The sequence below is a fragment of the Schistocerca americana genome, chromosome 7 (genome assembly GCF_021461395.2).
Source record: "Schistocerca americana isolate TAMUIC-IGC-003095 chromosome 7, iqSchAmer2.1, whole genome shotgun sequence".
NCBI classification, from domain to species: domain Eukaryota; kingdom Metazoa; phylum Arthropoda; class Insecta; order Orthoptera; family Acrididae; genus Schistocerca; species Schistocerca americana.
Genome location: NC_060125.1, coordinates 103,803,377 through 103,947,555, shown reverse-complemented (window position 1 = coordinate 103,947,555; position 144,179 = coordinate 103,803,377). Strand labels below are relative to the sequence as shown.

Here is a 144,179-nt window from a genome sequence, read left to right as displayed (position 1 = left end):
CGCGTACAGAAGCAGTCCTTGGATAATGAGGAAGAAGTGAAGCGCGACAAATGAGCAGCACATGCCTTGAAGCAGTACGGCAACCAATAAAGGGAAATAGCTTATCGCAGCAATGCGAAGATAAGGCTTTGCCATTAGGGTGTCCCCAAAATGGAGACCCATAGCTGAACCTGCGCTTCCCAGACTTTTCTGGTATTGCAATCCTGTTCTCTCCGGTCGGTCAGCTTATGCAATGAACAAAAATAACCGCTATCCAAACACTGACATTGGTCCTTTCCAATGGAAGGACATGCAGGAAATGTTGGTAGGCCGCATCCGAAGGCAATTGGGAAACTTGTGTAGACTACGAATTTACAATCCTGGCACGAAATTATAAATATATTGTCAATACGACGCAACAGAACTAAAATTCAAATTAAGTCGCCGAGAGCAGCTAACTTACTGGTACTGTCCAGCTCATCAACTGGAGACCTACATCCCACGTCACGAAATTACGAGTCAGGATGTAATCAGAACAATGGACGCCAGGTTAAATGAGGAAGAACTCTTGCATGCGATAGTTTGAGTCTATACCCTTTTACATGTCCGGTGTATGTCAGAAAAGGTGTGGTTCAGTTTGCCTCGCAGGGGGAGTCAGACTATGTTACGGTTTACAGGATGCGTTTCCATGGTTAAAGACTCATAAACCAAAATATCATTAGCACTACCCACCGCGACGTTGGATTGCCCTGGTGGTGCTGCGACCACGTGACGCGGTAACAAAAGTACATAAGCGGAGCAGATATGGATGTTGGATCACCTTAGCAAAGATATGGACTGCAAATGGGGAAATCCATTGAAACGAGCGTCTTTGACTAAGGGCAGATTATTATTAAGCAGAGCATGTGAATGAGTATCTCGAAACCGGCGAAGCTGGTCGAATGCTCACATGCTATTGTTTTGAGCGTCTACGGAAATAGATACGACAGAGAAACAACCGCTAGGGGCTATATGGTTGGGCGTCAATCATTCTTCAGGGAAGCGAAATTCGGAGGTTCAAATGGTTCAAATGGCTCTGAGCACTATGGGACTTAACTGCTGAGGTCATCAGTCCCCTAGAACTTAGAACTACTCAAACCTAACTAACCTAAGTACATCACACACATCCATGCCCTAGGCAGGATTCGAACCTGCGACCATAGCGGTCGCGCGGTTCCAGACTGAAGCGCCTAGAACCACTCGGCCACACCGGCTGGCGAAATTCGGAGCCTTGTCTAATCTGTGCAGCAGGATAGATGGTGATCTGGGCCTCTCTGTCGAAAGAGAGCAATGCTGGTGTGCGCGCTAGTGTTTCGGAGCACACCGTCCATCACACGTTGTTGAGCACAGAGTTCCACGGCAGATCACCACTACGTGTTTATGGGTTGACCCAACGACATCATTAATTACGACTGCACTGGGCATGGGCCATCTGGGATCAACCGTCGATCACTGGAAGTGTAGTATTATGCTATGGGAGACATTCTCCTGCATTTGCATGGGACCTGTGGCAGTAATCGATGGCACGCTGACAGCTGCGAACGACTTGCATCACTTCATGCTTCCCCGACGGCGATGTCGTCTTTCAGTAGCATAATTGTCCGTGTCTCGGAACAAGAACCGTGCTACAGTGGTTTGCGGAGCGTTGTAGTGACCTCACGCTTATATCTCGGTGACCAAATTCGCCTGATGTAAATCCAAGGGAACCCATCTGGGTCGCTATCGGGTGCCATCAGCGGCCCGTTAATTACGCGAATTACATGACCAGTACGTAGAAATCTAATGCCACATATCTCCCACCAAACAACTGCTGGATCCATGACACGCAGAGTCAGTGTTATATTTCGCTCGAAAGAGGGACAAACAAGCTTTTAAGCAGGTGGTAATAATGCTTTGGATCATCAGTGTACATGTCCCTTCTGTGCGGCAATATTTTGTCTCATATTTAATCAAGCGAGTAGCCAGTGCCGCTCTGCTATGAGGTGCGCCAACGGTGGTGGAACTCACGCAAGAGCTGATTGTCCCTCCACTTAGCCGCTGTGTTTACATTGCAACCAGGCACACGAGGCGGTAAATAGGGAGGCCCCAGAATACGCGCTCCAGCCGTACATTAAGGAAGTCACTACTAGGAAATGCATCTCTTTCGTAGAAGCCGAGACGACTATCTCACATACGCCTTACACCGAAGCAGTGCAGTCTCCTCCACCTCTGCGTGATGACTGCGCCGTCCCAGCACTGCCGGCTCAGCCGCGCAAAGCAGCGACGCAAGGCCGACTGCTTCGCGGCCACACCACGATGGACAACGTCACCACCACCAGCACCACCACCACCAGCTCTGCAACGAAACACGTTGCCACTGGGATCCATTCTCAACAAGCCGTGGCCACCGCAATACCACGCCTCCATATCGCTAAAAAACTATTGTAACGGAAGTACCGCTCCGAATACGGAAGCAGGGTGACCATCCCCTCCCGGCTCACCCACACTGCGATAAAAACATTTTCATCTGACTGTGCATGCCATTCACGAAACCCAAACTCTGAATCAACAATAAGGGCTCTTAAAATTCCGTAATGGAACGCCAGGTCGGTCATTTGGAGGAAAGTACCGTGCAAAGAGAATCACGAGGCACACACATTGCAGCTATCTTAGAAACTTCGTTGAAACCACTTTCATTGTTCTCGTTCCAGGGCTTCAGTACTTCACGCGAAGATAGACTCCATCTAAAAAGCGGAGTAGCAACGTCCTTTAGATCCTGCTTCTTCTAGATACGTCGATCGCATACATGCACACATCAAAAGAGTTTTGCATTACCTCAGTTCCAAGAGTTCCGGAACCTGTACAGAAAACTTTAATAGATATCAACATAAACATCATTTCATCCTTTTTATTACTCATGAAAACCACACATTACATGTTGTACCACCATACAGCGAGACCTTCAGAGGTGGTAGTGGAGATTGCTGTACACACCGGTACCTCTAATACCCAGTAGCACGTCCTCTTGCATCGCTGCATGTCTGTATTCGTCGTGGCACACTATCCACAACTTCATCAAGGCACTGTTGGTCCAGATTTTCCCACTCCTCAACAGCGATTCGGCGTAGATTCCTCAGAGTAGTTGCTGGGTCACGTCATTCATAATCCCAGGGATGTTCGATACGGTTCATGTGTGGAGAACATGCTTGCCACTCTAGTCGAGCGACGTTGATATTCTGAAGGAAGTAATTCACAAGATGTGACAGATGTGGGCGCGAATTGTCGTCCATGAAGACGAATGCCTCGCCAATAAGCTGCCGATGTGGTTGCACTATCGGTCGGAGGATGGCATTCACGTATTGTACAGCCTTTACGGCGCCTTCCATGACCACCAGCGACCTACGCCGGCCTCACACAATGTCACCCTAAAACAGCAGTGAATCTCCACCTAGCTGCACTCGCTGGGCAGTGTGATTCAAATGGCTCTCATCACTATGGGACTTAACAGCTGAGGTCATGAGTCCCCTAGAACTCAGAACTACTTAAACCTAACCAACCTAAGGACGTCACACACGCCCATTCCCGACGTAGGATTCCAACCTGCGACCGTAGCAGTCGCGCGGTTCCGGACTGAAGCGCCTAGAACAGCTCGGCCACCGCTGCCGGCGCTGGACAGTGTGTCTAAGGCTTTCAGCCTGACCGTTGTCTCCAAACACGTCTCCGACGACTGTCTGGTTGAAGGCATATGCGACACTTATTGGTGAAGAGAATGTGATGCCAATCCTGAGCGGTCCGTTTGGCATTTCGTCGGACCCATCTGTACCCCGCAGCATGGTGCTATGGTTGGAAAGATGGACATCGCCATGTACGCCGGGAGTGAAGTTGCGCAACACGCAGCCTACTGCGCACAGTTTGAGTCGTAACACGGCATCCTGTGGCTGCACGAAAAGCATTATTCAACATTGTGGCATTGGTGTCAGGGTTCCTCCGAGCCGTAATCCGTAGGCAGTGGGTATCCACTGCAGTAGTAGCTCTTGGGATGCCTGAACGAGGCATGTCATCGGCAGTTCCTGTCTCTCTGTATCTCCTCCTTGTTCGAACAACATCACTTTGGTTAAGTCCGAGACGCCTGGACACTTCTCTTGTTGACAGCCCTTCCTGGAACAAAGTAACAATGCGGACGCGATCGAACTGCGGTATTGGCAGTTTAGGCATGGTCCAACTACAGACAACATGATCCTTGTACTTTCTTCCTTGTGGAATGACTGGAACTGATCGGCTGTCGGACCCCCTCCGTCTAATAAGTGATGCTCATGCATGGATGTTGACATCTCTGAACAATCAAAGGGACTGTGTCTGTGATACGATATCCAGAGTCAACGTCTATCTTCAGGAGTTCTGGGAACCGCGGTGATACAAAACATTTTTTTGATGCGTGCATAAGAGGATTTCAGGCTGTAGCTGTGCGCACTCGCTTCAAGACTTTATACTACACCATAGTGGTACATAATGCCCTCCAAGAACCGAAATCCAAATTGATGAGTGGCATACATTGATTACTCCGCTCGAGCACCTTTTCCTGGTCTGTGTAGTCTTCAATGAGCACCCGACGACCTAGAGACACGAGATGAGCGACGTTTATGTATCAGCAGTTTTGTACATCATAGATGAATTCAGCTTATTATTTTGTGAATAACGGTTGGCGTACTCTGACCCCGGCTCATCTGCAACAGACATCATCTTGTGTTCTCCGAATATCTCCCAAGAATTTAAGTGGGAGGTCTGCCCCTACTCGCTGGGATCTGATCGTTTCACCACTCGAATAATTATGATAAATGAGTGATCCTGGTCCACACACGCCATCATCAAGATGGAATATGCGCAAAGCAGCCTGGGAGGGGTATAAACAAAGTACACCCCCAAGCGGGTTCATTGCAATTTGTTCATTTTCCTGATACATGAGGCGGCCGTATTTTCCCAATGTCAGTACAAACATATCCAGAGACTGAAAGGTCTTTCAGTTACGTGGTGGAATCAGCACTGCTCGTTTTTTAAAGGAAATCCAACTTGCAGCACCTGTAAAAGGAAAAGCATTTGGGCAAATTTTCTCAAGTACAAACGGGTGGCCGCCATCACCATTTTTTTTTTTTTTTTGAAGTAGTAAACGATACAGTTTTGGAAACAGTTTTGTGGCAAACTCACAAGAGAACCTCTTTGTCATTGGTTTAGCCCACCATACGAAAATTCCGAAACAGATCCCCACTGGGTGAAGTTTAACATGGCTGGCGGGATGAATTTGCACAAGTCGTCGCGACCCCATCGGCCATCTCAGCGTCGCTGGAAACCTCGGACGCTGCTTTTCCTTCGCAACATGTAAATGTCACTACAGGTATTCGGATTTGGCTTATAAAACGTTCAATATGCCTGCAATCATTGGCGATGATGTGACGCAGACGAATAGCGAAATTCTGCATGATCCGCTGAAGTGCCGGAATATCGATGATGTCGATGACCTCCGGAATGGCTGTTTTCAGCTCAGCAGTGGTTTCGGGGTTATTGATGTGCACCTTCTCTTTAATATAGCTGCAGAAAAAGGAATCACACGTGTTCAGATCCGGAGAATATGGCGGCCAATGTAGGTCCATGCCAGTGGCCTCTGGGTACCCCAGAGGTCCCCAAAGTGCTTCTCCAGGATATCAAACACTCTACTGTTTCGATGAGATCGAATTCCGTCTTGGATGAACCACACCGGGTCAAAATCAAGGTCACTTTGGATAATGGGGATGAAATTATCTTCCAACCTTTCGGTAGTCACCCTGCCGTCAAGGAATATCGCTCCCGTTATTCCGTGACTGCACATTGCACTCCACACAGTCACCCATTGAGTGTGAAGAGACTTCTCGATCGCGAAATGCGGATTCCCAGTCCCCCATATGAGCAAGTTTTGCTTATTGACGAACGCATCCAAATGAACGTGGGCTTCCTCACTAAACCAAACATATTCACGTCCTAATTCCCATTATGCTCCACGGCCAACCATGTAGTTTGAACGTCCTAACGAAAACCGTACAGAACTTATCACGATTTTGTTTCATGTAATTCACTAGTTGTCACCCTCTATGTACAATCATTTATGGGAGCTGCGCAACTTCCCGGACGATTGGCGCCCTTACGTTGTTATTCCCATACTCAAGCTGAAACGTCCCCTTTGAAAAATTGTACCTGACTGTGCTTAAACTGACACACAATATTTTGTTAGCGCAACGCAATCTGACTTTCAAAATTCCCTACAAAAGAATGGCCCTGACTAACATTAAACTATACCTTTCACAAATCACTTACCTCACAAAATTCTTCGCTTCTCAAGCTACTGCAATACAGCGAGCGCCACTACTGCCAGCTAAATAAAAGATTCAAACTATGGAATGCACTAACTACTGATAGGGATAGTTAGCAAATGAAAGATATTAATAGAGAACAAACAATGTATTTACCTTGATATCATCATATATAGATATAGCAGTTCATGACAAATTTCAAAACTCCGCCATCTCTCTCCCCACATCCACCACTGCTGGCGGCTCACCTCCAACTGCGCAACGCTACGCGCTGTTCACATCCAGCTGCCGCTGCCCAACACTACAATGGCAGACAACAATGCAAACTAGCCACAGACTGCACACAGCACAGCCAGTGATTTTCATATTGAGCGCTACGTAACGTTGCCAATAAGAAAACATAAACAGCCTACTTACATAGAGAAAACATAAACAGCCTACTTACAAAGCTTGGAAAAGACCGAGATCTGGGCAGTTCCTACCGTCCCATCTCTCTTTCTTCTTGCGTGTTTAAATCATTAGAAAGGATCATGAAGCTCCGACTGGAATGGTAATTTGGGGTGAACTCGCTTCTCTCCCAATCTCAACACGCCTTTCTCTTAAATAGTGACATGGAACGTACTAATGCTTCTAATGGTTACGTGACGGGACACTTTTTCGATGTTTCCGGTGCGCATGACGGTGTAGACGTGAACGTCCTAATACGGAGGCCATTCAATGGGTGTGCCACGCCACATTACCTGTAACCGTTACTCCCTCCTACGGCAACGTGTATAGTATGTCAGACACTAGGGTAATACCATGTATGGACCGCGTCTGATCTATAGAGAACTGACGCAGGGCTCCATCTTAAGTTCTACTGTTTGTGTAGTGTACTCGTCAGACCTTGGCACAAACTTCCGTCCTTTTGCAAAAATACTAATGCATGCTGATGACATCTACATGTAAACGTTTTCTCTCAGTTTGAGGTGGATAGAGAGGCGGACGTGCAAAATTGGTCTCAGTCTGGCAGATGCCAAATCTTCGGCAGTTGTCTGTACACGGCAGAGATAGACGATAACAACGCCCGAGACACGAATAAGGTCTTTTACTGTTCCAAGGAGCTGATGTTACAGTCTTACTCACTCTTTATCGTGGCATGGTTCGTACTATACTCGATTAGGGTACGCGTTGTATGGCAATGCCTCGACATCTCCACTAAGCAGATAGATATTCTCCAGTACTGGGCCATATGAATCTATCTTGGGTCAATGAATCCTACACCTGTGAAGGCAACTCCGGAGGTCTTCCTTGGCTCAGAAATTCATTCTTAGTAGAGCAGCGCTAAACAGTTCATCCTCTTCTAAGAAATCTCAACTACTTCACTGATGACAATGGATATGTCGAAGGAGCAGGGCACATCTACTAGTTCAAAGTTCAAAGATATGTGATACCCCTCGACCTGAAAGACTTTCTGCCTCCTGCGTTTAGCTTGGTATACGAAGTACTGAACTACCGGCCCACAGACTTCTATCAGCCCACAGGATCGGATGGAACTTTCTACTCGTTTCCCGTCCGAGTGCATCAGCGTGGCCTTCATCTGTCAAAATATTCACTGACGGCTCCAAAACAAGAGGAGCCACCGCCTTTGTTTACTTCAGGAGAATTGACGGTCTTTGGCTTTGCTTAAGCTTCCGACGGAAACCAGCATCTTTACTGCTTAAATTCTTGCAGTTAAGGAGGCCCCTCGTTGTGCGGCAAATCAGTTCGGTGACATCCTTCTTGTCACAGATTCGAGGAATACACTGTAAAGCCTGGCAAAGCAGCAGTGGGGCTCCAAGAGTAACCGCCGTGTGTTCCATGTAATTAAGTTAATCTGTCAGTTAAGTTAAACGTATCCAGTCATTACGGATCAAGGAACTCTCTGGTCTTCTCATTTAAGGAGATAGCGGACCACCTGACGAATCAAAGTGTGGTTAATGGCTAACCATAGTACATTTGCTTCCCAGATACAGATTTTGTTGCAGAGATAAGGCAGAACGTCTATCAAGATTGGCTACAGAAGATCTCACAACACTCCAGAATCGTGGAACACAACAGCCGAGTATTCCGCAAAAACCATGGCTCCCCAAAATCAAGGTATCTAGACATCATCCATTACTACAACGAGCGTCTTTCTGCATCACGGCTGTTATCCTTCACATTTTTGTACAATGTTGAGTCGTATCTGTACTCTAAAGTCCACCAACTGAGGTTGCCGTCCACCACTTAATTCTAAGGTATTCACGTTATGAATGACAACGCCGCAACTTTTATAAGGTCTTAATCATAGCAGAAATTCCTAAACTTCATCTGTGGCGGAAGTTTCTCGGCAGCTGTCCACCTCGGAATATGTCAGTATTGTCTGGTTTCTGCAAGAAACGGATATAGGGTTGAAACAATATTTAAATTAAACTGACGCGTTCCACATCATTACTAAATGTCGCATTCATGACCTATGGAACAAGTGTTAATGTAATGTAATGAGAAGTTGTGATATATGGACTACGTTGCGTGTGTGAATGTGTAAATGTGTACAATGAAGTTTACCTACAGTTAATGCAATTTCTAACGGCTATGTTGTATACGTGATACTGTGTACCAGATATGTAGTTACTCACTTCTGTTGCTAAATGGTTAATGCCAAAGGGAATAAATGTTAAAAAAGGAAAAGGAAAAAAGCATACAGCTGACACATATGCGTACTCGTATACCTACAGCTCTGACGTCAACTTTGCTGCTCTCTTTTTCTTTTATGGCTCACACTGTACATTTTAGTACCGTTCATTTAGTATCTGTAATAATGTCTTTGCTCTTTCACAAGCAGTGAAATGCGTTAGAAATGTATTTACTTTTAAAGGAATTCTACAAGATCCCTATGACTCGTGAACAGTGTATCAATTTTTTAAATAGCGTTGTACACCTTACTTCAGTTCCATTTGTAATAACTATTGCGTTTTTTTTAAATATCTACAAATTTACATCTTATGTGCTGACACAACAGCATCATTCAGCAGAAGATACTGTAATCAATTCTTGTGAGCCAGAGATAGGTTAGTTACGTGTTCCATTGATCAGTCTCACGGCAACCGTTATGACGTGGAAAATGGGCGTAATCGTCGTGCTTAAAAACGTAGTGATGAAAAGGTAAATAATTTTCATTATGATCTCTACACTGCAGGATAACGTATGTAGGAGATCATCTGTGGAGTGTAGAAGTGGGCAAGTTTTCCGTTAGGCGATAAGTTGGTATGAGTAATACATATCGTCAGTGAAATGCGAGGATCCAGTTTAACCTGTTAAGTTTTTCTTCAGTGCTCACTCCACTGATGGGCTATGATTATCTTCTATCTACTTAGTCAGACATGCGAACGTAAATCACATATAAAATCCTACTCGTACGTTCATGTAGAGAAAAGTAGCGACTTGTTATCGCAGTCATAACAAGTGAACTAGACGGCCGCTCCCACTGAAGTCAGTAGCAAGACAGACGACTTAAGAGAAAAAAATGGAGACAGGTAACACCGCTAAAGACAAGAGACGTCTCAAGGAAATATTTTCGTTGTAAAGTAGTTGGAATAACTGGTACTTAATTTCCTCATTAACCTTATCTTTCGTGTTTTCGAATTAGTAAGTGACAGTTGATACATTGAGGAAGGATTAAAGAAAACCAAGGGAATGTACTGACAGTCAATTACACTCCAGAGAGAAAAAATAAAAACTTTGCTACTGCACTGTGATTCTGTCAGAGACGACAAAAAACTTGGGAGAGCAGTTGGACAGAACGAAAAAGAAGTTATCAGATGACTCAAACAAGGATAATAGAATGTAAGTAAATTAAGTCAGGCTATGCTGAAAGAATTACTTTAATTGTAGCACACTGCAGTTGAGTGATGATTTTTACTATTTGGGCAGCAAAATAACGGAAGATGACCAAAGTACAGAGGATATGAAATACAGACTTGCAATAGCAAGAAAAGCGTTTCTGTAAGAGAGAAATTTGTTAAAATTGAATATAAGTATCAATATAATAGCGTGTTATCCGGAAGCAGTTGTTCGGAGTGTATCCTGGTACGAACGTGAAACGTGGATATTACTGCAGTCGTAGTGCTGCAGAAAAATGCTGCAGATTAGGTGGGTGGATCGGATAAATGATGTGGATGTGAATCGAGTTTGGGAGAAAAGAAATTTGTGGCATGATTTGATTGAAAGGAGAGTTCGATTGACAGGACACATCGTGATGCATGAAATAATTGTGATTTTGGTAAATGAGGGAGTAAAAATTGTAGAAGAAGACCATTTATTACATAAAGTAAGCATGTGGAAATTGGTATAGACTGCAGTAACTCTGCAGTGACGGAGAGGCCCCCGCAGGAAACTATACTGTGAAAGGCTGCATCAAAGCAGTCTCCACACTGAAGCCCATAACTAGCATACAAAGTCACTAGTGCGATTTATTTACACTACTGGCCATTAAAATTGCTACTCCAAGAAGAAATGCATGTGATAAACGGGTATTTATTGGACAAATATATTATACTAGAACTGACAGGCGATTACATTTTACCACAATTTGGGTGCTTAGATCCAGATAAATCAGTACCCAGAACAACCACCTCTCGACGGCCTTGATACGCCTGGGCATTAAGTCAAACAGAGCTTGGATGGAGTGTACAGGTACAGCTGCCCATGCAGCTTCAACACGATACCACAGTTCATCAAGAGTAGTGAATGACATATTGTGACGAGCCAGTTGCTCGGCCACCATTGACCAGACGTTTGCAATTGGTGAGAGATCTGGAGAATGTGCTGGCCAGGGCAGCAGTCGAACATTTTCTGTACCCAGAAAGGCCCGTACAGGACCTGCAACATGCGGTCGTGCATTATCCTGCTGAAATGTAGGATATTGCAAGGATCAAGTGAAGGGTAGAGCCACGGATCATAACACATCTGAAATGTAACGTCCACTGGTCAAAGTACCGTCAATGCGAACAAGAGGTGACCGAGACGTGTAACCAATGGCACCCCATAACATCACGCCGGGTGATACGCCAGTATGGTGATGACGAATACGCGCTTCCAATGTGCGTTCACCGCGATGTGGCCAAACACGGATGCGACCATCGTGATACTGTAAACAGAACCTGGATTAATCCGAAAAAATGACGTTTGGCCATTCGTGCACACAGGTTCGTCGTTGAGTATACCATCGCAGGCGGTCCTGTCTGTGATGCAGCGTCAAGGGTAACCGCAGCCATGGTCTCAGAGCTGATAGTACATGCTGCTGCAAGCGTCGTGGAACTGTTCGTGCAGATGGTTGTTGTCTGATGACTCAGGGATCGAGACGTGGCTGCACGATCCGTTACAGCCATGCGGATAAGATGCCTGTCATCTCGACTGCTAGTGATGCGAGGCCGTTAGGATCCAGCACGGCGTTCCGTATTACCCTCCTGAACCCACCGAATCCATATTCGGCTAACAGTGATTGGATATGGACCAACGCGAGCAGCAATGTCGCTGATACGATGAACCACATTCGAGATAGGCAAGAATCCGACCTTCATCAAAGTCGGAAACGTGATGGTACGCTTTTCTCCTCCTTACACGAGGCATCACTACAACGTTTCACCAGGCAACGCCGGTCAACTGCTGTTTGTGTATGAGAAATCGGTTGGAAACTTTCCTCATGTCAGCTCGTTGTAGGTGCCAACTTGTATGAATGCTCTGAAAAGCTAATCATTTGCATATCGCAGCATCTTCTTCCTGTCGGTTAAATTTCGCGTCTGTAGCACGTCATCTTCGTGGTGTAGCAATTTTAATGGCCAGTAGTATATTCATACAAGTATAATATTTATGAATGTGCAACTTTACATGGCGCATAAATTAAAAGAATTGTTTCGCGGTAACAAGTAGACAGTATTGCATCGTATAACGATTACTCTTTCATATCTATGTATCTATCTCATTATAACGAACGCTGCTACAAGGCCTTGACAGCACAAAGAACTTTCTCAAGTTTCCGTTGCCACACAGACTAAAATGCCTGTAGACTTCCTATTTTCAGTTTCAAAGGTAAAGGTCTAGGGCAGAGTTCGTTCTCAACAGCAGTTATACGTCTCTAGAATGCTTCAGCCCGGAGGCATCACCATTTTGCTGTGAATACAAGGGATGTTCGGAAGGTGAGTTCCGATCGGCCGCGAAATGGAAACCACTACGAAACTCAAAAATGTATTATTTGTAATAATTAGCTATACCTTCTATAAACTAATCTGCACATTTGCCGCTCCAACTTAGACATTCGTAATAGTGTTGTACCAACTTTTCAATATTCTCTTCATAGAAGGCAGCCGCCAGTTCTCTACACTGGTCTACAGCTCGCAGCCCGTGCCAGAATGTCTTCTTCACAGCCACTGATTCGTGTGAGGAGAGATAAAACTCAGACGGAGCCAGTTACGGGCTGTATTGTGGGTGATCAAACATTTCCCATCGAAAACGATGCAGGAGCATCTTGATTGCCCCTGCAGAATGCAGCTGAGAATTATTTTGAAAGGGATATGCATGACAGTTGTGTTATGTGGGCTGCATAGCTTCGGGGTACATTTCTCACCGCGGCCTCGTACTTGGCGGAAGACACTATTTTCTAGGTGTATTTACGCTCTCGTAGTGCTCACACCTTAAAAGAGGGACGTGACGCGATCGACGGGAGTACTAGAGACACTGCCCAACAGGTCCATCCATAGCTTTATCCGATCTTCACAGTGGTTTCCATTTCGCGACCGATCGGAACTTACTTTCCGAGTAGCCCTCGTACATCTTTCCAGAGCGTCCTTTCGTAGTGGCCACTCTTAATGTCCACGATTATATTAAACCTACGTAGTCGGAACTGAGATAATCGGTTACCTAGATTAACCAAATTTTCAATGGAAGAAGTTATGTCACACAAATTTTACTCATCTCACTGAATATCTATTCCGTCAAATTTCGGTTACACTTTAAATAATACAAATTTAAGACCTTCTGGTTGAACTGGAACACTGTACCACGGTATGGAATGTTTAGCATGAGCGGTGCACAGCTCGTGTTCAGGCCGTTTATTGTCTGTCATCTTCAATTACGGTACCGCCGCCTCGTTTTCTTATTCTATTTATTGGTGGTCACTAACTTCCTGCCTTACTTGCCCGTCAGCGGCAGCAGCAGTGCTTATCGATAAGTGTACTGCCGTACCATTTCTGGAGCGACTGATAGTATTCCCGGGTCGTTGTGTGTCTGGCAGTCAGTTGGAGACGTACCAGCAGTGCAGTCGCGACGCAGAAGCAGTGAAGTCGGGGACGGAGCGCCAGTGAGGTGCGGACAGCCAGTGCTCGCCGACCGCTGGCGACACACATGAACTGTCCAACGGAGCGAGACTGGAGCGGGACGACCGTTGGTTGGTTACTCGGTTGGTCGTCTCATCGACCGACGTATATTTGATCCTTTCACCGTTTCCAGGCCTGGGTGTGAGTCGGTTGGCGTGGAGCGGCGAGGAAATCTACGTGGCGCGTAGTTTGGCTGGGCCCGTAGGCTGCCTCTGTGTGGTGTCGGAGTCTATGGTGCTGTTCCCATTGCTACATGGTTCATGGTTCACCGATCCTGGACATGAGTTTTGACTTAATCTACCAGCAAGTCACGACTGTTCACATTGTGTCGTTTGGAGTTCGTTGTCGGCTGTTGGGATATTCCCCCGAGCAGCAACGTGTGTTTTCAAGTTGGCAAATTTTAGCCACCCTCCGGTGGAGTTTAACTGTACTTGGTTACTCGAATTGAAGTGCACCAGCAGATTCTTCTACCTTGTTGCCGTCAACATTCCGGTACCTGCCCTGGCCGTTGACGTAAATTCAGGCAGTGTATTTTCCTCATCGTGTTGTCGCTCTCCAGTTTGACAGGTCAATGTATAATTGGTTGTGGGCGCCAATACCTTCTACGTTGTTCCATTGAAGTCCCTATTGTGTGCTCGTTGGGTGAAGCGGAGGTTAGCTTGTCGGTGGGTCCGTTGACTGTCTGTTGGTTGGGTTGCCGTCGGATCAACAATGGTAGGGACGACTGCCTGTCTCACCCAAGCGAATTTGAATTCCACGCCGACCCTCGGAACTTCTGAGCTTCCTTGGGTGTACTGCCTTTTCTTGTTTGTTCTTGTTGTTTGTACTTCTAGCCGATTTTTAGATCTAGGTTGTTTTGCCCTTAAGGCGTCAGATTGTTTGGACCTTCAGCCTAATTTAAGAATTGTTTTATGTTAAGCCTTGGGCATTTTTAAAATTGATGTTATTGAGTCTTAGGTATAGGCCCTTCAGCCGATTTTGAATTTAAGTTGTTTTGCTCTTAAAGTGTCAGATTCTTTGGGCCTTCAGCCCAATTAAGGAACTGTTTTAAGGTAAGGCTTTGGCTTTTAAATTTCTGATTTTGGTTGAGCTTTAAGTTACTGGTTTTCAGCCATTTTTAAATTAGAGTGGTCTTGCCGTTAAGGCTTGAGATTCTACGGCGCATTCAGCCGCTAATTAAGTTCCGAAACTAATGTTGTGTATTCTTTCTTCTTGTGTCTTGTAATGCTTGATCAAATAAAAGGTTGTATGTTAAAGTGTAACTGAAAGCCGCTTATTTTTGCCCTTTCCTCAACTACCTGTCCTGTCCTGTGGGTTTAGCAGGACGTCTCACAGCAGATGAAATTCATAGAGAAAATCAAAAAAGGAGGTTAGTTCGTTTTGTGCTATCGGGAGATACTGGAGAGAGTTTCACGGATATAATATGCAATTTAGGGTTTCTTTTCATTAAACTACTGTACTCACTTTTCTCATCCGAACGCCAAAATATTTTGTTGAGTCCGACCAACGGAAGGAGAAATGACCACCGTGATAAAATATGAGAAAGATTTAACCGTTTGTTGCTGCCACATGCTATTCGAGAGTGGCACGGTAGAACAACTGAAAGTCTCATTATGAAACCTCTGGCAAACATTTAAGTTGAAATAGAAGAGCGTGACCGCCACGGTCGCAGGTTCGAATCCTGCTTCGGGCATGGATGTGTGTGATGTCCTTAGGTTAGTTAGGTTTCATTAGTTCTAAGTTCTAGGCGACTGATGACCTCAGAAGTAAAGTCGCATAGTGCTCAGAGCCATTTGAACCATTTGAAATAGAAGAAATGTTTTTCCAGCTGTAAATACGATTTGATTTCGGCTGGACAGTTTATTAGTGACATGTGAAAATTTATGCCGAACCAGAACTCGGACCCGGATCTCCACTTTTACGCTAGCGGTCGCCTTGACGTCTTTCCTATTTATTTATTTACTAAGAAAGAATATTTTAATTTTGTGCTTCATAGAAAACCAGCTATGTGTATGTTTCCAATGACAAAACTGCTCAAAGAAAGAAAACACATACCGAGCAACCAGTATGGATATTTAAGCTATTTGCTTTACAGAATTCTCTGAACATTGAACTCAATATTAAATGTTGGTCACTGTTGATAATGATAGTATGTTCCTCTTGCCACTGGATGTGTGAAACATGTTAAATACTTCCTAAAATTACTCCTTTTTATTAAACAACATAAACGAGGAAACTAGTGGCCTTTTGAGATAAAACTGTGAGATAAAAACATGTCGTTAAACTGTATTAAGACATTTACGGTCACGAACAAATAGACAAACTTGTTCACAAGTAACTCGTCAACAGACGCTCACACGTAACAATGTGAACACAGCAGTTCGAAACTGAATTTAAAATTTATATCCATACAATAATTTGGATGTAGGCAAATTTAAGTATTGGAAATGGAGTACCACAGCCGTATTTTCAAAGTACTCAGTATTTTCAAAGTTACTCCGACGGCTAGTTTCAACGCTACATTCGCGTTACCTGCAGGTCCTACATATATGTATTTCCAATCAGTTCCTCATGCGTCGTAGGAGCAAGGCTGAAGAAAATCAAGACACCTTCATATCATCTGTCGACCAGTAAATCGGTGCAATAAGTTCGAAATCCTGAGAAAAATACGAGTAAGAAACAAGGAATGTAGGGTAATATACAATATGTAGAAGAACCAAGAGGCAACAATAAGACCAGAAGATCAAGAACGGAGTGGATGGATTAAAAAGTGCATGAGACAGGGATGTAGTCTTTCACCCCTGCTTTTCAATCTCTACTTGGAAGAAGCAATGACGGAAATAACAGGAAAGTTCAAGATTGAGATTAAAAATCGTGTGGAAAGGACATCGATGGTAAGGTTCGCTGATGACATCGCTATCTTCGGGGAAAGTGATTAATTATAACAGGATCTGTTGAGTGGAATGAACAGCGTAATGAATACATACTATGGATTGAGAGTAAATTGAAGAAAGACGAAAGTAATCAGAAGTGGTAGAAACGATACCAGCGACAAACATAAAGTCGGAACTGGCTCAAAAATGGCTCTGAGCACTATGGGACTTAACTTCTGAAGTCATCAGTCCCCTACAACATAGAAATACTTAAATCTAACTAACCTAAGGACATCACACAACCATGCCCAAGGCAGGATTAGAACCCGCTCGGCCACTGCGGCAGGCTTCGGAATTGGTGATCACGAGTTAGACTACATTGAGAAGTTCTGCTACCTAGGCAGCAAAATAACAGATAACAGATGGCACAAGGAGAACAAAAAAAGTAGACTGGCGCTGGAATAAAGGGAATTCCTGGCCAAGAGTAGTTGTATCAAACATAGACCCTCTTTTACAAAGAAATTATTAAGGATGTGCGTTTGGAGAACAGCATTGTACGGTAGTGAAACATGGACTTTGGAAAAACCGGAACAGAAGAAAATGGAAGCTTCTGAGACGTGGTGCTGCAGAAGAGTGTTGCAAATTACGTGGACATATAAGTTATGCAAAGAAGAACTCCATAGGACCAGCGAGGAAAGGAATATACGGAAAACACAGACGAGAAGAAGGGACAGGATGGTGGGACACCTGTTAAAAATTGTAGAGGAAGACAGAGACTGGAATGCAGCCATAAAATAATTGCGCATTTAGGTTACAAGTTCTACTCTGAGATGAAGTGGTTGGCACAGCAGAGAAATTCGTGGCGGGCCTCATCAAAACACCCAGAAGACTGATGACTAAAAAAAAGGGAAAAGACTCGTACTGAGCAGCCACCACTGTTGACAGTGGTTACTAAAAGTCCGAAATACAAACCCCTGGTTGAATAGCGGTCCACAACGCCTGGTTATTGAACGGGTCCAGTGATTCATCAATCAGTGATTGGGAGTCCTTACTTGGTTAATAGAAGGACCTGAAGATGACGCACATGTGGCGTTGTAGCTAGTCCTATGAGTAACAAATACTTTGAAAATGTGCCTGTGGTGTTCTATTTCCATTATTTTTATTGTCAGACGCTGTTCCACGTCCACAAGAATAATGGACTTCCACAAGTAGGCAAATTTGATGCTCACGAGTTCGGCTATCTGACCATGCCTTTAGGGAAGACCCTAACCCCGTATGTCACCATGTGTACACGTCCTGCACTCGCGCAGCTGCTGCGAGTTCCGCACAGGGAGGGACTTTCTTATTATTCCAGAGGCTGAAAATATCGCTACAGTTGTAAAGTTCCTTTATTATCACACGACCGGTTTCGGCCTCTTATACGTCCATCTTCAGGTGTCGTAACTTGGTGCTGTGACCGCCCAGGGCAGCGGTGGACGTGTACTAGGCGCGGTGTGCTACCTACGAGCGCAGAACAGGGAGTTTCTTATTATTTTTTCCGCATGTCTAGGTGTGTAATACTATTTCGCAGTGTCTTTGTTTTATGATGTAGAATGCAGCGGCACCATGAAAGACAGACACGGCAAAAATGGTTTTTAAGTATTAATGATGTAGGTGCTACTGCTATCGGCCTCTTGACTTCCGCATCTCGATCACAGCCATTAGCTACCCAAAAATAAACATAATTGTACCCTGCCGCTTGTGGAATTTGCTTCTTTTTCAGCTTCGGGGTAGTATTGACAGCGGCGTTAATTAAGGAGAATGGAGCGAACGGAAAAAAACCAAGGGATACAAAATTCTGAGCCACGAAAGCCTATGTTGCAGATGATCGTCCATTATTTACACAGAACACGTGGGCCGAGTTGCGATGCGAGAGCTGCGTAAAACGCCAATGAGCGGGCGAGGTTTATTCGTTTCTTTTCTCCGGCACTGGAGGAGACGTGGACGGGGAGGTGAGTGAACTCATTAAAGACGTGTAGAAAGGCGACGCGCGTTCCTCTCCCAGATTGGTGCCATCGCGGCTCCAGGCCGGCCAGCGCGGCTGTTGCACACAGGCGCGGTCCAATCGGCGCTGGAATATTTGTGGAGGGCGGCGCAGTTTGGCCCCGGGCGTGTGACCTCGGCGCTGCGCCGCCACGAGCGGCTTAGCGACCTGCCACAGCCTCGGCCGCTGCCCACCTAGCACCAGGGTCGTGGGTACGAGCTGAACTCTGCTCACCACCTTAAGAGGTAACCAACACGAACTTTCCAGTTCACACTTCGTCTTGTGCTTACGACTTTTTTATTATTCAGCTGCTGCTTTACCGTCTTTCGTAACCCACGTAAAAAAAATCATCTACACTACTGGCCATTAAAATTGCTACACCAAGAAGAAATGCAGATGATAAACGTCTATTCATTGGACAAGTATATTCTACTAGAACTGACATGTGATTACATTTTCACACAATTTGGGTGCATAGATCCTGAGAAATCAGGCCTTGATACGCATGGCAATGGAGTCAAACAGAGCTGGGATGGCGTGTACAGGTACAGCTGCCCATTCAGCTTCAACACGGTACCACAGTTCATCAAGAGTAGTGACTGGTGTATTGTGACGAGCCAGTTGCCTCGGCCACCATAGACCAGACGATTTCTAATTGGTAAGAGATCTGGAGAATGTGCTGGCCAGGGCACCAGTCGAACATTTACTGTATCCAGAAAGGCCCGTGCACGAACTGCAACATGCGGTCGTGCATTATCCTGCTGAAATGTAGGGTTTAGCACAGATCGAATGAAGGGTAGAGCCAGGGGCCGTAACACATCTGAAATGTAACGTCCACTGTTCAAACAGCCGTCAATGCGAACAAGAGGTGACCGAGGCGTGTAGCCAATGGCACCCAATACCAGCACGCCGGGAGGCACGCCAGTATGGCGATGACTAATAGACGCTTCCAATGTGCGTTCACTGCGATGTCGCCAAACACGGATGCGACCATCATGAAGCTGTAAACAGAACCTGGATTCATCCGAAAAAATGACGTTTTGCCATTCGTGCACCCAGGTTCGTCGTTGAGTATGCCATCGCAGGCGCTCCTGTATGTAATGCTGCGTCATGGGTAACCGCAGCCATGGTCTCCGAGCTGATAGTCCATGCTGCTGCAAACGTCGTCGAACTGTTCGTGCAGATGGTTGTTATCTTGCAAACGTCCCCATTTGTTGACTCAGGGATCGAGAGGTGGCTGCACGATCCGTTACAGCCATGCGGATAGGATACCTATCATCTCGACTGCTAGTGATACGAGGCCGTTGGGATCCAGCACGGCGTTCCGTATTACCCTCCTGAACCCACCGATTCCACATTCTACTAACAGTCATTGGATCTCGACCAACGCGAGCAGTAATATCGCGACACGATAAACTGCAATCGTGATAGGCTACAATCCGACCTTTGGTATGCATTTATCCTCCTTACACTAGGCATCACAACAACGTTTCACCAGGCAACGCCGGTCAACTGGTGTTTGTGTATGAGAAATCGGTTGGAAACTTTCCTCATGTCAGCACGTTGTAGGTGTCGCCACCGGCGCCAACCTTGTGTGAACGCTCTGAAAAGCTAGTATTTGCATGTCACAGCATCTTCTTGTTGTCGGTTAAATTTCGCGTCTGTAGCACGTCATCTTCGTGGTGTATCAATTTTAATGACTAGTAGTGTATGTCACTGAAGGAAGCTCAATAACTTCACTGTATACTCTCCCTGATTCTATCCAATTCTCTTCTAAATTAATTTAAAATGTTGTTGCAGTTTCGCTCTTTTACCAAGACGTGAGAGGAGAAATCTGGTAGGAGAACAGAAGGAATGACGACAGTGACTAAAATTCTTCGTCTTGTTCAAACAACTTAAAAACACCAAGGTGGCACAAGTCATGGTATACCTCCTAGAATAGCGTCAGACTGCCTCCCGTCTGGTGAAGTGCTACAACTCTACGTGGCACGGACGCCACATACCGTTGAAGGACTCCAGCCGCCCATAATTCCTGGATTTTGTGCTAGAACTGACCTAGGACACAGCCCATTCCACGTAAACACAGCCCATACCGTTATGGAGTCCCCACCAGCTTGCGCAGTGCCTTGTTCACAACCTGCGTCTGTGCCTTCGTGGGGTCTGCGTCACACGTGCAACCTACCATCAGCTCTTGCCAACTGAAATCCGAACCCATGTGACCAGGCCACGGTTTTCCTGTCGTCTATGGTTCATCCAGTATGATGACGAGCCCAGGAGATGCTCTGCAGGTGATATCGTGCTGTTATCGAAGCCACTCGTGTCGGTCGTCTGTTGCCATAGTCCCCTAATGCCAAATTTCACAGCACTGTCCTAACGGAGGCGTTCGTCGTACGTCTCACATTTTGTCCTGAGGTTATTTCACGCAGTTCAAAATGGTTCAAATGGCTCTGAGCACTATGGGACTTAATTTCTGTGGTCATCAGTCCCCTAGAACTTACAACTACTTAAACCTAACTAACCTAAGGACATCACACACATCCATGCCCGAGGCAGGATTCGAACCTGCGACCGTAGCAGTCGCGCGGTTCCGGACTGAGCGCCTTAACCGTGAGACCACCGCGGCCGGCTTTCACGCAGTGTTGCTTGTCTGTTAGCACTGACAACTGCAGGAAAACAATACTGCTCTCGTTCGTTAAGTGAAGGCTGTCGGCCACGTCCGTTATTCGTGGCGAAAAGTAACGCCTGAAATTTGCTATGCTGGGCACACTCTTAACACAGTGGATTTCGGAATACCTAATTCGCTAGCGATGTCCGAAATGGAATGTTCCATACGTCTAGCTCCAACGACCATTCCGCGTTCGAAATCTCTTAAGTCCCGTCGTGCACCCTGAACACGAAAATCTTTTCACAGGAAATACCTGAGTACAAGTGACAGCTCACCCAGTCCGCTCTCCTTTTATACCTGGTGTACAATATGCTACCACCATCTGTGAATGACTTTGTGACCTCATTATACACTACTGGCCATTAAAATTGCTGCACTACGAAGGTGACGTGCTACAGACGCGAAATTTAACCGATAGGTAGAAGATGCTGTGATATGCAAATGATTAGCTTTTCAGAGGATTCACACAAAGTTGGCACCTACAACGTGCTGACATGAGGAAAGTTTCCAACCGAATTCTCATACACAAACAGCGTTGGCCGCCGTTGCCTGGTGAAACGTTGGTGTTATGCCTCGTGTAAGGAGGAGAAATGCGTACCATCACGTTTCCGACTTTGATAACAGTCGGATTGTAGCCTATCGCGATTGCGGTTTACGTATCGCGACATTGCTGCTCGGTTTTTCGAGATCTAATGACTGTTAGCAGAATATGGATCGGTGGGTTCAGGAGGGTAATACGGAACGCCGTGCTGGATTCCTATGGCCTCGTATCACTAGCAGTCGAGATGACAGGCATCTTATCCCCATGGCTGTAACGGATCGTGCAGCCGCGTCTTGATCCCTGAGTCAACAGATGGGGACGTTTGGAAGACAACAACCATCTGCACGAACAGTTCGACGACGTTTGCAGCAGCATGGACTATCAGCACGGAGACCATGGTTGCGGTTACCCTTGACGCTGCTTTAGAGACAGGTGCACCTGCGATGGTGTACTCAACGACGAACCTGGGTGCATGAAAGGCTAAACGTCATTTTTTCCGATGAATCCAGGTTCTGTTTACAGTATCATGATGGTCGCGTCCGTGTTTGGCCACATCGCGGTGAACGCACGTTGGAAGCGTGTATTCGTCGTCGCCATACTGGCGTATCACCCGGAGTGATGGTATGTGGTGCCATTGGTTACACGTCTCGGTCACCTCTTGTTCGCATTGACGGCACTTTGAACAGTGGACGTTACATTTCAGATGTGTTACGATCTGTGGTTCTACCCTTGATTCGATCCCTGCGAAACCCTGCATTTCAGCAGGATAATGCACGACCGCATGTTGCAGGTCCTGTATGGATACAGAAAATGTTCGACTGCTGCCCTGGCCAGCACATTCTCCAGATCTCTTACCAACTGAAAACGTCTGGTCAATGGTGGCCGAGCAACTGGCTCGTCACAGTACGCCAGTCACTACTCTTGATGAACTATGGTATTGTGTTGAAGCTGCATGGGCAGCTGTACCTGTACACGCCATCCAAGCTCTGTTTAACTCAATGCCCAGGCGTATCAAGGTCGTTATTACGGTCAGAGGTGGTTGTTCTGGGTACTGATTTCTCAGGATCTATGCACCCAAATTCCGTGAAAATGTAATCACATGTCAGTTGTAGTATAATATATTTCTTAAATGAATACCCGTTCATCGTCTGCATTTCTTCTTGATGTAGCAATTTTAGTGGCCAGTAGTGTATATGAGTCAGATAGTCAAATATGTTACTATGTAAAAGATCACAGTGAATAATTAATTTTCTTTCATGCAATTTACTCACTCTGTTTAAAATGTTTTGTAGAGACTTCCTGTTTGTAGCCTGTAAAGCACACTGGACTCGCATTCAGTAGGACGACGGTTCAAAGCCGCGTCCAAATATCCAGATTTAGGTTTTCCGTGATTTCCCCAAATCGATTAAGGCAAATGATGGGCTGGTTCATTCGAAATAGAGCGGCCGCTTTCCTTCTCCATCCTTTCCGAATCAAAGCCTATGCTTGCTCTCTAGTGACCTCGATGTCGACGGAACGTTAAACACCAATTTCTTACTCTTCTTCCGTATGGTGTAAGAATAAAATAAATCAGTGTTTTTAACTAACCTTCGTAATATTAATAAAACTAAGACAATACTTAGCTGACGTATTCCTTAACATAAGAGAAAGTAGTAATCGACAACTTGCGATCAACGTATGTACACTTTTATGCATATTGTGACTCTGTGGCATCACATAGGAACTTCCAGTAACATGGCCTTGGTTCGCTGGCAAGCCACTTTCAGTGCTGCAAGTTTATCAGTTCACTACATTGGTTTCTTAGTGGATGATTCAATGTCTTTCGTGTTTAATGTGTATCTTCATGTATTCGCGGCGAAATGACTGCTCCATTGAACATGGGGCGTGCAACCACATAAATTCCGTTCCAACTTCTCCTCATTCCGAAGATGGGTGAACGGTATGTAGTCGAAATATTAGAACAAGCAGCGGAGTTTATGAGGCTGCAGGCCTGATATTTAATGTAGTCTTGCATATTTGTTTTCGTTTTGTACTAAACTTAAGCTGGTTTCATTGCACTATGTTCCTCATTACTTCTTGTGCATAATGCACGACTTTACTTGTATTCTGCTCGATTTTTGTACGCATCTGTAGCAGTGAATTGAGTAAATGATTCCACATTTGTTTTTGTTTCAAGTAAAACAGAAGCTAGTGTCGATGCATAATGTTCTGGTACATTTGTTCATGATGCTATAGTTCGCATAGTAGATCTCAAGTCGTTATCCACATAGATGGTTCTTTATATGCGCAACACTTAGTTAATCGCATTATTTAAGTAATACGATTGTTTATCTCATGCTGTAATTTTTACCTGAAGTCTGTCAACTTTGGATTTGTGCATACAGTAACATAGCATCATCTATTGGATGCCTATAAATTCGTGTGCGAATTGCTCGATTTAAATGCGTTGTAAGTACGTCCGCCTGACCCCTGATGCCCCTTATAAAGGACGCAGATTTTCCTTTCTGTTATCAAAGATCCTGCTTTTCCTGTCGTAATACCTGTGGCCCTTTTGAATGGACAGTATGGCGCAGCTCTCTGGCGGAAAAAAATGCTTACTACGATCACTTGGGGCCAAGTCGCTTCTTCGACTACGACATGCTACCATGGCCGGTGAGTACTCCTCTGGTTAGGTTAGTTAGGTCAGGTTACGTTACGTTAGGTTGGGTAACCTATTGCAAGTAATTTGTACAACTGTTCGTTAGACGACTTTGCTGTGTAATAACTTGTGGTAGCACTGCATGATTGTTTAATTGTACTTACAATAAAGTAAAGTCCATTGTAATGGACGCTGGAACACAGTGCCATATTTTCGGGCACTCACTACTACAAATCAGCGGCAATGATCTTCGCTAATATCCAACACATTTCCTTCTGTGATTGTTGCTGAATGACGTTATTTCAGTAAGCAAAAAGCGTTGTAATCGAATTATGTACTATCTCAACAAAATCATTTTTAAGAACAATAATGAAGTCAAGAATATCCAAAGCCCTCCATCTGACTCTTGCAAATGATGGACGTGGGTCTACTGAACAGGCAATGAGAAAAGTCAAACTAGTTTATATTGTAAAATGGTGTGACCAAAAGCCAGCCGCAACTGCATTGACCAAGATTCGGAAGCTACATATGGATCAGGATAAAATACGCTCGAAGAATTATGGGAGATACATTCAGGTCGCCCAGCCAGCACAAATTGGCTCCTACAATAACATAAGGATGTCACAGATCTGATCGTAAACAATGTAGCAACCAGTCACGGAAATATAATTTATTTATCTTGTTGCAAATCGATTTCGATTGATATCTGACATCATCGGTGCTAAAACAAATACAAGAGACAGGGCATAAACAACAACTGCTTTAACAAACGACAAAATTGACAGTAAAACATAGTTACATCAATTACAACGTATGCAGATGTCTGAAGTTAAAATTCAAAGTCATAACATACCATTTTTCTAACCGATACGTGCCATAAGTAGAAGTACTGTCCTTGGCAGACTTCTATCATGAAGTGACACATCATATTTCAACACTACAACAATACAACATGAGGTGGCGCCACGTTGCAATAAGCGCCCCCTATGTAAAATACAGAAGTAGTGTAAAATACAAGCAACAAGGAATATATCGCATCACAAAAAAATTATACGGTGACGGTAATTGATAATACCAATCTAAATAATTACAACATGTGAAAATGTCTGAACACTTTCAGATGACAATAACAAATTAAATATTTACGTCGAAAATTACGATCGTCAAAATTGTAAGAAGAGATAAACTCGCTAAAATGTGATTCCATTCACTCAAATTTAGGGAATGAAACTTATTTGTCATAACGACGAAACCGAATAGTGGTGTCAATGGTCATCTGCCGTTCTACATACGAACTGTAAGTGCATCAAAAGCCACATTTATGTTACTTCCAGTAGACTACGCTATGTTACTGAATGCTCAAATCCAAAGTTGACAGATTTCAGGTAAAAATTACAGCATGAGATAAACAACCGTATTACTTAGATAATGCGATTAACTAAGTGTTGCGCATATAAAGAACCATCTATGTGGATAACCACTTCAGATCTACTATGCGACCTATAGCCTCATGAACCAATCTACCATGCGCCATTGTTTTTTTTTTCATGAGTATGGTTGTAACCGATACAAGGATTGCCATATCACTGCCAACCACCGGCGATAAAACAGGTACTCAAAAATCGATCACAAAACAAGAAGAGCAGTCCGCTTAAAATATTTAAAACCAACTCTAAACACCGAAAACCATTTACCATCTAACAACCACTTTTTGAAAAAGAATGGCTTAGTTTTCGTGCGAAAATTGGCAATTGCATCAGATTTCACAAAATACACGTTTTCTTTAAAAGTTAATAGATATAAGGAGATACAAAACCATTTATAAAACCAAAAGTTAAAATTGTAGAATAAATAAACGTCACTCGGTGTAAGGGGACATAAATAATCATCAGGAAGAGAAAAAAACAACGTACTGTATTATATCGTTCTAATGTGAAAAAATGTGAACAATCTTGTGACCACAGATCATTGGGTCAATGCAGCAAACTTACATTCTAATGGCTAAAAATATTTGTAGAAACAACGATTAGCTGCGTAAGTTTGCCCGAAAAATATAAAGGCCACCATAAATCGAGTTAGGTGAGACTGATAACACGTCAACCATTAGAAAAGTCGTTATCAACATAGGTGGTTTTTTATATGCGCAACACTTTTTTAATCGCAGTATTTAAGTAATACGATTGTTTATCTCGTCCTGTAATTTTTACCTGAAATCTGTCAACTTTGGATTTGTGCATTCAGTAACATAGCGTAGTCTATTGGAAGTAACATAAATGTGGCTTTTGATTCACTTATAGTTCGTAAGTAGAACGGCAGATGACCATTGATACTACTATTCGGTTTCTTCATTATGACAAGTTTCGTCCCCTAAATTTTAGTGAATGGAATCATATTTTTAGCGAGTTTATCTCTTCTTACAATTTTGACGATCGTAATTTTGACGTAAATATTTAATTTGTTATTATCATATGACAAACAGTGTTCAGACATTTTCACATGTTGTAATTATTTAAGTTGGTATTATAAACTACCGCCACTGGATAATTTTTTTGTAATGCGATATATTCCTTGTTGCTTGTATTTTACACTACTTCTGTATTTTACGTAGAGGGTGCTTATTGCAACGTGGTTCCACCTCATGTTGTATTGTTGTAGTGTTGAAATATGATGTGTCACTTCATGATAGAAGTCTGCCAAGGACAGTACTTCTGCTTATGGCACGTATCGGTTAGAAAAATGGTATGTTATGACTTCGAATTTTAATTTCAGACATCTGTATTTATTGTAATAGATGTAACTATGTTTTATTGTCAATTTTTTCGTTTGTGAAAGCAGTTGTTGTTTATGCCCTGTCTCTTGTATTTGTTTTAGCACCGATGATGCCAGATATCAATCGAAATCGATTTGCAACAAGACAAATAAATTATGTTTCCGTGACTGGTTGCTACATTCTTTCTAATTTTATATTCGACGGTCGCTGCACGGAAAGGAAACCTTATAGAGCCCAACATTCAACGGATCTGTTGGCAAGTAATTACGCCTTACAGTGAAGAAGCAAGTAGTCATTAAGTGACATGATGTAGTAAGGCTGAACGCCAATACCCTCAAATGCTCTGTCTTGCTGTTTTCCACTAAATGCGAGAAAGTGCGATAAACTGATGTGGACTAAAATAAAGCAGAATGCGAATTAAATAGTTCGCACACGAATTCGTAAGCAAGAATATATGTACATGACTCAATAGAACACTATGTCACAGATCACCTCCTGTTATACATGAAACAAAAACAAACATGGAATTATTTACTCCACTCAGCAGTACGGGCGCAGTCAAAAATAAATCAGAATACGAGCAACACATTCACGATATAATTCAAAGAGTGTACGGGATGCAACCAGGGAGAGTGTCATGTTAAATGAATCTAAGGACGTGTTAACGTGTGCCAACACGAAATTAATTCCAGTTGATAAAGGCCACACGATCGACATTGCAGTGTTGGGTTTCAGAAATAAATAGCTTTACAGTAAAAAGACGACCACGAAGCCATTTACAAAATTTTACATGAGTTGCAAATTTCACGTACGAGAGGTTAATGTCAGTTTTTGGTCTGAGATTTCGCGAATGTATTACCTCACAAGGTCACAAAATTCTCTCCGTTTCCAGGCAAGCAGTTTACTACTAGACCAATAGTCCTCTAAATCGCGATTTCCGAATTAAAAATAGGAACTTTTGCGTCATATTTTCTCCTGTTCAGACTTCACCGGCCGCTGTGGCTGAGCGCTTCTAGGCACTTCAGTCTGGAACCGTGCGACCGCCACGGTCGCAGGTTCGAATCCTGCCTCGGGCATGGATGTGTGTGATGTCCTTAGGTTAGTTAGGTTTAAGTAGTGCTAAGTTCTAGGGGACTGATGAACTCAGATGTGAAGTCCCATAGCGCTCTGAGCCATTTGAACCATTTTGATCAAAGTTCACTGTCAGACCGCTTGGAGCGCTGCTCCTCTACTTCCCTATCCTAACAAGGCCCATGCGTTTTTTATATTTCTATATTCTGATCATAACAGTCACTACATTACCATTTAGGAACAACCACTGTTATATAACACCGTCGTTAGAAAATAATGCCAGCTGAATGAAAAATAAATAGAACATAATTTTTTGTTGGTGCAAAGATGCATATGTCTACTTTAAAACTTAATCATTCATTCATTTCCGTGTCCGGTCAGCATTTCCAAAAAAATAGCAGCTACAATAGCTTAAAACTTAACGCATTTTTCAGAAATGCAAATTACCTACATTTATAAAGTTACTTAAAATCCGTCTTGATTGCAAAATTTTTTTTTATTCATATGACCGGTTTCGGTTCATTCGGTTCGTTCAGAACCATCTTCTGATCTGATATTTTAGTTACAGGGGTAACCCGTCCATCACGCGTGTGAAAGTTGCTGGATTTGGACGGGTTACTCCTGTAACTGAAATATCAGATCTGAAGATGGTTCTGAATGAACCGAAACCGGTCATATGAATAAAAAAAAATTGCAATCAAGACGGATTTAAGTAACTTTATAAAATCACTGATTGCTGTTATCCCATAACACATTATGTCTGTTTTTACCTACATTTGGTGGGCTGCTGCGGAAAAGGAGTGTCACAAATGAGGTTGTGAAACTGCAGTCTACATCTACATACTGTCTGCAAACCAAAAAAGTGTGCAAGGCTGAGGGTACCTGCCACCACTATTAGTCATTCCCTTACCTGTTCCAGTCGCAAATGGACTGGGGGAGGAATAACTGGATTTATGCTTCCGTACAAGCCGTAGTTTCTCTTATGTCTTTACTGTGCTTACGCAAGGCGTGTGTTGCTGGCAGTAGAAGCGCTCTGCAGTCTCTCGCAAATGACAGTTCTCTTGACAGTACTTTTTCGTGAATGGAATTACTTCTTCCTTCCAGAGTTCAAGGAGTATTACGCTACACTCGCATGTTCGTATAATCCACGGGTATCAAAGCTCACAGCACGCCTCTGAACTGCTTCGATGCCTTTGATTAATCCCACCTCGAGCAGTACTGAAGTATGGGCTAATGCCATGCACATGGTCTCCTTCGCATTGGAGTTAAAGTTTCGTAGAATACTCCCAATAAACAGAAGCCAATCATTCGTTGTCCTTACAACGGTACTTACGAGCTCGTTTCGTTTCGTGTCGCTTTGCTACAATTCGACTAGATATTTGACATCTCTGTGTCGACCCGAAACCACTAATTCTTTATTCGAATATTAAAGGATTGTTTCTCCTATTCCCATGCATTAACTTACTTAACTCCACATTTAGATCAGGTTGCCAGACAGAAAATCGAAATTCTGTGCCACTTATTCTTCATCCTACTGCAGTTACTTTTTTTTTTTTTTTTTTTTTTTTTTTTGTTTGTTTGAGCACTATGGGACTTAACATCTGAGGTCATCAGTCCCCTAGAACTTACAACTACTTAAACCTAACTAACCTACGGACATCACACACATCCATGACCGAGGCACGATTCGAACCTGCGACCGTAGCAGTCGCGCGGTTCCAGACTGAAGCGCCTAGAACCGCTCGTCCACCGCGGCCGTCTGCAGTTACTCGACACGACACTTTCTCCTGCACTATAGCGATAGCAGTAGAACGTTGCAGGTTTCGTGCTCACCTTATGCGTCACGTCATTTATATATTGAGAGAAAATATCAGTTTTATCTCACTTCTGCGGGCCATTCCTAACGATTCCTTTGCCTCCAATGAATACCTGCCATTCAGATCCGCGTAAAATAGGTAGTAGTAAGTTTCGCGTTCTGGTTCTAGGGAAGTCGGACCCCACCGACCGCCGTGTCATCCTCGGTCAGTGTCGTCATCGGATGCGCCGTGGAGGAACATGTGGTCAGCATACAACTCTCCCGGTTCCTGTCGGGTTATTTTACTTAAAAGTCTTAAAAAGTTTTCGAGCCACTCGCATATCTGGGAACACATACCGTTTGCAGTATGGCATGCTATCAAACGCTTTCCGGAAATCCAGGAACATGGAATTTGCCTACTGCCCTTCAACAATGGTTCATAACATTTGATGCGAAAAAAGGAAAGCTGAGTTTCATAAAAGCGATGCATTCTAATCTTGTTGATTTGTGGATGGAAGCTAGTCAGTCTCAAGGAGATGTATTGTATTGTAAATAGAGTGGGTAAATTTGCATTGAGCGACGTCATGTACGCTGAATCAGGAGTCGAGAAATGGACTTCATGTAGGGTGTCCATTTCATTTTCATTGAAAATAGGGACATTTAAAAAAAAATTGAGAAATACCTGGGACAATGAAGAAAAAAAAGGGACATAAATATTGTATTGACTAAATTTAATACAAATACAAGTTTACCTTTACAACGTGCACTCAGATGACCCCCAAATCACTTTTTACAATTATTCTGCCACACTGTCACCGTACTTTTCACTTTTACGTACTTTATCAAGAAGTTTATTTTCGTTTGAAGTTGTATCATAAAGGTCAGTACACGATACACCAGTAAAGTGTGTTTTGGCAATGAGCAAGGCCCTCACTGTTTCACCTTTCATTCTGTTTATTTCTTCTGACCACAAAGAGTTCACTAACGAAAATACACGTTCCACAGAGGCATTTGACCCAGGAACTGCCAGACGAAACTCTACCAAATGAATCATGTTTTTCATGTTAACGTTTTTACTTTTGAAATAAGCAAATATTTTACACCACGTTGCACTAACACTTTCTTTGTCTCATTCTTCACTTTTTATGAAGTTCTGCACATGAAAATTCATCAACAGGAAAATTTGGTACAATACTTTTAACTAAAACACAACAGTCCTGAATATCCTTACACTGTAGCTGCTCCATTTCAGTATTCACGCAGTCAAATGCTTTAAAAGTTGTGAGAAATGGTAAACACCATTCTTTAATTTACTCAGTACAAGATTCATAGAAAATGACAGCAAAAATATGAAATTCTTCTACAGTAATTTCACCCTCTTCTTCCAGCTTTCTTAGAGTCACATGTACAAAGGATGTGAGAAATCTTTCAGATTTTCTACATTGTAATTTGCCCAATAATTTGTTTATTTCTTGATAAATTTCCGCTATTTTGATTTCTTGTTTCTCAATACATTTAATTGTTGTGGAGAAAGGTTTTAGCAGGCTGCCAAGGAAATTTAGAAGAACAATAGACACAAGGTTATCAAAGAATTGTTTAAGGATAACAGGACACTTATCGAGGGAAATGAAATATGATTTCAAAGCAGGAAACATCTCTACAATTCTTTCCAATGCTGGTAGCAGCGATAAAAACCTTGTCTTGCTGTGCTCAAGTACAGTTTCGTATTCAGTTTCAGTAAACTTACAGAATTACTTCCGAGATTCAACCCTTAATGTATATATGTGGAAATGCTGGTAGATTTTGTTTACAATTAATTGGCAGTCAATTGGTAGGCAATTTGAGCCAGTTTGTAAGGAATTGTGCACCACATGTGCTGGAAAGCCAATACCTGCAATATTATTCACTGTGTTCTGTTGCAGTTTATAGAACAAATTGTTTTTTCCTTTCCTCTGCTTACCACCATAATTGATGTTAGTGTTGTCTGCAGAAACTGCAATCACCTTTCCCTTAAGATTATATTTCTTTAAAACCTGCAGCACATAATTCTGAAGTAAATCTGAAGTTTCTCCAGCTAAATTAACCAATTCGAGCACTTTCACCGCGATGCCATTTTCAGGGTGAAAATACCTGATAAGGAGAGGAACCAACATCAAATCCATATGATTCGATGTACCAATCATTACAGAAATGAATCGAGCACTTTTCAGTTCATTTAAAACCTGCTGAGCTGCATACGGTGCAATAACATTTGAAATGATTGCATTACATGTTGTGTGTCCACATGTGAATTTAGGATTGAAATTTTTTTTAACAACTGCTGTAGTACAGTCCATTGACTTAAAACTATGGTTATGCATTGCAATGCGGTATGCAAACGTAGCTTCTTGTGCTGCCAACTGCCTATCCATTTCTGTTACTGATTTTAAGTTTACATACTAGTCACTCACGCATTTATTTGATCTTTTCGTTTGATCACTCATGCGATGTTTCTTAGTCTTAATGTGATTCACAATGTCAGATCTTCCACCATGACCAATTGCAAATTTTGATCTGCACAACGTACATTCTACAGTTTCTCCACTACCAGTGATAAAAGGAACTTGCTTTTTATATTGCTGTTAAAATTACACTTTCGTTTTGGCTTAATGAAACAGTGATTGCACAGTGCAAAACATTAACAGTGTGGTGACGAAAGCCAGAGGGCAACTACTAGTGGTGTAGAGTATCTCTGGACCGAAAGCACGGATTCAGTGGATTGATTTAGAAGAGAAATATCATCGCTGCTATTAGTTGTGGTGTCTGGCGGTGACACCACATTAGTAACCTATAGTGCGTTTAAAATAACTTGCGATTTTTGACAGTTCGGTACATGTTTGGGGTATGCTGAAAGTAATCACACGCTTCCTTGCGTAAGTAATTGAGCCGTTAATAGCAAGTCAAACAATCAGTAGCATAAAATACTCTAGCCAAGCGGAATCATAAAAGAAACGGGACATTTGAGCGTCCCCCAAAAACTTTCGGGACAGCGGGACATTTTGGTAAAAAACGGGACTGTCCCGGGAAAAACGTGACGAATAGACACCTTAACTTCATGCAGCAGTACAAGCGCCTGAAAGTACAATTCAATTACATCTGTAACAACACAGCCTTTTAACAAGGCGATAATTGTTATAAATTCCCTTGCCCCAACAAAACTCTGTGTAGGCAAAGGCCTTTTGCGCTGCGGTTGACATTATTTGGAGTGTACCAGCATACAATATTCGAAACGCACAGTAAACGCGTGTAGGCGGTGGAGGACAGGGGTGGATTAATGGCATGTTAGAGGCTGGCCAAATTCTGTCAGAGGTGAGGCAGTAATTCTGTGTTGCCCATAACGTCTTTTTATGACTGTGGAGGAGGCCTCACGAGGGGTAGGGAACATTCAAATCCAGTGCGAACGAGGTCAACCACGTCCTGAAACCCAGAATCAAGATCGTTATCTTGCCTTAACGACCCGAAGACGTCGAACGAGCACAACACCTGGCCGGCTAAAAACAGCGCGGCGGAGTTTGGACTTCGCGTCTCCCATCAGACTCGGTATCGCCTGCGAGATCAGTGCCAGCTGAATGGATTCCCACCGGACAAGAGCACTGAGTTGGCCATCTAAAGCAGTACAGAGTGTTGCAGGAGAGATATATAATACAGACTAATTAAGTTAAAAAAAATGGGTCAAATGGCTCTGAGCACTATGGGATTTAACATCTGTAGTCATCAGTCCCCTAGAACTTAGAACTACTTAAACCTAACTAATCTAAGGACATCACACACATCCATGTCCGAGGCAGGTTTAGAACCTGCGACCGTGGCGGTCGCGTGGTTCCAGACTGAAGCGCCTAGAACCGCACGGTCACACCGGCTGGCAATTCAGTTAAAACCTTCTATATAACATGCGTCCCAATTTTATTGGTTTCTTGGAGGAATGCATAATACGCACTGTGCTGTCTTACAATACATTTATTCGTTTTTGGTGTCGACCATGAACCATCTTCACGCTGGACAAATATCTATTGTAACAACTGGGCATGCCACCAATGTTATTTAACCAGGAAATTATACGTCATTGCTAACTTGAAGACGTAAGTAAACTGACACTTAACACCGCAATACAAGTTCAACCAAGCAGAAAAGAACACTTAAAACATGAAAACGTGTAAAAAGCACCAATGCTTAGGCACAACAGGCGCATCCAGTGAGTATTATTAATTTCGTCCAGTATATCGATGCTGTTCACAGTTTATATAAGAATATACAGCCTACAGTTGCAGGTTAACTTTATCGTTTACCTAGGTTTCAACGTTAGTAATAACGTCTTCTTCAGAACATAAAATATTATTTGAATGTTTGCCTAAAACAGGCCATGTCCTAAGTCAACTTTATAAAACTTGATGCATAACCATAAGGTTTTGTCACTTCTATTAAAACAGCTGTAGCAGATTCACTTTAAGCCCGTGGTATGGGACTCGTCGTGTGACTAGAGACTCAAATGTTTTAGGCAAACACTCAAATAATATTTTATGTTCTGAGGACGACGTTATTACTAACGTTGAAACCTAGGTAAACGATAAAGTTAACCTGCAACTGTAGGCTGTATATTCTTATATAAACAATATCAGTTGCTGTCGCTGCATAAAAATGTTAAAAATTATGCTGTTCACAGTTGCCTGAAAAAAAAATTATTGCTTATTCCGTTGTTAAACAATCCCTGCCTCTTCCATTTAATTATTTGATCACTACCGGCACACATGGTTAATTTACGAGTGTTTCTGCTACGTTATTCATTGTGCAAATTTTTTTACGTCACGTCTCTGAACAAATGGGGACATTAAAGAGACAAGATAAGACCAGGCACATGAGCGCCACCTTATAATATACCATTCTAAGTCGTCGTCGTCTTAAATAGTACTTACCTTACTCTACAAAACTCCAGCAGCGTCGTACCTGGCGGTAACACGGTGCTGGCCCAGATTAAAACAATGACGCCCTCATGTCTGCCCCTTTATACAATACTTACTCATTGCAACGTATCTCTAGCATGAGCCAGACGAGAACCACTCTGGAGTCTCATCCTAAAGCAGGAAAAGAAAGTATTCCTGTGTTCTCCGGTCCGCTCACCATACACAAATGGTGAACCAGAAGAAGTAATAGATATTTTAAGACGTGATACTAGAGACTAATCAGAATAAAACTTATATCATGTGTCAGTTCTTTGTTGGTTTCAGAGTTATAAGCGTTAGAATGTAATCCAAACGAATACTCACAGATGATGTTGAGCAAACACAAATTATTTAGCGCAACGTTAATTTCTGTGAATGCTACATACGACTTCAGTGGGTTCTCTGATTCCCTTGACAACACAACCAGTAGCTCTCCTGAGATGGTCTTGGCTTGCCTTATGATGGCAGCACTATCCAAAACTCCAACTTGCAATTCGTCTCTTGTGTTTACTTTATCTTTGTAAATTTCACTATTCAGACAGGCAGAAAAGTAAAGAGGTAAAAGCCGGTGACCATTCGCACCGAACCATATTCTAGAAAAAGACGGATGTAGATGAAGTGTCACCTGACGACAAGAACGTGCAGGGACCTCGTCATGCCGACAGAATACATCCATACTTTTAGTCAAACGAACCTCTTACGTAAAGGGAAGTTGGAGGAGACAAAAAGGAAAGGAAGGACACCAGCTGCGTTGCCAGAGCCACCTATCGCAGTCCCCGTCCATGCCCATGCTCCCTAATTTTAGATTTCTGCTGGAGGTCTGACGATATTGTGCATCTGTACTGAAGATTGGGTATCCTTTGCCAGTCGCGACGGTGCGACAACGCAACAGCCCAGTCATCTGACTGTCTATCGTACAATATTACACATTTCGGGGAAAGCGTTCTTGGAAACGTATGCCCATAAAGGCATGTGGGTTTCCGCAGGACAATGTAAGTGAGTTAACGATTATTACTGAAATTGTCACGAGTCAAAGCGGCTTATTAGTAAAAAGTATTAATGTTATTACTCACTGATTTGTAATCAGAAAACGACGAAATTTCAATCGTCTATTTTCAACTCTTTCTCGAAACTTTTGTATCCTCTGTAAATGATACGAACGGAGGCTGTGGTGTACGTAGCGTCTACGCTACTCACGGATGTGGAACAGCGATAGGTGTAGAACTTCTGCCCCCATTTGTTGAACACTACGTTCCACAAACTGAAAAATGTCTTCTACTTCGTCCACACCTTATTCATTTGAACTTTCAGATGAGACACGATTGCTAGGTATTGTACGAGCCTCACGCAATTTATTGGAAACTCGATTAAACACACTTGAATTTGGTACTTTACTGTTAGAAAATCGTCTACAGTATCTGCAAGTGACAGCAGCGTTTCCATTACAAAACCCGTACACAAACACCATATCGGCATACTCAGCATTTGTAAATACGTGCTTACATGTTATGCCAGAACTGGTCAATAAATAACAGTCACAACTGAATAATTGAGTCGTGGAAATTCAGGCACCATTTCACAACTTGCGGATGAGGAATGATAACTTGCCATTTTAACCCGCTGTGCGCTGTGTAAAACGTAAAAAAAATGCAGAGTTCTGCAAAGTAGCGCAAAATTAGACGACAAGTATCAATGTCTAATGAAGAAAGAAAGGACGTTCTAAGAGACAGCATATCCTGACGTAGGTGAGAAACCAAGCAAAATTTACTGTAAGTAAAAAGCAAGAAATTTTTAATGAACTGTTTTTAGATGTTAAAAACAAATCAAATTGTTAATATCTTTAATTATGGTCCACTGACGGCACGTTGCCTCAATAAAGCGAAACGCATCTGGTGAGAAATACATGCATTTTCTTGTAGTTCTGAAGACGGATCAGAATTACCCTCTAGTACAGAGACAATGTCTGCTGATTTGCAACTGTGTAATAGTTTTTCTATAGCCCAGATAAACAAACTGTATATCAATCTGTAAGCTGGAAGACAGTAAATCAGTGATATGCTTGTGAAACGCTGGTCTTTATGCATAGATACAACTGCAGTCGTTTGCATATTCGGCGATGCTGTGACGAGACAAAAAATTTCGATCTGTCTCAACGTTATTGACGGCTGCTTATTAATTCCAGACTATGAGGCTTGTTTCGTGGACTACTGCAGTGACTGAAGCAGGGAACTATCATCATTAGCATATCAGAACGATTACGTACGCTACATAAATGCTGTTGAGCAATATATTAGTTTTGATATCGAACCAGTTATCTAAAAACGTATTTCGGCTTGGATTGAGATGTGGATGCCCTTGTACATTTTAAAACCCGTTTGTACTTTACTTTGCTCACACGTAATATTTAATAGCAGCGGCACGTCTCCGCAAACGATGTTAACATTAAAAACAAGCCTACGATTTTCCTAAAATCATGTATTTCACGAAACTTCCTGGCAGATTAAAAATGTGTGCCCGACCGAGACTCGAACTCGGGACCTTTGCCTTTCGCGGGCAAGTGCTCTACCATCTGAGCTACCGAAGCACGACTCACGGCCGGTACTCACAGCTTTACTTCTGCCAGTATCTCGTCTCCTACCTTCCAAACTTTACAGAAGCTCTCCTGCGAACCTTGCAGAACTAGCATTCCTGAAAGAAGGGATATAGCGGAGACATGGCTTAGCCACAGCCTGGGGGATGTTTCCAGAATGAGATTTTCACTCTGCAGCGGAGTGTGCGCTGATATGAAACTTCCTGGCAGATTAAAACTGTGTGCCCGACCGAGACTCGAACTCGGGACCCCCAGGCTGTGGCTAAGCCATGTCTCCGCTATATCCCTTCTTTCAGGAGTGCTAGTTCTGCAAGGTTCGCAGGAGAGCTTCTGTAAAGTTTGGAAGGTAGGAGACGAGATACTGGCAGAAGTAAAGCTGTGAGTACCGGGCGTGAGTCATGCTTCGGTAGCTCAGATGGTAGAGCACTTGCCCGCGAAAGGCAAAGGTCCCGAGTTCGAGTCTCGGTTGGGCACACAGTTTTAATCTGCCAGGAAGTTTCATATCAGCGCCCACTCCGCTGCAGAGTGAAAATCTCATTCTGGAAACATCCCCCAGGCTGTGGCTAAGCCATGTCTCCGCTATATCCCTTCTTTCAGGAATGCTAGTTCTGCAAGGTTCGCAGGAGAGCTTCTGTAAAGTTTGGAAGGTAGGAGACGAAATACTGGCAGAAGTAAAGCTGTGAGTACCGGGTGTGAGTCGTGCTTCGGTAGCTCAGATGGTAGAGCACTTGCCCGCGAAGGCAAAGGTCCCGAGTTCAAGTCTCGGTCGGGCACACAGATCTGCCAGGAAGTTTCATATCAGCGCACACTCCGCTGCAGAGTGAAAATCTCATTCATGTATTTCACGTTTGCGTAATATGGTACGTAATTTATCTATTTCTGCTACAAGTCGTGTTTTTCTTTTTTTTTCTCTAAAACGGAACTATCAGTATAGAATAAGTCAAACAGTCCAAAATTAATCTTTTGCACAGCTTGTCAATGAAAGGACCACAAAATGTAGAATGGTCCAGTTACATACGTTTCCTCGCCGGCCGCGGTGGTCTCGCGGTTCTAGGCGCGCAGTCCGGAACCGTGCGACTGCTACGGTCGCAGGTTCGAATCCTGCCTCGGGCATGGATGTGTGTGATGTCCTTAGGTTAGTTAGGTTTAAGTAGTTCTAAGTTCTAGGGGACTGATAACCACAGCAGTTGAGTCCCATAGTGCTCAGAGCCATTTGGACATACGTTTCCTCATTCCTGAGCCGTGGCGGGTGGCTCTAGGGTGCTCCACTTGCATCGCTGATATCGAATTCGGCTGTCCTGCTATCTTTGACTGCTCCCCCGGCGGTTTTCCAGGTGAATGTGTGGCGAGTGAGTCTCCAACTTGTGTTGAAAACAAGCCGACGTCCCTAATTGTGGTGCATGGTCCTCGCCGTGCTCGCAGCCCTTGTCTTTTGGCGCGCGCCGGATGTACGGCGCTGATCATAGTGCGCCTTGGCGTGCAAAACTGTGGTGGGTTCGTCGTCTCTCGCTGAACAGCTTCCCTGCTCGTAATTTGCAAGCTCCAAGTAACGTACGACTTTTATTCTGTGTTCAACTAAGAAGATTGTTGAAACCTATGGTATATATACTAAGATGGTATCTGTTCTTTCGGACATGTCAAATGAAAATGTGTGCCCGACCAGGACTCGAACCCGGGATCTGCTGCTTACATAGCAGACGCTCTATCCATCTGAGCCCCCGCCCATTATGCTCATTACTCGCGGCGCGTTGCCGATTCCCGTAAGAGTTCGGGCACTGTTTGTGCATTCGCACAGAAGAAGAAGATGGTCAAGTGGTCAAGTGGCCGGTGAGCCTTAACTATATATATATACTAAGATGGTATCTGTTCTATCTTAGTGTAGGCACTACGAATGTAGTGCGGGACAATACGGTGAGAATGTGGGTTTCGCGTGCCAGAGATAAATCCCTGCAGTCGCGGTATCCTCTGTGTCTCAGATGGATAGAGCGTCTGCCATGTAAGCACGAGATCCCGGGTTCGAGTCCCGGTCGGGGCACACGTTTTCATCTGTCCCCGTTGACGTATGTCAACGCCTCTAAGCAGCAAAGGCTGTTCATTTCATTGAAAGTTATGGTGCCATGGGTAACTGTCGGAAATGGTTCTGAAGTTGGTTCCGCAGTGGCTATTCTTAAAGAGACTTATGTTCCACATTCCGTTTCTGTTTAACCGTGGGGTGTGTGTTTTAAGTGGTTTTCGTGCAAAATTTAATTTGTTTTAGCGCATATTGCCGGCTTTGGGAGTGGCTGCGGTTGTGTACGTCACCGGCAGGCGTCGAGTTGATGGTTTAATCATTATTCACGGCAGCGTTCCGTATGTTTATCTAATGTTGAGGGGTCTTAAGGCAACTGGAAGTGATCTCGAAGGTATCCCGCTAATTTACTGGGAGACGGGTAATGTTAGATTGTTGCTCCGTAAGAATTTGGGGGGGGGGGGGGGGTGCTTATTATTTATGCTAGTGTGGCTGTGATTTGACCTTGTTTTCATTACAATCTGTTTGTGCTGCAGGCCATTTATTAAGACTGCTTGTTCCCTGACGTCGGCGCTGTTACGGATTGTCAGGACCGCTCATTGTGGTGTCTGTCGGATAATAGATAAATATATACCGCCTGCTATGTGACCCTATGCACAAGCCGAGGGCAGTGAATGGTTGTATTGTCTGCCGGCCGTAGCGTTATTGCTTCCAAACACTGCTATGAGCCTTGGCGCTGTTCTCTAAAGTTAAGTGGAATTCGGGAATGATTCTGACTCATTATGTCCGCCGCTAGTTGAGGCCACCCTGTTATAATTTTAGCGTTTCTGAAAGCTATTTTATTGGTTAAGTTATCAGTAGCCATTATTATTTAACACCTATTTTAATCATTTGTGTGTCTTTAATGAACATGCAACTTGTTATTATTTCTGTGTGCAAGTTTTGCGACCGTGTGGTTGGCCCACCTTGTATTTTATAGTATAAGCATGTTCCACTGTGGACCTTTATGTGTGCAGTTCAGTTTTATTAATCTTTAAGATCTCTTGTTGTTTCTGAAGTTGCGGTATTGTATGGCTGTGTAACTTTGGTTGGAAGTGTATAATGTTATTAGTCTTTTGAGACATGGTTAAACGACAACTGTTGTTTGTGTTTATTCACCGTACCTACTATCAATGATTTTGGTTGCGGATGCAAAATAATCATTCTTACTCGTGTTTATGCAGTTCAATTAAAGTGAAGATTCGTATATTGCATCAGTAACAGGGCAAATATCCGAATTCCAGTATGTAATAATATTTGTTTTGACTCAAATTAAAATTGTAAAACAATAACAAGCTTTTCTATCACCAGTGATCTTGGGCTTCCTATTTTCTTTAAATAACTGTTGTGAGATTGAAATTTTGATTCTCTAAAGTATTGGGTAGTACCACGGTTCAGTTCCCCATTGAGATATTACACGGTCCAGAAATATTAATGTGACATCCGCCTAAGCTCGACATCAACATGAAATAGCCAGTCACAGACGGCAGGTCGCACCACTAGCATTGGAGGGTACATAAAACAAAACACTGGAGGCGTTGTCGTAATCCGGAAACAGAGCAATTTATCTGACGTCCAAAATGGCTTGATCATTGGCTTTGCTTTCGGGCAGGGGAGGGAGGCAGGGGGAGGGGGGAGGAATAATTTCTCAGACGGTTTAATTTTTAAATATGTCGCCTTGATTAAAGTATACCGAGAATGGCAAAATGGCACTACTGATTAAAGTAAACCGTGCGTGGCCAAACGGCTCTATCCAAGCCGAGTCAAATTTGGTGCACCACAGGCCAAAGATAACAGGGGTGAATTACATCTATCTACATCTACATGATTACTCTGCAATTCACATTTAAGTGCTTGGCAGAGGGTTCATCGAACCACAATCGTACTATCTCTCTACCATTCCACTCCCGAACAGCGCGGGGGAAAAACGAACACCTAAACCTTTCTGTTCGAGCTCTGATTTCTCTTATTTTATTTCGATGATCATTCCTACCTATGTAGGTTGGGCTCAACAAAATATTTTCTCATTCGGAAGAGAAAGTTGGTGACCGAATTTTCGTAAATAGATCTCGCCGCGATGAAAAACGTCTTTGCTTTAATGACTTCCATCCCAACTCGCGTATCATATCTGCCACACTCTCTCCCCTATTACGTGATAATACAAAACGAGCTGCCCTTTCTTGCACCCTTTCGATGTCCTCCGTCAGTCCCACCTGGTAAGGATCCCACACCGCGCAGCAATATTCTAACAGAGGACGAACGAGTGTAGTGTAAGCTGTCTCTTTAGTGGACTTGTTGCATCTTCCAAGTGTCCTGCCAATGAAACGCAACCTTTGGCTCGCCTTCCCCACAATATTATCTATGTGGTCTTTCCAATTGAAGTTGTTCGTAATTTTAACACCCAGGTACTTAGTTGAATTTACAGCCTTGAGAATTGTACTATTTATCGAGTAATCGAATTCCAGCGGATTTCTTTTGGAACTCATGTGGATCACCCCACACTTTTCGTTATTTAGCAACTGCCACCTGCCACACCATACAGCAATCTTTTCTAAATCGCTTTGCAACTGATACTGGTCTTCGGATGACCTTACTAGACGGAAAATTACAGCATTTTCTGCGAACAACCTAAGAGAACTGCTCAGATTGTCACCCAGATCATTTATATAGATCAGGAACAGCAGAGGTCCCAGGACGCTTCCCTGGGGAACACCTGATATCACTTCAGTTTTACTCGATGATTTGCCGTCTATTACTACGAACTGCGACCTTCCTGACAGGAAATCACGAATCCAGTCGCTCAACTGAGACGATACCCCACAGACCCGCAGCTTGATTAAAAGTCGCTTGTGAGGAACGGTGTCAAAAGCTTTCCGGAAATCTAGAAATACGGAATCAACTTGAGATCCCCTGTCGATAGCGGCCATTACTTCGTGCGAATAAAGAGCTGCGTCTGCCGATGGAGAGCTAGGCAGGAACGGCTGTACAAACCGCCGCTGTAAGTTGTTCTTCGTACAACAAGACGGCGTCGATGCAACATTTTTTAACAAATGTTTTCAGTGCGCTCAGATGCTAAAATTCTGACAGAACATTTCTTTAGGTGCCGTTCTCCCTGTGTGAAACATGTCAAGGTAGGTTTCTTGTTAGTCGATTATTAAGTGACGATTGTTGTTTCCACTTACACATCATTGCTCCCAGTAAAGCAAGGATGTCTGAACCTGTGTTACATACATGCAGAGCTATATGCTATAGATATTATAGGTATTTAGTGCAGTAATCGCTGTACAAACCGGATATTGAACTGCATCTTTTTATAAAAGCTGGCTACAGATCTTCACACTTAGTATCTCGCCTAACTGCTGCTATATACGAAAGAAACTACTCTCCAAATCTGCACCTGCATATGCTTATTACCTCACATGTTCCACTATTCTGCAACAGAATAGGATAAAATGTTTAAAGACAAGAGCAAAGGGAATTGAAAAGCTGTGATAATAGTGCTATGACATTTGCGGCAGTCTGCTTTCTAAAAAGTATTGAAGACTGATTTCCGAACGTTAAAGTTCAGTAAAAACTAAAGTTATTGTAGTTTTCCTCTGGCGAATCATCTCTCTAAAATAATAAACCCCATGGAAAATTTGAGCTACTAGCGTAAGAATCATAACTGGAGCAGTAGAATATGCATTTGACTGATTTCAACGTTTCAGTCACCGACAACAAGCGAATAATGAATTATTCGGTCACTGGCTTTATGTTCGTTTTCGACTGACCAATAAATATTTGCATCAGAATTAAAGCAGATGTAACTGATTTTTTAAAACACCTTTTGGGGTGTTATTAGTAGTAGACACACTGCTTTCATTGTTACTGAACGAATACGTAATTTGTTGTTAATGCTAAATAACAAAAAAACAAATAATTATCTCTGCTTCAAGCAGACGTTGAAAAGAACTGCACGTTCTGAAAACGATTGTTAGTAAAATAATCTCACTTTCAGTTCAATTCATTGCAATTAACAATCATTACGTATTCGTTCAGCAAATATGAAAGCACTGTGCCTATTAGTAATATCACCCCAAGAGTCTTTTAAAAAATCAATTACATCTGCCCTAATTCTGATGAAAATATGTATTGGTCAGTCGAAAACGAACATAAAGGGTCGAGGGGGCATGAAAGGGAAGCAGCGGTTGGGAAAGGAGTGAGACAGGGTTGTAGCCTTTCCCCGATGTTATTCAATGTGTATATTGTGCAAGCAGTAAAGGAAACAAAAGAAATATTTGGAGTAGGTATTGAAATCCATGGAGAAGAAATAAAAACTCTGAGGTTCGCCGATGACATTGTAATTCTGTCAGAGACAGCAAAGGACTTGGAAGAGCAGTTGAACGGAATGGGCAGTGTCTTGAAAGGCGGATTTAAGATGAACATCAACAAAAGCAAAACGAGGATGATGGAATGTAGTCGAATTAAGTCGGTTAGATTAGGAAATGAGACACTTAAAGTAGTACATGAGTTTTGCTTTTTGGGGAGCAAAATAACTGATGATGGTCGATGTAGAGAGGATACAAAATGTAGACTGGCAATGGCAAGGAAAGCGTTTCTGAACAAGAGAAATTTGTTAACATCGAATATTGATTTAAGTGTCAGGAAGTCGTTTCTGAAAGTATTTGTATGGAAAAAATGGTTCAAATGGCTCTGAGCACTATGGGACTTAACATCTATGGTCATCAGTCCCCTAGAACTTAGAACTACTTAAACCTAACTAACCTAAGGACAGCACACAACCCCCAGCCATCACGAGGCAGAGAAAATCCCTGACCCCGCCGGGAATCGAACCCGGGAACCCGGGCGTGGGAAGCGAGAACGCTACCGCACGACCACGAGATGCGGGCTATTTGTATGGAGTGTAGCCATGTATGGAAGTGAAACATGGACGATAAATAGTTTAGACAAGAAGAGAATAGAAGCTTTCGAAATGTGATGCTACAGAAGAATGCTGAAGATTAGATGGGTAGAACACGTAACTAATGAGGAGGTATTGAATAGAATTGGGGAGAAGAGGAGTGTGTGGCACAACTTGACTAGAAGAGGGGATCGGTTGGTAGGACATGTTCCGAGGCATCAAGTTATCACTAATTTAGTACTGGAGGGTAAAAATCGTAGAGGGAGACCAAGAGATGAATACACTAAGCAGATTCAGAAGGATGTAGGCTGCAGTACGTACAGGGAGATGAAGAAGCTTGCACAGGATAGAGTAGCCTGGAGAGCTGCATCAAACCAGTCTCAGGACTGAAAATAACAACAACAACAACAAGAGTCTTCAAACTGAGACTATACAGTTTCTAAACTGTAAACACTTAAGGGACCCTGTTACCACTGAGTGTCGCCTTCCTGATGTACATTATGGAAAGCTCCTGTTTATCCTGCGTTGCACTGCCGGGACTTCGCACTCCGCACTGTTGTTCCCTAAGCCAGCAGTGGACTCACATCATGAACGTTGAGTGCCACTCACAGTCAAAAGACAGTTCTCTGCTACCCGTAATATATGTATTATGTGTCACAGTGTTCCGATAGAGAAATGGCTCTAGCCAATCTGCTTTCTGGGCGCGAGCAGCAGGTTTGAGGCCGCTGACTCATGCTGACGTCAACTTGAGTACACCTGGAGCAGAGTAAGAAAATGACTGACAGCTATTTGTTTACAGGACACCTAGCATAACACCAATCAATCGCAGAATGAGCTTGGTTAAACGTTCTGGTCTATTCAGCATTGTCATATCGCTCTGCCACATCAGGTGTAAAGTTGCTACATTCGTTTGTAGACGACGCTTTCTGCCGGTAACGTAACAATTACGACAAATCTGCATCGTTCACAATGTTTCCCTATGCGGTGTTTTGATTTAGCGCTACAGAATGTCATAAACTAGTTGAGAAAGAGAGCTGAGAAGTGGTAGTTGTGTTATCATCCTATTAACCGGAAACAGTACTGTATTGCAATTGGGAGCGTGTGAATGTATCCGAGTAGTTGCAGCCATGTTATGTGCACAGAAAAAACATAATTGAAGTGACAACCGCATCCTCCAATGTTTGACTGACTGGGCGTTGATGGTCGTCTTGAAATATGCACAAGTGAGTAAGACACCATCTGGTTTTTCAACAATGACGATGGGCGTGGCTCATGGGCTATGAGAAAGCCCTCATCTTGTAGGCGCTATGATTCCCCCTGAAGCTTATTCGTTAGACCGAAGGGAAAGCTTCTATTCTTACAAAAATCTTCAGCATTATCCATGGAAGGAGGTTCACATCGGCTTCAGGGTGTCCAGAGTGTCGAATGCCTGAAGAAGGCTTTGAAAATACGGCGCTACATTTTGTAAAGGGGGCGGAGTCATCGTTTTCTATATCAAGAGCTTTAAAAAACACCATGCCTAGTAAATTGATAGCTCTCGTGGTTTCCATCATCAAACCACCACATTCCTGGTGTGTGATCGATACTGTCCTTCGGCCGTGAACTGTCCATTATTTTTTATCGGGTCACTGCTAGTTTTTATCTTACTTCACTGGTATAACTTCGCACGGGTATCAAAGAGTTGGAGGCGACAATTTTATTCCCAATGGTTGTGGACCCCATATGCAGGAATGTCTGCAAGGAGATGGGTGCATTATTGATTTTGCCAGTAAATGAGAGACTTTCTGTAGAGTCTGGGAACACTGAATTTGTGCTATACCTGGGTTCACATCGTCCACGTCGTCTGATTCCACGTCTGAGAGCTCCGTGTGAGTACAGTCCTCTGACGTCTTTAAAGCTGACTGAGACACTTTGGCACTCTGTCCGGATTTCCCACAAGTAGTTTACTTTGCTCCACAGTAATGGTATTGGCTGTTGGAGACGTCGCCACGGTGCTGTGTCTTGTTGTGAACTTATGTCAACTTGGCCAGGACCCCATAAATGGGTCTGAGGATAGGAGTCCATGAATGGGTTTGAGGACGACGTGCTACCTGAGTCAGAAACATTTATGAGGTGTTCTGTCGGATAGTTTAGGACTGAAGAGATTGTTCGAATGCTCTGGTACAAGGAAGGTAAGTTTGTACATACCTGTCTTTGAGTTTAAAGAAATCAATTCTAAGACTGTCATCAGGGGCGTGCGCAAAGTCATATCTTTAACCGAGGAAGATACTAATAAAGGTGATCTAGGGGTAGTGTCCTTGATACGTAAAGAAACGTCCTCAGCCCAGGTTCGAGCCACAGAACTGCTTATATTTTGAATAAAAATCATCAGCAGTGGCGGCCGGCCGAAAACTTCCGGCATAAGAAGTCACCCCTCATTGAGCCAACACTATTGTCAAAGAGGGCACAGGAGCGACTAGATGTTCAGGGCAATCGCTTGCCCTTAGGGTGGGAAACTGCCCTTAAAGGCGGAAGAATCAGTAATAGTCGTATTTATGAGGATGCAGAAGCCAATGAAAACCACACAATGGGTGTCCACGGAACATGTGGCCTGTAACTGAAAAATGACATGATGATCTCTGCATTAGCAAAGATTCAGAAATAGTCTCCCTTTCAGATCTCTGGGAGGGGACTGTGAAACAATGACGAAAATAAGAGAAAGATTCAGGACAGTGGTTAAAATTGAATATGAAAGGGTATCAACAATAAGATTCGCTGATGACATCGCTATCTTCAGTGGAAGTGAAGAATAATTGCAGGTTATGTTGAATGGAATGAACACTCTAATGAGTACAGAATATGGATTAATAGTAAATCGCAGAAGTACCAAGACAATGAGGAGTAGCAGAAATGAGGACAGCGAGAAACTTAGCACTTCGATTGGGAATCATGAAGCAGATGAAGTTCAGAAATTCTGCTACCTAGGTGGAAAAGTAATCTATGACGGACGGAGCAAGGAGGACATAATAAGCATAACACCACTGGCAAAAATTCCATTTCTGGTCGATAGAAGTCTGCTAGTATGAAATATAGGTCTTCATCTGTGGAAGAAATTTGTACGAATGTTCTCCTGCAGCACAGCACTTTATGGTAATGAAATATGAGCTGTGGGAAAATAGGAAAAGAAGAGAACCGAAACATCTGACATGTGTTGCTATAGAAGACTGTCGAAAATTAGGTGTTCTAAGGTAAGGAATGAGGTGGTTCTCCAGAGAATCGGTGAGGAAACAAATGTTTGGAAACCACTGACAAGTAGAAGGGCACACTGGAATGACATCTGTTAAGGCATCACGGAATAACTTCCATGTTATTAGAGGGAACTGTAGAGGGTGAAAGCTGTAGAGGAAGACAGAGACTGGAATATATCTATTAAATGACTGAGGACACGTTGCAATGCTACGCTGAGATGAACAGATTGGCACGAGAGAGGAATTCATGGCGGGCCGCATCAAGCCAGTCAGAAGACTGAGGAAAAAAGAAAGCAAGGAAGTGGCACGTGGTTACTGCACTGGAAACGGCATTCGCGAGGGAGACCATGTAGAAGGGCAGTTCATTTTCTGTATGGCTGTGCTTGGATTTTATGACAACTAAAAGCCATTTGGCAGGGTGGCGCTATGTGTACTTGAGAGTTAAAGTATTCAAGTAAGCTGATCGTCAACTTGTCATACGGAAGGGCACTGGGCACAACTTCCGCATTTATTTGCTATAATATGTGGTAATTGTCTGGGAGCACATATAGCGAAATGAAAAAGGTTTCCTGGTCGCAATTTGATGCGTAAAGAACCAGGAAATATTGCTCCATGCGTGCTACATATTTACCTGCTGATCTCCAAGAGATGGAAGGATTTCCAGAGGCGGTGGGGAGATGGCCACCAGACGCTCGATCAGCAGTATGTGGGTGTGCTGCATCTACTGGAGTAGTGTCGATACCTAGACCAAAGGATCCAGCCCTTCTGCCATGCTTGTAAGCAATGTTATCAGCATACTGTGAAGCGGAAAACGCAAGCAAGCACTGACCACCTGAATCAGAGCATATGCTGAGATTGATGTAAACGCTGAATCTTGTCATCAACTGATGTGGTCACAAAACGTGGCACAAGAAATATCCAGGTAAGCAATGTTTGAACAAGTTTATTCATCAAAGATTAATTGCACATCTACACCGATATGGACTGAAACAAAAGATAAAATAAGTCACCTCTTGAAATAGATCAATAGTAATTCTGGGGGCTGAAGGCTAGTTGGATTGTCACTAAATATAAATTCATTAAACACGCATTTTATAAAAGTCGAAGTACTGTAGGGAGGAAAACTATTTAAGTCAGGCTTGCAGCCATTTGAAAATTAAACGTGCAAGTCCAAAAGTCTGTCACGACGACGAAGTCTCCGTCTTCTTCGGTGAGGCGCCCACAAACACTGAGTCACAGCTGGTAGCTCCAGGGGTCCAGAAGACAGACGTGAATGGCATGGACGTCATGGAGTCGGCTGTCGAGCAAGAATCGTGATTGATGGAATCTTTTCGGAAACGGCCCTTGGCCCAGGAAACTCACTCGAGGCGAACTGATCTGCTCTGGTCCGAGTGCTGCTCACTGTGGTATATCTGGGCCTTGTGTCTTGGAGGAGAATACTTCCGTTTTGCGTACGGCCTCTAGCAGCTCCTGAGTCGTATCACGGTGTATTGTCGGACCATGGCTGTCCGTCTTCTGGAAAATTGTCCCCTGTTTGTTAGGCTCTTTGAAGCACAGATCTGATACTGGCTGCTGACACTGTAGACCTTAAGCCTCGGTGCAGCACTGGGGAATGTTCTGCAGCTTGCAAACAATGGAGCAGCATTCTCTTAGTACAGCTGAATGGGTTGGGATCTAGCCCAACCATTTTGTTTTCAAAGGCATATGATTTCTACAAATGGTTCAAATGGCTCTGAACACTATGAGACTTAACTTCTGAGGTCATCAGTCCCCTAGAACTTAGAACTGCTTAAACCTAACTAACCTAAGGACATCACACACATCCACGCCCGAGGCAGGATTCGAACCTGCGACCGCAGCGGTCACGCGGTTCCAGACTGAAGCGCCTAGAACCGCACGGCCACACCGGCCGGCTATGATTTCTACAGAATGGCCAATGTTTCCTAAAGCCCTTATAAAAGAAATTCGCAGAGGTTTTGCAGCAAGCAGCACATTAGATTATGTACTATGAGCGTTACAAGTAAATGGCCACTGAAGAGTCTGCAGTCTGCTGTGGTGGCAGTTGTCATCTCTCTTGTGGGTAGGACAGGAAACTTGGGCCGAATGGGGCAGAGCTGATGTTTTAAAACTGTTGCATGCATAAAGGCAGGGTGAGTGCCCTCAGTGTTTCCCTGCATTTATGGGAAAGGGGGCGAATCAGGGTATTTGTCAGGTAGACAGAATATGGAGACCTAAGCTAGGTGGAGACAGTATTTGAAAACAATGAAATGGACGAGATCTTACTGAAGAGAAATTCCATTTGTGACAGTGGAAAGACGTGGTTTTCGTTTGCCCTTTGAACTCATCCAATTTCATTTGTGAAGGAAGTACTGTACATCGGGAGGGACACTGTGTAGTGACAGCGACTGCAGTGCTCGTATTTCAGTCCAGTGGTTGGCTCTGACAGTGTTTTGTAAGCAATGGGATTGCTGCAGGGCATTCGTTAGCGATATGGGAGAAGTGACTAACTACTTCTTCCCTGTCTCACGGATCATAAAGAGGCGGCCGACCCTATTTGGGAAAGATAGCGTTAGTGTAACTGTGCAGAAAATTAATCCGTGCCCGCGCGACAAACGATTCGGAGAAAGTCTATGGAGCACTGCGACGGATAATTTGTTTCGCGCACCGGAAGGCGTCAGAACTGCGTGGGCTCTGGCCGCAGCCACAGCTGCGCTCCGCCAGATGCTACAGGAGCTTCGAGACGACGGACGAGAAGGAAATGTAGACTTGAAGTCGTTTTAATCGGTACAAGAGTTTAATTTGCTTTTCAAATTTTGTTAATATGAACACAATCTTCTTCTTTGTTACGAAGTTAATTTCTTCCTGTTGTCTGTCTTAAGTTTTGTTGAAAGGAGAATGTTAAACTGTTTTTATTTATAAGTTCGAAACGTTCGCCAAACCATGCTGCAGTGGTGTCGACCTAGCAACATAAAAAATGTATTTGAAATATGTTGATTTGAAATACGCTCGTGAGTCTGTTAAAAGGTAGTCTGCAGTCTCATATATGCTTTTTTTGCCCTGTGTTGACATCAACCGCTTCAAACATTTCCCAAATGTAGGGTCCAATTAAACATAACTGCTTAGAAGCCTGTCTCTCATGTAAACCACATTTTTGTCCACGGTTGTATGTGAAATGCAATTGGTAATACAAACACTGTAACACGAAAAATAAAGGACGCAGCACGAATGAATTATCAGAAAGGGACAGAAGTCGGTAGATATGATGTGCAAGGACAAAAAACAAATTATTTGCAATTTCCGAAAAAAAAAAATGGATGACTATTGAACAGAAAGAGCTTGACTAACAGAGCAAGTCAATAACGCGATGGTTCACTTCTGGCTCTTATGCAACCAGTTATCCGGCTTGGCATTATTTAACAGAGTTTTTGGATGTTCTCCTGAGGGATTATCGTGCCAAATTCTGTCCAGTTGGTGGATTATATCGTCAAAATACCAAGATGGTTTGAGGGCGCTGTTCATAATGCTCCAAACGTTCTCAACTGGGCAGATCCGGCGACGTTGTTGCACAAGATGGGCCTTGGTAATCACGAAGACAGACAGTAAAAACTCTCATGGTGAAAGGACGGGCATTATCTGACTGGAATGTAAGCCCAGGATGGCTTGCCATGAAGGAATGTGAAACGGAGTGCATAATACCGTCGACGTACTGCTGTTCTGTAAGGAATGACAACCAAAGGAGTCAGTCACGCTATGAAATGAAATTGCACTCCAGACCGCCACTTCCAGTTTTCTGGCCGTCTGGCATGGACAGCCAGATTGGTGTCCCACCGCGTCTTGAGTCACGCCTTCTCTGGTCATCGGGGCTCGTTTCGAAGCAGGAATCATCATTAAAAACCTATATCAGTCAATGAGATTCCAAGCTCAATGTGCCCAACAGCTTGTTGGTGTACAGAGGCCAATGGTAGCCCTCGGAAAAGGCGCCGTGATTTCAGCCCCCTTTCTATGAGCCGCCTGTTAATGGATCTTGCTGTCACTGAAGCACCAGTTGTACATCGGATCGATGATAACGATGAATCAGATCGTCTGAGTGTCTCTCAGGCGACTACTCTGTCTCCACGTTTGTCGTCCCTCTTGGTAGATCGCTTCCTTCTTAACGCTGTGTTCGGCCATGGTTCACTCATTCTTGCCAACATCGTCGAATAGTGGCTACTGCTCAAGTGTGCAGCGATTCCCTGATTACTCCAGGCTGTTTATTTGAGTCCAGCTACACATCCTTGATCAAATGCTGATATCTAATACACTGTCCACGCACCTCTCCGTCAGGAATAGCTACTCTCCAACTGAGTACACGGAACGAAATTTGCAGCGGCTTCATGTCCTGGTATCGACAAGTCTCCCGTTTGCTATCCTTGCCAGCTGCGCGGTGAAACTGCAGATTCCTTGTAGCTTCTTTCATTCATCCATTGGCCAACAAGTTTACTGTTTTTCGTCTTCGGTTGCTGCTTGTCTGAACATGAGTCTGTGATCACATCTCCTCCGTGTGGGGACTTTCTCATTTGTCTTCGAGTGACTTTGAGAGCACATGAATAGTTAGCTTAGTAATGGACGCTGCATCTCTTCCTCTACTTGGTAACTGTTGCCAGAACAAGTTTTAGTTCACAAATTATCAACATATCTTATTTTGTCCCATGGAGCTTGTAGATACACTACTGGTCATTACAACTGCTACACCAGGAAGAAATTCAGATGATAAACCGGTATTCATTGGACAAATATGTTATACTAGGACTGACATGTGATTACATTTTCCCCCAATTTGCTTCCATAGATCCAGAGAAATCAGTACCCAGAACAACCACCTCTGGCCGTAATAACGACCTTCATACGCCTGGGCATTAAGTCAAACAGAGCTTGGATGGCGTGTACAGGTACAGCTGTCCATGCAGCTTCAACACGATACTACACTTCATCAAGAGTAGTGACTGACGTTTTGTGACGAACCAGTTGCTCGGCCACCATTGACCAGACGTTTTCAATAGGTGAGAGATGTGGAGAATGTGCTGGCCAGGGCAGCAGTCGAACTGTTTCTGTATCCAGAAAGGCCCGTACAGGACCTACAACATGCGGTCGTGCATTATCCTGCTGAAATGTAGGGTTTCGCAGGGATCGAATGAAGGGTAGAGCCACGGGACGTAACACATCTGAAATGTAACGTCCACTGTTCCAAGTGCCGTCAATGCGAACAAGAGCTGACCGAGACGTGTAACCAATGGCACCCCATACCACCACGACGGGTGATACGCCAGTATGGCGATGACGAATGCACGCTTCCAATGTGCGTTCACCGCGATCTCGCCAAACACGGATGCGACCATCATGATGCTGTAAACAGAACCTAGATTCATCCGAAAAAATGACGTTTTGCCATTCGTGCAACCAGGTTCGTCGTTGAGTACACCATCGCAGGCGCTCCTGTCTGTGATGCAGCATCAAGGATAACCGCAACCATGGTCTCCGAGCAGATAGTCCATGCTGCTGCAGACGTCGTCGAACTGTTCGTGCAGATGGTTGTTGTCTTGCAAACGTCCCCATCTATTGACTCAGAGATCGAGACGTGGCTGCACGATCCGTTACATCCATGCGGATAAGATACCTGTCATCTCGACTGCTAGTGATACGAGGCTGTTGGGATCCAGCACGGCGTTCCGTATTACCCTCCTGAACCCACCGATTCCTTATTCTGCTAACAGTAGTTGGATCTCGACCAAAGAGAGTGGCAATGCCGCGATACGATACACCGCAATCGCGATAGCCTACAATCCGTCCTTTATAAAAATCGGAAACGTGATGGTACGCATTTCTCCTCCGTACACGAGGCATCACAACAACATTTCACTAGGCAATGCCGGTCAACTGCTGTTTGTGTATGAGAAATCGGTTGGAAACTTTCCTCATGTCAGCAGGTTGTAGGTGTCGCCACTGGTGACAACCTTGTGTGAATGCTCTGAAAAGCTAATAATTTGCATATCACAGCATCTTCTTGCTGTCGGTTAAATTTCGCGTCTGTAGCACGTCATCTTCGTGGTGTAGTAATTTTAATGGCCGGTAGTGTACTTCATATTATGGGCACGAGTGTATTTTTTCTGTTAGCTTAGTTTTGTTTACTTCTGAAAATTAGAGTAATTGACTATGCTGAACAAGACGCTATGAATATTCTTAAAATCACAGTAGTTGTGATTTTAGATGTGTTGTACATTTGTGTACATATGACCCCGTTGCGTTGGTGCAAAGAGCTTACGCCATCTCAAGTGCAGATGGTTTGACTGAAGAACTCGATCATCTAAAAGCTGTGTTCAAGCAGAATGGTTATGCTGACAATCTGATCCGTCGTGCTCTACAGATTGGACCTTTGCGGGAACCAACACAAGATATTAGCAAATCGGTGGCATTTCTATCTTTTGCGGGGAGCATATCTTCAAAAATAGAAAGAATTTTAAAGAAATTTCATATTAAAAGTATATTCCATACGACAGCTAAGACCAGATCTGTGCTGGGCTCAGGGAAGGATCATTTGGGTTTGAGAAAGCGGGAAATCTTGTATTGGACAAACGATTCGTACGGTCCAGAATCATTATGTGGAGCATCATCAGCCAGAAAAATCTGCAGTGGAGGAGCACTGTCTTACTGAAGGGTACAAAATGTTGTTCGATTATACACAAGCGGTTGCCCCTGCGTCGCGATATTGGAACTGACTATATTATAAACAGAGATCTGGGGTATCCTTTAAGTAAGAGTTGGAACCTTGTTCTGTTTCACATTAAAAAAACAACGGTCATCAAAAGCTGTCAATAGCGTTTGATATCAATTTTTCCTTTCCGCGAGCTTTCACCACCGGTGCGCTGTGGTCCCTGTTGCTAGAGGGCAGTTATGTTCGCGCACGCTCGGTGGTCACACGGTCGGTGTTTAAAGAAGCCGCTGCGGCGTGTTTGATTACAGTCCCGGCGAGATAGTGCGACGGCCTACTTAGCTGAAGATGGCGGGTATGAGCACCGCCGAAATGTTCCGACTGGAGACCTGACACGAATACAAACATATCATCTGAATTTCTAAAATCACTGGGGTAAGTGGCAACAAAACGACTAATGACGTTGGTGTGTAGAATATATGGGATTGGTGATATACCATCAGACTTCGGGAAAAACATCATCAACACAATTACAAAGATAGCAAGAGCCGACAAGTGCGACAGTTATTGCACAGTAAGCTTTACAGCTCAAGCATCCAAGTTGCCGACAAGAATAATATACAGAAGAATCGAAAAGAGAATTGAGGATATATTAGGTAACGATCAATTTAGTTTTGCGGAAGATGAAGGCCCCAGAGAGGCAGTTCTGACGTTACAGGTTGGTAATGGAAGCAAGACTGAAGAGAAATCAAGTCACGTTCGTTGGATCTGTCGACCTGGAAAAAGCGTTCGACAGTGAAAAATAGTGCAAGATATTCGAAATCCTGAGGCAAATAGGGGTGAGATGTAGGGAAAGACGGGTAATATACAATATGTACAAGAACCCTGACGGAATAATTAGACCAGAAGACCAAGCACGAAGTGTTCTTCTTATACATGGTGTAAGGCACTGGTGTGGTCTTTTGCGACTACTGTTCACTCTATACATCTAGGAACCAATGATGGAAATAAGGGGAAGGTTCAGGATTGGGATAAAAATTCAAGGTGAAAAAAAACAGAATGCATTCTTAATGTGGCAGAATAAAGATTACGAATAAATCGAAGAAAGACAAAGTCACTGAGAAACAGCGGAAATGAAAACAGCGAGAAACTTAACATGAGAACTGGAGATCTACATATACATCTACGTACAAATCCTGCAAGCCAGCGTACGGTGCTTGGCAGAGGGTACACTTTACCACAACTAGTCTTCTTCCTTTCTTGTTACACTCGCAGAGCAAGGGAAAAAGACTGTCTCTATGCCTCCGTATGAGCCCCTAATTTATCGTATCTTCGTGGTCCCTACGCGAAATGTATGTTTGCGGCAGTAGGATAGTTCTGTAGTCAACATCAAAGGCCGGTTCTCTAAACTTTCTCAATAGTGTTTTTCGAAATGAATTTCTTCCCTCCAGGGGTTCCCACTTGAGGCATCGAAGCATGTCCGTAACACTTGCATGCTGATCGAACCTACCGGTGACAAAGCTAGCAGCTCGCCTCTGAATTGCTTCGAAGCCTTCATTCAATCCGACCTTTTGCGGATCCCAAACACTCGAGCAGTACTCAAGGATAGGTCGCACTAGCGACCCTGTATGCGGTCTCCTTTACAGTTGAACCAAACTTTCTTAAAATTCTCCCAATAAAAGGAAGTTGAACATTCGCCTTCTCTACCACAACCTCGTTCCATTTCATATCGCGTCGCAGCGTTACGCCCAGGTATTTAAACGACGTGACTGCGTCAACCAGTACACCATTAATACTGTAACCGAATATAACGGGTTTGTTTCTCCTTCTCATCCGCATTAGCTTACATTTTTTTCTGCATTAAGAGCCAGATACCATTCATCACACCAACTACAAATTTTGATTAAGTCGCCTTGAATCAACCTATAGTTACTTGTCTTCGAGGCCTTCCTGTACACCAAAACATCGTCAGCGGACAACCGCAGATTGCTGCCCACCCTGTCTGCCAGGTCATTTGTGCACACAGAAAATAGTAACTATTTACCACATTTCCCAGAGGACTGCTGATATTACCCCAGACTCCGATGAACACTCGCCGACAACACGCTGGGTTCTATTACAAAGACGTCTTCGAGCCAGTCACATACCTGGGAGCCTATTCCGTATGTACGTACCTCCGTTAATACTATGCAGTGGGGTACCGGGTAGGATGCTTTTCGGAAATCTATAAATAAGGAATTTGCCTGAATGAGATTTTCACTGTGCAGCGTAATGTGCGCTGATGCGATACATCCCGGCAGGTTAAAATTGTGTGGCGCATCGAGACACGAACTCGGGACCTTTGCCTTTCGGGAGCAAGTGCTCTACCAACTGAGCTACCCGACTCACGGCCCGTCCTCACAGCTTTAAAGCTCACAGCTGTAAAGTTTGGAAGGTAGGAGACGAGGTATTGGCAGAAGTAAAGCTGTGAGGACGGGGCGTGAGTCGTGCTTGGGTAGCTCAGTTGGTAGAGCACTTGCCCGCGAAAGGCAAAGGTCCCGAGTTCGAGCCTCGGTCCAGCACACTGTTTTAATCTGCCAGGAAGTTTCAAGGAATTTGTCTGTTGCCTTACATGCATAGTTCGCAGTATATCATACAAGAAAAGAGCAAGCTGGGTTTCGCACGGGCGATGCTTTCTAAAAACGTGCTGGTTCGCGAACATGAGCTTTTCTGTCTCTAGGAAACTTGTTACATTCGAACTCAGAACATGCTATAGAATTCTGCAGCGAGTCGATGTTAAGGATGTTGGTCTGTAATTTTGCGGGCCCGTTTTTTTACCCTCCTTACATACAGGAGTCACCTGCGCTTTGTCCCAGTCGCTTGGCATTTTGCGCTGGACGAGAGATTCGCGACAATTGCAAACTCAGTAAGGGGCCAATGACTGCACTTTGTACACTACTGGCCATTAAAACTGCTGCATCACGAAAATGAAATGATACAGACGCGAAATTTAACCGAGAGGAAGAAGATGCTGTGATATGCAAATGATTACCTTTTCAGATCATTCACACAAGTTTACCGCCGATGGCGACACCTACGACGTGCTGACATGAGGAACGTTTCCAACCGATTTCTCATACACAAACAGCAGTTGGCCGTCGTTGCCTGGTGAAACGTTGTTGTGATGCCTCGTGTAAGGAGGAGAAATGGGTGCCATCACGTTTCCGACTTTGATAACGATCGGATTGTAGTCTATCGCGATTGCGGTTTATCCTATCGCGACATCGCTGCTCGCGTTGCTCGAGATCCAATGACTGTTGGCAGAATATGGAATCGGTGGGTTCAGGAGAGTAATACGGAACGCCGTACTGGATCCCAACAGCCTCGTATCACTAGCAGTCGAGATGACAGGCGTCTTTTCCGCGCGGCTGTAACGGATCGTGCAGCCACGTCTCAATCCCTGAGTCAACAGATGGGGACGTTTGCAAGACAACAACCGTCTTCACGAACAGTTCGACACGTTTCCAGCAGCATGAACTATTAGCTCGGAGACCATGGCTGCAGTTACCCTTGACGCTGCATCACAGACAGGAGCGCCTGCGATGGTATACTAAACGACGAACCTGGGTGCACGAATGGCAAAACATCATTTTTTCGGATGAAGCCAGGTTCTGTTTACAGCATCACGATGGTCACATCCGTGTTTGGCGACATCGATGTGCACGCACAATGGAAGCGTGTATTCGTCATCGCCATACTGGCGTATCATCCCGGCGTGATGGTATGAGGTGCCATTGGTTACACGTCTCGGTCAGCTCTTGTTCGCATTGACGGCACTTTGAACACTGGACGTTACATTTCAGATGTGTTACGACCCGTGACTCCACCCTTTATTCGGTCCCTGCGAAATCTTATATTTCAGCAGGATAATGCACGACCGCATGTTGCAGGTCCTGTACGGGCCTTTCTAGATACAGAAAATGTTCGACTGCTGCCCTGGCCAGCACATTCTCCAGATCTCTCACCAACTGGAAACGTCTGGTCAATGGTGGCCGAGCAACGGCCTCGTCACTACTCTTGGTGAACTGTGGTATCGTGTTGAAGCTGCATGGGCAGCTGTACCTGAACACGCCATCTAAGCTCTGTTTGACTCAATTCCCAGGCGGCAATTATGGCCAGAGGTGGTTTTCTGGGTTCTGATCTATATACCCAAATTGCGTGAAAATGTAATCACATGTCAGTTCTAGGATAATATATTTGTCCAATGAATACCCGTTTATCATCTGAATTTCTCCTTGGTGTAGCAATTGTAATGGGCAGTAGTTTATAAACTAGGTAGACTAAGTTAAGAAATCCAGCTACATAAGCAGCAAAATAACGTACTACTGAAGAAGCAAGGAGGATGTGGCAAGCACTTCAAGAACGGCATTTCCGTCCAAGACATCTGCTAGTGTCATAGTTCTTCATTTGTGGAAGCATTTTGTGCGAATGTACGCTTGGTGCACAGTATTGAGGGATAGTGAAATATGGGCTGTGGGAAAACAGGAAGGAGGAGAACCGAAGCACTTGTGATGTGGTGCTACAGAAGACTGATAATGTAAGGAATGAGAAGGTTCTCCAGAGAATCGGCGGCGAAACAAATGTATGGAGAACAGTGACAGGTACAAGGGACAGGCAGGTATGACATTTGGTAAGACATCACGAAATAACTTCCATGTTACTAGAGGGAGCTGTAGAAGAAGACAGAGATTGGAATACATCCATTAAATATTCAGGACACGTTGCAATGCTGCTATGAGGTGAAGAGGTTGGCACAGGAGAGAAATTCCTTGGCATACCACATCAAACAAGACAGATGACTGCTATATCATAAAAAAATGACTAATGAGAAAGTCAAAACCAAAACAGGCTACCAAAGAAAATGACAATTTCTATATATGTCCATGAAAGAACTTTTTGGCAAATAGTGTTTGGTGTCAATACGATCATTTTAGGCTTCTCACAGTAAAAGCAAGTTATAAATGGAAAGTCATTAAATTGTAGTGTACTCATGTGATTTTGGAGCTGTAAGGGACGAAAAGTTAAAGAAATGCCTCAAAATATGTAAAATGCTTCTAACAGATCGCTAAGTGCTTTCATTCTCTTAAATTCAATAAATATAGTCGGGTAATTTGCGCATCATGATTTTCTCTTGCACAAGACAAATACATGGTTTCTATGCTTGTCTTGTTCTGTGATATATTGAAAATCAAAAAATTCTGCCCCTGGAAACCTTTAGATATGTAACATTTAACTAGGACTCGCTGACCATGCGAACCTTTACTAATATTGGTAGGAAAAGGGACAAACCTTTGAGGCTATTTCACCAACATGGTGCCTAGTTTGGAAATCATTTTCGTGGATGGATTTTATAATTTTCAGACGGGAAGCGGTAACATGTGCCAGATAAAACGGAAAGGTGCATAACCAAATCAGTGGTGTCTTCAATAGAGTATAACTTGCTCCACTGTCGAGCTAAGACCGACGTTTCTTGCGTCAACATTATGTAAAGCTGATGGCGACATCACAATACGAACGCACTGAGGTCGTCGTGGTATTAGGAGACAGCACACCCTTTTAATCGCAGAGGATTTCGATGAACACCATTCAAACAGACCACCATTAACCACAGCACGGGGGCGAAACTTTTTGATAAATGCTTTGAAACTGGCTCTGTCGCAAACAAACAGGAAGTAGTATGATCTAAAACGTTTATACACTATGTTCAAAAAATGGTTCAAATGGCTCTGAGCACTGTGGGACTTAAGTGCTGTGGTCATCAGCCCCTAGAACTTAGAACTACTTAAACCTAACTAACCTAAGGACATCACATAAATCCATGCCCGAGGTAGGATTCGAACCTGCGACCATAGCTGTCGCGCGGTTCCAGACTGTAGCGCCTAGAACCGCTTGGCCACCTAGGCCGGCTAGACACTATGTGATGAAAAGTATCCGGACACCCACAAAAACATACTTTTCTCATATTAGGTGAATTGTGATGCCACCTACTGCCAGGTACTCCACATTAGCAACCTCAGTAGTAATTAGACATCGTCAAGCAGAATAGGGCGCTCCGTGGCACTCACGGACTTCAAACGTGCTCAGGTGACTGGGTGTCACTTATGTCATACGTCTGTACGCGAGATTTCCATATTCTTAAACATCACTAGGTCCACTGTGATAGTGAAGTGGAAACGTGAACAAAAGCGTACAGGCCGACCTCGTCTGTTGACTGACAGAGACCGCCGACAATTGAAGAGGATCGTAATGTGTAATAGGCTGATAATATATTTCCAGAATGAGATTTTCACTCTGCAGCGGAGTGTGCGCTGATATGAAACTTCCTGGCAGATGTGTTTGGAATGTAGGAGACGAGATACTGGCAGAAGTAAAGCTGTGAGGACCAGGCGTGAGTCGTACTTCGGTAGCTCAGATGGTAGAGCACTTGCCCGCGAAAGGCAAAGGTCGCGAGTTCGAGTCTCGGTCGGGCACACAGTTTTAATCTGCCAGAAAGTTTCAAATAATACACTTGCCCAATGAATACCTGTTTATCATCTGCATTTCTTCTTCAAAGGACGCCTCACTTGGTGTAAGGAGCGTAAACATTGGACCACTGAACGGTGGGGAAACGTTGTGTGGAGCGACGAATCACGGTACACAATGTGGCGATCCGACGGCAGGGTGTGGCTATGGCGATGCCCGGTGAACGTCATCTGTCAGCATGTGCGCTGCCAACAGTAAAATTGGTGTTATGGTGTGGTCGTGTTTGTCATGGAGGGAGCTTGCACCCGTTGTTGTTTTGTGTGTCACTATCATAGCACAGGCCTACCTTGATATTTTAAGCACCTTCTTGCTTCCCACTATTGAAGAGCAATTCGGGGATGGCGATTGCATCTTTCAACACTATCGAGCACCTGTTCATAATGCGCGGCCTGTGGCGGAGTCATTACACGACAATAACATCCCTGTAATGGGCTGGTCTGCACAGAGTCCTGACCTGAATCCTCTAGAACACCTTTGGGATGTTTTGGAACGCCGACTTCGTGCCAGACCTCACCGACCGACATCGATACCTTTTACTCAGTGCAGCACTCTGTGAAGAATGGGCTGTCATTCCACAAGAAACCTTCCTTCCAGCACCTGACAGAACGTATACCTGCGAGAGTGAAAGCTGTCATCAAGGCTAAGTGTGGGTCAACACCATATTGAATTCCAGCGTTACCGATGGAGGGTGCCACGAACTTGTAAGTCATTTTGAGCCACGTGTCCGGATACTTCTAATCACGTAGTGCATATCAGGCAACATCAATCGCTGTTCCGGTAGCGTTCAGTGGGTGTGCAGCACAGTATTCACCGCATCTCGCGGAAAACTGAGCTCGAGGTACGTCAGTAATGAGAATTTTGCTCACACGCATGTGTTAAAACATCTCCCAGAGAACAATAGAGACGCTAACATGGAGAAAGGAATAAGTCATGAAATGCAAATCTGACAGGAGACGCAAGAAACGTTTTTGGCACTAGGAGATGCGAAGTTGTATTTCTAAAATGGTTACAGAAACTGCAAATTAACTGCACAAATATATTTAAAGCACCGTGACACGTTTGTACAAGATATATAAATATGGTGTACGAAGACTGTGGTCAAATACATGATACTTGATGTCCATGTTTTTTTCTTAGCATCACGTCTCTACAGCGTAGAGACGTTCTTAAGAAATGTACCTTTTTTTTTCAAATTTTGTACTCCCTCTACCATTCCACTTCATTAAACGAAACTTTTACACCTCTGATGGGCAGCTTATCCCTCACAATTCTAATTCAAGAGGTAGAACTTGGCTTCACTGGTGCTGTACGCTATAATGTATCGCACACCGAAGTGAAATTATAGAAATCTTTCTCCGTCATTCTTACAACAGTGAACGGTTGTTCATTCTTTGCTTCGCTAATCATATCAGGCTATTTCCTCAGGAGTCACTGGTTGTGAAACATTATTTTTCTTCTCAGTTATGCTGAAATCTTGGTCACAAGGGAGGTGCGAATCCCCCCAATTAGAGATTTCAAACTTACATTATCAACCACACCGTTTTCCGCTGCTTAGAATAAAACCATTAAAACCATTCCTTTTTTTTTTTAATTTTTGCCGTCTCGGTTGTCACACCACACAGTCAGAGCCAGTGACATATTTGTCTTCTGATCAAAGAAGGATCGTTGACATTACGAAGCCTTCTTTGATATACTGCACTATGTTGATTAAACCAAAAAAGGAAATTACCTGGAGATATCCAATGTTTGTTCCAATACACTGAGTGCAGCTTCTGTACATCATTCTCTTCAAAACTATGGCAAATACATTTGCATTTATAAGCAGCCGACACAAAGGAAGTGCGCAAATCTGCTAGATCATACTAAAAAAGAGCACTAGGCGTTACCATTAAATGTCATCAAGTAAATGTCACTGCAGACGGAAAATGTAGCTTACTAGTTTGTATGGAACAGTTTTCGAAGGCGTTTTGTCGTACTAACAGTTCCTAGTAACATTACTACCGAATCAATAACACAGTAATGGAAAGGTGGTCATAGAGTAAAATTTAGCTACTTGGTGGCTTGTTGACTTAACTCACATATTGATGCCACCTAACGGGCTGTTACTACTAGTTCTACACTGCGTCCTTTTACATTAAAATTATTCAGGACGTCTGCTGTGTTTTCCTATGGAACTGTTTCACGTTCCCATAATGAGGTTACAAGTGTCGTATAAAATTTTGAACGAAATACGAGGGCCGGCCGAAGTGGCCGTGCGGTTAAAGGCGCTGCAGTCTGGAACCGCAAGACCGCTCCGGTCGCAGGTTCGAATCCTGCCTCGGGCATGGATGTTTGTGATGTCCTTAGGTTAGTTAGGTTTAACTAGTTCTAAGTTCTAGGGGACTAATGACCTCAGTAGTTGAGTCCCATAGTGCTCAGAGCCATTTGAACCATTTGAACGAAATACGAATGTGGAAGAACATTTTCGAATATGAAACTAATTATGTCACGATTATGTGGCAACTTGGGTGCAAAAATTGTTTGAAATTGTCCGCATCTAACCGAATGCGGTATCAGAAACAAATGATATTATGCCTTCAGTGTATCAAAAAATTTAAAAATACCGATTTTTTAAAAGTTGTTGAGAAATGAGCAATATAAAACTAAGTCGTATGCGGTGTGACTCAATAGAAATGTGATGTTGAGCTTTCACAGTTTCCCCTTTACCGTCTTATATAAAATCGCTAATTTCGCTTATGTAGTCGGAGATACTTACCAAACCTGTTTTCTGAACTGGCAGTTTGTATTTTTCCGAGAAGCAAATAATGTTTCTTTTTCTCATACAGCCTGTAACTACCTGTGTCTATTGTGGCAGCAATAATGTTGTTAGAGTAAAGTATTTCTGCCAAGATAGTTTTCTTATGTCACTGAAATCTCACGACGTACGTAACCACGGCAGAGGAAGAGGCCTGAAAATTACAGACCCGTTGTCAGCACTTCTTTTCCTGTACAATACAAGACCTGCAGAGGTGTACGAAATGGAAAATTTCTCATTGCGCTGACACTAAACTGCAGTATTTTATGCTGTTCACTACGATAATTGTTTCGGGTACGTTTTAATAGGTTTACGGTATTCACAAAATATTAATATGTGCTATCTACAGGAATTGTATGATTACTGCAACTAAAGTTGTGTTAATGAATGTATTAATCCGGAGCGTTGTACAGTATTGCAGTAGCATTGCAATTTCCAGGAAGGGAATGTGAAATGAGAATACATTTCCGAAATTCCATGCATCTGACTTTTAAGTGAAACAAGTTCATAAGTTTCGTTTCCTATCAACGAAGTTTTTGCAATAATGTTCTTGATTAAATAGCTGTTTAGAAAGGAATTCTTCGACAAACGAAGGCACATTCTAAGGAAAGTGTAGGGTGCGCATTGACGATTATTATACCGACAATACATCGAAGAGCTCAAATTTTTAATTACATACTCACAGTTGATGGTCATCGTCACCAAAATAGCGGTACACAAATATACGCTTCGCGTTTTCTGGTAGGACCTTCACACTTCCCGCTCTATAATCGCCTTTATCTATTCCTACTACTAGGCATACAGCAAAGTACTTCCCTGCGCCTTCCGTCATCCATTCTAATGGCTACACGTTGCGTCAAAACCAATTAAATTTTAATTACTGACACCTAATGCAGTTTTCTCTCTGATACATTCACTTGTTCTTCTCTCGCTCAAGCCGGCGCTTCAGTCTGGAAATGCGCGAACTCTACAGTCGCAAGTTCGAATCCTGCCTCGGTGGATGGATGTGTGTGATGTCCTTAGGTTAGTTGGGTTTACGTAGTTCAAGTTCTAGGGGACTGATGACCTCAGATGTTAAGTCCCGTAGTGCTCAGAGCCATTTCGACCATTTCTCTCGTTCAGAGTAGACTCTGGGTGGCAATGATATATGGCAAGTCGTTTCCAGGGCAAAGGAAGCACAAAACAAGGAGAAGCCTATGTAAGTGCCATTTTCCATCGTTTTTGAATCAGAACGTATTGACCTCTTCAGTCGATGGTCACCCGTCACAGTCTGTCGCCAGTGTTTATCACACCGTAAATCGACATACAAAATTTACTTACTTCCACGATGAAGGCAGTGGCACATTTTTTATATAATACATTAACGTTTGGAAAATTTTAAACATCAGGCCCGAGAGCTGTGATCACAATGAAACCTATTCTTCCGATTAGGGACACTACACGACACAAAAGATCAGCATGTACACGTACATGAAGTGCGACTGTGGACATTCAGTGTGGAGTGCCGCCACCACGAGCTGAACTCATAGCCGGCAGGTGTTGTGGCATGGAGTCAAAGAGCACCTGAATATGCTGCTGGGAAACACTCTGGCAGACGTTTTGTAAGCGCGTCCACAAAGCATCAACTATTGTTGCAGAAGGATCTGGACGAACAAGACGCTGACCGACCGTGTCCAAGACATGTTCTATGAGCGACGTGTCACGTGAATGGCCAAGCCAGCGAAGCAGTGGTACCCATCGTTCTTCGAAGAAGGCTAGCACATTCCTCAGCACATGCGACCGGGGAATGTTGCTGTTGTGGTCTTCAGTCCTGAGACTGGTTTGATGCAGGTCTCCATGCTACTCTATCCTGTGCAAGCTTCTTCATCTCTGAGTAACTACTGCCACCTACATCCTTCTGAATCTGCTTGCTGTATTCATCTCTTGGTCTCCCTCTATGATTTTTACCCTCCACCTGCCCTCCAATACTAAATTGGTGATCCCTTGATGCCTCAGAACATGTCCTGCCACCCGATCCCTTCTTCTTGTCAAGTTGTGCCACAAATTTCTCTTCTCTCCAGTTCTGTTCAACACCTCCTCATTAGTTATGTGATCTACCCATCTAATCTTCAGCATTCTTCTGTAGCACCACATTTCTAAAGCTTCTATTCTCTTCTTGTCCAAACTATTTACCGTCCATGTTTCACTTCCATACATGGCAACACTCCATACAAATACTTTCAGAAACGACTTCCTGACACTTAAATCAATACTCGATGTTATCAAAAATCTCTTCTTCAGAAACGCTTTCCTTGCCATTGCCAGTCTACATATTATATCCTCTCTACTTCGACCATAATTAGTTATTTTGCTCCCCAAATAGCAATACTTATATACTACATTAAGCGTCTCATTTCCTAATCTAATTCCCTCAGCATCACCCGAGTTAACTCGATTACATTCCAATATCCTCGTTTTGCATTTGCCGATGTTCATCTTATATCCTCTTTTCAAGACACTGTCCATTCTGTTCAACTGCTCTTCCGAGTCCTTTGCTGTCTCCTACAGAATTACAATGTCATCGGTGAACCTCAAAGTTTTTATTTCTTCTCCATGGATTTTAATACCTACTCCGAAAGTTTCTTTTGTTTCCTTTACTGCTTGCTCACTATACAGATTCAATAATATCGGGGAGAGGCTACAACCCTGTCTCACTCCCTTCCCAACCACTGCTTCCCTTTCGTGGAACTCGACTCTTATAACTGCCATTTGGTTTCTGTACAAATTGTAAATAGCCTTTCGCTCCATGTATTTTACTCCTGCCAACTTTAGACTTTGAAAGAGAGTATTACAGTCAACATTGCAAAAAGCTTTCTCTACGTCTACAAATGCTACAAACGTAGGTTTGCCTTTCCTTAATCTTTCTTCTAAGATAAGTCGTAAGGTCAGTATTGCCTCACGTGTTCCAATATTTCTACGTAATCCAAACTGATCTTGCCCGAGGTCGGCTTCTACCAGTTTTTCCATTCGTCTGTAAAGAATTCGCGTTAGTATTTTGCAGCTGTGACTTATTAAACTGATAGTTCGGTAATTTTCACATCTGTCAACACCTGCTTTCTTTGGGATTGGAATTATTAAATTCTTCTTGAAGTCTGCTCACCAGGTAGCAGAGTTTCGTAAGGACTGGCTCTCGTAAGGCTGTCAGTTGTTGTAATGGAATGTTGTCCACTTCTGGGGCCTTGTTTCGACTCAGATCTTTCAGTGCTCTGTCAAACTCTTCACACAGTGTCATATGTCCGATTTCATCCTCATCTACATCCTCTTCCATTTCCTTAATATTGTCCCCAAGTACATCGCCCTTGTATAGACCCTCTATATACTCCTCTCACCTTTCTGCTTTCCCTTCTTTGCTTAGAACTGGGTTTCCATCTGTTCTCGTGATATTCATACAAGTGGTTCTCTTTTCTCCAAAAGTCTGTTTAATTTTCCTGTAGCCAGTTGTCCTGCTGAATTATGGCATGTGGAAAGGCCTGCGGGAGGGGCAGTGGCTGAGGGTGTAAGAACTCTCTGATGTACAGCTGGCTGTTCAGATATCTGTAAAGACGTAGAAGGCGAGAACACGTGATATAAGCAATTGCACCACAAAACGCCACACTTGGCATGTGTCCGCTATGCCGCTCAACAATACAGTCCGCCCGATTTTGTTCACCACGGCGGTGTCGAACGTGTATGCGGCAATCACTGTAGGAACAGTTGAAGCAGGACTCGTCCGGAGAAACTACATTCTCCCACTAAGCACACAAGCGTCAGCGTTCAAGCGCCCATTGCAATTTGCGGAGTTTGTGGGTTCTGGAGATTGGAAGTCAATGCTATGGCATGCCACCAGTCCAGTCCGCAGAAGGCGACGTCGAACAGTCGCCACAAACATGTCCAGAAGCGTTGCAGTGCTCCAGTGTCGTGCCAACGCCGTGAACGAAGCTCTTTCGCCCTTTACGTCGAAGCCCACAAGATGGTGGTTGTGGTGTCACCGCCAGACACCACACTTGCTAGGTGGTAGCTTTTAAATCGGCCGCGGTCCGGTAGTATACGTCGGACCCGCGTGTCGCCACTATCAGTGATCGCAGACCGAGCGCCACCACACGGCAGGTCTAGAGAGACGTACTAGCACTCGCCCCAGTTGTACAGCCGACGTTCATAGCAGTGGTTCACTGACCAATACGCTCTCATTTGCCGAGACGATAGTTAGCATAGCCTTCAGCTACATTTGCTACGACCTAGCAAGGCGCCGTATTCAATTGATATTTATTATATGAAGCATGTATCATCAAGAGCGATGTTCTACAATTATGGATTAAAGTTAAGTATTCCAGAAGCTACGTACTTTTCTTTATAGCATTCATTACGTATCCTGTTTCAGACTTCACGCCAGCCTGCGTGAGTTTAAGCGCGTGCCTTTCGGCTTCCTCTCATTGTGTCTAGGCTGTCTTGTCTAGACACAACAGCGGTCATCTCGCTCGGTAGTAACACTGTGTCGTCCAGTACACTATAGGCGCTGTGTAGGACCTCTTCTCTCAGCTGCTCCCACAAACACCTCATTGTTGAAGCAGTGCGTCGCATACGAGACGCAGTATCATGGAATGACAGATCCGTGAGACCAATTAATTATTGTGCCGCGTTCGAAGGCGCTCAAACGCCGACGTTCCAGCGATCCAGCCTATGATGCCAGCGACGCGGTACTTGAATGAGATTCTCACTCTGCAGCGGAATGTGCGCTGATATGAAACTTCCTGGCAGATTAAAACTGTGTGCCCGACCGAGACTCGAACTCGGGACCTTTGCCTTTCGCGGGCAAGTGCTCTACCATCTGAGCTACCGAAGCACGACTCACGCCCGGCTCTCACAGCTTTACTTCTGCCAGTATCTCGTCTCCTACCTTCCAAACCTTACAGAAGTTCTCCTGCGAGCCTAGCAGAACTAGCACTCCTGAAGGAAAGGATATAGCGGAGACATGGCTTAGCCACAGCCTGGGGGATGTTTCCAGAATGAGATTTTCACTCTGCAGCGGAGTGTGCGCTGATATGAAACTTCCTGGCAGATTAAAACTGTGTGCCCGACCGAGACTCGAACTCGGGACCTTTGCCTTTCGCGAGCAAGAGCACTTGCCCGCGAAAGGCAAAGGTCCCGAGTTCGAGTCTCGTTCGGGCACACAGTTTTAATCTGCCAGGAAGTTTCATATCGATGCGGTACTTATTTACATGTTCCCACTTCGTACGGCGGTTCCGCATCGACTGTTCAAAGTGCCGTCAGTGCGAACAAGAGGTGACCGAGACGTGTAACCAATGGCACCCCATACCATCACGCCGGGTGATACGCCAGTATGAGCGTTGTGTAACAGTGACACGTTCGGTCAGACAAAATAGGGCTCTGTTGGTCCTACGTTAACGTCACCCCTCTGCCTTTTAAATCACATACCACGGTTCGGCTGATCTACGTGTCCCCTTAAAATGATTCAAATGGCTCTAAGCACAATGGGACTTAACATCTGAGGTCATCAGTCCCCTAGACTTAGAACTACTTAAAGCTAACTAACCTAATGACATCACACACATCCATATATTTACTAGGATGATATTTGTTCTTTCGGACATGTCCGAAAGAACAGATACCATCGGTGACCATGCAGCTCGTTAGAATGAATTACAATGAAATGAACACCCGTAGCTGCTTACAGTCATTGACATACGTCAGCGGGGACAGATGAAATTGTGTGACCCGACCGGGACTCGAACCCGGGATCACCTTCTTACATGGCAGACGCTCTATCCATCTGAGCCACCGAGGACACAGAGGAAGGCGCGACTGCAGGGATTTATCTGTGGCACGCCTCCCGCGAAACCCACAGTCTCAACGTATTGTTCTGCACTACATTCTTTCGGACATGTCCGAAAGAACAGATACCATCTTAGTAAATATATAGTTTAGGCTGACTCTGAGATGAAGAGGTTAGCACAGGAAAGGAAGTCGTGGCGGGCCGCATCAAACCAGTCAGTAGACTGATGACAAAAAATGGCTGACCGGCCACTTGACTATCTTCTTCTTCTGTGCGAATGCACAAACAGTGCCGGAACTCTTAGGGGAATCGGCAACGCTCCGCGAGTAATGAGTATAATGGGCGGGGGCACTACGAATGTAGTGCGGGACAATACGTTGAGAATGTGGGTTTCGTGGGAGGCGTGCCAGAGATAAATCCCTGCAGTCACGCTATGCTATGTGTCCTCGGTGGCTCAGATGGATAGAGCGTCTGCCATGTATGCAGGAGATCCCGGGTTCGAGTCCCGGTTGGGGCACACATTTTCACCTGTCCCCGTTGACGTATGTCAACGCCTGAAAGCAGCTAAGGGTGTTCATTTCATGGTAATTTCATCACACACAGCAATGCCCGAGGCAGGATTCGAACCTGCGACTGTAGCAGCAGCGCGGTTCCGGACTGAAGCGCCTATAACAGCTCGGCCACAGCGGCCGGCTAGGCGTACTCTTATCGTGGCGATTTGCAGACCATGCTTTCTGAGTGTTTGACTTTTACTTGCTTTCAAGAGCAGTGAGCTAAAACCCCCCTTTGGGGAACCGGATTTTTATTCGACAATATTCCGGAACCAGGACAGGTTCTTCCGATAATGCAACGGCCACTGCCTTACATCATAGTGACCAGGATGAGCGCGTGCCTCACCTCTGGTGACGCTATTGACGGGATGTTGAAAGTGAAACATTTATTTTGTTCTTCATGTAATTCCCATTTGCATGGCAGTAACACGGTCGGGTGGCCCGTCGCCGTCTGTGTGGCACTCATTGTCCTTGCAGAGTAAATTGCTGCTTCTTGTGACCAGATCGGTCGGTCTGCTCCCGTGACGGGCTGTTTAGGAATTTGGCTTGTTTCCATCTTATCGAGATGCTTGGGAATGTAACAGACATCAGAATGCCAGGTGTTTCGCTTGTTTATTGGCAACCACCTGTCTATACTGACAAAACATTTCGATGGAGAGAACTGATTTTATTTCGAAAGACGCAACAACGTAACGAGTGGAAACGTACTGCACGTCTAGAAATTCTAGAACGTTCTGTGCGATCTGACAGATGTTGGTTCAAAATGAAATAAATTATACAGCGACGAACACTTTGGATTATCTATCCTGTGGTTCCTGAGAAGCAGCGTATTTTAAAATAGGATGAAAATATTTCTATTTCACAGCTGCAAAAATTTTGGATTGTGGTGTCACCGCCAGACACCATAGTTGCTAGGTGGTAGCCTTTAAATCGGCCGCGGTCCGCTAGTATACGTCGGACCCGCGTGTCGCCACTATCAGTGATTGTAGACCGAGCGCCGCCAGACGGCAGGGCTAGTCTAGAGACACTCCCTAGCACCCGCCCAGTTGTACAGCCGACTTTGCTAGCGATGGTTCACTGTCTACATACGCTGTCATTTGCAGAGACGACAGTTTTGCATAGCCTTCAGCTACGTCATTTGCTACGACCTCGCAAGGCGCCATATTCAGTTAGTTTTACTTTCAAGAATGTCTTCTGAACAGAGAATATTGTGAATCATGTATCGTCAAGAGCGACGTTCATGATTAATGGATTAAAGTTAAGTATCAAACTAATTACGTCCGCTTTCTGAATTCTTATTCCTTGTCATGCTCCAGACCTCACATCAGTAAAGCTCTTCCCTCATCACGCCAGCCAGCGTGCATTTCGGCCTCCACTCGTGTTAGCTCTTCTACTGACACAATATGGATATTCACTGATCTTTCCAAACCTGTGGCAGCGCGGGTCGCTGTGAGTAGTGCAGGAAGAGAGTGAGCGCCGTCCTGGACGATAGTGGCGAGGATGTGCAGCCGTCCCAACACCAATGCAGTGGCCGGCTGGGCTGGTTTTCTCTACATAGGGTCCCTGGCGCTTACAAACTGGACGGAGTTGTTTCATAGATTGTCGAGTGTGTTCAAATCAGGGGAGTTCGGTGGTGAAGAGAGTCCAGTAACTCATCCTAGTGCCCGAAGGCACACATCACGCAGGAAATCCTGCCTTCTGCATTGACGCTTCCGGTCAGTGTTGCAGAGTGTTTGGTTTCAGATGGTACACGCCAATGGCCGTATATTCGATAAGCCGGCCGGAGTGACCGAGCGGTTCTAGGCGCTACAGTCCGGAACGGCGCGACCGCTACGGTCGCAGGATCGATTCCTGCCTCGGGCATGGATGTGTGTGATGTCCTTAGGTTAGTTAGGTTTAGTAGTTCTAATTCTTTACAGACGAATGGGAAACTAGTAGAAGCCAACCTTGGGGACGATCAGTTTGGATTCCGTAGAAATATTGCAACACGTGAGGCGATACTGACCTTACGACTTATCTTAGAAGAAAGAGTAAGGAAAGGCAAACCTACGTTTCTAGCATTTGTAGACTTAGAGAAAGCTTTTGACAATGTTAACTGGAATACTCTCTTTGAAATTCTAAAGGTGGCAGGGGTAAAATACAAGGAGCGAAAAGCTATTTACAATTTGTACAGAAACCAGATGGCAGTTATTAGAGCCGAGGGACATGAAAGTGAAGCAGTGGTTGGGAAGGGATTGAGACAGGGTTGTAGCCTCTGCCCGATGTTATTCAATCAGTATATTGAGCAAGCAGTAAAGGAAACAAAAGAAGAAATCGGAGTAGGTATTAAAATCCATAGAGAAGAGATAAAAACATTGAGATTCGCCGATGACATTGTAATTCCGTCAGAGACAGCAAATGACTTGAAGAGCAGTTGAATGGAACGGACAGTGTATTGAAAGATGAACATCAACAAAAGCAAAACGAGAATAATGGAATGTAGTCGAATTAAGTCGGGTGACGCTGAGGGAATTATATTAGGAAATGAGACACTTAAAGTAGTAAAGGAGTTTTGCTATTTGGGGAGCAAAATAACTGACGATGGTCGAAGTACAGAGGATATAAAACGCAGACTGGCAATGGCAAGAAAAGCGTTTCTGAAGAAGAGAAATTTGTTAACATCGCGTATAGACTTAAGTGTCAGGAAGTCGTTTCTGAAAGTATTTGTATGGAGTGTAGCCATGTACGGAAGTGAAACATGGACGATAAATAGTTTGGACAAGAAGAGAATAGAAGCTTTAGAAATGTGGTGCTACAGACGAATGTTGAAGATTAGATGGGTAGATCACATAACTAATGAGGAGGTATTGAATAGAATTGGGGAGAAGGGGAGTTTGTGGCGCCACTAGACAAGGACCGTTTGGTAGGACATGTTCTGAGGTATCAAGGGATCACAAATTTGGCATTGGAGGGCAGTGTGAAGGGTAAAAATCATAGAGGGAGACCAAGAGATGAATAGACTAAGCAGATTCAGAAGCACGTAGGTTGCAGTAGGTACTGGGAGATGAAGAAGCTTGCACAGGATAGAGTAGCATGGAGAGCTGCATCAAACCAGTCTCAGGACTGAAGACTACAACAACAACAAGTTCTAGGGGACTGATGACCTTAGAAGTTGAATCCCATAGTGCTCAGAGCCATTTGAACCATATGTTCGATGGTGCAGGAAACGCGATTAATTTGAAGAGGTCACCTGCAGCCACTCAATGGACGTCCAGTTCCGGTACTGGCCTGCAACTTGCAGCCTTCACCACCGATGAAACAGCAGTTAGTACGGGTGCAGCAGCCAGGCACCTGCTGCGGAGCCCCGCACGCAGCAACGTTCGCTGAAGGGCCGTCGAGAAGACGCTGTTGGCAGACCCCACGTCCATCTGGGTGGTCAGTTGCTCAACAGCTGCACATCTGTTCTCCTGTGCACATGCCCGCAGCTGTCGTTCACTCCTGTAACTTGTGGCTCGTCGTGCACCCCAGTTGCAACGGCACCGGATTTTGGTAGCGCCACTTTGCCATGGACGGTATACTTCAACCACTGCGACCCGCATACTAATCCGAAAGCCAATGATCAGGCGCTTTTGGACGTCACTTAAATCGCTCCGTTCCCGCATTACGACAAAGACTACACTTTTGTTCGCGTCCTCCCCCACTCCACCCACGACACGTTTTATATACCTTCCATTGATAGCGCCGCTAGCTGCCGTCTGTGAGTGTTTATAGCACGTTGACGTCGTACATACTCGATCATCACATTAATGTGACTGAGTGCGGTATTATTTAGTCATCATTTTGTACAGACTTGCTGTGCATATTGGCAACAGCAAATCTAAGTAGTTATGTGACGTTGGTATGACTTTCTTGTTTACGTCTTGTACTGAGATAAAAAATTTCACAATACCGCGTTTTCACATATTTATTTACTAGCAACAGAAATAGTTCTGAGCAGTTGCTGTAGTTGCTGTTATGGATGCTAATCGGATTTTGTCCAAAGAGGTAAAGTTACTTTTCATGTTTAAGAACCAATAACGTCTAATCACACACTACTGGCCGTTAAATTTGCTACACTAAGAAGAAATACAGATGATAAACGGGTATTCGTTGGACAAATATATTGTACTAGAACTGACATGTGATTACACTGCTGGCCACCGTAAATGCAACACCAAGAAAGACAAGAGGTAGCACAACAAAATTTATTTTGTAGATAAAATATTGACCAAGTATCAAATGATTACGTTTACAAACGTCTGTGACATGTGGTTCCTGCCAGAATCAGTAGCCAGAGTAGCCGCCATTGTTGGAGATCACCGCTGCCACACGTCTCGGCATTGAGTCAAAGAGTCGTTGGATGTGTTCCTGGGGTACAGCAGCCCAAGCAGCTTCCACACGTTGCCAAAGATCATCTGGTGTGGCAGCTGGGGATGTAATCTGGGTCACTCGTTGAGCAACCATGGACCACATGTTTTCTATCGGCGAAAGATCCGGAGAGCGAGCCGGCCAGGGAAGCAATTCAATCTGGTTATTGACGAAGAACCTTTGCACAATGCGTGCCACGTGTGGTCGCGCATTATCCTGTTGAAATATGGCTGTGACCGAGCCCTGAAGGTAAGGAAGGACAACTGGCTCCAGCACCTCGGATATGTAGCGCCGGCTATTTAAAGTACCGGCAATGCTTACTAGAGGCGTGCGAGAGTAATATCCAATACCGCTCCATACCATAATACCCGGTGCAAGACCAGTGTGGCGGTGCATAATGCAGCTGTCCAGCATCCTCTCTCCACGGTGTCTCCACACTCGAATCCGACCATCGTGGTGCTGCAGACAGAAGCGTGCCTCGTCAGTAAAGACAACGTCATTCCATTCTGCCGTCCACATCCGTCTGTCAGCACACCATTGGCGACGGAGACGTCTGTGGTTCTGCGTCAATGGTGGACGAAGCAGTGGAAGTCTTGCGGACAGACCACTCTGCTGTAAACGGCGTCGAATGGTACGCGCAGACACTGGATGATGCGTTACAGACGCAATGTGCTGTGCTATGGTTCGGAATGTCACTGAGCGATCCGTCACTGCCATGCGCACAATTTGTCTATCAGCACGTGCAGTGGTGCACCAAGGTGAATCCGATCGACCACGTCGGTCCGTCGTACCCTCCTGCATCCAACGGTCACATATCCGCATTACAGTTGTTTGGTTTCGTCCAACACGACTAGCAAGATGTTCGCTGTTGTCTACGAGGCATAACTGATTGTCTTGTGAAACAACCACAAAGTAAACACACGTGCCGAACGTACACTCGTCGAAATCGCTAAGCCTTAAATGGCGCTATGAGGTGGCGCCACAGGCGCGCGTGATGTGCGTCTGCGCTGAAATTCTAATCAGTTGCATATCTCATCGCTGCAAACTCATGGCGTAAATTTCACTTGATTCGGATACTTCCTTCAGGGTGTTGCATTTACGGTGGCCAGCAGTGTACATTTTCACACAATTTGGGTGCATAGATCCTGAGAAATCAGTACCCAGAACAGCCACCTCTGGCCGTAATAACGGCTTTGATACGCCTGGGAATTGAGTCAAACAGAGCTTGGATGGCGTGTACAGTTACAGCTGCCCAAGCAACTTCAACACGATACCACAGTTCATCAAGAGTAGTGACTGGCGTATTCTGACGAGCCAGTTGTTCGGCCACCATTGACCAGACGTTTTCAATTGGTGAGAGATACCGAGAATGTGCTGGCCAGGGCAGCAGTCTAACATTTTCTTTATCCGGAAAGGCCCGTACATGACCTGGATCATGCGGTCGTGCATTATCCTGCTGAAATGTAGGGATCGAATGAACGGTAGAGCCACGGGTGGTAACACATCTGAAATGTAACGTCCACTGTTCAAAGTGCCGTCGATGCGAACAATAGGTGACCGAGACGTGTAACCAGTGGCACCCCATACCATCATGCCGGGTGATACGCCAGTATGGCGATGACGAATACACGCTTCCAACGTACGTTCACTGTGATGTCGCCTAGCACGGATGCGACCATCATGATGCTGTAAGCAGAACCTGGATTCATCAGAAAAAAATGACGTTTTGCCATTCGTGCAACCAAGTTCGTCGTTGAGTACACCATCGCAGGCGCTTCTGACTGTGATGCAGCGTCAAGGGTAACCGCAATCATGGTCTCCGACGTGATAGTCCTTGCTGCTGCAAACGTCGTCGAACTGTTCGTGCAGATGGTTGTTGTCGTGCAAACGTCCCCATCTAATGACTCAGAAATCGAGACGTGGCTGCACGATCCGTTACAGCCATGCGGATAAGATGGCTGTCATCTCGAATGCTAGTGATACGAGGCCGTTGGGATCCAGCACGGCGTTTCGTATTACCCTCCTGAACCCACCGATTCCATATTCTGCAAACAGTTATTGGATCTCGACGAACGCGAGCAGAAATGTCGCGATACGATAAACCGCAATCGCGAGAGGCTACAATCCGACCTTTATCAAAGTCGGAAATGTGATGGTACGCATTTCTCCTCCTTACACGAGGCATCACAACAACGTTTCACCAGGCAACGCCGGTCAGCTGCTGTTTATGTATGAGAAATCGGTTTTAAACTTTCTTTATGTCGGCACGTTGTAGGTGTCGCCATCGGCGCCAACCTTGTGTGAATGCTCTGAAAAGCTAATAATTTGCATATCACAGCACCTTCTTGCTGTCGGTTAAATTTCGCGTCTGCAACACGTCATCTTCGTGGTGTAGCAATTTTAATGGCCAGTAGTGTAGTTACCATACCAGTAAGAGCCGCTTTATGCGGTGGTTAATGTCGAGACAAACTGTAATTAAGGCATCAATTCGTACGGGTAATTTATTGACAGCATTTCCAAATATTTGCGAGACAATTTCTAGACAAACTGGAGCTATCACTGTACTCATTTTAAAGTAGTCATAATAGAAATATGTAGTACTGTTATATGTAACGCTGAGAATATGGATATGAGTTGGTATTTTAATTTCCGTGACGATGAAAGATACGGTATCAGAAAGAATAAAATGAAAGAATTTCGTCAAGAAATACTATATTTCGAAGTGCGAAGAACTGATAATTTTCTGTATGTTACAACTCCAAATTCGATGTTTTTTAGGACACTTTCAGTTTGTTGTACTAGGAATCCATTTAGCAATAGGTCTCCGCCATATTTTATCGAAACAAATTCTCAACAGCTCTGTCAAAAGCAGAACCAAATTGCAAAAAAAAAAAAAAAAAAAAAAAAAAAAAAAACTTCCCCTACTTTTGCTACAAAAAATTTAAAGAAAATCCTTTTGCATTTAACTCTCAGAAGCTCTAAGCAAAGTTTATTCCTGTTATCGAATCAAAATTACTAAGCTGTCTATGGAACGCCAGTACAAAATCCATCATACCCATCGGAGGAGTCGGTCAGTACTTGTTACGTAATGACGTTCAAAATCTGCAGACCGTTTCGGGCAAACATCCGTAGCAAAGTTACGTGACTTTAGAGCCAGTGCATGTTGGTTAGATGTCGGTTTATTCAGCCTGAGGAGCGATTGCACCATATCTGCAGGTACAACAACGCCACATAGACGCGCAGGCGTTACATCATTCACTACGCGCCAACGTGACAATCTAGGAATAAATTTACCTGTGTCGCTATCGTAGTCGTTGGATGTGATGTTGGCTTTAAAGCCGAAACCGGTCATTAATTTTAATGAATTAAGATATGACGTAGACAATGATTTTTATAATTCAGTTACGTCACCGGTCCAAAAGCGATTTGCGCAGTCAGTAGCGCGTATTGGGCCCCAGTATTCTCGATATCTAGAGGATGAACCAGAACTCCACCTACAAATTTTCAGAGTGTGTTTAGTGATATCTTCTCAGTGTTTTGGTGTCAGAGTTAAAGGGTGTCCGGCCGCTCGTTACAGAGTTCTGGCACTTCGTTTGGACATAATGTGGGGTCACATCAAGATCTTAGCATAAGAGACTGTACTCGCTACTCACACGGACGTGGATGCTAGCATTACCGCAGCCGCGGAAGTAGTATGCCGAACTCCGGGAATTCTTGAGGGTTTGAGCCAGTAGCGTGGTCGGTGGGTGTACGCTCAGCCGCGCGCATAGTGGTCGACATTTTGAACAGTTTCTGTAAGGGAGCTGTTCTGCACTTGTTACGTGCTGTAGTGTGCACTGACAGAACGCAATAAATGTACTGCGATAACAGTTTACGTGTTTCGTGTGAGGGTTGTGGCATTAGTCTGTCTTGTGTGTTGTACGTTCTGCCCTGTTGTGAATGTATTTTTACAGAGACAAGGGCAACTACAGTAACAAACCGGATAAATTATAATTAAATTATTACTCTATAACGAGCCGCCAGAGGCCATGGGTCCCTCACACTAAAACCCCCGAAGAACATTTGAAAGTTTGTCGGCCAAGTTATGGATCATGCTGCAATACTGAACGGTTAACTTGAGGCGCATGTCCATTTGCAGACTACCTATGTATTGGCGTCCACGGACAATAAAGGATTGATTTTCTATATTTCGTGAAGTTATAGACCAAATTTCGAATCTCGAATGGTTTCATAATCTACTCATTAAAATTCTAATTTTACGTTAAAAGTTTAACACAAGAAGTCGAGCATTACAGTCACGAACAGCGTATGAGAATGTCCTGAGGCATAGTAACTCGTAGCGCCCAAATTACCCACATTAGTTTCGTTCAGTATTTCAATCAAAGCACTCAGCGACTTTCAACAAACTTTACTCATATTTTCAAACCTTTTCGAAACTTTTTCCCGCAGATGCCACTTACAAAATAATGCACGGAAACAGTTTATCTCTTACTATATTTTCGTTGTTGTTGCAGCAAAACTGAAGCATCAAGCATGACGTTTTAATATCTTACTCTATTACTACTAACACTACTCGCAACACATTTTTCGGACAGTACCCATATATATCACTGAATGTACGTACAAAATTATATCATTGTACAACACATAGTTCGCGAGGTATGACGTGCTAAACTTTGAGGTAAGTGAAAAACTACGTTACACTTAAGACGGGGAGGATATTACCCATGTTATACTCATCCAATATTTGATAATCAGAGCACTTAGCTACTTACAACAATCGTTAAACATGATATCCAACATTTTTAAACTCTTTTTGGTTGTATGCTGATCGTGAAATATTTAACACATTAATTCATTTGTGAAGCTATCAGACGACTGAAATGCAATTTCGATTCTTTAGAGGATAGGCAGTTTTCGCGGGGGGAGGGGGGGAGGAGATACTGATTATTCACATTTAGAGTAGAAGTACTTGCAATTAGTGTGTGACGCAGTCCGGAAAGAGTGTATGGCCCTTGAGTGCTCGAGTTTTGCTACCGATACGGGTCGGTCGGATCTGGAAACGAACATCTCGGAGTTGGCGCCGGTTGTTAAGTTGTCGACGGAGTCTTCTACCGAATATGGAGCAACTAGAGGCAGCGCCGCAGCCCCGCTAGGTTCGTATTCAACGCACGGTTCGGCGACTCAGTCCCGTCCACAATTTTCAGTAGGCCGGACAACCCGGTCAGTCAGTGCTCTGCGGACGTCCGGCGCTACGAGGAATAGGCGGCAGCAAGTAGCTGGAGTGACACATCCAAACGTCACCCCGCACGCCTCAGTTTCTGCGATGTAAGTTTCCGTTGAGAGTGAAGGTAGTGTTAAATGAGACTCTGTATTCTTCTTGCTGATGTACTAAATGACGCACTACCGTGAAGTTTTTTGCTACTGGTAACGGACAAGATAGGAACAAGACAAGCGGATTAGGGCTTAAGGTATTCCGATTGGAGACATCCCATCAGTCCTTCGAAGGAATTATCTAAAGCATTATAGGAGTAGGAACTGTGGAAGTAAGTCACGTTTCATGGAAGTTTTAACATTCTTGCCACTAGACGGGAGGAGGGATTGTGGGGTTACTCGGGTGGTTGAGCGAGGTGATCTTCTCAACTGCGAGAGCTCCTGTACCTTACCACCTCGCTTTCGTTTCCACATTGTGCCACAACTTCCACGTGTTAGTCTTTGACTAAGGTCCGGGTGGAAAGAAGGCCTGGTGATTCCGGTGTACAATATACAGAAATTAACTGTTCCACAGGAGGTTTAATCAAATGGAAAGAGTGGTTGGCTGATCTTTATGTCAAAGCCAGGCTTCCACAACATGGATTTACTCGTACGATCGACGAGCTAACTGTGCTTTATTTTCTTTGTGCAATGTTTCTAAAATCTCAGGAATGAAGCTGGGATGAAATTCGTTGACTAAAGCAGTCTTTCTAGTATGACCCCTGAAAATAACTTTGTAATTTAGCGCGCATATATCCCCAATGTGAAAAAGGAGATTTTGGACCACCTCCATATCTACATCTACATCCATACTCCGCAAGCCACCTGACGGTGTGTGGCGGAGGGCACCTTGAGTACCTCTATCGGTTAACCCTTCTATTCCAGTCTCGTATTGTTCGTGGGATGAAGGATTGTCGGTATGCCTCTGTGTGGGCTCTAATCTCTCTGATTTTATCCTCATGGTCTCTTCGCGAGATATACGTAGGAGGGAGCAATATACTGCTTGACTCTTCGGTGAAGGTATGTTCTCGAAACTTCAACAAAAGCCCGTACCGAGCTACTGAGCGTCTCTCCTGCAGAGTCTTCCACTGGAGTGTATCTATCATCTCCGTAACGCTTTCGCGATTACTAAATGATCCTGTAACGAAGCGCGCTGCTCTCCGTTGGATCTTCTCTATATCTTCTATCAACCCTATCTGGTACGGATCCGACACTGCTGAGCAGTGTTCAAGCAGTGGGCGAACAAGCGTACTGTAACCTACTTACTTTGTTTTCGGATTGCATTTCCTTAGGATTCTTCCAATGAATCTCAGTCTGGCATCTGCTTCACCGATGATTAATTTTTAATGGTCATTCCATTTTAAGTCACTCCTAATGCGTACTACCAGATAATATATGGAATTAACTGCTTCCAGTTGCTGACCTGCTATATTTTAGCTAAATGATAAGGGATCTTTCTTTCTGTGTATTCACAGCACATTACACTAGTCTACATTGAGATTCAATTGCCGTTCCCTGCACCAAGCGTCAATTCGCTGCAGATCCTCCTGCATTTCAGTACAATTTTCCATTGTCACAACCTCTCGATGTACTACATCATCATCCGCAAGAAGCCTCAGTAAACTTCCGATGTCATCCACAAGGTCATTTATGTATATTGTGAATAGCAACGGTCCTACGACACTCCCCTGAGGCACACCTGAAATCATTCTTACTTCGGAAGACTTCTCTCCATTGAGAATGACATGCTGCTTTCTGTTATCTAGGAACTCTTCAATCCAATCACACAATTGGTCTGATAGTCCCTATGCTCTTACTTTGTTCATTAAACGACTGTGGGTAACTGTATTGAACGCCTTGCGGAAGTCAAGAAACACGGCACCTACCTGTGAACCCGTGTCTATGGCTCTATGAGTCTCGTGGACGAATAGCGCGAGCTGGGTTTCACACGACCATCTTTTTCGAAACCCATGCTGACTCCTACAGAGTAGATTTATAGTTTCCAGAAAAGTCATTATACTCGAACATAATACGTGTTCCAAAATTCTACAACTGATCGACGTTAGAGATACAGGTCTATAGTTCTGCACATCTGTTCGACGTCCCTTCTTGAAAACTGGGATGACCTGTGCCCTTTTCCATTCCTTTGGAACGCTACGCTCTTCTAGAGACCTAAAGCACACCGCTGCAAGAATGGGGGCAAGTTCCATCGCGTACTCTGTGTAAAATCGAACTGTTATCCCATCAGATCCAGCGGCCTTTCCTCTTTTGAACGATTTTAATTGTTTCTCTATTCCTCTGTCGTCTATTTCGATATCTACCATTTTGTCATCTGTGCGACAATGTAGAGAAGGAACTACAGTGCAGTCTTCCTCTGTGAAACAGCTTTGGAAAAAGACATTTAGTATTTCGGCCTTTAGTCTGTCATCCTATGTTTCAGTAGCATTTTGGTCACAGAGTGTCTGGACATTTTGTTTTGATCCACCTACCGCTTTGACATAAGACCAAAATTTCTTAGGATTTTCTGCCAAGTCAGTACATAGAACTTTACTTTCGAATTCATTGAACGCCTCTCGCATAGCCCTCCTCACACTACATTTCGCTTCGCGTAATTTTTGTTTGTCTGCAAGGCTTTGGCTATGTTCATGTTTGCTGTGAAGTTCCCTTTGCTTCCGCAGCAGTTTTCTAGCTCGGTTGTTGTACCACGGTGGCTCTTTTCCATCTCTTACGATCTTGCTTGGCATATACTCATCTAACGCAAATTGTACGATGGTTTTGAACTTTGTCCACTGATCCTCAACACTATCTGTGAGACAAAACTTTTGTGTTGAGCCGTCAGGTACTCTGAAATTTGCTTTTTGTCACTTTTGCTAAACAGAAAAATCTTCCTACCTTTTTTAATATTTATATTTACGGCTGAGATCATCATTGCAGTAACCGCTTTATGATCGCTGATTCCCTGTTCTGCGTTAACTGTTTTAAATAGTTAGGGTCTGTTTGTCACCAGAAGGTCTAATTGTTATCGCCACGAGTCGGTTCTCTGTTTAACTGCTCAAGATGGTTTTCAGATGAAGCACTTAAAAAAATTTCACTGGATTCTTTGTGCCTGCCACCCGTTATGAACGTTTTGCGCATACATTCCGTTGGGATGCGTATCATGTCGCATTTGTCCACTTCATACACACCCTGTAGACTCGCTGTAAGCCAACACACTTTTGGTATAAATTTTTCGGTATTAGTTTAGCGGTCCATTTTTACAGCTTATTTCATAGCAGCTGTATGCCATATCGTCATGTTGCATACGTCTCTTTTGTCCTGACACTTCAAACCTATCACAGTGTCCTTGACTTAAACCCCATTTCTCCTTTTTTATATACCAAAGACAGCATGTTTTTATTAAATATGACTTGCTCCTACTATTATTTACTGATCTTTTTGTAAGTTGATTATTTTACATCTGGCATTTTGTGGGGTGCGAATATTTTTCTTAATTTGTGGCAAATTTTTCTTGACGTGGTGCAGTATATGTTAATGACATACACTCAGTCACATGTAAATGACCTAAAAGGCCTAACCTGAGTCGTAATTAAATAAACAGCAATACAGTCAAATGGCGGTGTGTTCATTTAAAAATTATTGTATGACTTGCTCGGCAACATCAAAAAGTGTTTCGATTTCTCCTCCTTGCTGTCGAGCTTCAATTTAAAGTTTCAAAAAAAGGAGAAAGTTATTCTTACGTATAATGTTCGGAAAACATCTACATATGAAACCGAATGTAGGTACCGCAACTGTACTGTCTCGTTGGTAACACTTCAAAGACCTTTCCACACGAACAAACTTAGAGTCACGAAGCCGTTTCACAAATACTGGTGAAGATGGGAAACCTAGGAAGCGCTTATGCGTTAACCGTAGTGGATCCAATCCTGGCGCACGTTGATGACATTATCCTTACATTAATAACATCTGTAAGGTTTCTATATTATTTTTGATAGCCAAGAAAAGGGACGTAAGCTCTATTTTCATTCAATGTGTCACGCTTCATATTTGCATTCTGGATATTTTTCAAACAGTGGTTTTCGATAGTCGATAAGTTACGTCACATAGGTTGTGGGTACAAGCAATGTTATCTTTGATTGCTAGCGGCACTGGGTGTTGCTGAAGCATTGTAAAAGAAGCCAGTGAATGAGTCAGGTGTTGGTCATGCTACTGATCAGTCTGGAAATAGCTTGCAGACCACAGAGATAAAGGTACAGAGGATGTTGAGTTTTGGAAATATAATTTAGTAAAGATCAATTGGAGAAATGTAAGTTTCCAAATGATGTTGTTGCTTCGTGCTTGTGAGTAGTCGTGATGTGTTTTTGAATAACAGAATGTTTTAATGGAATGTTTTCGTTATTGGTTTCGATTAGTTAATTTCATTATTCAGGTGTGATTAAATAACGCTATCAGTTTACATGGTGTGTACTCAGAGGCTGTAGATTTACTAGTGCTTTACCAGTTCAATAATTAATTTCATGGCAGAGTAATATTTGTCATAAAAAGAAATTTTTGTATGAATCATTGTAATTGTCAAAAGATAAGTTTTAGTTTTCAGAATACAGTTCTTTAGAAGTCAGATAGTTTTCAGTAATATATCAAGTTCAAATTCCACCACCGCCTCCTCACATAAGAGATTTTTGTTTTTTTTTATAGTGTATGTCACCGCATTGCACTCTGCGCAATACATTGACTGAAGTCGAGGTACGATCCATATTGAACAGTTGCATGTCCTTGCATTGCATTGCCCAAGATTTTCTTTTCTTTTACCTAGCCTGCAGGTGCGCTGTATGTGTTACTTTCATTACTTCGAGCAGCACTAAGTTTCCGTTGCCACGGGTAAGCCATGAAGAATTGTTTGGACCAGTTTTACATCACAGTCAGAAAATAGTAAGATCATTCATAGTGTATCATTGGACTTCAGGTTTAATTTAGGTAAAATTCAGTTCAGAATACATTTCGTTATCAGACAGTCTTTGTTGTAGTGCAGTGTTACATTCGCGTGTGTATTATCTAACGCTTGAAATTTTATTTAGTCAGTTTAAGCACGTGAGTTCAGAGGGCATTTTAATAGAAACGTTAAGGTTGTTTATTGCTTCAGAATTAGATATGTAATTTTATGAAGCATCTTTTATTGTATTAGTCTTGTGCGTTGAAATCGCAATACACGTAGTGTGACCTCACGCATTGTAGGAGTGCTCACTGCACTGCAGAATACAGAAGCTCACAGAAAACTTGCTTTCTTTTCAATTTATTGACTATTGGGAGGTGCCCATTAAGCCAGCTCAACAGTGGAATGTCACGTATGATAATACGGATGTAAAGACAATAGAACATACAGTCCCCGAGCGAAGAAAATCTCTGACCCGGCGAGGTATCGAACCCAGAGCCCTTCGCTTCCCAATCCGAAGCGCTGACCGCGCGCCTACCAAGTCAGACAGCTTCTTTAGCATTCACTTATAGGTTTTTCAATCATTTTAGTTTATGTCTATTCAAACACACCTATACAATTTCATATAGGCTGGCGATTCATCTTTACCAGATAGAGTGTCTTACCAGCACCACTTGCATCGTCCAGGACGGCAACAGAGACATACGAACCCCCTAACACCGGGCGTCGTGAATTCGCATCGTTCCAGTGGGACTGTAATAAGTGGAAGGGTGATTGTTTCCGAGAGCCAGAGCCTGTAGCTGCAGATACTACACGAAGCCACCAACGCAACGCAACATGTGCTGCTATCTCCTGAGTGTTTCGGGTACTTCTGGAGCAACATAATTTTTGATTTTTTTCTTCCATGAAGAACTCTATTCAGACGTTAAGGAGTTAAGATTGGGATCCAGTCTAGGTTTAATTTACAAAAACTAAACATTTTTATTCAGGAAAGTTACATATCTCAATTAAAACCTTCATTAGGGAAAATTGAAACCTGATAGTCAAAGGAAGGCAGGATTCGGTTACGATTGTGGACGAGGCCAAGGCCGTAATCTGTTACTACTGGTTGCCGTTTACAGTAACACACATGTATTATTAAAACAGTAATTCCAGACCGAACAACAAATAAAAAATACCACACGTTATTAATGAAGGAATAAAAAACTGTGTAAATAACAGTGTTTTCAGTGCGTTAAAATTTAGCAAATCACCATAAAATACAGACACAGATAACGTAAAAAAAAGCCACTGTGATCACGGATGAAGCCCTTACACACCAAGACTGGCAATATATTAAGAATGTTTAAGAAATCGCTGCAATTACAAATTGCAGGTAATGAAATGTTAAAAAGTAAGTGGCCACAAACACAGCAGAAGGTATCACACGCTAGGAATGGCAGTAAATAAGGTTTTAAGGCTTGTTGTTGTTGTTGCGGTCCTCAGTCCTGAGACTGGTTTGATGCAGCTTGTGATAGCTTTTTCATCTCCCAGTACTTACTGCAACCTACATCCTTCTGAATCTGCTTAGTACATTCATCTCTTGGTCTCCCTCTACGATTTTTATCCTCCACGCTACCCTCCAATGCTAAATTTGTGATCCCTTGATGCCTCAGAACATGCCCTACAAACCATTTCCTTCTTCTTGTATAGTTGTGCCACGAACTCCTCTTCTCCTCAATCCTATTCAATACCTCCTCACTAGTTACGTGATCTATCCACATTATCTTCAGCATTCTTCTGTAGCACCACATTTCTAAAGCTTCTACTCTCTTCTTGTCAAAACTATTCATCGTTCATGTTTCACTTCCACACATGGCTACAATACATGCAAATACTTTCACAAACGGCTTCCTCACACTTAAATCTATACTCCATGTTAACAAATTTCTCTTCTTCAGAAACGCTTTCCTTGCCATTGCCAGTCTACCTTTAATATCCTCTCTACTTCGACCATCATCACTTATTTTGCTCCCCAAATAGCAAACCTCTTTTACTACTTTAAATGTCCCATTTCCTAATCTAATACCCTCAGCATCACCCTCCTTAATTCGACTACATTCCATTATACTCGTTTTGCTTTTGTTGATGTTCATCTTATATCCTCCTTTCAAGACACTGTCCATTGCGTTCAACTGCTCTTCCAAGTCCTTTGCTGTCTCTGACTTACAATGTCACCGGCGCACCTCAAAGTTTTTATTTCTTCTCCATGGATTGTAATACCTTCTTCGAATTTTTCTTTTGTTCCTTTTACTGCTTGCTCAATATACAGATTGAATAACGTCGGAAAGGGGCTACAACCCTGTCTCACTCCCTTCCCAACCACTGCTTCCCTTTCGTAGCCCTCGACTCTTATAACTACAATCTAGCTTCTGTACAAATTATAAACAGTCTTTCTCTCCCTGTATTTTACCACTGCCACCTTCAGAATTTGAATGAGAGTATTCCAGTCAACATATTCAAATGCTTTCTCTAAGTCTACAAATGCTAGAAACGTTGGTTTGCCTTTCCTTAATGTTTCTTCTAAGATAAGTCGTAAGGTCAGTAATGCCTCACGTGTTCCAACATTTCTACGGAATCCAAACTGATCTTCCCCGAGGTCAACTTCTACCAGTATCTCAAAAAAAAAAAAAAAAAAAAAAAAAAAAAAAAAAAAAAAAAAAAAAAAAAAATGGTTCAAATGGCTCTGAGCACTATGGGACTTAACAGCTGAGGTCATCAGTGCCCTAGAACTTAGAACTACTTAAACCTAACTAACCTAAGGACATCACACACATCCATACCCGAGGCAGGATTCGAACCTGCAACCGTAGCGGTCGCGCGGTTCCAGACTGAAGCGCCTAGAACCGCTCGGCCACACTGTGCCGGCACCAGTTTTTCCATTCGTCTGTAAAGAATTCGCGGTACTATTTTGCAGCTGTGACTTATTAAACTGATAATTCGGTAATTTTCACATCTGTCAACACCTGCTTGCTTTGAGACTGGAATTATTATATTCTTCTTGAAGTGTGAGGGTATTTCGCCTGTGTCATTCATCTAGCTCACCAGATGGTAGACTTTTGTCATGACTGGCTCTCCCAAGGCCGTCAGTAGTTCCAATGGAATGTTGTCTACTCCCGGGGCCTTGTTTCGACTCAGGTCTTTCAGTGCTCTGTCAAACTCTTCACGCAGTATCGTATATCCCATTTCATCTTCATCTACATCCTCTTCCATTTCCATAATATTGTCCTCAAGTATGTCGCCCTTGTATAGACCCTCTATTTACTCCTTCCGCCTTTCTGCTTTCCCTTCTTTGCTTAGAACCGGGTTTCTATCTGAGCTCTTGATATTCATACAAGTGGTTCTCTTTTCTCCAAAGGTTTCTTAGATTTTCCGGTAGGCAGTATGCATCTTACCCCTAGTGAGATAAGCCTCTACATCCTTTCATTTGTTCTCTAGCCATCCCTGATTAGCCATTTTGCACTTCCTGTCGATCTCATTATTGAGACGTTTGTATTCCTTTTTGCCTGCGTCATTTACTGCATTTTTATATTTTTTCCTTTCATTAATTAAATTCAATATTTCTTCTATTACCCAAGGATTTCTACCAGCCCTCGACATTTTACCTACTTGATCATCTGCTGCCTTCACTACTTCATACCTCAGAGCTACCCATTTTTCTTCTACTGTATTTCTTTCCCCTATTGTTCTCTTACGCTCTCCCTGAAACTCTCTACAACCTTTGGTTTAGTCAGTTTATCAAGCTCCCATGTCCTTAAATTCCCACCTTTTTGCAGTTTCTTCAGTTTTAATCTACAGTTCATAACCAATAGATTGTGGTCAGAGTCCACATCTGTCCCTGGAAATGTCTTACAATTTAAAACCTGGTTCCCAAATCTCTGACTTAACATTATATAATCTAACTGATACCTTTTAGTATCTCCAGGGTCCTTCCATGTTTACAACCTTCTTTCATGATTCTTGAACTAAATGTTAACTATGATTTATTTATGCCCTGTGAAAAATTCTACCAGACGGCTTCCTCTTTCATTTCTTACCCCGAATCCCAAGGGCGATGTACTTGAGGACAATATTATGGAAATGGAAGAGGATGTAGATGAAGATGAAATGGGAGATATGATACTGCGTGAAGAGTTTGACAGAGCACTGAAAGACCTGAGTCGAAACAAGGCCCCGGGACTAGACAACATTCCATTGGAACTACTGACGGCCTTGGGAGAGCCAGTCCTGACAAAACTCTACCATCTGGCGAGCAAGATGTATGAAACAGGCGAAATACCCTCAGACTTCAAGAAGAATATAATAATTCCAATCCCAAAGAAAGCAGGTGTTGACAGATGTGAAAATTACCGAACTATCAGTTTAATAAGTCACAGCCGCAAAATACTAACACGAATTCTTTACAGACGAATGGAAAAACTAGTAGAAGCCAACCTCGGGGAAGATCAGTTTGGATTCCGTAGAAACACTGGAACACGTGAGGCAATACTGACCTTACGACTTATCTTAGAAGAAAGATTAAGGAAAGGCAAACCTACGTTGCTAGCATTTGTAACCTTAGAGAAAGCTTTTGACAATGTTGACTGGAATACTCTCTTTCAAATTCTTAAGGTGGCAGGGGTAAAATACAGGGAGCGAAAGGCTATTTACAATTTGTACAGAAACCAGATGGCAGTTATAAGAGTCGAGGGACATGAAAGGGAAGCAGTGGTTGGGAAGGGAGTAAGACAAGGTTGTAGCCTGTAGCTTGTTCAATCTGTATATTGAGCAAGCAGTAAAGGAAACAAAAGAAAAATTCGGAGTAGGTATTAAAATTCAGGGAGAAGAAATAAAAACTTTGAGGTTCGCCGATGACATTGTAATTCTGTCAGAGACAGCAAAGGACTTGGAAGAGCAGTTGAATGGAATGGACAGTGTCTTGAAAGGAGGATATAAGATGAACATCAACAAAAGCAAAACAAGGATAATGGAATGTAGTCGAATTAAGTCGGGTGATGCTGAGGGAATTAGATTAGGAAATGAGGCACTTAAAGTAGTAAAGGAGTTTTGCTATTTGGGGAGCAAAATAACTGATGATGGCCGAAGTAGAGAGGATATAAAATGTAGGCTGGCAATGGCAAGGAAAGCGTTTCTGAAGAAGAGAAATTTGTTAACATCGAGTATAGATTTAAGTGTCAGGAAGTCATTTCTGAAAGTATTTGTATGGAGTGTAGCCATGTACGGAAGTGAAACATGGACGATAAATAGTTTGGACAAGAAGAGAATAGAAGCTTTCGAAATGTGGTGCTACAGAAGACTGCTGAAGATTAGGTGGGTAGATAACATAACTAATGAGGAGGTGTTGAACAGAATTGGGGAGAAGAGGAGTTTGTCGCACAACTAGACAAGAAGAAGGGATCGGGTGGCAGGACATGTTCTGAGGCATCAAGGGATCACCAATTTAGTATTGGAGGGCAGCGTGGAGGGTAAAAATCGTAGAGGGAGACCAAGAGATGAGTACACTAAGCAGATTCAGAAGGATGTAGGTTGCAGTAGGTACTGGGAGATGAAAAAGCTTGCACGGGATAGAGTAGCATGGAGAGCTGCATCAAACCAGTCTCCGGACTGAAGACCACAACAACAACAACCCCCAATCCATATTCACCTACTACGTTTCCTTCTCTCCCTTTTCCTACTGTCGAATTCCAGTCACCCATGACTATTAAATTTTCGTCTCCCTTCACTACCTGAATACTTTCTTTTATCTCATCATACATTTCATCAATTTCTTCATCATCTGCAGAGGTAGTTGGCATATAAACTTGTACTACTGTAGTAGGCGTAGGCTTCGTGTCTATCTTGGCCACAATAATGCGTTCACTGCGCTGTTTGTAGTAGCTTACCCGCCCTCCTAAATTTTTATCCATTATTAAACTTACTCCTGCATTACCGCTATTTGATTTTGTATTTATAACCCTGTATTCACCTGACCAAAAGCCTTGTTCCTCCTGCCACCGAGCTTCACTAATTCCCACTATATCTAACTTTAACCTATACATTTCCCTTTTTAAAATTTCTAACCTACCTGTCCGATTAAGGGATCTGACATTCCACGCTCCGATCCGTAGAACGCCATTGTCTTTCTCCTGATAACGACGTCCTCTTGAGTAGTCCCCGCCCGGAGATCGGAATGAGGGATTATTTTACCTCCGGAATATTTTACCCAAGAGGACGACATCACCATTTAACCATACAGTAAAGCTGCATGCCCTGGGGAAAAATTACGGCTGTAGTTTTCCCTTGCTTTCAGCCGTTCGCAGTACCAGCACGGCAAGGCCGTTTTGGTTAGTGTTACAAGGCCAGATCAGTCAATCATCCAGACTGTTGCCCCTGCAACTACTGAAAAGGCTCCTGCCCCTCTTCAGGAACCACACGTTGGTCTGGCCTCTCAACAGATACCCTCCGTTGTGGTTGCACCTACGTTACGGCCATCTGTATCGCTGAGGCACGCAAGCCTCCCCACCAACGGCAAGGTCCATGGTTCATTGGGGGAGGTTTCAGGCTTAGTGCTGAAATAAAAATATCGAATTATTTTTTAAAGCAAATGACCACAATCACGGCTGAAGGCCTTATACGCCAGGAACGGCAATTATATAAAAAATTTAGAAACCAGCTGTAAAACAGCAAATACAACCAAAGGTTAATTAAAAGAAACAAGGAACTGACCACCAAACAGGTGAAATAATATGATGGTAACCTTGTAACACAATCCTTACACTGCTAGATTATTCCAGAAGGCGACCAGAACTATTAACAAGACATACATAACCTTTAATGTACGCATTACTAGGTATGGTAATAAATAATACAATAATAAAACAGAAGGACTATTCGGTGCTCCAGGAATCGACCTCTGAGAAAGTCCAGCAACAAACACTTTCGCGAGCGATGAGATAGGCAGCCAAGAGTTGCATTCACTTCACAAGATGGTAACTCAGACTAGTGGCAGTCTAACGAATGACTAATGATAATCTTGCTGAAGCTACCTGACGTCCAATAAACGAAATGCAAGAATGGAACAACACGTCAAAGCCGGAACCGGCGGACTGCATTGCATCCCCAGATTACTGTTCTTAGAGTACCCGGAACGAGAAAGAAATCACTACCACCAGAGTAGAAGAATCACAAACGGCCTGCAATCAAGAAAGCTGTCAAAACTACACGCCTTACCGGACAGCAGCGGCGAGGAAACGTACACTGCTCTTACATACACTAACCTCCAGGGCAGGTAACTGGGGCGTTAGTGGCCACCAGGCAGGAAAAATACCGCTGGTTGATCTTAACAAATTGTAGCAAGCTGAACGCAGTAAACCGTAATAAGAAGTCGAGGAAAGCTTATCATATCCGCTTTTGCCAAGCACACCGCTCGCTGCTATTCGCCTCAGCGGCACCACGAGCAGCCGGCCGGGGTGGTCTCGCGGTTCTAGGCGCTCAGTCCGGAACCGCGCGACTGTTACGGTCGCAGGTTCGAATCCTGACTCGGGCATGGTTGTGTGTGATGTACTTAGGTTAGTTAGGTTTAAGCAGTTCTAAGCTCTAGGGGACTGATGACCACAGATGTTAAGTCCCATAGTGCTCAGAGCCATTTGACACCACGAGCAGCAACACGAACCCAAGTCACTGGAGAATCGCGGGATGTCACAATGGTGGAGGTTTCTCTACTTGAATTGAAATGCACCCATCTTAAAGCTTGCTGGATCCAGTTTACGACGAGGTCTTGCACTCTCGTGACCACAGCCCTTCCATCCGGCAGTTCATGCGCGCCGCCAACGGACCTGGCTCCTCCTGAGTCTCCAACCGAACTGGCCCACTCACACGACCCGGGAAAACAACGGCGTCGCCCTAAAGATAGGGCAACAGTTACTACATATCGATAACCGCCGCTGCTGCCACTAGCAGACAGGCAACGCTTGAGAAACCGAGTGGCGCCAGTCAACACGAGAAGAAGACAAAGAACCGCAACCATGCCAACTAAACGATACCGTCTGCCCGCAAAAGAAAGCGGGAACCTACAAACAGCACCAACGCGAGCCACAGCACGGCTCAATTGTGTACTCACAAATTATGCAAGAATTGGTAACAAATTCTGAAAGAAAATCTATTTCCTAACAAAAAGGTGAAGCACCCAGAAGAGAGGAGGGAACGAAATGAAACTCCAAGGTCTAAGAAGGTATATATCACTGACAACATGATCGAGACAAACTTACAAACAACTTGGGAATATGAGCCCCAGTTAACAGCATGACGATGTACGCTCTTTCACGTTGTTGCACCCACTCATTCTGCTGGAAAGTGTGTCATGTAGCCTTAGTACCCTCCGCTGCGGCGTAATGGCACGCGACTCATATGCGGTCTTACACTTTCGCCAGCGCACCGGTCGCACTAGCAAACATTATGCAGCAGGCGCCCAACTAGGCGCGCCTAAGACAAGAGAAGGCGTGGACACGCCCCCAGGTTACGGGCCGATAACGCCCTCTGTGCAGCGTGCATACAGGCCGCCGCCGCCAAAGTAGCTACCACTCTCTCATCTCAGTTCGCATTATACCTCAAAACACCGCGATGTGCTTTAGTCTTCCACAGTGTTAGTTGTCGCCTCGAACCTTAGCTGCGTGTGAGGGAACGTTAGTCATTGTATACCGCGTGATCAAAAAGTCAGTACAAATTTGAAAACTTAATAAACCACGGAATAATGTAGATTTCTTTTTTTTTTTTTTTTTTTTTTTTTTTTGGTCATCAGTCTACTGACTGGTTTGATGCGGCCCGCCACGAACTCCTTTCCTGTGCTAACCTCTTCATCTCAGAGTAGCACTTGCAACCTACATCCTCTATTATGCGCTTGACGTATTCCAACGTCTTCCTCTACAGTTTTTGCCCTCTACAGCTCCCTCTAGTACCATGGAAGTCATTCCCTGATGTCTTAGCAGATGTCCTATCATCGTGTCCCTTCTCCTTATCAGTGTTTTCCACATATTCCTTTCCTCTCCGATTCTGCGTAGAACCTCCTCATTCCTTACCTTATCAATCCACCTAATTTTCAACATTCGTCTATAGCAGCACATCTCAAATGCTTCGACTCTCTTCTGTTCCGGTTTTCCCACAGTCCGTGTTTCACTACCATACAATGCTGTACTCCAGACGTACATCCTCAGAAATTTCTTCCTCAAATTAAGGCCGGTATTTGATATTAGTAGACTTCTCTTGGCCAGAAATGCCTTTTTTGCCATAGCGAGTCTGCTTTTGATGTCCTCCTTGCTCCGTCCGTCATTAGTTATTTTACTGCCTAGGTAGCAGAATTCCTTAACTTCATTGACTTCGTGACCATCAATCCTGATGTTAAGTTTCTCGCTGTTCTCATTTCTACTACTTCTCATTACCTTCGTCTTTCTCCGATTTACTCTCAAACCATACTGTGTACTCATTAGACTGTTCATTCCGTTCAGCAGAGCATTTAATTCTTCTTCACTTTCACTCAGGATAGCAATGTCATCAGCGAATCGTGTCATATCCTTTCACCTTGTATTTTAATTCCACTCCTGAACCTTTCTTTTATTTCCATCATTGCTTCCTCGATGAACAGATGTAGGGGTGAAAGGCTACAGCCTTGTCTTACACCGTTCTTAATACGAGCACTTCGTTCTTGATCGTCCACTCTTATTATTCCCTCTTGGTTGTTGTACATACTGTATATGACCCGTCTCACCCTATATCTTACCCTTACTTTTTTCGGAATCTCGAACAGCTTGCACCATTTTATATTGTCGTACGCTTTTTCCAGGTCGACAAATCCTATGAAAGTGTCTTGATTTTTCTTTAGCCTTGCTTCTATTATCATCCGTAACGTCAGAATTGCCTCTCTCGTCCCTTTACTTTTCCTAAAGGTAAACTGATCGTCACCTAGCGCATTCTCAATTTTCTTTTCCATTCTTCTGTATATTATTCTTGTAAGCAGCTTCGATGCATGAGCTGTTAAGTTGATTGTTCGATAATTCTCGCACTAGTCAGCTCTTGCCGTCATCGGAATTGTGTGGATGATGCTTTTCCGAAAGTCAGATGGTATGTCGCCAGACTCATATATTCTACACACCAACGTGAATAGTCGTTTTGTTGCCACTTCCCCCAATGGTTTCAGAAATTCTGAAGGAATGTTATCTATCCCTTCTGCCTTCTTTGACCGTAAGTCCTCCAAACCTCTTTTAAATTCCGATTCAAATACTGGATCCCCTATCTCTTCTAAATCGACTCCTGTTTCTTCTTCTATCACATCAGACAAATCTTCACCTTCATAGAGGCTTTCAATGTATTCTTTCCACCTATCTGCTCTCTCGTCTGCATTTAACAGTGGAATTCCCGTTGCACTCTTAATGTTACCACCGTTGTTTTTAATGTCACCAAAGGTTGTTTTGACATTCCTGTATGCTGAGTCTGTCCTTCCGACAAACATATCTTTTTCTATGTCGTCACATTTTTCCAGCAGCCTTTTCGTCTTAGCTTCCCTGCTCTTCCTATTTATTTCATTCCTCAGCGACTTGTATTTCTATATTCCTGAATTTCCCGGAACATGTTTGTGCTTCCTCCTTTCAACAATCAACTGAAGTATTTCTTCTGTTACCCATGGTTTCTTCGCAACTACCTTCTTTGTACCTATGTTTTCCATCCCAACTTCTATGATGGCCCTTTTGAGAGACGTCCATTCCTCTTCAACTGTACTGCCTACTGCGCTATTCCTTATTGCTGTATCTATAGCGCTAGAGAACTTCAAACGTATCACGTCATTCCTTAGTACTTCCGTATCCCACTTCTTTGCGTATTGATTCTTCCTGACTAATGTCTTGAACTTCAGCCTACTCTTCATCACTACTATATAGTGATCTGAGTCTATATCTGCTCCTGGGTACGCCTTACAATCCAGTATCTGATTTCGGAATCTCTGTCTGACCATGATGTAATCTAATTGAAATCTTCCCGTATCTCCCGGCCTCTTCCAAGTATACCTCCTCCTCTTGTGTTTCTTGAACAGGGTATTCGCTATTACTAGCTGAAACTTGTTACAGAACTCAATTAGTCTTTCTCCTCTTTCATTCCTTGTCCCAAGCCCATATTCTCCTGTAACCTTTTCTTCTACTCCTTCCCCTACAACTGCATTCCAGTCGCCCATGACTATTAGATTTTCGTCCCCCTTTACATACTGCATTGCCCTTTAAATATCCTCATACACTTTCTCTGTCTGTTCATCTTCAGCTTGCGACGTCGGCATGTATACCTGAACTATCGTTGTCGGTGTTGGTCTGCTGTCGATTCTGATTAGAACAACCCGGTCACTGAACTGTTCACAGTAACACACCCTCTGCCCTACCTTCCTATTCATAACGAATCCTATACCATTTTCTGCTGCTGTTGATATTACCCGATACTCATCTGACCAGAAATCCTTGTCTTCCTTCCACTTCACTGACCCCTACTATATCTAGACTGAGCCTTTGCATTTCCCTTTTCGGATTATCTGGTTCCCCTACCACGTTCAAGCTTCTGACATTCCACGCCCCGACTCATAGAACGTTATCCTTTCGTTGATTATTCAATCTTTTTCTCATGGTAACCTCCCCCTTGGCAGTCCCCTACCGGAGATCCGAATGGGGGACTATTCCGGAATCTTTTGCCAATGGAGAGATCATCATGATACTTCTTCAATTACAGGCCACATGTCCTGTGGATACACGTTACGTGTCTTTAATGCAGTGGTTTCCATTGCCTTCTACATCCTCATGTCGTTGATCATTGCTGATTCTTCCGCCTTTAGGAGCAATTTCCCACCCCTAGGACAAGAGAGTGCCCTGAACCTCTATCCGCTCCTCCGCCCTCTTTGACAAGGCCGTTGGCAGAATGAGGCTGACTTCTTATGCCGGAAGTCTTCGGCCGCCAATGCTGATTATTTATCAAAATTTAGGCAGTGGCGGGGATCGAACCCGCGACCGAAGACGTTTTGATTATGAATCAAAGACACTACCCCTAGACCACGGGTAGGTAGAGAGGTAAAAATTGGCACACATGTTAGGAATGACTTGGGGTTTTATTAGAACAAAAAAAAAAAAACACCCCATATTGCTAGACGCGTGAAAGATCTCTTGCTCGCTTCGTTTGGTGATGATCGTGTGCTCAGCCGCCACTTTCATCATGCTTGGCCTCCCAGGTCCCCAGACCTCAGTCCGTGCGACTATTGGCTTTGGGGTTACCTGAAGTCGCAAGTGTATCGTGATCGACCGACATCTCTAGGGATGGTGAAAGACAACATCCGACGCCAATGCCGACCGATATGGCCGTGCGGTTCTAGGCGCTTCAGTCTGGAACCGCTAGACCGCTAAGGTCGCAGGTTCGAATCCTGCCTCGGGCATGGATGTGTGTGATGCTCTTAGATTTAAGTAGTTCTAAGTTATAGGGGACTGATGGTCTCAGATGTAAAGCCCCATAGTGCTCGGAACCGGCGTCAATGCCTCATCATAACTCCGGACATGCTTTAAAATGCTGTTCATAACATTATTCCTCGACTACAGCTATTGTTGAGGAATGATGGTGGACGTGTTGAGCATTTCCTGTAAAGAACGTCATCTTTACTTTGTCTTACTTTGTTATGCTAATTATTGCTATTCTGATTAAATGAAGCGGCATCTGTCGGACATTTTTTGAACGTTTGTATTTTTTTGGTTCTAAGAAAACCCCATGTCATTCCAAGCGTGTGTGTCAATTTGTACCTCTCTATCTACATTATTCCGTGATTTATTCAGTTTACAAATTTATACTGACTTTTTGATCACCCTGTATATACCGAAGAGCCAAAGAATCTGGTATCGGCCTAATATCGTGTAGTGCACCACAGGCACGCACAAGTGCACAACACTACTTGCCATGGACTCGACTAATGTCTGGAGTAGTGGTGGAGGGAACTGACACCAAGAATCCTGCAGGGCTGTCCATAAATCCGTAACAGTACGACGGGGTGGAGATCTCTTCTGAACAGCACGTTGCATGTGCTCAACAATGTACATGTCTGGGGAGTTTGGAGGAAAGTGGATGCGTTTAAACTCGTAACAGTGTTCGTGGAGCAACTCTGTAGCAATGCTGGATGTGTGGGATGTCGCATTGCCCTGCTGGAATTGCCCAAGTCCATCGGAATCCACAACGGACACGAATGGATGCAACTGATCAGAGTCTAATCCAGACGTATCCGGGGTCCCATACCACTCAAACTATACACGCCCTACACCACTACAGAGCCTCCATCAGCTTGAAGTCCCCTTAGTCCGTGGATTCATGAGGCTGTCTCCATACCCGTACACGTCCATTCGCTCGATACAATTCGCAATGAGACTCGTCCGACCGGGCAACATGTTCCCAGTCATCAACAGTTCCTTGTCGGTGTTGACGGGCAGGTGAGGCTTAAAGCTTTATGTCGTACAGTCATCAAGGGGACACGAGCAGGCCTTACCTGCGGAAGCCCATATTGAATGGTGTCGTGTCACCGCCAGACACCACACTTGCTAGGTGGTAGTTTTAAATCGCCCGCGGTCCATTAGTACATGTCGGACCCGCGTGTCGCCACTGTGTGATCGCAGACCGAGCGCCACCACAAGGCAGGTCTCGAGATACGGACTTGCACTCGCCCCAGTTGTACGGACGACTTTGCTAGCGACTGCACTGACGAAGCCTCGCTCCTTTGCTGAGCAGATAGTTAGATTAGCCTTCAGCTAAGTCCATGGCTACGACCTAGCAAGGCGCCATTAGCCTTACATAGCGATTGATACTTATCGTATAAAGCGTGTCTCATCAAGAACGATGTATACAACAAGGATGAATTAAAGTTAAGTATTCCAAAAGCTACGTACTTTTCTTTATAGCATTCATTACGTATCCTGTTCCAGACCTCACGCCATCCTTCGTGTGTTAATAGCGTGCATTGCGGTCCCCTCAAATCACACTGTGTCGGCACTTCTGTCAACACATCACATGGTTCGCACGCTGACACTCGTTGATAGCCCAGCGTTGAAATCTACAGCAATTTGCCGAAGGGTTGTACTTCTGTCACCGCAACGCCGATCGGTACGCCGTATTCTGCCTATTTACATATCTCTATATTTAAATACGCATGCCTGTTCCAATTTCATTGGCGCTTGAGTGTACTTGTGAGACTGACACAGACAAGATCAGGAATTAGTACATGTTAGTGATTGGTGTTGGCCACAGACTTTCAGACTGCACGTCCCTGGAGTTAAGTACTCAATAATTTCCTGTAATAAAATGTTTTTTAACCAGGTGTGCATTTTGTATTGTAGTGAGAGGAAACCGGTCACCTAATTAGCCAGGAATCACAAAACATTACAGTAGGGAACAGCCACATTAACTGACAACTGCTATAACTAGTTCTTGATATCCTCGATAACGGCACTGGGGCAGAGTTGATGTACGTGGTGGTCCACACATGTTCCATTCGGGATGCACCAGGGCGTCTTGCTGGCCCAGAGAGTACCTCACCATCACACAGACAGTTCTTAGATACACGTCCCATGTGTGGACGAACATTGTCGTGTTGGAAAAGGGTACCACGATAACGTCATATGAGATGTAATGCGGGAAGACGACGGAAGTCAGTGACGCACAGTTGCGCCATCAGGGTTCTCTCTGTCCCCTCCATCTGTTACTGAAGTCATACGGGACTTCACCAGGGAGGCAATTCTCACATTGCGGTTGATAATGGAAGCAAGACAAAAGAAAAATCAAGGCGTGTTCATAGAATTTATCGACAGAGAGAAGAAGCGTTTGACAGTTTAAACTGTTGCTTGATATTCGACATTCTGAGAAAAATAGGGGTAAGTTATAAGGAGAGACGCATTGTATAGAATGTGTACAAGAGAAAAGAGGGAATAACAACGGATGACGAACAAGAACGAAACGCTCGGATTAAAAAGGGGGTAAGTCAGGGATGTACACTACTGGCCATTAAAATTGCTACACCACGAAGATGACATGCTACAGACGCGAAATTTAATCGACAGGAAGAAGATGCTGTATTATGCAAATAATTAGCTTTTCAGAGCATTCACACAAGGTTGGCGCCGGTGACGACACCTACAACGCGCTGACATGAGGAAAGTTTCCAACCGATTTCTCATACACAAACAGCAGTTGACCAGCGTTGCCTGGTGAAACGTTGTTGTGGTGCTTCGAGTAAGGAGGAGAAATGCGTACCATCACGTTTCCGACTTTAATATACGTCGTTTGCGGTTTATCGTATCGCGACAGTGCTGCTCTCGTCGGTCGAGATCCAATGACTGTATCAGGAGGGTTCAGGAGGGTAATTCGGAACGCCGTGCTGGATCCCAACGGCCTCGTATCACGAGCAGTCGAGATGACAGCCATCTTATCCGCATGGCTGTAACGGATCGTGCAGCCACGTCTCGATCTCTGAGTCAGCAGATGGGGACGTTTGCAAGACAACAACCATCTGCACGAACAGTTCAACGACGTTTGCTGCAGCATCGAGTATCAGCTCGGAGACCATGGCTGCGGTTATTCTTGCCGCTGCATCACAGACAGGAGCGCCTACGATGGTATACTCAACGACGAACCTGGGTGCACGAATGGCAAAACGTCATTTTATCGGATGAATCCAGGTTCTGTTTGCAGTATCATGAGGGTCGCATCCGCGTTTGGCGACATCGCGGTGAACGCACGCTGGAAGCGTGTAATCGTCATACTGGCGTATCACCCGTCGTGATGGTATGGGGTGCCATTGGTTACACGTCTCGGTCAGCTCTTGTTCGCATTGACAGCACTTTGAACAGTGGACGTTACATTTAAGATGTGTTACGACCCGTGGCTCTACCATTCATTCGATCCCTGCTTAACCTTACATTTCAGCAGGATAATGCACGGCCGCATGTTGCAGGTCCTGTACGGGCCTTTCTGGATATAGAAAATGTTCGACTGCTGCCCTGACCAGCACATTCTCCATATCTAACACCAATTGAAAACGTCTGGTCAATGGTGGCCGAGCAACTGGGTCGTCACAGTACGTCAGTCACTACTCTTGATGAACTGTGGTATCGTGTTGAAGCTGCGTGGGCAGCTGTAGCTGTACACGTCATCCAAGCTCTGTTTGACTCAATGACCAGGCGTATCAAGGCCGTTGTTACGGCCAGAGGTGGTTGTTCTGGGTACTGATTTCTCAGGGTCTATGCACCCAAATTGCGTGAAAATGTAATCACATGTCAGTTGTAGTACAATATATTTGTCCAATGAATTAACGTTAATCATCTGTATTTCTTCTTGGTGTAGCAATTTTAATGGCCAGTAGTAGTCATTCACCGCTACTGTTCAATTTGTACATCAATGAAGCAATGATGGAAATGAAAGAAAGGTTCTGGAGTGAAATTGTAATTCAAAGTGAAACGATATCAATGATACGATTCGCTCAATGCTATCTTAAGTGATAGTGAAGAAGAATTACATGATCTGCTGAATGGAATGAACGGTCTAATGAGTACCGGATATGGATTGAGAGTAACTCGAGGAAAGACGAAAATTATCAGGAATGATGGTCACGAAGTAGGTAAAGTTAAGGGATTCTTCTATATAGGCCGCAAAATAATCAATGACGGCCTGAGCAATAGGAACACGATTCATTGCTTTGTATCAGCAGATGTTTAAGGCAGGCCATCAGTAGTTCTAGGATGACAGATGCAGGTGTGAAGTGGATACGGTTTGCTTCGTGCACAGTACGACACATATCCGAGAGCCCCACAAATGTGGATATACTGGAGGGTTAGACCAGTCAGCAGAATGGAGAGCCAGAGCGAGGCCACTTACAAAGTCTTTCAGTTTCTGATAACGCTATGTGACGCCATTATTCGACATATCCACGTCCTTCACAGTGTTCACTCAACATCTGACTTTGCTCGCGCCCTTTATACACCCTAAGAGGCCTGCTACGAAAGATAAATCATAACAAAATTAATGGACTTGAGTGGCCGTTCTACCTATCACGTAGAATTGCAGCTCTAACTGTTTACATATCCGGCGATGGTGTATACAGGTACGAAATTACACTGAGCTCCGACCACGTGGTCTGTGTGCATTCATATTTTTTCCAACCAGTGTATTATGCTAGCAGCACATCTGCAACAAGAGCAAGAGAAACACCGACTTTTAAATTGAATTTTGACTACGAGATTTTTATGTAAAAGCTGCGAAACCACTTTTCTACGTGTTTCGTAGAGAACTGCTATTCCGAAAAAAGGCATCGTAACTATATTTCCGTAATGTTACTGTATCAATTTCAACGATTAACAAGATCATTAAAGTAATTATTCTTCTTACCTTTAATCCCGTCTAATAAGGGTCCGCTGTACACAGTATCTGGCAAATTTACTTTATCTAACCTTGTGGCCGAATGCACTTACCTAAGGGAGGTATGTGTGTAACCTACATGTTATGTAGGGTCGTGTTTTAATTGTTAGTGTATAGTGTTTTCTGAGACAGGGTGTTGGGACCATTTCAGCATCTGATTAAACGGCCGTGTGAAACCGCCTGGAAACGACGCTGAGTGGCCCGTGCACCAGCCGTAGGCGTTTATCCACTGTGCTCATTCGGTCTCGATCAGACCAAATTTCCTGTCTTGCAAGCCAGCGCGCAGCTCGTTATATTATATGAGCAGCCCAGATTACTGACGTACATAGCATATTATTCACCAGAGTAACACATATTTCGAGCGAGAGAGTTAACCGATACTCGTTATAAATGGCACAAGATTATAAATTCAAATTCATCTGTAGTGCCGTGTAACTAGCGCAATTAGCCATGTGCTAGAATCCTCGTCCGTCAAATGACGCCATAACCAACACCTTCGCTGCTGCTTATATTAAGTCCGTGCATATGTTCATAGCAGTTTTGTTTTGCATGTTGATATTCCAGTTCCTACGGATTTATTTATCGTTTGTCATTTTTTACTTGTAGTTCACTGTTTGTCTTTGAGTTTACACATTGCCGTTCAAAAATCAGTGGGCATCCATTTTGCATCTCTGCTTGCTCGTCATCAATTGCCTCGTAAAAATAGTCGATTATTCTCACCCTCTATCGTTACAGGTGACGGGAAATAGTGCATTTAGATAACGTGTGGAAAAAGGTAATGGTTGAGCCCAAACAAAGCAGCAACTCGCCATACAAAGACGTGCGCTCATCCACAAAAGACGATGCTGTGCGTCTGATGTAAGAGTGACGGTGTGGTGTACAACGAATTGCTTCCCCGAGGTGTAACCATCACTCCTGACGTGTATTGTCAGCAACTGGCTCGTCTTGCAGATGCAATCCAAGATCAACGAGCAGGAAGACTGCATGAGGTGATGCTATTCCTAGATAACGCCCTCCTTCTTTCTGCTACACTGACTGGGAAGCCATTCCGCACCCACGTTATTCACCTGGTCTTGCGCTCTCAGATTTCTACCTTTTCCGCTCTCTACTAAACAGCCTTCAACAAACTTAATTTTCAGATGAAATGCGCCCTGACCAAGGCTCTTTGAGTTCTTCGCCTCAAGGCCACGTGATTTCCACAGTCGCGCAATGAAAAGTTATCCCAGCTTTGGCAGACTGTTGTAAATAGTAAAGGAGAACTTCTTTCTTTCTTTCTTCGTTTGGGTCATCTAAGGACCACCTATCAATTTCAGTGCTTCCTTCTTTGTTGTTCTTTCTTTTTCCTCCAGTATTCTTTAACCTTTTCATTATGTACCGTTTTCCTCTCCTCGGACCATTTTGACCCTGTCTTCTTCTCCCTCTTACCTTGGAATCCTCCATTTTTAACACTTTCCTCCTGAAACTCTCTCTTTCTGTTGCATCTTTTTCACTTATGTTGTTTCTTTCCAAATCTTTCGTAACTTCTTGTACCCAGGCTACTGTTGACGTCTTGTCCCAAAGACATTTAAAAATCTGTTTGGTTAACGTGTTGCTGTTCATTCTGTATAAGTGTCCAAAAAATAGCAGTCGCCTCTTTCGTAGTGTTTCGTTTATGTTTTCTATGTCGCGATAAACTTCTTCATTGCTTCTTAATTTCCATACCTCTGTATTTTTTGGTGGTTCAAGGACTTTTCGAATGATTTTTCTATTTAGGACTTCAAGTCTGTGCAATTTGTAGTTTAGTACTAAACATTCAGTTGCATAAAGACATTATGGTTTTACTGCTGTGTTGTAGTGCTGTATCTTCAAATTTTTAGGCAGACACCTTTTTTTGTAGTTATCCATAAGCTCTCTCCATTTTATGTACTCTTTCTTCTATAGGGAATTTTTCTAAGCCATTTTCTTGGATAATTCTTCCCAAATTTTTAAATTTATTTGTGACGAATTATGGAACGAACATCTGTTCTGAGCAAGATCTGCCCTTTCTAAATCCACTCTGATACTCTCCCAGTCGGCTATCAAGTGTTGCTTCTACCTTGTTTAGTAGTATTGTTGAAAATATTTTATAACCCACTAGCAACAAAGAAATACCTCTGTAGTTATTTACATTTGCTTATCACCTTTCTTGTGCAAGGGATGGATGAGAGCCACTTTCCAGTCTTCTGGTATGTTTCCACTTTCCCATATTCCTTCAAACAAGAGCTGAAGGTTAGTTATAATTTTTGGTTGAGACCATTTAATAAGTTCAGCTGTAATACAGTCTTCTCCACTGGCTTTGTTGTTTTTCAGAGTAATTATTGCCTTTTTAACTTCTTCAGCTGTAGGTGGTGAATCTGTTTCTGTATGTTCATGGAGATCTGCGAATTCTAGCTTACAGTTTGGTTCTTCACAGTTCAATAATTTTTCAAAGTACTTTATTAGTATTTCACAATTCTGGCTGTTGCTTAGGCCTACTTTACCATTGTCATCTGTGAAGCAAATACTTAGAGCTTGACAGCCCTTTAGATGACTTTTAAACATCTGATAGAAATTACGGGAGATATTTTTTACAAAGTTGTTTTGTATGTCAACAAGTTATGATTTCTCAAAAGATTTTTGAGCACTCTTTATTATTCTTGCTGTTTCTTTCCTTTGCATTCTAAATGCATCAAGGTGTTTAGGCTTCCCGGAACATTTCCATTTCTTCCAATGCTTTGTTCTTTCTGTAAGTGCTTCTTCACTGGTTTCATTCCACCAGACTTTCATTTCTGTTGTTCCAAATACATTTTTCGCTGCCCTATTCATTTCTTTCGATATTTCTTCCCATTTCACTGATATAGTTCCTTTAATTTCTTCCTGAAAATCTTTTATTACCTCTTTGGTGATGTTGAACCAGTCTGTATTATATTTAATTAATTTTTGCTGTCTCTTTTGGTTTCAATTGGGGAGAAGTTTCAGTTTAATCTTAGTCAGGTAATGATCAGAATCAAATTCCCTGTTTCTTGCTGCTTTTACATTCATGATTTCTTTAAAATTGCATTTACAAATAGCCACGTGATGTAACTGGAACTCCCCTAGCATTAGATCCGGAGGGATCCATGTTTTTGCCTTTTTTTGGTAATTTTTTGTAGAAGGTTGACATTACCTTCAACTGAAATGTTCTACAAAGACTGATTAGTCTTGTGCCATTTTTGGTTGTCCTTATGAGCTGGATAATATCCTACTATTTTTCGAAACGATTTTTCCCTCCGTATTTGTGCATCCCCCATTAGTATAACAACATTTGATTTTGGAATGTTTGATATTTATTCTTCTAGGAGGTCCCAGAATGCTTCTACTTCACTTGGATTTTTCTTATTGTCATCATTGACTGGAGCATGACAAATAACAAAGGTATACTGTTCATTTTTGCATTTAACTGTGAGAAGAGATAGACTTTCTAAACTGGATTTGAATTCTGTAATGTTATCTGCTAAATTTTTATAAACACAGAAAGCAGAACCATGTATTGGCATACCTTTCATGATTTTTATTGCTGTTTACCTTTAAAAAATTCTATGGTTTTTGGTTTCTGTAACATTTTCATCCAAAAATCTGGTTCCTTGAACTGCTAAAATTTCTATTTCAACCTTATGTAAGAGAATTTCAAGTTCTTTTTGTTTACCAATTTTTAGTAATGAGTTTACGTTCAAAGTGCCCACAAAGAATTTCCTTTTGAACTTGATTTTGGAAGGATACCTAGGATGCTCCGACTCGTCCTTAATGCAGATGCTGGGACTACCCAGAGCCCAAGGTCACGATGCATTGCATAAAGCAATGGTGGACTCCTCTTTCGAGTTACCACCTCGGGTAGTAGTTTCTTCTAGAGGAGTTTCCATTGTGCAATTGGAACTGTACATTGTACATCGTAGGAAATAAATTCCAAGGTAAGATCGGATTGTTAGTCCGAAATGATTATACTTCATGTTTTTCTCCATTAGGTTCTTCTGCTCTCCCTGCCATTGGGAGTTAGGATTCCTCTTCCACCTTTGAGACCGTTGACCGCGCTTCACCTGTAACCGTAGGTAGGGGCCCTCACAGGGTGCTACCAACCGGAGCCAGATGGACCCAGGGTTTTTTACGAGATTTTTGGACAACATGGTTGTGGAGATGAAGCAGCTATTAGTATGATTAATCAATTATTCAAAGTCTTAATCGCATTTATTATTATTATACCGCCAACCGGTTTCAACCCGACGTAGGGGTCATCTTGTGGGCGTTTCCACTGTGAAACTATAGATATCCGCCAGAAAGATTTCATTATACAACAGCTAAAATTACGTAAATTTAAAATATGTTAACCATTGGTCGACTGCTGGTGGTGTCTCTCCTGTCTACATAATGGCAGGAAACTATGCGGGACTAACCCTTCGTATGGGCCTAAATAGCGTGCTGAGATCCCGTGAATAGACGGCAACACCACCAGCGGCGATCAACGGCATGTAATACAGTTTATTATATGTAATTACTAGTCACCTTGGTTTAACATAACTTTAAGTGACAGTAAATAACAGAAAACGGAACCATTCCATTACCAATGGGTAACATATTTGAAATTTACGTAATTTTAGTTGTTGTATAATGGAGTCTTTTTCACGGATATCTATATGGTTCTGAGCACTATGGGACTCAACTACTGTGGTCATCAGTCTCCTAGAACTTAGAACTACTTAAACCTAACTAACCTAAGGACATCACACACATCCATGCCCGAGGCAGGATTCGAACCTGCGACCGTAGCAGTCGCGCGGTTCCGGACTGCGCGCCTAGAACCGCTAGACCACCGCGGCCGGCGATATCTATAATTTCACAGTGTAAACACCCAGAAGATGACCCCTACGTTGGGTTGAAACCGGTTGGCGGCATAATAATAATAAATGCGATTAAGACTGTTTTTAATAATTAATTAATTTTTTACGAGGTGTTACTCCTCCCCCTCCTTGCGAGATGAGGCTCGGGGCTTGGGACGTACAGTGGCGGAGTTTGAGAATGTATTATTGATGAAGGAAGTATAATTCATGTGTATCTTTTGTGTTTATGAGAACAGTTACGAACTTATGCACCAAACTAATACTTTTGCTTAACGTACTGGAGATGTTTCATTGTCATCTCAATAGTTGAAATGAAAGTGTACCGGTGAGGCTGTTGACAGTGATCGTAAAGTTTGAACCACATCAACTACATAAGATGAAAGCTTTAACTCCAAGTAAGTCATATACTGTCCATTACATGTTCATATCCACTGCAAGATATGGGTCATACGACACATTCGGTCATCGTTTAAAGTTGTGAATTTTGTAATAAATAATCGGGGTGATCTCGTAACACTCGCGGAGTGCAACTGTAGTCGTGGAGGACGCGGGAACTTGACCTATCAGGTGTTGCAATATATAGGCACGTTCCAGCTCTAGCTAGTCACCGCCGTTGCCTCGCAATGCAAGAGCGGAAAAAAAATACTTTGTTGACCGATAGTTTGCCGGTTTGCTATTAAAACGTATGTAGAAGTAGGTTTTTGGCGCTATGCCATGAGCGCATAAAAAAGAATAAACACGTCAAATTAAACTTTGTAGCCAAACTTGTGACTGGTGTGTACTCGCCGCGTTCTTGAAATTAAATCTCTTGACAGTGCAAAGAGTAAAAATCTCTTGCTGTTGTTATTTCTGTACTTATTAGAGAGATGGCACTAACGAATAATGATTTAGAAATAACTCAATATTCATAAGCAAACACTGAAAACTTAAGTTGGCTCGACATTAACAAACAAAATGCTGCGTCACTAAAACAGATATGCTTGTTGGCTTCCTATTTTGTATACTTGTCTCCTTTTAATAGTTATGCACACCCCTAAACGATACTCATCTATCTCGGTTTCTTAGTTTGCAGCATTTCGGTAGTTCTGTGCCACACCTTTCTATCAGCTGCTTCGGAAATGTTACATAGATTTTCACTGCTATTACGTTCAAGGCTTTCCTACAGTCGTCTCGCTAAGATCTCGATATTTGCCCATCCCTGCCTTGGAAACAAGGCACTCTAGTAGCTTGTTCCTGAGTTGCTTCCTTTCCTCTAAACGTCACGCTGGTGCTACAAGTGCCCTTGCGAGATTATTTTCGTATCCTTGTGCACAACGAGATGTCCTTCTCTGCGACTAAGCTTTTAACATTGCTATCATTGTCGCAGTCGGCCAACTCTTTCTATCACTGTCACAGTCGGTCAACTCTTTTCTGCTTTTGTACGTTGGGGTACGAAGTTGCCAACGGTCAGACGGCTCAGGATGAACCAACGAGAAGCTTGCAGCTTTCCTGACAAACAGCACAGAGATCTTCAAGGGAGAGATCAATCGGTGATGGAGAGAGACGTAGAGCGAATTCTGTACATTTCACTTCTAGCTCTTCTGTGGCAATGGCAGTATATAAGTGGGTGACTATTCGGTAGATTGCAGTCATATACGCTGAAGAGCCAAAGAAACTGGTACGCCTGCCTAATATCGTGTAGGGCCCCGCGAGCACGTGGAAGTGCCGCAGTAGAACGTGTGAGGGACTCGAAAATGTCTGAAGGGAACAGAAACCATGAATGCTGCAGGACTGTCCGTAAATCCGTAAGAGTAAGAGTGGTTAGAGATCCCTTTTGAACAGTACGATGCAAGGCATCCAGATATACTCCATAATGTTCATGTCTGGGGAGTTTGATGGCCAGCGGAGGTGTTTAAACTTAGACTATTTGTGGAGCCACTCTGTAGCAATTCTGGACTTGCGTGGTCTCGCATTGTCCTGCTGGAATTGCGCAGGTCCGTCGCCATGCGCAATGGACGTGAATGGATGCAGGTGATCAGACAGGATGCTTACGTACCAGTCACCTGTCAGAGTCGTATCTAGACGTATCAGGGTTCCCATTTCACTCCAAGTGCACACGCCCCACGTCATAACAGAGCCTCCAACATCTTGAGCAGTTCCCTGCTGACATGCTGGGTCCATGGATTCATGAGGTTGTCTCCATACCCGCACATGGACAGCAGCTCGATACAAATTGAAACGAGACTCGTCTGACCAAGAAACATGTTTCCAGTCATCAACAGTCCAGTATTGGTGTTGAAGGACCCAGGCGAGGCGTAAAGCTTGGTGTCGTGCAGTCATCAAGGGTACACGAGCGGGCCTTCGGATCCGAAAGCCCATGTCGATGATGTTTCGTCGAATGATTCACACGCTGACATTTTTTGAGGGCCCAGCATTGATATCTGCAGCAATTTGCGAAAGGGTTGCACTTCTGTTCCATTGAACGATTCTATTAAGTCGTTTTAGGTCCTCTTGCAGGATCTTTTTTCGGTCGCAGCGATGTCGGAGTATTGATGTTTCACCGGATTACTGATATGGTAAAATGGTCGTATGGGGAAATCCCCACATCGCTACCTCGGAGATGCTGTGTCCCATCACTCGTGCGGTGACTATAACACCTCGTTCAAACTCACTTAAATACTGATAACCTGCCATTGTGGCAGCATTAATCGAATTAACACCTGTGCCAGACACATGTTGACATATATACGCGTTGCCGACGGCAGCGCCATATTCTGCCTGTTTACATATCTCGTATTTGATTACGCATGTCTATACCACTTTCTTTGGCGATTCAGTGTAAATAACAAGGAGAAAAGTGAGGTGGTCGAGACCCGATTTGCAGACAATATCCACATACAGCACCGAATGTTTCTACAGAATTGTATCTTTGTATCATAGATGGTTTAGGAGATATGACGTGGTAAACATTTAGATGCGTGAGAAAACTATCTTTTTTTAAAACGGACCGCATATTATGCAAACTATATTCATATAGTGTTTGATAATGAAAGCACTTAGCGGCTTTCGACAAACTTTCAGCATTATTTCAGACCTTCTGTAAATGTATTCTGGCCCACAGCCCCACAAAATTATAGAAGTTTAGTCACACTAAATACTCGTTTTCCATGCGGTAAAACGCCAGCATCAGAAAAAAGCTATTCAGAAAATTCTAAGCAGTTCTCAGTATCAGTTTTGTGCCAAACTAATCATGTAAATTAGAAAAACTGATAAAGTAATATCTGCATAATACTATACGGTTAAAGTGCCACATGATAAATTTATATATGCTTCTTTCAGTTTTTGGTGTCCGGCCGGGGTGGCCGAGCGGTTTTTGGCGTTTCAGTCTGGAACCGCGCGACCGCTTCGGTCGCAGGTTCGAATCCTGCCTCGGACATGGATGTGTGTGATGTCCTTAGGTTAAAGTCCCATAGTGCTCAGGGCCATTTGAACCATTTGATACCGAAAGAAGCACAGTCAGTTTATGTCCATCTTTTCCATTTAATCACCCACACGTCGGTAATATTTGAATATCAACTGATATAAATAATGTAAACCACTCTGGTGACTATGATGGTAAGCAGTTTTTAGAACTTAAGGTTTGTTAGAAGATAATTATGCTATATCCATGCTTTTGTTCGTATCTGTTGTTCGGCAGGTTTGCTAATTATTCTTTCATCAGAATAAATAATTGCCGGCCGCGGTGGTCTAGCGGTTCTAGGCGCGCAGTCCGGAACCGCGCAACTGCTATGGTCGCAGGTTCGAATCCTGCCTCGGGCATGGATGTGTGTGATGTCCTTAGGTTAGTTAGGTTTAAGTAGTTCTAAGTTCTAGGGGACTGATGACCTCAGATGTTAAGTCCCATAGTGCTCAGAGCCATTTGAACCATTTGAAATAAATAATTTTTCGCCGCTGTACACAAGTTTTTATTTCACTTTACCAGTTTCAATAGATTACTCTGTCACCTTCAGAAGGTTGATATAGGCTTAAAGCATATGTGCGTCGACGCGAAACAAACATCGGACGATGTAGATATCCAATGCGAAGAAATTGTAAAAAGATTGTTTAAAACAAATGTGCAGTAGTTGAACATCAGATAAAATACACTACTGGCCATTAAAATTGCTACACCACCAGGATGACGTGCTACAGACGCGAAATTTAACCGACAGGAAGAAGATGCTGTGATATGCAAATGATTAGCTTTCCAGAGCATTCACACAAGGTTGGCGCCGGTGGCGACACGTACAACGTGCTGACATGAGGAAAGTTTCCAACCGATTTCTCATATACAAACAGCAGTTGATCGGCGTTGCCTGGTGAAACGTTGTTATGATGCCTCGTGTAAGGAGGAGAAATGCGTACCATCACGTTTCCGACTTTGATAAAGGTCGGATTGTAGCCTATCGCTATTGGGGTTTATCGTATTGTGACGTTGCCGCTCGCGTCGGTTGAGATCCGATGACTGTTAGCAGAATATGGAATCGGTGGGTTCAGGAGGGTAATACGGAACGCCGTGCTGGATCCCAACGGCCTCGTATCAAGAGCAGTCGAGATGACAGGCATCTTATCCGCATAGCTGTAACGGATCGTGCAGCCACGTCTCGATCCTTGCGTCAACAGATGGGGACGTTTTGAAGACAACAACCATCTGCTCGAACAGTTCGAGGACGTTTGCAGCAGCATAGACTATCAGCTCGGAGACCATGGCTGCGGTTACCCTTCAAATGGTTCAAATGGCTCTGAGCACTATGGGACTTAACATCTATGGTCATCAGTCCCCTAGAACTTAGAACTGCTTAAACCTAACTAACCTAAGGACATCACACAACACCCAATCATCACGAGGCAGAGCAAATCCCTGACCCCGCCGGGAATCGAACACGGGAACCCGGGCGCGGGAAGGGAGAACGCTACCGCACGACCATGAGCTGCGGACCGGTTACCCTTGTCGCTGCATCACAGACAGGACCGCCTGCGATGGTGTACTCGGCGACAAACCTGGGTGCACGAATGGCAAAACGTCAGTTTTTCGGATGAATCCAGGTTCTGTTTGCAGCATCATTATGGTGGCATCCGCGTTTGGCGACATCGCGGTGAACGCACGTTGGAAGCGTGTAATCGTCATACTGGCGTATCACCCGTCGTGATGGTATGGGGTGCCATTGGTTACACGTCTCGGTCAGCTCTTGTTCGCATTGACGGCACTTTGAACAGTGGACGTTACATTTAAGAATTGTTACGACCCGTGGCTCTACCCTTCATTCGATCCCTGCGAAACCCTACATTTCAGCAGGATAATGCACGGCCACACGTTGTAGGTCCTGTACGGGCCTTTCTGGATATAGAAAATGTTCGACTGCTGCCTGGCCAGCACATTCTCCATACCTAACACCAATTGAAAACGTCTGGTCAATGGTGGCGGAGCAACTGGCTCGTCACAATACGTCAGTCACTACTCTTAATGAACTGTGGTATCGTGTTGAAGCTGCGTGGGCAACTGTAGCTGTACACGCCATCGAAGCTCTGTTTGACTCAATGCCCAGGCGTATCAAGACCGTTATTACGGCCAGAGGTGGTTGTTCTGGGTACTGATTTCTCAGGATCTATGCACCCAAATAGCGTGAAAATGTAATCACATGTCAGTTCTAGTATAATATACTTGTCCAATGAATACCCGTTTATCATCTGCATTTCTTCTTAGTGTAGCAATTTTAATGGCCAGTAGTGTACAAAAATCTGCGAGAACATTATGACCACCGACCTCCTATCGATATGATCGCGTCCAGGCGAGTGCAGCGTCACCTCGCAAGGAATGACTGGTTGTCAGACATACGTACGCTGCATATAGTATCAGTGAGCTTGACGTCCGTGTGTAGTATGGGGAAGGCGCCGATTTATCTGAGTTTGACCGAGAGCAGGTTGTGGTCGTTCGTTGGATTGGGACGAGCGTATCGGAAACTGCGTGACATGTGGTTCGTTCAGGGAATGCTGTGGTGAGTGTCTTTAACACGTGGTGAAACAAGGTGAAACTACATCCAGACGTCATGGGGTTAGGCGGCTACCCCTCATTACAGATGGATGGAGTCAAACTGGGGTCGCCTCCGTTACTCTCTGGACAACATTCACACGGGCATCCGTATATCCAGCGGAGCTAGTACAAGGCACCTTTACAGCTGGGCAGTTTCGTACGCTTATTTTATACGAAGTCCAACTCTTATGACGATCATGTTTCCTGGCGGCAGGAAGATAATGCGCCATGTCACAGGGGCGTGATGGAGTGGTTCGAGGACCACAGTGGCGAGTTCCAGTTGATGTGCTGATCCCCCAGCTCACCAGATCTCCACCCGATCGCTTCCAGAATGTAACTGATCATGGCATCAGAACTCATCGACCCTCCACGGAATTTATCGAAAGCAGGTGACTTTCGTCTGCAAATGTGGTGCCAACTGCCTCCAGCGACCCATTAAGGCGTCATTGATTCCATGCTACGAAGCGTCACCGCTGTTATCAGTGCCATATCTGGACATACCAGCTATTAGGCCAGTGGTCATAATGTTCTGGCTGATCAGTGTATACTGTTTGAGCTACAAAACAATGACACACCGAAAAAAATACCGGGTGATCAAAAAGTCAGTATAAATTTGAAAACTTAATAAACCACGGAATAATGTAGATAGAGAGTGTGGTGTCACCGCCAGACACTACACTTGCTAGGTGGTAGCCTTTAAATCAGCTGCGGTCCCTTAGTGTACGTCGGACCCGCGTGTCGCCACTATCAGTGATTGCATACCGAGCGCCGCCACGCGGCAGGTCTAGAGAGTCTTCCTAGCACTCGCCCCAGTTGTACAGTCGACTTTGCTAGCGATGGTTCACTGACAAATTACGCTCTCATTTGCCGAGACGACAGTTAGCATAGCCTTCAGCTACGTCATTTGCTACGACCTAGCAAGGCGCCATTATCATTTGCTATTTATCTTGTGATGCATGTACCGTCAGACCGATGTTCCCCAATTATGGATTAAAGTTAAGTATTCCAGAAGCTACGTACCTTTTTTGCTAGTATAATTCCTTTAACTGTTCCAGACCTCACGCCAGCCTGCGTGAGCTTAAACGCGTGCCTTTCGGCTACCGGTCATAGTGGATTGGCTGTCTGGCCAGTCCACAACAGAGAGGTCAACGTTGACACACATGCTTGGAATGAGATGGGGTTTTATTAGAACAAAAAAAAAAAAAAAAAAAAAAAAAAACACCCCATATTGCTAGACGCGTGAGAGATCTCTTGCGCGCATCGTTTGGTGATGATCGTGGGCTCAGCCGCCACATTCGACATGCTTGGCCTCCCAGGTTCCAAGACCTCAGTCCGTGCGATTATTGGCTTTTGGGTTACCTGAAGTTGCAAGTGTATCGTGATCGACCGACATCTCTAGGGATGCTGAAAGACAACATTCGACTCCAATGTCTCACCATAACTACGGACATGCTTTACAGTGCTGTTCACAACATTATTCCTCGACTACAACTATTGTTGAGGAATGATGGTGGACATATTGAGCATTTCCTGTAAAGAACATCATCTTTGCTTTGTCTTACTTTGTTATACTAATTATTGCTATTCTGATCAGATGAAGCGGCATCTGTCGGACATTTTTCGAACTTTCGTATTTTTTTGGTTCTAATAAAACCCCACATCATTCCAAGCATGTGTGCCAATTTGTACCTCTCTATCTACATTATTCCGTGATTTATTCCTTTTTCAAATTTATTCTGACTTTTTGATCACCCGCTATATAAAACGTAGTATATTCGATGACTAGCCACTCACAGACATTATTTACAGTGAGTTGACGACGCTCATGTACAAAGTAGGAGCAATAGCCTTTCTAGAAATAAAACCATGGCTAGCGTCCGTAGAAAACTATACAACAATATACTATTCGTCCGAACAGGCCTCGGAAATCTCAACGGTACCGATCGACTGCCGTGTCATCGTCACTCGTTAGGCGACACTGGATGCGGATGTGATGATCAAACCGCTTTCCCGGCCATTGTCAGTTTTCGTGACCGGAGCTGCTACTTGTCAATCAAGTAGCTCCTAAACTGGCCTTAAAAGGGTTGAGTGCACCCCTTTTGGCAACAGCGTTCGGCAGACTCGGGCGGTCATCCATCCAAGAGCTAGTCAAGCCCGATTACCCTTAACTTCGGTGATCCGACTGGAACCGGTGGTAGCGCTGCGCCAAGACCTTTGGCAAAACGATATACAGTGTTTAAAATGAGCATACAGACAGATAGTTATGCATTAGACTAAAAGACGGCTGACGATTGGTTTTATTTCGCTAAAAAAGGGCAATTAAACTTCCTTCTCAGTTTACTCGAAAGTTAATCAACTGGACCGATACCCTTTCAGTGCAGACCAATTCAAGTTCTATCCGTAGTTGTACGCAGGGAATACTGAAACACTTTTTTGTGTATCTAATGGCATCCCTTTTTCGAGCTGTCATCTTTCTTCTTTACTTCCTGAAAATTTGAAACGTCCCCTTAGAAAAATTTATGAATTACTGTGCTGGTAAACCTCTTACGTTATTTGAGTTTCAAACAGCTGAGCAGAACTGAACGTACACAGACATTTCGCTCTTTACTTATTCTGATCAACACTAAACTGACACACAATATTTTTAGCGCAACGCAATCTGACTTTCAAAAATCCCTACAAAGTAATGGCCCTGACTGACAATAACCTATACCTTTCATGAATCACTTACCTCACAAAAATCTTCGTTCCTCAATCTACTGCAATAAAGCGTGCGCCAATACTGCCAGCTGAATAAAAGATTCTAACTACTGAAGGCACTAACCACTGAGAGGCATAGTTAGCAAATGAAAGATTTTGATAGAGAACAAACAATACATTTACCTTAATAGAGTTCAAAAGTCATAATATATACATCAGTTCATGACATCCAGTCATACAAATTTACTGTCTCTGATGGACACACGTCCAGATCATCCGCTCTCAAAACTCCGCCATCTCTCTCCCCACATCCACCACTGCTGGCGGCTCACCTCCAACTGCGCAACGCTACGCGCTGTTAACGGCCAGCTGCCCAACACTACAATAGCAAACAACAATGCGAACCAGCCACAGACTGCACAGAGCACAGCCAGTGATTTTCATACAGAGTGCTACGTGGCGTTACCAATAAAAAAAACCTAAACAACCTACTTACATATTCTAACAGACAAGCGAATATGATTGGTTGGCCAAAAATTGAAGTGAGACTAGCCTACAGCTGCGATATGTTACCGATATGGTTCATGTAATAATCGTGTTCTGATTAGCTATGGTTTGCTCTTATTAAATCTTTTCCACCGGAAAGCTGTCTTCCGCGTGCCGCAGGCGTGACCGCACGGCTGTACGGCACCGCCTCGCGGTCACACAGTGGCGACTTCCATTCCGTCTGTTTGCGCGTCATGGCCTGCTCTGCTGCGAACGGCTTCTTACACCGCTGAGGCCCCGCCCCGGTCAGACCCGTCCGCCAATCGGAGACCGCGTAATCACGTACTTGAAGGGAAAGTAATTTCCGGTAAAACTGCGAAAAATCGACAGAAAAGAAGGCGGAAAAAAAAGCAGGAAAGAAACCTCCTCCGACCTGTACGCACTTGCCGGCAGCCAATGGCGGATTTCACAAGTGCGTGCTGCGAGAGCGTGCAACCGCGCTTGTGTTGCGTGTAGCGGAAGGTTAACGAGCGCCGGCGGGAAATGACTCGAGGACGGCTCCCGCGCTTGTGACCGCCGGTCTAGCAAACACGGCGGCCACTGCGAAGGCAGTAACCGTGCAGTGCCCTCTGCAGCGGCGGACCGGTACGAAATTGTAGCGGTGAGTGTCCTGCACGAGCGGTGGCGCCAGCACACAAACGACGCCAGCGTGCAGTTTTACGAGTTACCAGCAACACCACTCCCTCGATCCTTGTTTCTTAATAAATCAGACTCCCATTTACAACACAGCTTTAAACGTTTCATTACATTACAAATGACATAACGTGTTAAATATTTAACGGTTCTTGGTTTTATTAGTTTCGATTTATTCACCAGTAGGCAGCACTTCGTCATAACAATCTAGATTAGGTATTCTGCGTAAAATAAATTCATTAAAAGTCCATAACTATGTTTCATTCGGACATTGTATTAATTATGTAATTATTAGCAGTTCCAGTTTACTGTAATGTATTCACAGGTCTTGGCAGTCTTCTCATAAATGATCACTGAAGTAAGTATTATATTCAAATGCTCCATGTTTTTATGTTATACTTCCTGACGTGTTCCACATTTACGAAAGTCATCTCATTTTTGAGTCTATGAAACGAAAACTGAATCTGATCTAATCTAATCGAATGAGAAAGTCGAAAGCAAAACTGGTAAACAAAAAACTGAAAGAAGCATATATAAATTTATCAAGTGCCACTTTAACCGTATAATATTATGCAGATATTACTTTATCTGTTTTTCTAATTTAATGATTAATTTGTTACAAAACTGATACCAAGAACTGCTTAGATTTTTCTGAATAGCTATTTTCTGATCTCGGCGTTTTACCGCATGCAAAGCGAGTATTTAGAGTGACAAAACTTCTATTATTTTGTGGGGCTGTGGGCCAGAAAACATTTACAGAAGATCTGAAATTATGCTCAATGTTCGTCGAAAGCCGCGAAGTGTTCTCATTATCAAACACTGTATGAATGTAGTTTGCATAGTTTGCGGTCCGTTTTTTCACGCATCTAAATGTTTACCACGTCGTATCTCCTGAACCATCTATCATACAAAGATATAACTCTGTAGAAACATTCAGTGCTGTATCTAAATATTGTCTGCAAATCGGGTAGCGGATAAAGTTAGTGGTAAAGAAGTAATAAATTAAAACGTCCTGATTGACTCCGAAATTGTAGTGCATAAAGTACTCTTTAAGTAATAAGATAAGTACGTTATCCTTGACGTAGAGTGTTCTTCAGAGACAATTATATTGTCAGGAGTGGCACAGGGAAATCGGATAGGACCGCACTTATTCTCTATATACATAAATGATCTGAGGTTCAGGCTGAGCAGCAGCCCCCAGCTATTTGCTTCTGACGCTGTCTGACGGGTAGGCGTCGTGACTGTGGGAGGATACAGAATTTCACCGCTCGGGACAGCGGCGGCACCTTGCCACGGTTCGCATGGCTTCACCCCCCGTCGGAAGTTCGAGTCCTCTCTCGGGCATGGGTGTGTGTGTTGTCCTTAGCGTAAGTTAGTTTAAATCAGATTAAGTAGTGTGTAAGCCTAGGGACCGATGATCTCGGCAGTTTAGTCCCACCACCACCACAGAATTTCTTGTTCTAAATGCAAACAGTCCTGTATACTTCGAATCAGCTTTAGTGGGGCGCTGCTTGACACAGTAACATCGATTAAATATCTAGGCCTAACTTTCCAAAGCGATATAAATTGGTATGAACACTTGAGGTTGATAGTAGGCAAGGCGAATACACAACTTCATGCTGTTAAGAGAATTTGGGCTCATCCGTAAAGGAGATATAGAACGTTAATCCAACCAATTTTTGAGGACTGTTTCAATGTCTGGGGTCCGCAACAGGCCGGGTTAAACGAAGAACTCGAAGATTTCTGCGAGATTTGGGTGGGTACGATCCACACGCCGGTATTACGGAGATGTTTCTTGAAGTCAAATGGGGATCCATGAAGGGAAGACGACGCTATTTTCGCGGGGCACTACGGCCAAAATTTAGAGACCAGGCATTTGAAGTCGATTGCAGAACGATCTGTTGCCACCAACATTTATTTCGCGTAAGAACCAAAACGGCCTTGCTGTGCTGGTACTGCGAACGGCTGAAAGCAAGGGGAAACTACAGCCGTAATGTTTCCCGAGGGCATGCAACTTTACTGTATGGTTAAATGATGATGGCGTCCTCTTGGGTAAAATAGGGAGTAATGACCCTACGACTTATCTTAGAATATAGATTAAGGAAAGGCAAACCTACGTTTCTAGCATTTGTAGACTTACAGAAAGCTTTTGACAATGTTGACTGGAATACTATCTTTCAAATTCTGAAGGTGGCAGGGATAAAATACAGGGAGCGAAGGGCTATTTACAATTTGTACAGAAACCAGATGAGGGGAATGAAAGGGAAGCAGTGGTTTGGAAGGGAGTGAGACAGGGTTGTAGCCTATCCCCGATGTTAGTCAATCTGTATATCGAGCAAGCAGTAAAGGCAACAAATGAAAAGTTCGGAGTAGGAATTAAAATCCATGGAGAAGAAATAAAAAACTTTGAGGTTCGCCGATGACATTGTGGCACAACTTGACTAGAAGAAGGGTTGGTAGGACATGTTCTGATGCATCAAGGGATCACCAATTTAGTATTGGAGGGCAGCGTGGAGGGTAAAAATTGTAAAGGGAGACCAAGAGATGAATACGCTAAGCAGATTCAGAAGGATGTAGGTTGCAGTAGGTACTGGGAGATGAAGAAGCTTGCACGGGATAGAGTAGCATGGAGAGCTGCATCAAACCAGTTTCTGGACTGAAGACCATAACAACAACAAGAACCAAGAACACAAGATGCGAGGAGTTAGGGCGCGGACAAAGGGTTTTAGTTAGTTATTTTCACCTCGATCTTTTTTTTGAGTGGTACAGGAAAGGGAAAGACTATTCGTGGTACGTGGTACTCCCCGCCATGCATCGGGTTGACGGAGGAGATAGAGAAGATCCAAAGAAGAGCGGCACGTTTCGTCACAGGGTTATTTAGTAACCGTGATAGCGTTACGGAGATGTTTAACAAACTCAAGTGGCAGACTCTGCAAGAGAGGCGCTCTGCATCGCGGTGTAGCTTGCTCGCCAGGTTTCGAGAGGGTGCGTTTCTGGATGAGGTATCGAATATATTGCTTCCCCCTACTTATACCTCCCGAGGAGGTCACGAATGTAAAATTAGAGAGATTAGAGCGCGCACGGAGGCTTCAGACAGTCGTTCTTCCCGCGAACCATACGCGACTGGAACAGGAAAGGGAGGTAATGACAGTGGCACGTAAAGTGCCCTCCGCCACACACTGTTGGGTGGCTTGCGGAGTATAAATGTAGATGGAGATGGTGTGGCTCGTTGAGTATGTATGATGATGTAGATGTAGGAGTAGCGAACAATTAGTAATGCTAGACACTTTTCATCTGGGAACAGTTAGTTTTTCTTTTGTCATCATTCTACTGACTGACTGGTTTGATGCGGCCCGCCACGAATTCCTTTTCTGTGCTAACATCTTCATCTCAGAGTAGCACTTGCAACCTACGTCCTCAATTATTTGCTTGACGTATTCCAATCGCTGTCTTCCTCTACAGTTTTTGCCCTCTACAGCTCCCTTTAGTACCATGGAAGTCATTCCCTCATGTCTTAGCAGATGTCCTATCATCCTGTCCCTTCTCCTTATCAGTGTTTTCCACATATTCCTTTACGATTCTGCGTAGAACCTCCTCATTCCTTACCTTATCAGTCCACCTAATTTTCAACATTCGTCTATAGCAGCACATCTCAAATGCTTCGCTTCTCTTCTGTTCCGGTTTTCCCACAGTCCATGTTTCACTACCATACAATGCTGTACTCCAGACGTACATCCTCAGAAATTTCTTCCTCAAATTAAGGCCGGTATTTGATATTAGTAGACTTCTCTTGGCCAGAAATGCCTTTTTTGCCATAGCGAGTCTGCTTTTGATGTCCTCCTTGCTCCGTTCGTCATTGGTTATTTTACTGCCTAGGTAGCAGAATTCCTTAACTTCATTGACTTCGTGACCATCAATCCTTATGTTAAGTTTCTCGCTGTTCTGACTTCTACTACTTCTCATTACCTTTGTATATCTCCGATTTAATCTCAAACCATACTGTGTACTCATTAGACTGTTCATTCCGTTCAGCAGATCATTTAATTCTTCTTCTCTTTCACTCAGGATAGCAATGTCATCAGCGAATCGTATCATTGATATCCTTTCACCTTATATTTTAATTCCACTGCTGAACCTTTCTTTTATTTCCATCATTGCTTCCTCGATGTACAGATTGAAGGTTACAGCCTTGTCTTACACCCTTCTTAATACGAGCACTTCGTTCTTGATCGTCCACTCTTATTATTCCCTCTTGGTTGTTGTACATATTGTATATGATCCGTCTAGGTTTTATTTAGGATTCCGAAACACCGTAATATTCACCATTATTTGACTAGAAACTCCTATGTTTCAACATAATCTCCGTTTAATGAGACTGCGTTACGCCGCTTTACTGGGAGGGCCTGTTGCCTCCATTCTACCAGTCGACATCGGAACCAACATTTTGCTGCATCAGTAACCTCCTCATCATCCACGTACTACTTCCCTCTGAGTGGATCCTTCATTGAGCGAAACATGGAAGGCGATCAGGAATAACGGTCTGGATAAGTTTTATGACCTCCTGCTCAGGTGCGCAGACTTGTTTGGGGTCTCGCGTTGCCATGGAGAAGGAGGAGTTCGTTTGCATTTTTGTACGACAAACACCCTGAAGTAGTTCCTTCAGGGTAGTACAGTACACTTCAAGGTAACAGTTGCACCACAAGGGACGACCTGAAACAGAAGAACCCCTTCAGAGTCCCAGAAGACAGTCGCCATGACTTTCCCGGCTGAGTGTGAGGCACTGAACTTTTTCTTCGGTGAAGTGGTGGTGTGGTACCATTCACTGGATTGCCATTTTGGTTTCGAAGTGATGAAGAAATGCTTCATCGCCTGAGACGATGTTAAAAAACACTTGTCATGATCAGCCTCGTAATGCGCAACCAACTCAGCACAGATTGTCTTTCGTTGTTCTTTACGGTCTTCTTTTAGCCGACGAACAACCTACTGGGCACACACATTTGAGCACCCCAGCGGGTGGGTGAATCTATCAGCACTATCTACAGAGACGCCCAGTCGAGCAGCGAGGTGTCTTATTGTGATCCGTCGATCACCTCGAATGAGAGTGTCCGCACGTTTCATCATTTCAGGAGTCACAGCTGTGAGGTGGGTGGACGGACGGCACGCGAGAGATCCGACAGGTTCGTGCGACCTTGTTGCGATGATAACAAACGCCTTGCTCAATGAGTCACCGTGTTTTTGATCACAGCCACGTCTCAGTAAACATTCTGCAAGGGCATAGGAATGCCTGCGATGCTCTGGTTTCTGCCAAAAGAAGTTTAAATGGAGATCTCTGCTTGGAACTCAATGTGGAGACGAACCTCATTTTTGTTATATATACGTGGGTGGAGAGAGGAAGAGAGACAGAGGAAGGAAGACAGTAATATTGGACAATTGTGTACATAAAATAAACCTGATATAAAAAGTGCTGTCTAGCTCATAAAAAGGAGAAATGAAACTACTCGCTTTTTAACTCTGTACTGGAGTCAGTCAATCTACACGAGTATCTGGCAGTAACAACGTCAGGAAATATGATGTATAGCGATCACATAGATGAATTAATATTTAAAACAACTGACAACTTTTTACTTGCTGGTACAGTATTACAAAACTGCGCTTGGTTACTAAAGACATAACTCACAAAACCCATTCGATTTGCAGTGAAATGCTGCTTAAAGGTGCAAGTTACGTGTCTGGTCGAGGGAATAAAAATGGAATGTTTCTCGAGGGTTCTAGATTGGTAGATGGTGAAGAATGAAACTGAAATGCTGTAAAATCTTAATTGGCAGTCATTTGTTTAAAAACGCCCCATACCGCTCAGGAGCCTACTTATAAATGGGAAGAACCGGTTTCTAGAGTAGATGTTACGGATATTCTGCGGCAAACTGCGTGAGGATCCCGTAGAGACAGCGAAGATAGATAGGTAAATGAGAGCGAACGCAGAGGCATACGATCAGTCATTCCTCCCACGTTTCATTCATGAATAGAAGAGTCATCATTAACATTATCTTCTTCTTCAGCGTCACTATAAGACATTTATGATACTCTGGTGGATGGAGTCCTCATTCGAGTCACCGTACACTGCGAACCTCAGTTTTATGTATCCTCATTTGTCTTGTTTTTTATGTCATTATTTCAGCTTTTATTATGTCTTTCCATGCGTGGCACTTCTATCATTCGGAGGTAACGTTTATCTGGGAACTTGTGCCTAACAGCTAACTGATCGTGTCGACAGGTTCCTGAGCGCTTGAATAATATTAACATCCTGGCTGAGGAGAAACTTCCATCAACCGTGGGCTAGTAATCAAAATACCCGAAAATGCCCATCAAATACTTCATTAATCAATTTTTGGCGCTAAAGAAGCATCTGACTATATATAACAACAAACTCTTCCCTACGATATGTTTTAGAGTCAGAGAAAATCTGTTAATAGCAAGTAGCGGTCATACTGCACTAATTTCAAGTAACAGTCTTCACGTCCATATATGTCGTTCACTGCCTGTAGGTCGTCAAATCAATCATCACATCACACAAACATACTCGGGAAATGAAAGTCCTATTGCGGAACAAACTGGTACATATACTCAGAAATGAGTTAAAGAATTGCCCTTGTAATCCGTGCCTAACTACGTTTAAGATATTTAATTCAGTGTAATAACAGTTTCAACAAATTCTGTTCTGGAGCAAACAAAACCATTATGTGAGGCTCATATGAGAATAATCTTGTGACTGTGGTGTAAGAAAGTTGATTCAGTTCTTCTTTAAATGACATTGCCGACCGGACGTTACGTACCGGTAGCTTCGGCGCTATGTATTGCTGTCGCCAGGCAAGCTGAAAATGCCAGGTACTGCGTTCACCTGGAGACGCGTCACTCTTAACACATTTTCAAACAATATTAATACACGGTTTATCCCCCTCCCACTTGTAGCTTAATTCTCACGCTCAGCAACATTTTTTCACGTCGCCATAGCCTCATTACTTAGAGGAAATAAAAAAGGCGAGTGGATGGCCGATTGAAGCGGACATTCACACATGATACTTCTCTTATCACGAGGAATCCTACACAGAATCTCCTTGGTCCATCTTGCATTAAAGTCTCCCCCCCCCCCCCCCCGCCCCCCCCCCTATATACACAGGCCATCTCAATACAGTTCCCGTACTACCGTGTTCTGCTGGATAGTGAGGCAACAACTGTTACTGTAGTTCATACGTAGTACCGAAAACACCATCATCTGCACTTACTGGTCTTATTCGTACGCAACCGGTTTCGATGTTACCGAACACAATTACAGGCACCTTTTGGGTGACCACATTCATAAGGGAAATCAGTACTACACTTTCCGCAGACGGTCAAAAACATAACTGTCCGCTAAACTAAAGCTTCGGAAGAGTCTCTCCCACTTTGTCAGCTCCTGTTTCTCCACTTATACATTTCTTTGTTTTTTTGTACACAAGAAACATCTTTCCTTAGGACGTTGCGCAGCCACCAATTTTAGAAGTGTCTGCACATTTAACGAGAGAAATTAATGCTAGGTTACACAGCGTAAAATTTCTGTCACACAGTTTCTGAAGACTCGCAGAGTACAGATGCAGAAGTAGGTGAGCGGTGACGTGAGCCGCGCACCTCGTATCCAGTGTCTTGACTACCTCTTACAGTGTGAGATGGGCCTTCACGCTGGGAGAAAGAGCCGGTGATCGAATCCTTGGTGCACTCATTTCATCGTATGTCTGGAGTTACATAGTAAACATACCGCAACATCAATATTGTATTGTATGTATCGTGTACTAAACTGGTGACCTAGATACGACGGAGAGCTTTCATCCCGCCGTAGCCCTCAGTGGTTCACAGCCCCACAACAGGCCACAACAGTCCATCCACCTCACCGCCGCCCCACACTCAATTCACAATTATTGTGCGTTTCGGCCCCCAGTTTAAAGCCCCCCTCTCCCCTCCCCCCCCCCCCCCCCCCCCCCCCCTTCGCGGGGAACGTCTCATACCGGACGAGTGTAATCCCATGTTTGCGTGGTAGAGTAACGATGGTGTACGCTACACATCATATCTCCTGACGTTGTTACTGCCAGATACTAGTACAGATTGATCAGTACAGAGTTAAAAAGCGAGTAGTTTCGTTTCCCCTTTGTACGAGCTAGATAGCACTTTTTATATCAAGTTTATTTTATGTACACGTCTGATATTACTGTCTTCCTTCCTCTGTCTCTCTTCCTCTCTCTCCCCCCACGTATATATAACAAAAGTTAGGTTCGCCTCCACATTGAGAATTCTACAGATCTCCAAAATTACAGACCGTTTAATAATGATAGAGTACAGGCCGACTGTGGAAGTTCGTGAATATTACTTGCCAAATTCATAAATGTAAGTCTTACTACAGCAAGCTGTTTCATAATACGGGGTGTTTTAGTGTGTGCACATAGAATCGCACAGTGAGAAACAATCGAGCCTCATCGAGGTCGCCGGCCGCGGTGGTCTCGCGGTTCTCTGCGCGCAGTCCGGAACCATGAGGCTGCTACGGTCGCAGGTTCGAATCCTGCCTCGGGCATGGATGTGTGTGATGTCCTTAGGTTAGTTAGGTTTAAGTAGTTCTAAGTTCTAGGGGACTAATGACCTGAGAAGTTGAGTCCCATAGTGCTCAGAGCCATTTGAACCATTTGAATCATCGAGGTCACACGATGTGTAAAATACGCTCACCCCACGTAGTTGTTCAAATGGTTCAAATGGCTCTGAGCACTATGGGACTTAACATCTATGGTCATCAGTCCCCTAGAACTTAGAACTACTTAAATCTAACTAACCTAAGGCCCTGACCCCGCCGGGAATCGAACCCGGGAACCCGGGCGCAGGAAGCGAGAACGCTACCGCACGACCACGAGCTGCGGACTCACGTAGTTGTGGTACATTGTCATACACAATAGTTGAAGATACATTTGACAGCCAGAAACAGGCGCGGTTCCTCAAGAATGGTTTTTAAGGATTTATTTATTACGCAAAATCATCGCCTTCAATTACATGATGGGTTTTTATTTGAAAAGTGATCTTTACATTATTTTCACCGTTTAAAGAGCTACCCAGACGGGGAAAAAATTGTTACCACATTAGTATAAATTCATAATATGTAACTGAATAGTGGAGTATATTAACCTACAATAGGTCCTCAATCCAAAAATCAGGGCAGAGTACGGTAATATGGTTTGATTTACTACAAAACTGATGTACAGGAGTTTTTACGGTCCACGTGTATGATACGAGGGCAGTTCAATAAGTAATGCAACACATTTTTTTCTGAAACAGGGGTTGTTTTATTCAGCATTGAAATACACCAGGTTATTCCCCAATCTTTTAGCTACACAACACTATTTTTCAACGTAATCTCCATTCAATGCTACGGCCTTACGCTACCTTGAAATGAGGGCCTGTATGGCTGCACGGTACCATTCCACTGGTCGATGTCGGAGCCAACGTCGTACTGCATCAATAACTTCTTCATCATCCGTGTAGTGCCTCCCACGGATTGCGTCCTTCATTGGGCCAAACATATGGAAATCCGACGGTGCGAGATCGGGGCTGTAGGGTGCATGAGGAAGAACAGTCCACTGAAGTTTTGTGAGCTCCTCTCGGGTGCGAAGACTTGTGTGAGGTCTTGCGTTGTCATGAAGAAGGAGAAGTTCGTTCAGATTTTTGTGCCTACGAACACGCTAAAGTCGTTTCTTCAATTTCTGAAGAGTAGCACAATACACTTCAGAGTTGATCGTTTGACCATGGGGAAGGACATCGAACAGAATAACCCCTTCAGCGTCCCAGAAGACTGTAACCATGACTTTACCAGCTGAGGGTATGGCTTTAAACTTTTTCTTGGTAGGGGAGTGGGTGTAGCGCCACTCCATTGATTGCCGTTTTGTTTCAGGTTCGAAGTGATGAACCCATGTTTCATCGCCTGTAACAATCTTTGACAAGAAATTGTCACCCTCAGCCACATGACGAGCAAGCAATTCCGCACAGATGGTTCTCCTTTGCTCTTTATGGTGTTCGGTTAGACAACGAGGGACCCAGCGGGAACAAACCTTTGAATATCCCAACTGGTGAACAATTGTGACAGCACTACCAACAGAGATGTCAAGTTGAGCACTGAGTTATTTGATGGTGATCCGTCGATCATCTCGAACGAGTGTGTTCGCACGCTCCGCCATTGCAGGAGTCACAGCTGTGCACGGCCGGCCCGCACGCAGAAGATCAGACAGTCTTGCTTGACCTTGCGGCGATGATGACACACGCTTTGCCCAACGACTCACCGTGCTTTTGTCCACTGCCAGATCACCGTAGACATTCTGCAAGCGCCTATGAATATCTGAGATGCCCTGGTTTTCCGCCAAAAGAAACTCGATCACTGCCCGTTGTTTGCAACGCACGTCCGTTACAGACGCCATTTTAACAGCTCCGTACAGCGCTGCCACCTGTCGGAAGTCAATGAAACTATACGAGACGAAGCGGGAATGTTTGAAAATATTCCACAAGAAATTTCCGTTTTTTTCAACCAAAATTGGCCGTGAAAAAAAATGTGTTGCATTACTTATTGAACTGCCCTCGTAGATAAATTCCTTCTTTGACGCTTCATATCACTGGCACAACTACAACAAAACTACAACAAAACTATCCATCTCAGCCTTTATCGAGCACTTTCAAATTTACAGGATACAAAAGCAACAAAAAACAAAAGACTAAAAAGTGAAAATGATGCCAGAAGCCTTATCTAAAAAATATAAAAAGGTAAAATATAACGGTAACATACTGTAAGTTGTCAGTCATGTGATACTGACGCGTATCATTAGCTGCAGTGGTACCACACTGTCAGATGGAATTCAGTGAGGCATGAACCATAACCCGCTGACAATAAACGCAGGCAGGAGGTTGCTTAGGGCAGTAGTACTATCAGAAAGAATCACAGCGGAGTTCATAGAATGCGGGCTGTGCAACTACGCCTGTGCACATTGATTGCAATATATGCACAGTGTGTATAAAATTCAGTCAGAACCAGTCTTCATCTATGTGTAGTGGTGTGATGCAGACGAAAGCGACAAGGGACAATGGATTTAAATCCATCAACTCATTTGTGGTGCTCGAAGAGCTGTATGAACACTTCCATCATTAAATGACTAAATTGAATGTGTCTGCGTGAATTGCAACTACGTTTTCCGCATTGACAGTACCACGCGATGTAGGTATCGTCAGAGCTCAAGTCTCAGCCTTTTTATGTTGCATTGGTGTTACGTAATCCACTCCTTGTTATATCGGCGCTTAATACCAGTTAGAGTTCACATTTCAGCAAATCAGCTATTTTTTTTTCAAACGGTTTTAATTTTATTGTAAACGTAACGTCATCTATATCTATCTATCTATATATATAAAACATAAATGTACAGAGCTTATATATATATATATATATATATATATATATATATATATATATATATATATATATATATATATATGTGTGTGTGTGTGTGTGTGTGTGTGAGTGAGTGTGTGTGCGCGCGCACGCATGTGTGTGTCAAGGCTAGTTGGTGAAGGTGAAAATGCATGACAGCACCCGATATCAAGGCTATCCTAGTCGACTCACATGTTGTGCAGGTGATACATACGTGGTTGGCCAAAGCTGAACAGAGAGAGGGGAAGGAGGACTTAGGTGATGAGAGGGTAGGTAGCAAATGGACTAACACAGGAGGGAGAACGATCTGGTAAGAGAGGGAAGCAAAGGAAATGGACATAGACAAAAGAGAAGGACGTAATGGACGTAGAAAGAAGAGTAGGGGAGATGAACAGAACAGGTAGCAGGATATGGACATAGAGAGGGGGAAGACAAGATGTTACATACACGTATATGTGTGAAGTCACAGGTAAAAGGCATTTGACACATCTCTCGTTCCCCCTCTCTAGTCAGCTTCTTCCTCTCCCATCCCCTGTGCAGGAGATGTGGAGAGTTGACTTTCTCCAATATGTAATTGTGAATAAAATTATGTGAACTTCACTTGCACCGCTACATCAAGGAAATGATTCTGTGTTGACAGTTGTCATCTGATTTTGTAACTGACAGTACAGTTCAAAGCTATTTGAAGCCTTCCCAAGTATGAGGTCTTTTTCTGTATCGTTTATTGATGTGTCTTGCTGGTACGCTACATGTACCCTTAGTCCATTTAATATGTGTACTACATGTCTGTCCATCGTCTCCACTTCCTCCTCCTCTCTCTCGCTGATGAACAGAAGTGACGAATGCAGGGATTAGCTGTTAAATACGCCATACTGTAAGCTAATGGTTTTTCACTGGACACAATGATAACCATATTATGTACACTATGTGATAAAAAGTATCTGAACACCTGGCTGAAAATGTCTTACAAGTTCGTGGCGCTCTCCATGCTGGAATGCAATATGATGTTGTCCCCCTTAGCCTTGATGACAGCTTCCACTCCTACAGGCATACGTTCAATTAGGAGCTGGAAGGTGTCTTGGGAAATGGAGTGCAGCACTGAGGAGAGGTATCGATGTCGTTCAGTGACAGAAGTGGTCGGCCTGTACGCTTTTGTGCTGTATGTGTCCCTTGACGTTTCCACTTCACTATCAAAATAATGGTCCATATGGCTCTAAGCAGTATGGGACTTAACATCTGAGGTCATCAGTCCCCTAGACTTAGAACTACTTAAACCTAACTGACCTAAGGACATCACGCACCTCCATGCCCGAGGCAGGATTCGAACCTGCGACCGTAGCAGCAGCGCGGTTCCGGACTGAAGCGCCTTCACTATCACATAGGAAACAGTGGATCTAGGCATGTTTAGGAATGTGGAAATCTCGCGTACAGACGTATGACACAAGTGGCAGCTGATTACCATACCACGCTCAAATTCCGTGAGTTCCGCGGAGAGCCCCATTCTGCACTATCACGATGTCTGCTGAGGTCGCTGATATGGAGTACTTAGCAGTCGGTGGCAATACAATAAATCTAATATGAATAACGTATGTTTTTGCGGATGTTGATCACATAGTGTATCTTTGAAATGGATTTGTATCCTGTAATACAACTAGTATATAAGACCAGAAATATGCTTTTTTTCGATGATAACATGACAGGTGAGACATATTTTAACATCTACTAGAGAGTGGCTACAAAGTCGAAATCATGATTGTGTAAGATAAACGAACAATTAACAACCACATGTGGGAAATTTCATTTAAAAATTCCATGTGACTGTGGCCCCTCATGAACGGAAGATCCTCCTCTCATCTGTCTCTGTCCATTGCTTCCTACCTCTCTCTACCTGTCCACTTCTGTCTCCTCCTGTTTCTTCTCTATCTATCTCCTCCTTTCTCCTACCATCTCTCTGTCCACCACTTCCACCTACCTCTGTCCATCTCCACCCTCTCTCTGTCCCTCTTATCCCTCCTCTCTCAATCTCCCACTTCTCACTCTGTCCTCCTCCTCCTATCCCTTTTCTCTGTCCACTTCGTTCTCCTTGTTGACTATTGGGTGTCATTTAATACGTGTATCACATTTCTGTCCATCTCTTCCAGTCCTGCCTGTCTCCCTGCCTGCCCCTCCACTGTCTCTCTATGTCGTCCTCCTCACATCTCTGTGTCCACCACTTCTATTTCTGACCGTCTCATCCCCTAGCTCTCTATGACAATCTCAACCTCCCCACTCACTGCCTATCTACAACTCCCCCTGCTATCTTCGGTCTACTTCTCTCCGTGTCCATCTCCTCATCCCCGCCTCTCCATCCTCTCCACCTCTCTCTTTCCATTTCCCGAGTACTTTCTCTCCATATCTTCCTCGCTCCTCCCTCTTTCCACATCCTCCAGTTATCCTTTTACCCTATTCCTTTTACACCTGCACGCAACTGTCTACACTTTCCAGCAGCCTCCAGCGTGTCCCCCTCGTAAACCTCCCTCTGTGCATCTCCTCCCCGTTCGTCTCCTCCTCTCTCTCTCTCTCTCTCTCTCTCTCTCTCTCTCTCTCTCTCTCTCTCTCTCTATATATATATATATATATATATATATATATATATATATATATTCTCCACACACTATGCCCACTATGCTATTTCCTGTTCCTCCCTCCCTCTGCCCTTCTCCCTCATTTCAGCCCATCTGTTCTTCCCTCCCCTGTTTCTGTCCAGCTCCTCTGCCCCTCTCTTTTTGTCATTCTCCTCTCTCTCAGTACCCATCATTCCTCCACCTCTCCCACTGTCAATGTGACCCACTCCCTCTTTCTGCACATCTTGTCCTCCCAATGTCTCTGCTGTTCTCTCTTCGTCCCTATTTCTATCTCCTCCGCAGTCCTCTCTCAGGGTGTATCAGGGCTGACCACAAGGTGCCGAACTTCACGATTCAGTGTGTGTGCTCTGCGTGTAAAATAAGGTCAGGCCTTTCCTGTCTTTGTTCCATCTTCCTCGGAAGTGCCACAAACAGCGTGACATTGCATTGAGCATTGTGATGTGCTATTTTGCGGTCGGCAAAAGTCTCTTCAGTCCCGCAGTATCGTGGTTTTAGGACCACGTACGCTTCGCTATTTGCTGTGGTATGAAGGACGTTGAAAGGTCCAATGGCTATTTGCACAAAAAGAAGCATACTGGCAATCTCGCGTCACAAGCCTTCAAAGTGATTGTAAATGAGGAAGATGAGAATTCCAGTATATATTGTACAGTCACATGAGCCATAGCTACTGCAATTTTGCTATGAAACGACATTAGATTACCGTGTAGAAAGAACTTAAAGATGTATGTGACAATGAAGGAGTAAAAAATTAGAACGATCAACAAACAGGATTCATTGTTCTGTACATCAAGAACCACTTCGTGCTAAATTTGCAGGCATGGAGCACGTGAAGAAATTTCTGAAGTCGTACACATTATTCTATTGTCAGCAGCAACAGTTTCATATGGCACTGAAGGAAGAGATTGTAGACTTCATATATTACCGAAAAGTACGTCGGGGAAGTCAAGGGGCATGTCTGGAACAATTTTTCGATTTAAAACTCGCTATTGTTGAATTTATGAAGGACAAAAGAGGCCAGAGAAGAAAATTAGGAAATACTGAATGGATTGCAAGACCTCGCATTTTAAGTGGACTAGAGTGCATCATACCCACGATAAGACATTGCGAGATGAGAAACTACTTCTTTCTGATTTCATGGAGATGCATTTAAAAAGAAAATCACGTTGTAGAAGGGACGCAGCCTGACAAGCGGAATCTAATTCCCTGTGTTCCAATAAAACGTGAGGTTTAAAGAATTCATTGTAGCCTTGAAGGAATTAAAGGATAGTTTCCTAACGTTATGAGAACTCTGCCAATCTCTTTTTAAGTTGCTTTGAGCGATTTTAGAGATTGTTTGCCGTTACAATTGAGAGCGTCCCTGTTGAAAGCAGATGTAACTCTGACAGTCTGCACAACAAATACCTTTAAGTTGGAACTCTCGAGGACGTCTACATTGTTTTCCACTGGTAGAAAATGGCTCTGAGCACTATGGGACTTAACTTCTGAGTTCATCAGTCCCCTAGAACTTAGAACTACTTAAACCTAACTAACCTAAGGACTACACACACATCCATGCCCGAGACAGGATTCGAATCTGCAACCGTACCGGTCGCGCGGGTCCAGTCTGTAGCGCCTAGAACCGCTCGGCCACTCCGGCCGGGTCCACTGGTAGAGTTTCCAAGTCTCCTTATTGGGGTTGTGAAAGTGCTACTGTATTTCGACCAACATACGAGTGTGAAAGACGTTTGATTACGTTGCAGCCTGTGGAATTGTCAGAGACTGTCTATGTTCTCGCAGTTTTTGCCTAATAATATGTCTTCAGGACCCCAAAAACATTTAAATAATACTGAAAATTACTTTTATTTGTGGTCTACATATTTGAGAAGTGTGAAATATAAAACCGAGTCTTCTGCGTTGCGACTGTATTACCATTTAAATGCGGCATGTTCGCAGTTTCAACTCTCCCTCCTCCTCTTGCTCAGATGGTGTTGCATGGTGGTTGGGAACTTTGCCAGCGAAGCTCGTGACAGGTGACAGAACACAGCTTGCGAGTCTAATTGTTGGCAACCACTCGACGATATCCTCCTTTACACTCTCTCTGTCCAGCTTATCTTTCCCCACCTCTCACTATCCTTCCTCTCCCAACCCTCTCTCTTTGCTCAGCGATGTGTATCTGCACATGTAGCTCCTGCAAGGCATGCTGATACCACCTGCAGTACATGTATTCTCCCCCTCTCTCTCGCCGAAATCTTGTCACCTCTCTGCATATCACTTCTTCCCCCTCTCTATCCATCACACATCACCCTTTCTCTGTCCTCTTCTTCTGCCCCCATCCCTCTGAACTGCTTCATCCTCTCCTTACCTCTCTCTCGCTCTCTCTCCCAATCTCATCCATCCCCTTTCTCTGTCCATCTCATCCTTTCCCCACTATAACTATCTGCCTGTCCCCCCCCCCCCCCTCGCCCTTCCTCACTACTCAGCGTGCTCATCCAAGGATGTTGTTCGGAAAATTAGATTGATAAAGCAAGCTAATAATACACAATGTGCCTATTATGAAGGGCAGCATGAAAATCCTATTTAGCCCTAACGTGTATGTACCGTCGATAAGGCTGGCTGACACTACTCCAACATAAAACGCATTCTTGCAGGGCAGCCTGCTCATTGTGGGCTAGAAAAACATTTATTTCCCTCACTACAGGCTGCCTGCTAAACAGGTACACTGATACAATTCCAATACAAGTCCTCTGTCATTCAGGGTAGCCTGCAGGTTAGCAGCTGTAAATCGTTGTTTCATGACATATAGGCTGTCCTATAAAGTGGTCGATAAGTAAGGCCAATACTATTCCGATACCTCATGCCAGCACACATAGCAGTCTACAGAGGAGCAAAAAAAAAAAAAAAAAAAATAAATAATAAATAAACAAAATAAAATAAAATGAAAAATAAACAAACAAAAAAATAGTTTGTCCATATCTCCACTCCTACTGGAACTAGGTGGTTATGAATCCTGCAGTGCTGATACTGCTGAAGTTTGCTGTTTGTGTGCTAAATGTAATTGAAATTGATCCAGGGACTAACGAGAAGTTGCCAGACATACACACTCACACAACACACACACACACACACAAACAAACAAACACACACACACACACTTCGGTCGCAGGTTCGAATCCTGCCTCGGGCATGGATGTGTGTGATGTCCTTAGGTTAGTTAGGTTTAAGTAGTTCTAAGTTCTAGGGGACTGATGACCTCAGATGTTAAGTCCCATAGTGCTCAGAGCCATTTGAACCCATTTGAACCATGATGCAACAAACTATCAACGATGCACTCCACGAAAAATTCCTCCAATGGACCCTTAGGGCACAATGGAGGATAACGACAAAGGAGCTCCATGATGCACTCTACGAAAAATTGCTACCCCTAAAAGTTCGAGAAAAAATCCCAAAAAGTGTTTGACAAGATCGACGCGCTACGTCACACCACTGATCAGTTAGCGCCAGTAGGTACAACCCTTCCCAAACGATGGCACAAATATAGAGAGACAAAATCCTTCCTGGCAGACGATTGAGCTGCCCCTGCAGGACACTAAATAACCTTACTTCAAGTACGAATCACAGTAATAGATAAATAAATAAATTTAAGTAAGTACACCCACCACACCTACAGGCGAAATGACCCATTTCTGTGCCCAACACCTGTAAATTAAGAGCAATAAATAAAGTCTGAAACCTCTCTCTTCCCTAACACACAGGCAGTAAAATCGCCAAAGGTGATTAGGCTCCACCATACCATGCATAAAAAATGGCATACGTATACTCTCAATGATGTTTTTTGAAGGATCTACAAGTCTGTCCTAATATTTATCACTCCTGGCCTCAACTGAGTGGCGTAATTTGTTCCCTAATTTACCGTTGTTGTTAGCTCCCAACTGATACCATGCCTTCTGAATCTTTTTAATACAATTTCTGTGAATGTTTGAATAATAAAATTTTGAGGAATAAGGCTCAGATGCACCAATTTTCTAGTCTTTACCTGGTTTCGGCTAAATTAATCTAGCCTTCTTCAGAAGCATAACTATAACATGCATCCGTAGTTTATTCGACATGGTACCACGGTACCATAGATTTTAATTTTAATGTTGACTGTGCCTTAGTCTGGCATGTTATAGTAATTTTATGCTTCTGAAGAAGGCTAGATTAATTGAGCCGAAACCTGGTAAAGACCAGAAAATTTGTGCAACTGAGCCTTGTTCCTCACAATATTAGTCTCAATTGCTGACGGGGCTGCAATATGCTAAAAATTCTCATTGAATGTTCCTTTATATGTCATACTCATCCTTATTGTTTCCTGGTTTTTTTTTTAGTGCTTCTGTTATTTATAAGTTTTCTGTGCGGAGACCTATCACATAACCTTTGAAAATGACGGAATATCGAAACGCGTTAGGTGATTTTGACAATAATAAAGCAAGTGTGGTAAAGATAACAGAAAAGATAATAAGGAGCATTGAAATGCCCACTTTGTCTCGTAACTCCCTATATGTATGCCCGTACACATCTCTGCAATCGTCGTGCCTGGGAGCCGGTTTTGGATGGCGCCATTTTATACGGTTTACTTTAGCACGGCGGTAATCGAACAGTCTACAAACTTAGTCGTTTCCGAAACGTTTCCGCACTTGACCTGAAAGCCAGTGATCATGCCCCTCGGAAATCAGATACATCGCTCATTTTCTGCTTGACAGCAATGACTGCACTGTTTCCCGAATTCCCCCGACGGTTTTATATAACCTCCACTGTTAGTGATGACACCTATCATCTGTGACGTCGGTTGACTTAAAGGTTTTTGGAACAATAAGCTGTGTTTCTTGAATGTGACAAGAGTCATCTCTTGGAAGCGTTGTGCTTGAGCACGATAAAAACTCCTCGATCAATTTACGTCATAGCTCGATATATTTCCTGCTCGATTTTTCGACCGCCCCGCGGTCTACTGACTTTTGCTGGCAGTACTTCCTCGACCAGTCTTAGCCTTTTTAATGCACTACGGATTTTAATAATAAAGATATGTGTGAAACGAGGACTGAAATAGCTTATAGAATACAGGTACTTTGCAATAACAAGAAATAATAAATAAATAGATTACAAACAAGATGTTGTCTAATTCTGAAGCTTTCGTTTGCAACCGCCAGACAATGGCGTCTGATGGTACTACACCTGGACGGCTCTCCCTGAAAATGCAATCACCCTACCACAACATATTTAGTTTGCTGGGCATTTATCCTTGTTTAATTTTCTTCGTTGTTTCACCTGAATGTTGCCATTTTGCTTTCCAGCTCATTAAAATCTGCTAAGATTATATCTGTTATTCAGATATGTGAAAAGGGATTGAAATGCCCATTTACGACGCACTTGATAGACCATTAGTCACTAATAACGAAATAAAATATTGTACGATTCAGAGTCACGTAAAATCTTTAAAGGACAGAATTTGCGCCTTTGTTAGCTTTTTTAAAAATCATCTGACCGGTCAATGATATATATCGGTACGAACCACACGAGAACTATTACGACAAATCTGCTAAAATGCAGCCGGCCGCGGTGGTCTCGCGGTTCTAGGCGCGCAGTCCGGAACCGTGGGACTGCTACGGTCGCAGGTTCGAATCCTGCCTCGGGCATGGATGTGCGTGATGTCCTTAGGTTAGTTAGGTTTAAGTAGTTGTAAGTTCTAGGGGACTGATAACCACAGCAGTTGAGTCCCATAGTGCTCAGAGCCATTTGAACCATATTGCTAAAATGCAAGATTTTGTACAGTGGTAGCATTTAATACTTTGTTGTTCTGGAACTCACGAAATTGTCAGACTTTAAGCAAAGCCATAGCTTGTTGTTGTGGCTAGTTCGTAGTTTCTCGCGCACTGCTTGCACTCGCGTCGAGCGAGTCGAATTTAACGTGACTATTCGAGCTCGAATTTAACGTGACTATTCGAGCTGGTTCGGTCCGATGTGGGTATCTTGAGCCCGTTCGAGCACCAGTAGCTCTTACGGAAGCTCGACCGTGACTTTTCTGAAGGAGACTGATTACCTGTCGCTTACCGAAACGACTCGAGCAAATGCTATCGAGTTAGGTCTTAATGAAAATCGTGAAAAGTTATCGAACGGAAAGCTTAGTTCGAAACTTTTTTGAACGCTTCCTCTCTAAACTCTCACTGTAAGCAGACTACGCGCCCAACTTCTGAGTTGTCATTGCTTTAACGCGTACCTAGCGCCGTACAGTAGCCATACACTGTTTTTATGAAGCTGTGTTGTGACGCTCTGCTGTTTGTCAAATGCCACCACGACCTCTTCCAGAGTCCTTGGAGAACCTCATAGATGGGATATCTCGCCGCTGCCCACCGTGAAATATTTTCATTTACTATTGGAAAACATTATCCCGTTATTTGTCTAATTACGTTTCACATCTGTTTATTATTATATATTTTAGAGAACTGTGTAGAGCCTTTACAGGTCTGGGGAAATTTGCACCTAATTCTGGATCACGGATTTTGACTTTACTGAACATCAGAACACCCGACTTGAAACTAACCTACTACAAACGGGTGGAATAAAAACTAAGTATTTATTCGGTGTGATTCACGCGGCAGCGATTTAATCGACAGATTTCGCTGATTACCATTCCGTTTCACAAATAACTGCATTCATAGCTAACCGTCAGTTTTGTCATAACGATTAATAAACAGAAGTGCCGGCCGAAGTGGCCGTGCGGTTAAAGGCGCTGCAGTCTGAAACCGCAAGACCGCTACGGTCGCAGGTTCGAATCCTGCCTCGGGCATGGATGTTTGTGATGTCTTTAGGTTAGTTAGGTTTAACTAGTTCTAAGTTCTAGGGGACTAATGACCTCGGCTGTTGAGTCCCATAGTGCTCAGAGCCATTTGAACCATTTTTGAATAAACAGAAGTGACAAGCGATACAAATAACAGCGTACCACTTCGTTAATTTGCTGTGTTTCTGAACTCTGGCTCTGCTATTGTAACAAAAGCTTTTGTCTAATTAAATTTACATTTCCGGTAAAATTTTGATTGTAATATCTGATGGAATGGGAAAAGCTTTTTCGCAAACTAATCTTCCACGTCGACATACTTCTCGGCTGTTGGCTGTTACAAAATTCAAATGGCTCTGAGCACTATGGGACTTAACCTCTGTGGTCATCAGTCTCCTACAACTTAGAACTACTTAAACCTAAGTAACCTAAGGACATCACACACATCCATGCCCGAGGCAGGATTCGAACCTGCGACGGCAGCGGGCACGCGGTTCTAGACTTAAGCACCTAGAACCGTCGGCCACACCGGTCGGCTTGACTGTTACATCTCGCGCCCGGTTGGCCAATGACCGCCAATTACTTACCGAAACCGGCCGTGTTAATAGGCGGCCGGCATATTTTTCAGGGCGTTATTACTTTTTGACTGGTCAATAGGCACTAAAAACAGAAAAATTAAAGGACCCGACTTTCATCTTGCAAGCTGACGTCCGGAAATGCGAATCATATGCGAAGTAACTGCCCGTCTGCTATCTTGTCGGAAACGTTTCCACGAGCATTTACAGTTCACTCACATATTTCAGTCATTTTCAGAGCCCTTTGCGTTTTAGGACATAGTTAACGCCGTTGAATGCATTGATGTCGCCTACGGTCCCACTGAAGCGAGATATTTATATTATTGCATGAAATGAATAAAATCATCACTAATAGACGATTACAAATGCTGATCGAGACAATCGCTTTCCTGAAAAAAAAAAAGTCGTAATTTGAGAAACCGCCAAAATGTGTAGTAAGGATATATAAATAAGTCACTACGTAGCAGAAAATATCACAGAAAATTTTATGCAGAATTTCATGTTTTTTCATGGAAAGAATGTGTTTTCTTCTAGTGACTGCTTGACAGTGTTAGAGTGTCAGTATCGAGTATCATCCTGAAGTATTTTCTCTCCGCATTAGCTTCCTAAAAGCTGGATGAAAAGAATGGTGGAGCAGATCCTGAGAAGGGCTGCGCGGTTTGTCAGGAGCTCCAAGAGACCGAGCGAGGTGGCGCAGTGGTTAGCACACTGGACTCGCATTCGGGAGGACGACGGTTCAATCCCGTCTCCGGCCATCCAGATTTAGGTTTTCCGTGATTTCCCTAAATCGTTTCAGGCAAATGCCGGGATGGTTCCTTTGAAAGGGCACGGCCGATTTCCTTCCCAATCCTTCCCTAACCCGAGCTTGCGCTCCGTCTCTAATGACCTCGTTGTCGACGGGACGTTAAACACTAACCACCACCACCACAAAAGGAGCTCCAAGAGTTCGCGTGAGAGGCCGACGGAAGCGTTCATGACTCTAGCGTGGAAACGTTGCACTCGTAGAAAGTCTCTTTCTTAAAATGGCGAGAGACCACGTTCCAAGAGGAGTGAATAAATTCTCGCAGCCAGCGATCCTCACAACCTTCACAGCCATAAGAGTCTATAAATTCCGGCTAGCTAGTGAAGGTGTGCTGATTGTCGTACTTCTCGTGTGCGGTTAGCGGTTGATACAGGAAACGGCGGGAGTCAAATGGTACTCGCATATTATGTTCCTCATGTCAGTTTTGCTGCCCAGCATTGCGGAACAGTCACAGAATATTGAGTTGTCGTCAATGGGTGGTCGTAATTTTTATGCTTGTAATTTTTACTAATTACATTTTATCTTAACTACTCCGAGTTTGTTGAACACCATGTGACGAGTCTGATAGCAAAGAACCTTAATCAAACTTCTATGTACTCTCCTGCATAGCGACATCCACCCCGTGAGGGGGAGGGGTTTACGGGGTGGCGGCAGGTAGGGCGTGTCTGGCCAATCCTTAAATTAACCAAGCCAGACCGAACAGTAACCGCGTAGCTGCGGGGCAAAGAAACAAGGAAGAGAAGTTCCAAAGAAACACATCGGTGCGCGGTATGTTTGAACAGAACCAGTGCGACGTCCATAGCCGTACTGTACACAGCTGAATCGCCAGAAGGAGTCATTTTAGACTCACTTCACAGCAGGCAACGCCGAATTCTGACTCCACTAAGATGGCGCTGACACACTGGAACTAATTAGGCTCCCTCCACGGGTACGGCAAATCGTCAGATAGATCCGCCGGTAGTGATGTCAGCTGCCACAGACAGGGCTGATGATTGGAACTTTGTCATTTTTTTATTTATAGTTCACTGTTGCTATTTCAGTTTACATATTGTAATATTTTCAACTGAAGATAGTGAGTGGAGATGAGGATGCTAGAAAACGGATTGCTATGTGGAGAAATTGGAACATTTCCGACATATTCTTCTGTCTGAATTCAACAGAAATATGGCAGCAGTAAAGGCCGCCAAAAACATTTGCGCTGTCTATGGGGATAATGTCACTGGACAGAGCACTGCAAGGAAACGCTTTTCTCGTTTTAAAGAAGACCGTCTTGACGTTAGTGACTCTTCACGTTCAGGAAGACCTTCGGCGTTTGATGAAGATGGTTTAAACGCTTTCATCCGCAATCATCAACGTCAGTGTACGCGAGAGCTGGCAAATGTGGTCTTTCCACCATTGGGCGACAATTTGTTGTAATGGGGCACATTCAAATATTGGGAATATGGGTATCGCATGCTCCAAGCCAAAATTTTAAAAAATCTACGTGTGGCCATATGTGCATCTCTGCTTGCTCCTCATCAAGTGGCTCGTGAACAACACCGACCATTGCTATACTGTATTGTTACTGGTGACGAGAAATGGTGTCTTCATTTATGCTGACATATCCTCATACAAACACCTGCGAGCGTTCACAAAAGATATTGTTATGCGTATGGTGGAACAACGACGGTATGGTGTACTATGAATTGCTTCGCCGAGATGTAACCATCACTGCTCACATTTATTATAAACTGAGACGTCTTGCATAGGCAATCCAAGAACAACGGTCCACGAATACGCCAGCCCACATTCCGCTAGATTGACTAAAAACGCTATACAGTACTAGGGTTGAGAAGTCATTCCGCATCACCAGATCTAGTGCCCTATATTTCCACCTTTTCTGCTATCGAACACCCTTAAAGGATCTCCCTTTCCAGATGAAAATGCGCTCCGAACATGGATCGACGAGTTATTCGCCGCAAAACCACGTGATTTCTACCGTCGCGGAATCGAAAAGTAACTGCAGGGTTGTCAGACTTGTAAATAGTCAAGGAGAATAATTAATAACTAAAGTCTCTGTATGTGCAACTGTTGTGTTTATTAAACACTACGAACTTATGCACCAATCGAATAGTTTCCTCTCCCGCAAAGAGGACTGCAGATAGGAATCATTCCGCCAGTGGCGGATAAATGGAGACGCACCGCACGCACTTGGTCAGTAGGAGATACAGTTACATTTGCTGCAGCAGTTCCTCAGTTGCAGTGCATCAGCTCGCCCAGCAACAGTTCCAATCTACAGTTATCATGAGCCGACGCAGACCAACACTAATAGCGAGCCACTGTTTACGAGGAATTTCGGATTTAAACTCCGAGTATCAAATGATATTCCAGTTCAAAGACTGAACTTAATAACTGTAATAGAACTCTATAGTTTAGGCAGTTCTATTTCAGTGTGGCAATTTAGACAGTTAGGACTTCAGCATGGAAAAACTGGTAGAAGCGGACCTCGGGGGAGATCAGTTTGGATTCCGTAGAAATGTTGGAACACGTGAGGCATACTAACCTTACGACTTATCTTAGAAGAAAGATTAAGAAAAGGCAAACCTACGTTTCAAGCATTTGTAGACTTAGAGAAAGCTTTTGACAACGTTAACTGGAATACTCTCTTTCAAATTCTGAAGGTGGCAGGGGTAAAATACAGGGAGCGAAAGGCTATTTACAATCTGTACACAAACCAGATGGTAGTTATAAGAGTCGAGGGGCATGAAAGGGAAGCAGTGGTTGGGAAAGAAGTGAGACAGGGTTGTACCCTCTCCCCGATGTTATTCAATCTGTATATTGAGCAAGCAGTAAAGGAAACAAGAAAAATTCGGAGTAGGTATTAAAATCCATGGAGAAGAAATAAAAACTTTGAGGTTCGCCGATGACATTGTAATTCTGTCAGAGACAGCAAAGGACTTGGAAGAGCAGTTGAACGGAATGGACAGTGTCTTGAAAGGAGGATATAAGATGAACATCAACAAAAGCAAAACGAGGGTAATGGAATGCAGTCAAATTAAATCGGGTGATGGTGAGGGGATTAGATTAGAAAATGAGACACTTAAAGTAGTAAAGGAGTTTTGCTATTTAGGGAGTAAAATAACTGATGATGGTCGAAGTAGAGAGGATATAAAATGTAGACTGGCAATGGCAAGAAAATCATTTCTGGAGAAGAGAAATTTGTTAACATCGAGTATAGATTTAAGTGTCAGGAAGTCGTTTCTGAAAGTATTTGTATGGAGTGGAAGTGAAACATGGACGATAACCAGTTTGGACAAGAAGAGAATAGTAGCTTTCGAAATGTGGTTCTGCAGAAGAATGCTGAAGATAAGGTGGGTAGATCACGTAACTAATGAGGAGGTATTGAATAGTATTGGGGAGAAGAGAAGTTTGTGGCACAACTTGACTAGAAGAAGGGATCGGTTGGTAGGACATGTTTTGAGGCATCAAGGGATCACAAATTTAGCATTGGAGGGCAGCGTGGAGGGTAAAAATCGTAGAGGGAGACCAAGAGATCAATACACTAAGCAGATTCCGAAGGATGTAGGTTGCAGTAGGTACTGGGAGATGAAGAAGGTTGCACAGGATAGAGTAGCATGGAGAGCTGCATCAAACCAGTCTCAGGACTGAAGACCACAACAACATCAACAGGACTTCAGCTACAAAGTCAGGCACCAGTCAACACTCGAATATCAGTATTTCATTCTGTATCAATACTTTTAACAAGAGTTTACTGATAGTTACATTTTGTGCTACACGTAGTACCTGTTTCAGATGTCACACTCTGTGAGCGCGTCTGTGGCTGCCGTGCAAGGCAGATACCTTGAATAGCCAGAACTATTATGTCGGCGAGAGTTCACTTCCCGATACATTCGATGTTGGGCGTCTGCGTTCTTTTAACGAATACAACAGTCAGCATGTGATTCGCCGAAAGATAGGGGCATCGTTCGGCACGTTAAAGACTGCAGTACATTCGTCTCTGCATAATATGCATTCATTTTTGCATTAATACATAGCCGTGAAATCGATCGCCAACAGCTGTCAATGAATTTGGCTGAAGTGCAAAAAAGATCTCGTTCCAATTGTTGCAAGGAAATGTAAAGGTTTGACCGAGGACATGCAAAATCTTTTTACAACATCGTAACAGAAGACAAAACTGAGATTTGTCCGTAAGTGCCGAAGCTAAGCAATAATGTCTGTTTCGGTGTTCGAAGATGAACCGAAACCCACCGAATTTCCTCATTCTCGACGAACTTCCAAGAAATTTATCACTTATTTCTGGAGTTACATTGAACATGGCTTAGTGACAGCTGCCAGAGAGCGCGTCGGTTGCTCGACAGAGATACAACATAGAATTAATTTCCTATTGTTCGTATTCAGCTAACGTACTACATGACGACTTCATTTTGTTCCATTATGTCAACAGTATTTCTGTGTGCGCGGCTCAGGTTCCGCGGAGCAGATTTTTCTTCAAATTGTTGGGATAAAATCATAACGCGTCTTTCGAATTAATTTGTAATTTAATTGCCAATCTACTTAATGAAATCGTTACACAGGGTGCTAAAATGGTTACGGAATAGATAAATCACAGCTCTGGACTTCGCTGGTCGCTGTATATCTGAACCACCAGTTACGTAATCTCTTTCCGCCGTTTTCTGTTTTTTTTTTTCATTTGTTTTCGACGCTGCCGTAGCTCTCGCATTAGCTCGCTACTGGATTCCTTACGATGTTTTGGACTCCTTTCGATGCGTGGTTTCCTCTGATTTGCATTTTCTTCAATTCATAAGATACTTTGGAGTCGCATGAGACGACATGTGTCACTACTTTGTGATTTAT

At 43.7% G+C, this 144,179-nt stretch overlaps 1 non-coding gene across 1 annotated transcript; it reads left to right on the top strand.

The window, feature by feature from the left end:
- The first annotated feature begins 70,116 nt into the window (after positions 1-70,116).
- On the top strand, positions 70,117-70,190 carry Trnat-ugu. The gene has a single exon. It is a non-coding gene; the product is annotated as a tRNA-Thr (tRNA).
- Positions 70,191-144,179: the final 73,989 nt, after the last annotated feature.